Source organism: Metopolophium dirhodum, chromosome 1, assembly GCF_019925205.1.
Source record: "Metopolophium dirhodum isolate CAU chromosome 1, ASM1992520v1, whole genome shotgun sequence".
Lineage (NCBI taxonomy): Eukaryota > Metazoa > Arthropoda > Insecta > Hemiptera > Aphididae > Metopolophium > Metopolophium dirhodum.
The window spans coordinates 32,661,370-32,805,548 of record NC_083560.1 but is presented as its reverse complement, the minus strand read 5'-3'; the positions used below and the strand labels follow the sequence as shown (position 1 = coordinate 32,805,548).

The window sequence follows — 144,179 nt, the reverse complement described above, 5'->3', positions numbered from 1 at the left end:
GGTTAGGTACATCGATATCTGCTATGTTACTTATAAGAGAAAGATTAGAATTTTGGCAAAATCTTGGTTGCCAATATGCTACAACAAGAGATTGTAATTTATAGGTGAATCAATAAATGTATATTAATGATATGATTGTAAACGATAATAATAGCTATATATTTGTTTTATCATAAAATAAATATTCTAAATTATACCGTATTATGTTTGATTTCATTTATTAAAAAATTATCTGTTAGAAGTTAGTGAATATATTTTTTTGCATGTATCTTCTTATCTATTTAATGTACAACACTAGTTGTAGGTATACAGTATTATCGTAGTCAGTATAAAACGTATATCCGTGTATTATACGTATGTAATATACGTATATTTATATATTTTTAAATAATTAAGTTTGTTTGTTGTAATGAGAGACGATTTAAAAATGATGATTGATTTTCAAAATATTCGGTTATTTGATTTATATACATTTCAACATATTTGACTTTATTTCATTTACTAAATACATTTTATTTTTAGTTGTAGTTAAGTAAGTTGAGTGGTAACATCAAATTCCTTTTTCAGCTTCGTGACAGACTAATAGTACATATTTAGGTTGGTAAGTTAATTTTCCTTTACTCTATATGGAAATCAAACACATAAGATGTCCAGTTGATTCTGTAAAAGCATTTAGACAATTTGTCATGACTTTTGAAGTGTTTTTATCATATCTACATACTTTATAGTTTAAACTATTTATATAGCAGGGGACACCAAATGGTGGCCTACAGTCAAGAAAAAACAAAGTAAAAAAACGATAGTCTTAGGTATAATGTTCTAGAGTTAAGTTAAATGTATTGATGTGTGTTTTTTTTAAAAAATTTTTTTTTGTGGCTGTCATTACCTATAAGGACAGTGAAAGTGCTTGGATTTTCTTCAACAGTAACTTTTCTGATAGAAAACTGAATCTAGTTAGTACTTTGAGGCGTCAAAAGTAAAAATTTCCCAGTAGTTTTCAAAAACGACGTGAAAAACAAACGAAATATTAAGAAAAAACGGGAATTTTTACGAAAAATCTGTTTTCGAGAATCTGATTTCGATTTTGGTTTTTGTTGCAACTCTAAAAAAAATTAACGTAGGTACATGAAATTTTGACTGAATGTTTATATTAGCATTCTCTATACACCATAACATTTTCCAAATATTTTGACTTATTTTGAGCTGTTTACGGACATTTTCTGTTTCCATTTTTTTTAGTTTTTTTTTCTATAAATATCAATAAAATCTTATTTGTTAGGTAAAAAAGCGTGAGAATTTAATGCAAGGATCCTGATATATTGTTACAATAGCAGTTGAAAAATATTAAAAATATATAGGCACAACTCTTTTTGAAGCATTTAAAGTTCAAATTTTGACAAAATTTATCAAAATTAAAATTTAATAATTATTTTGTAGTTAAAAATTTATAAAATGTTCAACTTTTATAGCTAAGGATTGAAAATTTAAAACAAGGCTCCACGTAAATAGGTTATATATAAATTACTTTATTCACAATAATATCGTCAAATATACTTGGTAATATCATAGGCTGACTGACCGTTTTCGCTCAGAATCGTTTTTCTTATGCAATGATATTATATCATTGAATTCAAATTTAACATCATCCATTACAGTGACCCACTTGTAACCTACTGTACAGCAGAGCGATATCCACTTACCCACCATTTTAAATCAGTTAAGTTAAGTTAATAGTTTATATAAAATAGTTAATAATTTATATTATGCACCAATAACAAAAAGTTAAAAGTTAAAAGTCAATTTAACTATAGGTCAACTCAGTTAAAAGTTAATACACACTTTTTGTTAACTTTTTATTAAGTTAAAAAAAAGTTAATTTGTTTATGCAACGCTAGCGTACTTAATTTTTTTCCAACCCAAAACTAAATTATAGACTATAATGTTTATACTTTATATACAGAATTTCCATATAAGTTAGATTCAAATGATACAGACTTTTAACTTTTAACAATTGACGGTAAATATTTTTTGACATGAAAACGAAATAGATTTAAATAGTGAAATATAATAAAATTAAAAACAAAATAAATTAACTTAACTTACTTCTTACAATGAAAAATGAATTCGTTAATTTCACATTAATTAAAAAAGAAATTAAGAAAGTTAACAGTTAAGTTAATGAAATGCCAATAGTAACTAGTTAAGTTAAAAGTTTAAATTAAATTAATTTTAGATTCTGAGCGAAGCGATGAATGTATTGATTCTACAATGATGTGTGTTTTTTTTTTTATTCTTTTTTTATTTTTGTGTCTGTCATCACCTTTTAGGACAGTAAAAGTGGTTGGAGTTTCTTCAATAGTAACTTTTCTGATAGGAAAGTGAATCTAGTTGGTACTTTGGGGGGTCAAAAGTAAAAACTTCCCAGTAGTTTTCACAAGCGACGTGAAAAACAAAAGAAAAATTAAGGAAAAACGGAAATTTTTACGCAAAATCTGTTTTCGAGAAAATCGATTTTGGTTTTTAGTGTAACTCTAAAACAAATGACCGTAGGGACATGAAATTTTGACTGAATGTTTATATTAGCATTTTCTATACACCATAAAATTTACGAAATATTTTGACTCTTTTTGAGCTGTTTATGGCCATTGTCAGTTTTCAATTTTTTTAGTTTTTTTTTCTATAAATATCAATAAAATTTTATCTGTTGATTAAAAAAGCTTGAAAATTTAATAGAAGGCTCCTAGGTTATTGTTTCAAAGGCAGATGAAAAAAATTAAAAATCTTTAGTCACAGTTTTTAATTATAAGCATTTAAGTTCAAATTTTGACAAAATACGGAAAAATCACGAAAAATAGCAAATTATTTTGAGTTGAGAATTCATAAAAATTTTTCTTTTTAAATCTAAGATTTGAAAATGTAATATAAGATTACTCATAAGTTTGTCTACCTTTATCAACAAAAAAATGTCTACAAGAAACTTAAATTGAATTTTTATGAGTGTCTGAAATTTATATTTTTACTACATTTGATATTCACTCGATTTCTCATGTAACAATTTTCTTATTTTATTGTAATTAAAAAACGAATGACTGTAGATACTTGGAAATTTAACTGAATGTTTATATTAGCATATTCTATACACCATAAAATGTTGAAAATAATTTGACTCTTTTTACCGACATTGTCAATTTTCAATTTTTTTGTTTTTTTTTTTATAAATATCAATAAAATTTTATTTGTTGGGTAAAAAAGCGTGAAAATTTAATATAAGGCTCCTGATATCGTTCTAATAGCAGTTGTAAAATATTAAAAATACATAGGCACAATTTTTTTTTTATAAGCATTTAAAGTTCAAATTTTGACAACATTTATCAAATTTATAATTTATTAATTATTTTGTAGTTAAAAATGTATAAAATGTTTAACTTTTATGGCTAAGGATTGAAAATTTAAAACAAGGCTCCACGTAAATAGGTTATATATAAATTACTTTATTCACAATAATATCGTCAAATATACTTGGTAATATCATAGGCTGACTGACCGTTTTCGCTCAGAATCGTTTTTCTTATGCAATGATATTATATCATTGAATTCAAATTTAACATCATCCATTACAGTGACCCACTTGTAACCTACTGTACAGCAGAGCGATATCCACTTACCCACCATTTTAAATCAGTTAAGTTAAGTTAATAGTTTATATAAAATAGTTAATAATTTATATTATGCACCAATAACAAAAAGTTAAAAGTTAAAAGTCAATTTAACTATAGGTCAACTCAGTTAAAAGTTAATACACACTTTTTGTTAACTTTTTATTAAGTTAAAAAAAAGTTAATTTGTTTATGCAACGCTAGCGTACTTAATTTTTTTCCAACCCAAAACTAAATTATAGACTATAATGTTTATACTTTATATACAGAATTTCCATATAAGTTAGATTCAAATGATACAGACTTTTAACTTTTAACAATTGACGGTAAATATTTTTTGACATGAAAACGAAATAGATTTAAATAGTGAAATATAATAAAATTAAAAACAAAATAAATTAACTTAACTTACTTCTTACAATGAAAAATGAATTCGTTAATTTCACATTAATTAAAAAAGAAATTAAGAAAGTTAACAGTTAAGTTAATGAAATGCCAATAGTAACTAGTTAAGTTAAAAGTTTAAATTAAATTAATTTTAGATTCTGAGCGAAGCGATGAATGTATTGATTCTACAATGATGTGTGTTTTTTTTTTTATTTTTTTTATTTTTAATTTTTAATTTTTTTTTTATTTTTGTGTCTGTCATCACCTTTTAGGACAGTAAAAGTGGTTGGATTTTCTTCAATAGTAACTTTTCTGATAGGAAAGTGAATCTAGTTGGTACTTTGGGGGGTCAAAAGTAAAAATTTCCCAGTAGTTTTCACAAGCGACGTGAAAAACAAAAGAAAAATTAAGGAAAAACGGAAATTTTTACGCAAAATCTGTTTTCGAGAAAATCGATTTTGGTTTTTAGTGTAACTCTAAAACAAATGACCGTAGGGACATGAAATTTTGACTGAATGTTTATATTAGCATTTTCTATACACCATAAAATTTACAAAATATTTTGACTCTTTTTGAGCTGTTTACGGCCATTGTCAGTTTTCAATTTTTTTAATTTTTTTTTCTATAAATATCAATAAAATTTTATCTGTTGATTAAAAAAGCTTGAAAATTTAATAGAAGGCTCCTAGGTTATTGTTTCAAAGGCAGATTACCTTGTTTTACATATATAACATGTATGTATTGTATGTTTACAGACGCTTACTGAACACATTGCGACTCGTACGAATTTCAGGCGTAGCTTTTGGGATATTTACACATTTTTTGCTGTACCTACGTGCCAATAAAAATGAAATCAATAAATTCTGCGTTTTTTTACATATTGTTAGCAATTGCATTATGTACACCAAATGTTTCCTCGTACTGTGGAAACGATAGACAAATCGAAGATTTACGAACGGCGTTAATAACACAGGAATCCATTTCCACGGTATTGACAACACTAAGCGCAATACCGGTAACCGGTGCGACGTTAGCGTTCGCGCAAATGATGATGTCCGGTCGATTTGGTTTGCATTTGAAAGAAGTGTTTAAAGAAATGAAAACTTCTTTGGATAAGGATCATAGAGACTACAATCAGTGTTCAGAAATCTTAGAAAAAACAGTAACAGCAAGCACACTCATCAAGTCAACTAGTTTTGGGTTCTCTCTGACGGCAATGATACCGGGTGTCGGTTTGGCATTTTTAGCTCCGAGGTTAGGTACATCGATATCTGCTATGTTACTTATAAGAGAAAGATTAGAATTTTGGCAAAATCTTGGTTGCCAATATGCTACAACAAGAGATTGTAATTTATAGGTGAATCAATAAATGTATATTAATGATATGATTGTAAACGATAATAATAGCTATATATTTGTTTTATCATAAAATAAATATTCTAAATTATACCGTATTATGTTTGATTTCATTTATTAAAAAATTATCTGTTAGAAGTTAGTGAATATATTTTTTTGCATGTATCTTCTTATCTATTTAATGTACAACACTAGTTGTAGGTATACAGTATTATCGTAGTCAGTATAAAACGTATATCCGTGTATTATACGTATGTAATATACGTATATTTATATATTTTTAAATAATTAAGTTTGTTTGTTGTAATGAGAGACGATTTAAAAATGATGATTGATTTTCAAAATATTCGGTTATTTGATTTATATACATTTCAACATATTTGACTTTATTTCATTTACTAAATACATTTTATTTTTAGTTGTAGTTAAGTAAGTTGAGTGGTAACATCAAATTCCTTTTTCAGCTTCGTGACAGACTAATAGTACATATTTAGGTTGGTAAGTTAATTTTCCTTTACTCTATATGGAAATCAAACACATAAGATGTCCAGTTGATTCTGTAAAAGCATTTAGACAATTTGTCATGACTTTTGAAGTGTTTTTATCATATCTACATACTTTATAGTTTAAACTATTTATATAGCAGGGGACACCAAATGGTGGCCTACAGTCAAGAAAAAACAAAGTAAAAAAACGATAGTCTTAGGTATAATGTTCTAGAGTTAAGTTAAATGTATTGATGTGTGTTTTTTTTAAAAAATTTTTTTTTGTGGCTGTCATTACCTATAAGGACAGTGAAAGTGCTTGGATTTTCTTCAACAGTAACTTTTCTGATAGAAAACTGAATCTAGTTAGTACTTTGAGGCGTCAAAAGTAAAAATTTCCCAGTAGTTTTCAAAAACGACGTGAAAAACAAACGAAATATTAAGAAAAAACGGGAATTTTTACGAAAAATCTGTTTTCGAGAATCTGATTTCGATTTTGGTTTTTGTTGCAACTCTAAAAAAAATTAACGTAGGTACATGAAATTTTGACTGAATGTTTATATTAGCATTCTCTATACACCATAACATTTTCCAAATATTTTGACTTATTTTGAGCTGTTTACGGACATTTTCTGTTTCCATTTTTTTTAGTTTTTTTTTCTATAAATATCAATAAAATCTTATTTGTTAGGTAAAAAAGCGTGAGAATTTAATGCAAGGATCCTGATATATTGTTACAATAGCAGTTGAAAAATATTAAAAATATATAGGCACAACTCTTTTTGAAGCATTTAAAGTTCAAATTTTGACAAAATTTATCAAAATTAAAATTTAATAATTATTTTGTAGTTAAAAATTTATAAAATGTTCAACTTTTATAGCTAAGGATTGAAAATTTAAAACAAGGCTCCACGTAAATAGGTTATATATAAATTACTTTATTCACAATAATATCGTCAAATATACTTGGTAATATCATAGGCTGACTGACCGTTTTCGCTCAGAATCGTTTTTCTTATGCAATGATATTATATCATTGAATTCAAATTTAACATCATCCATTACAGTGACCCACTTGTAACCTACTGTACAGCAGAGCGATATCCACTTACCCACCATTTTAAATCAGTTAAGTTAAGTTAATAGTTTATATAAAATAGTTAATAATTTATATTATGCACCAATAACAAAAAGTTAAAAGTTAAAAGTCAATTTAACTATAGGTCAACTCAGTTAAAAGTTAATACACACTTTTTGTTAACTTTTTATTAAGTTAAAAAAAAGTTAATTTGTTTATGCAACGCTAGCGTACTTAATTTTTTTCCAACCCAAAACTAAATTATAGACTATAATGTTTATACTTTATATACAGAATTTCCATATAAGTTAGATTCAAATGATACAGACTTTTAACTTTTAACAATTGACGGTAAATATTTTTTGACATGAAAACGAAATAGATTTAAATAGTGAAATATAATAAAATTAAAAACAAAATAAATTAACTTAACTTACTTCTTACAATGAAAAATGAATTCGTTAATTTCACATTAATTAAAAAAGAAATTAAGAAAGTTAACAGTTAAGTTAATGAAATGCCAATAGTAACTAGTTAAGTTAAAAGTTTAAATTAAATTAATTTTAGATTCTGAGCGAAGCGATGAATGTATTGATTCTACAATGATGTGTGTTTTTTTTTTTATTCTTTTTTTATTTTTGTGTCTGTCATCACCTTTTAGGACAGTAAAAGTGGTTGGAGTTTCTTCAATAGTAACTTTTCTGATAGGAAAGTGAATCTAGTTGGTACTTTGGGGGGTCAAAAGTAAAAACTTCCCAGTAGTTTTCACAAGCGACGTGAAAAACAAAAGAAAAATTAAGGAAAAACGGAAATTTTTACGCAAAATCTGTTTTCGAGAAAATCGATTTTGGTTTTTAGTGTAACTCTAAAACAAATGACCGTAGGGACATGAAATTTTGACTGAATGTTTATATTAGCATTTTCTATACACCATAAAATTTACGAAATATTTTGACTCTTTTTGAGCTGTTTATGGCCATTGTCAGTTTTCAATTTTTTTAGTTTTTTTTTCTATAAATATCAATAAAATTTTATCTGTTGATTAAAAAAGCTTGAAAATTTAATAGAAGGCTCCTAGGTTATTGTTTCAAAGGCAGATGAAAAAAATTAAAAATCTTTAGTCACAGTTTTTAATTATAAGCATTTAAGTTCAAATTTTGACAAAATACGGAAAAATCACGAAAAATAGCAAATTATTTTGAGTTGAGAATTCATAAAAATTTTTCTTTTTAAATCTAAGATTTGAAAATGTAATATAAGATTACTCATAAGTTTGTCTACCTTTATCAACAAAAAAATGTCTACAAGAAACTTAAATTGAATTTTTATGAGTGTCTGAAATTTATATTTTTACTACATTTGATATTCACTCGATTTCTCATGTAACAATTTTCTTATTTTATTGTAATTAAAAAACGAATGACTGTAGATACTTGGAAATTTAACTGAATGTTTATATTAGCATATTCTATACACCATAAAATGTTGAAAATAATTTGACTCTTTTTACCGACATTGTCAATTTTCAATTTTTTTGTTTTTTTTTTTATAAATATCAATAAAATTTTATTTGTTGGGTAAAAAAGCGTGAAAATTTAATATAAGGCTCCTGATATCGTTCTAATAGCAGTTGTAAAATATTAAAAATACATAGGCACAATTTTTTTTTTATAAGCATTTAAAGTTCAAATTTTGACAACATTTATCAAATTTATAATTTATTAATTATTTTGTAGTTAAAAATGTATAAAATGTTTAACTTTTATGGCTAAGGATTGAAAATTTAAAACAAGGCTCCACGTAAATAGGTTATATATAAATTACTTTATTCACAATAATATCGTCAAATATACTTGGTAATATCATAGGCTGACTGACCGTTTTCGCTCAGAATCGTTTTTCTTATGCAATGATATTATATCATTGAATTCAAATTTAACATCATCCATTACAGTGACCCACTTGTAACCTACTGTACAGCAGAGCGATATCCACTTACCCACCATTTTAAATCAGTTAAGTTAAGTTAATAGTTTATATAAAATAGTTAATAATTTATATTATGCACCAATAACAAAAAGTTAAAAGTTAAAAGTCAATTTAACTATAGGTCAACTCAGTTAAAAGTTAATACACACTTTTTGTTAACTTTTTATTAAGTTAAAAAAAAGTTAATTTGTTTATGCAACGCTAGCGTACTTAATTTTTTTCCAACCCAAAACTAAATTATAGACTATAATGTTTATACTTTATATACAGAATTTCCATATAAGTTAGATTCAAATGATACAGACTTTTAACTTTTAACAATTGACGGTAAATATTTTTTGACATGAAAACGAAATAGATTTAAATAGTGAAATATAATAAAATTAAAAACAAAATAAATTAACTTAACTTACTTCTTACAATGAAAAATGAATTCGTTAATTTCACATTAATTAAAAAAGAAATTAAGAAAGTTAACAGTTAAGTTAATGAAATGCCAATAGTAACTAGTTAAGTTAAAAGTTTAAATTAAATTAATTTTAGATTCTGAGCGAAGCGATGAATGTATTGATTCTACAATGATGTGTGTTTTTTTTTTTATTCTTTTTTTATTTTTGTGTCTGTCATCACCTTTTAGGACAGTAAAAGTGGTTGGAGTTTCTTCAATAGTAACTTTTCTGATAGGAAAGTGAATCTAGTTGGTACTTTGGGGGGTCAAAAGTAAAAACTTCCCAGTAGTTTTCACAAGCGACGTGAAAAACAAAAGAAAAATTAAGGAAAAACGGAAATTTTTACGCAAAATCTGTTTTCGAGAAAATCGATTTTGGTTTTTAGTGTAACTCTAAAACAAATGACCGTAGGGACATGAAATTTTGACTGAATGTTTATATTAGCATTTTCTATACACCATAAAATTTACGAAATATTTTGACTCTTTTTGAGCTGTTTATGGCCATTGTCAGTTTTCAATTTTTTTAGTTTTTTTTTCTATAAATATCAATAAAATTTTATCTGTTGATTAAAAAAGCTTGAAAATTTAATAGAAGGCTCCTAGGTTATTGTTTCAAAGGCAGATGAAAAAAATTAAAAATCTTTAGTCACAGTTTTTAATTATAAGCATTTAAGTTCAAATTTTGACAAAATACGGAAAAATCACGAAAAATAGCAAATTATTTTGAGTTGAGAATTCATAAAAATTTTTCTTTTTAAATCTAAGATTTGAAAATGTAATATAAGATTACTCATAAGTTTGTCTACCTTTATCAACAAAAAAATGTCTACAAGAAACTTAAATTGAATTTTTATGAGTGTCTGAAATTTATATTTTTACTACATTTGATATTCACTCGATTTCTCATGTAACAATTTTCTTATTTTATTGTAATTAAAAAACGAATGACTGTAGATACTTGGAAATTTAACTGAATGTTTATATTAGCATATTCTATACACCATAAAATGTTGAAAATAATTTGACTCTTTTTACCGACATTGTCAATTTTCAATTTTTTTAGTTTTTTTTTTTATAAATATCAATAAAATTTTATTTGTTGGGTAAAAAAGCGTGAAAATTTAATATAAGGCTCCTGATATCGTTCTAATAGCAGTTGTAAAATATTAAAAATACATAGGCACAATTTTTTTTTTATAAGCATTTAAAGTTCAAATTTTGACAACATTTATCAAATTTATAATTTATTAATTATTTTGTAGTTAAAAATGTATAAAATGTTTAACTTTTATGGCTAAGGATTGAAAATTTAAAACAAGGCTCCACGTAAATAGGTTATATATAAATTACTTTATTCACAATAATATCGTCAAATATACTTGGTAATATCATAGGCTGACTGACCGTTTTCGCTCAGAATCGTTTTTCTTATGCAATGATATTATATCATTGAATTCAAATTTAACATCATCCATTACAGTGACCCACTTGTAACCTACTGTACAGCAGAGCGATATCCACTTACCCACCATTTTAAATCAGTTAAGTTAAGTTAATAGTTTATATAAAATAGTTAATAATTTATATTATGCACCAATAACAAAAAGTTAAAAGTTAAAAGTCAATTTAACTATAGGTCAACTCAGTTAAAAGTTAATACACACTTTTTGTTAACTTTTTATTAAGTTAAAAAAAAGTTAATTTGTTTATGCAACGCTAGCGTACTTAATTTTTTTCCAACCCAAAACTAAATTATAGACTATAATGTTTATACTTTATATACAGAATTTCCATATAAGTTAGATTCAAATGATACAGACTTTTAACTTTTAACAATTGACGGTAAATATTTTTTGACATGAAAACGAAATAGATTTAAATAGTGAAATATAATAAAATTAAAAACAAAATAAATTAACTTAACTTACTTCTTACAATGAAAAATGAATTCGTTAATTTCACATTAATTAAAAAAGAAATTAAGAAAGTTAACAGTTAAGTTAATGAAATGCCAATAGTAACTAGTTAAGTTAAAAGTTTAAATTAAATTAATTTTAGATTCTGAGCGAAGCGATGAATGTATTGATTCTACAATGATGTGTGTTTTTTTTTTTATTTTTTTTATTTTTAATTTTTAATTTTTTTTTTATTTTTGTGTCTGTCATCACCTTTTAGGACAGTAAAAGTGGTTGGATTTTCTTCAATAGTAACTTTTCTGATAGGAAAGTGAATCTAGTTAGTACTTTGAGGCGTCAAAAGTAAAAATTTCCCAGTAGTTTTCACAAGCGACGTGAAAAACAAAAGAAAAATTAAGGAAAAACGGAAATTTTTACGCAAAATCTGTTTTTGAGAAAATCGATTTTGGTTTTTAGTGTAACTCTAAAACAAATGACCGTAGGGACATGAAATTTTGACTGAATGTTTATATTAGCATTTTCTATACACCATAAAATTTACAAAATATTTTGACTCTTTTTGAGCTGTTTACGGCCATTGTCAGTTTTCAATTTTTTTAGTTTTTTTTTCTATAAATATCAATAAAATTTTATTTGTTGATTAAAAAAGCTTGAAAATTTAATAGAAGGCTCCTAGGTTATTGTTTCAAAGGCAGATGAAAAAAATTAAAAATCTTTAGTCACAGTTTTTAATTATAAGCATTTAAGTTCAAATTTTGACAAAATACGGAAAAATCACGAAAAATAGCAAATTATTTTGAGTTGAGAATTCATAAAAATTTTTCTTTTTAAATCTAAGATTTGAAAATGTAATATAAGATTACTCATAAGTTAGTCTACCTTTATCAACAAAAAAATGTCTACAAGAAACTTAAATTAAATTTTTATGAGTGTCTGAAATTTATATTTTTACTACATTTGATATTCACTCGATTTCTCATGTAACAATTTTCTTATTTTATTGTAATTAAAAAACGAATGACTGTAGATACTTGGAAATTTAACTGAATGTTTATATTAGCATATTCTATACACCATAAAATGTTGAAAATAATTTGACTCTTTTTACGGACATTGTCAATTTTCAATTTTTTTAGTTTTTTTTTTTATAAATATCAATAAAATTTTATTTGTTGGGTAAAAAAGCGTGAAAATTTAATATAAGGCTCCTGATATCGTTCTAATAGCAGTTGTAAAATATTAAAAATACATAGGCACAATTTTTTTTTTATAAGCATTTAAAGTTCAAATTTTGACAACATTTATCAAATTTATAATTTATTAATTATTTTGTAGTTAAAAATGTATAAAATGTTTAACTTTTATGGCTAAGGATTGAAAATTTAAAACAAGGCTCCACGTAAATAGGTTATATATAAATTACTTTATTCACAATAATATCGTCAAATATACTTGGTAATATCATAGGCTGACTGACCGTTTTCGCTCAGAATCGTTTTTCTTATGCAATGATATTATATCATTGAATTCAAATTTAACATCATCCATTACAGTGACCCACTTGTAACCTACTGTACAGCAGAGCGATATCCACTTACCCACCATTTTAAATCAGTTAAGTTAAGTTAATAGTTTATATAAAATAGTTAATAATTTATATTATGCACCAATAACAAAAAGTTAAAAGTTAAAAGTCAATTTAACTATAGGTCAACTCAGTTAAAAGTTAATACACACTTTTTGTTAACTTTTTATTAAGTTAAAAAAAAGTTAATTTGTTTATGCAACGCTAGCGTACTTAATTTTTTTCCAACCCAAAACTAAATTATAGACTATAATGTTTATACTTTATATACAGAATTTCCATATAAGTTAGATTCAAATGATACAGACTTTTAACTTTTAACAATTGACGGTAAATATTTTTTGACATGAAAACGAAATAGATTTAAATAGTGAAATATAATAAAATTAAAAACAAAATAAATTAACTTAACTTACTTCTTACAATGAAAAATGAATTCGTTAATTTCACATTAATTAAAAAAGAAATTAAGAAAGTTAACAGTTAAGTTAATGAAATGCCAATAGTAACTAGTTAAGTTAAAAGTTTAAATTAAATTAATTTTAGATTCTGAGCGAAGCGATGAATGTATTGATTCTACAATGATGTGTGTTTTTTTTTTTATTTTTTTTATTTTTAATTTTTAATTTTTTTTTTATTTTTGTGTCTGTCATCACCTTTTAGGACAGTAAAAGTGGTTGGATTTTCTTCAATAGTAACTTTTCTGATAGGAAAGTGAATCTAGTTGGTACTTTGGGGGGTCAAAAGTAAAAATTTCCCAGTAGTTTTCACAAGCGACGTGAAAAACAAAAGAAAAATTAAGGAAAAACGGAAATTTTTACGCAAAATCTGTTTTCGAGAAAATCGATTTTGGTTTTTAGTGTAACTCTAAAACAAATGACCGTAGGGACATGAAATTTTGACTGAATGTTTATATTAGCATTTTCTATACACCATAAAATTTACAAAATATTTTGACTCTTTTTGAGCTGTTTACGGCCATTGTCAGTTTTCAATTTTTTTAATTTTTTTTTCTATAAATATCAATAAAATTTTATCTGTTGATTAAAAAAGCTTGAAAATTTAATAGAAGGCTCCTAGGTTATTGTTTCAAAGGCAGATTACCTTGTTTTACATATATAACATGTATGTATTGTATGTTTACAGACGCTTACTGAACACATTGCGACTCGTACGAATTTCAGGCGTAGCTTTTGGGATATTTACACATTTTTTGCTGTACCTACGTGCCAATAAAAATGAAATCAATAAATTCTGCGTTTTTTTACATATTGTTAGCAATTGCATTATGTACACCAAATGTTTCCTCGTACTGTGGAAACGATAGACAAATCGAAGATTTACGAACGGCGTTAATAACACAGGAATCCATTTCCACGGTATTGACAACACTAAGCGCAATACCGGTAACCGGTGCGACGTTAGCGTTCGCGCAAATGATGATGTCCGGTCGATTTGGTTTGCATTTGAAAGAAGTGTTTAAAGAAATGAAAACTTCTTTGGATAAGGATCATAGAGACTACAATCAGTGTTCAGAAATCTTAGAAAAAACAGTAACAGCAAGCACACTCATCAAGTCAACTAGTTTTGGGTTCTCTCTGACGGCAATGATACCGGGTGTCGGTTTGGCATTTTTAGCTCCGAGGTTAGGTACATCGATATCTGCTATGTTACTTATAAGAGAAAGATTAGAATTTTGGCAAAATCTTGGTTGCCAATATGCTACAACAAGAGATTGTAATTTATAGGTGAATCAATAAATGTATATTAATGATATGATTGTAAACGATAATAATAGCTATATATTTGTTTTATCATAAAATAAATATTCTAAATTATACCGTATTATGTTTGATTTCATTTATTAAAAAATTATCTGTTAGAAGTTAGTGAATATATTTTTTTGCATGTATCTTCTTATCTATTTAATGTACAACACTAGTTGTAGGTATACAGTATTATCGTAGTCAGTATAAAACGTATATCCGTGTATTATACGTATGTAATATACGTATATTTATATATTTTTAAATAATTAAGTTTGTTTGTTGTAATGAGAGACGATTTAAAAATGATGATTGATTTTCAAAATATTCGGTTATTTGATTTATATACATTTCAACATATTTGACTTTATTTCATTTACTAAATACATTTTATTTTTAGTTGTAGTTAAGTAAGTTGAGTGGTAACATCAAATTCCTTTTTCAGCTTCGTGACAGACTAATAGTACATATTTAGGTTGGTAAGTTAATTTTCCTTTACTCTATATGGAAATCAAACACATAAGATGTCCAGTTGATTCTGTAAAAGCATTTAGACAATTTGTCATGACTTTTGAAGTGTTTTTATCATATCTACATACTTTATAGTTTAAACTATTTATATAGCAGGGGACACCAAATGGTGGCCTACAGTCAAGAAAAAACAAAGTAAAAAAACGATAGTCTTAGGTATAATGTTCTAGAGTTAAGTTAAATGTATTGATGTGTGTTTTTTTTAAAAAATTTTTTTTTGTGGCTGTCATTACCTATAAGGACAGTGAAAGTGCTTGGATTTTCTTCAACAGTAACTTTTCTGATAGAAAACTGAATCTAGTTAGTACTTTGAGGCGTCAAAAGTAAAAATTTCCCAGTAGTTTTCAAAAACGACGTGAAAAACAAACGAAATATTAAGAAAAAACGGGAATTTTTACGAAAAATCTGTTTTCGAGAATCTGATTTCGATTTTGGTTTTTGTTGCAACTCTAAAAAAAATTAACGTAGGTACATGAAATTTTGACTGAATGTTTATATTAGCATTCTCTATACACCATAACATTTTCCAAATATTTTGACTTATTTTGAGCTGTTTACGGACATTTTCTGTTTCCATTTTTTTTAGTTTTTTTTTCTATAAATATCAATAAAATCTTATTTGTTAGGTAAAAAAGCGTGAGAATTTAATGCAAGGATCCTGATATATTGTTACAATAGCAGTTGAAAAATATTAAAAATATATAGGCACAACTCTTTTTGAAGCATTTAAAGTTCAAATTTTGACAAAATTTATCAAAATTAAAATTTAATAATTATTTTGTAGTTAAAAATTTATAAAATGTTCAACTTTTATAGCTAAGGATTGAAAATTTAAAACAAGGCTCCACGTAAATAGGTTATATATAAATTACTTTATTCACAATAATATCGTCAAATATACTTGGTAATATCATAGGCTGACTGACCGTTTTCGCTCAGAATCGTTTTTCTTATGCAATGATATTATATCATTGAATTCAAATTTAACATCATCCATTACAGTGACCCACTTGTAACCTACTGTACAGCAGAGCGATATCCACTTACCCACCATTTTAAATCAGTTAAGTTAAGTTAATAGTTTATATAAAATAGTTAATAATTTATATTATGCACCAATAACAAAAAGTTAAAAGTTAAAAGTCAATTTAACTATAGGTCAACTCAGTTAAAAGTTAATACACACTTTTTGTTAACTTTTTATTAAGTTAAAAAAAAGTTAATTTGTTTATGCAACGCTAGCGTACTTAATTTTTTTCCAACCCAAAACTAAATTATAGACTATAATGTTTATACTTTATATACAGAATTTCCATATAAGTTAGATTCAAATGATACAGACTTTTAACTTTTAACAATTGACGGTAAATATTTTTTGACATGAAAACGAAATAGATTTAAATAGTGAAATATAATAAAATTAAAAACAAAATAAATTAACTTAACTTACTTCTTACAATGAAAAATGAATTCGTTAATTTCACATTAATTAAAAAAGAAATTAAGAAAGTTAACAGTTAAGTTAATGAAATGCCAATAGTAACTAGTTAAGTTAAAAGTTTAAATTAAATTAATTTTAGATTCTGAGCGAAGCGATGAATGTATTGATTCTACAATGATGTGTGTTTTTTTTTTTATTCTTTTTTTATTTTTGTGTCTGTCATCACCTTTTAGGACAGTAAAAGTGGTTGGATTTTCTTCAATAGTAACTTTTCTGATAGGAAAGTGAATCTAGTTGGTACTTTGGGGGGTCAAAAGTAAAAATTTCCCAGTAGTTTTCACAAGCGACGTGAAAAACAAAAGAAAAATTAAGGAAAAACGGAAATTTTTACGCAAAATCTGTTTTCGAGAAAATCGATTTTGGTTTTTAGTGTAACTCTAAAACAAATGACCGTAGGGACATGAAATTTTGACTGAATGTTTATATTAGCATTTTCTATACACCATCAAATTTACAAAATATTTTGACTCTTTTTGAGCTGTTTACGGCCATTGTCAGTTTTCAATTTTTTTAGTTTTTTTTTCTATAAATATCAATAAAATTTTATCTGTTGATTAAAAAAGCTTGAAAATTTAATAGAAGGCTCCTAGGTTATTGTTTCAAAGGCAGATGAAAAAAATTAAAAATCTTTAGTCACAGTTTTTAATTATAAGCATTTAAGTTCAAATTTTGACAAAATACGGAAAAATCACGAAAAATAGCAAATTATTTTGAGTTGAGAATTCATAAAAATTTTTCTTTTTAAATCTAAGATTTGAAAATGTAATATAAGATTACTCATAAGTTTGTCTACCTTTATCAACAAAAAAATGTCTACAAGAAACTTAAATTGAATTTTTATGAGTGTCTGAAATTTATATTTTTACTACATTTGATATTCACTCGATTTCTCATGTAACAATTTTCTTATTTTATTGTAATTAAAAAACGAATGACTGTAGATACTTGGAAATTTAACTGAATGTTTATATTAGCATATTCTATACACCATAAAATGTTGAAAATAATTTGACTCTTTTTACCGACATTGTCAATTTTCAATTTTTTTGTTTTTTTTTTTATAAATATCAATAAAATTTTATTTGTTGGGTAAAAAAGCGTGAAAATTTAATATAAGGCTCCTGATATCGTTCTAATAGCAGTTGTAAAATATTAAAAATACATAGGCACAATTTTTTTTTTATAAGCATTTAAAGTTCAAATTTTGACAACATTTATCAAATTTATAATTTATTAATTATTTTGTAGTTAAAAATGTATAAAATGTTTAACTTTTATGGCTAAGGATTGAAAATTTAAAACAAGGCTCCACGTAAATAGGTTATATATAAATTACTTTATTCACAATAATATCGTCAAATATACTTGGTAATATCATAGGCTGACTGACCGTTTTCGCTCAGAATCGTTTTTCTTATGCAATGATATTATATCATTGAATTCAAATTTAACATCATCCATTACAGTGACCCACTTGTAACCTACTGTACAGCAGAGCGATATCCACTTACCCACCATTTTAAATCAGTTAAGTTAAGTTAATAGTTTATATAAAATAGTTAATAATTTATATTATGCACCAATAACAAAAAGTTAAAAGTTAAAAGTCAATTTAACTATAGGTCAACTCAGTTAAAAGTTAATACACACTTTTTGTTAACTTTTTATTAAGTTAAAAAAAAGTTAATTTGTTTATGCAACGCTAGCGTACTTAATTTTTTTCCAACCCAAAACTAAATTATAGACTATAATGTTTATACTTTATATACAGAATTTCCATATAAGTTAGATTCAAATGATACAGACTTTTAACTTTTAACAATTGACGGTAAATATTTTTTGACATGAAAACGAAATAGATTTAAATAGTGAAATATAATAAAATTAAAAACAAAATAAATTAACTTAACTTACTTCTTACAATGAAAAATGAATTCGTTAATTTCACATTAATTAAAAAAGAAATTAAGAAAGTTAACAGTTAAGTTAATGAAATGCCAATAGTAACTAGTTAAGTTAAAAGTTTAAATTAAATTAATTTTAGATTCTGAGCGAAGCGATGAATGTATTGATTCTACAATGATGTGTGTTTTTTTTTTTATTTTTTTTATTTTTAATTTTTAATTTTTTTTTTATTTTTGTGTCTGTCATCACCTTTTAGGACAGTAAAAGTGGTTGGATTTTCTTCAATAGTAACTTTTCTGATAGGAAAGTGAATCTAGTTGGTACTTTGGGGGGTCAAAAGTAAAAATTTCCCAGTAGTTTTCACAAGCGACGTGAAAAACAAAAGAAAAATTAAGGAAAAACGGAAATTTTTACGCAAAATCTGTTTTCGAGAAAATCGATTTTGGTTTTTAGTGTAACTCTAAAACAAATGACCGTAGGGACATGAAATTTTGACTGAATGTTTATATTAGCATTTTCTATACACCATAAAATTTACAAAATATTTTGACTCTTTTTGAGCTGTTTACGGCCATTGTCAGTTTTCAATTTTTTTAATTTTTTTTTCTATAAATATCAATAAAATTTTATCTGTTGATTAAAAAAGCTTGAAAATTTAATAGAAGGCTCCTAGGTTATTGTTTCAAAGGCAGATTACCTTGTTTTACATATATAACATGTATGTATTGTATGTTTACAGACGCTTACTGAACACATTGCGACTCGTACGAATTTCAGGCGTAGCTTTTGGGATATTTACACATTTTTTGCTGTACCTACGTGCCAATAAAAATGAAATCAATAAATTCTGCGTTTTTTTACATATTGTTAGCAATTGCATTATGTACACCAAATGTTTCCTCGTACTGTGGAAACGATAGACAAATCGAAGATTTACGAACGGCGTTAATAACACAGGAATCCATTTCCACGGTATTGACAACACTAAGCGCAATACCGGTAACCGGTGCGACGTTAGCGTTCGCGCAAATGATGATGTCCGGTCGATTTGGTTTGCATTTGAAAGAAGTGTTTAAAGAAATGAAAACTTCTTTGGATAAGGATCATAGAGACTACAATCAGTGTTCAGAAATCTTAGAAAAAACAGTAACAGCAAGCACACTCATCAAGTCAACTAGTTTTGGGTTCTCTCTGACGGCAATGATACCGGGTGTCGGTTTGGCATTTTTAGCTCCGAGGTTAGGTACATCGATATCTGCTATGTTACTTATAAGAGAAAGATTAGAATTTTGGCAAAATCTTGGTTGCCAATATGCTACAACAAGAGATTGTAATTTATAGGTGAATCAATAAATGTATATTAATGATATGATTGTAAACGATAATAATAGCTATATATTTGTTTTATCATAAAATAAATATTCTAAATTATACCGTATTATGTTTGATTTCATTTATTAAAAAATTATCTGTTAGAAGTTAGTGAATATATTTTTTTGCATGTATCTTCTTATCTATTTAATGTACAACACTAGTTGTAGGTATACAGTATTATCGTAGTCAGTATAAAACGTATATCCGTGTATTATACGTATGTAATATACGTATATTTATATATTTTTAAATAATTAAGTTTGTTTGTTGTAATGAGAGACGATTTAAAAATGATGATTGATTTTCAAAATATTCGGTTATTTGATTTATATACATTTCAACATATTTGACTTTATTTCATTTACTAAATACATTTTATTTTTAGTTGTAGTTAAGTAAGTTGAGTGGTAACATCAAATTCCTTTTTCAGCTTCGTGACAGACTAATAGTACATATTTAGGTTGGTAAGTTAATTTTCCTTTACTCTATATGGAAATCAAACACATAAGATGTCCAGTTGATTCTGTAAAAGCATTTAGACAATTTGTCATGACTTTTGAAGTGTTTTTATCATATCTACATACTTTATAGTTTAAACTATTTATATAGCAGGGGACACCAAATGGTGGCCTACAGTCAAGAAAAAACAAAGTAAAAAAACGATAGTCTTAGGTATAATGTTCTAGAGTTAAGTTAAATGTATTGATGTGTGTTTTTTTTAAAAAATTTTTTTTTGTGGCTGTCATTACCTATAAGGACAGTGAAAGTGCTTGGATTTTCTTCAACAGTAACTTTTCTGATAGAAAACTGAATCTAGTTAGTACTTTGAGGCGTCAAAAGTAAAAATTTCCCAGTAGTTTTCAAAAACGACGTGAAAAACAAACGAAATATTAAGAAAAAACGGGAATTTTTACGAAAAATCTGTTTTCGAGAATCTGATTTCGATTTTGGTTTTTGTTGCAACTCTAAAAAAAATTAACGTAGGTACATGAAATTTTGACTGAATGTTTATATTAGCATTCTCTATACACCATAACATTTTCCAAATATTTTGACTTATTTTGAGCTGTTTACGGACATTTTCTGTTTCCATTTTTTTTAGTTTTTTTTTCTATAAATATCAATAAAATCTTATTTGTTAGGTAAAAAAGCGTGAGAATTTAATGCAAGGATCCTGATATATTGTTACAATAGCAGTTGAAAAATATTAAAAATATATAGGCACAACTCTTTTTGAAGCATTTAAAGTTCAAATTTTGACAAAATTTATCAAAATTAAAATTTAATAATTATTTTGTAGTTAAAAATTTATAAAATGTTCAACTTTTATAGCTAAGGATTGAAAATTTAAAACAAGGCTCCACGTAAATAGGTTATATATAAATTACTTTATTCACAATAATATCGTCAAATATACTTGGTAATATCATAGGCTGACTGACCGTTTTCGCTCAGAATCGTTTTTCTTATGCAATGATATTATATCATTGAATTCAAATTTAACATCATCCATTACAGTGACCCACTTGTAACCTACTGTACAGCAGAGCGATATCCACTTACCCACCATTTTAAATCAGTTAAGTTAAGTTAATAGTTTATATAAAATAGTTAATAATTTATATTATGCACCAATAACAAAAAGTTAAAAGTTAAAAGTCAATTTAACTATAGGTCAACTCAGTTAAAAGTTAATACACACTTTTTGTTAACTTTTTATTAAGTTAAAAAAAAGTTAATTTGTTTATGCAACGCTAGCGTACTTAATTTTTTTCCAACCCAAAACTAAATTATAGACTATAATGTTTATACTTTATATACAGAATTTCCATATAAGTTAGATTCAAATGATACAGACTTTTAACTTTTAACAATTGACGGTAAATATTTTTTGACATGAAAACGAAATAGATTTAAATAGTGAAATATAATAAAATTAAAAACAAAATAAATTAACTTAACTTACTTCTTACAATGAAAAATGAATTCGTTAATTTCACATTAATTAAAAAAGAAATTAAGAAAGTTAACAGTTAAGTTAATGAAATGCCAATAGTAACTAGTTAAGTTAAAAGTTTAAATTAAATTAATTTTAGATTCTGAGCGAAGCGATGAATGTATTGATTCTACAATGATGTGTGTTTTTTTTTTTATTCTTTTTTTATTTTTGTGTCTGTCATCACCTTTTAGGACAGTAAAAGTGGTTGGAGTTTCTTCAATAGTAACTTTTCTGATAGGAAAGTGAATCTAGTTGGTACTTTGGGGGGTCAAAAGTAAAAACTTCCCAGTAGTTTTCACAAGCGACGTGAAAAACAAAAGAAAAATTAAGGAAAAACGGAAATTTTTACGCAAAATCTGTTTTCGAGAAAATCGATTTTGGTTTTTAGTGTAACTCTAAAACAAATGACCGTAGGGACATGAAATTTTGACTGAATGTTTATATTAGCATTTTCTATACACCATAAAATTTACAAAATATTTTGACTCTTTTTGAGCTGTTTACGGCCATTGTCAGTTTTCAATTTTTTTAGTTTTTTTTTCTATAAATATCAATAAAATTTTATCTGTTGATTAAAAAAGCTTGAAAATTTAATAGAAGGCTCCTAGGTTATTGTTTCAAAGGCAGATGAAAAAAATTAAAAATCTTTAGTCACAGTTTTTAATTATAAGCATTTAAGTTCAAATTTTGACAAAATACGGAAAAATCACGAAAAATAGCAAATTATTTTGAGTTGAGAATTCATAAAAATTTTTCTTTTTAAATCTAAGATTTGAAAATGTAATATAAGATTACTCATAAGTTTATCTACCTTTATCAACAAAAAAATGTCTACAAGAAACTTAAATTAAATTTTTATGAGTGTCTGAAATTTATATTTTTACTACATTTGATATTCACTCGATTTCTCATGTAACAATTTTCTTATTTTATTGTAATTAAAAAACGAATGACTGTAGATACTTGGAAATTTAACTGAATGTTTATATTAGCATATTCTATACACCATAAAATGTTGAAAATAATTTGACTCTTTTTACGGACATTGTCAATTTTCAATTTTTTTAGTTTTTTTTTTTTATAAATATCAATAAAATTTTATTTGTTGGGTAAAAAAGCGTGAAAATTTAATATAAGGCTCCTGATATCGTTCTAATAGCAGTTGTAAAATATTAAAAATACATAGGCACAATTTTTTTTTTATAAGCATTTAAAGTTCAAATTTTGACAACATTTATCAAATTTATAATTTATTAATTATTTTGTAGTTAAAAATGTATAAAATGTTTAACTTTTATGGCTAAGGATTGAAAATTTAAAACAAGGCTCCACGTAAATAGGTTATATATAAATTACTTTATTCACAATAATATCGTCAAATATACTTGGTAATATCATAGGCTGACTGACCGTTTTCGCTCAGAATCGTTTTTCTTATGCAATGATATTATATCATTGAATTCAAATTTAACATCATCCATTACAGTGACCCACTTGTAACCTACTGTACAGCAGAGCGATATCCACTTACCCACCATTTTAAATCAGTTAAGTTAAGTTAATAGTTTATATAAAATAGTTAATAATTTATATTATGCACCAATAACAAAAAGTTAAAAGTTAAAAGTCAATTTAACTATAGGTCAACTCAGTTAAAAGTTAATACACACTTTTTGTTAACTTTTTATTAAGTTAAAAAAAAGTTAATTTGTTTATGCAACGCTAGCGTACTTAATTTTTTTCCATTTTTTTCCGAGGTTAGGTACATCGATATCTGCTATGTTACTTATAAGAGAAAGATTAGAATTTTGGCAAAATCTTGGTTGCCAATATGCTACAACAAGAGATTGTAATTTATAGGTGAATCAATAAATGTATATTAATGATATGATTGTAAACGATAATAATAGCTATATATTTGTTTTATCATAAAATAAATATTCTAAATTATACCGTATTATGTTTGATTTCATTTATTAAAAAATTATCTGTTAGAAGTTAGTGAATATATTTTTTTGCATGTATCTTCTTATCTATTTAATGTACAACACTAGTTGTAGGTATACAGTATTATCGTAGTCAGTATAAAACGTATATCCGTGTATTATACGTATGTAATATACGTATATTTATATATTTTTAAATAATTAAGTTTGTTTGTTGTAATGAGAGACGATTTAAAAATGATGATTGATTTTCAAAATATTCGGTTATTTGATTTATATACATTTCAACATATTTGACTTTATTTCATTTACTAAATACATTTTATTTTTAGTTGTAGTTAAGTAAGTTGAGTGGTAACATCAAATTCCTTTTTCAGCTTCGTGACAGACTAATAGTACATATTTAGGTTGGTAAGTTAATTTTCCTTTACTCTATATGGAAATCAAACACATAAGATGTCCAGTTGATTCTGTAAAAGCATTTAGACAATTTGTCATGACTTTTGAAGTGTTTTTATCATATCTACATACTTTATAGTTTAAACTATTTATATAGCAGGGGACACCAAATGGTGGCCTACAGTCAAGAAAAAACAAAGTAAAAAAACGATAGTCTTAGGTATAATGTTCTAGAGTTAAGTTAAATGTATTGATGTGTGTTTTTTTTAAAAAATTTTTTTTTGTGGCTGTCATTACCTATAAGGACAGTGAAAGTGCTTGGATTTTCTTCAACAGTAACTTTTCTGATAGAAAACTGAATCTAGTTAGTACTTTGAGGCGTCAAAAGTAAAAATTTCCCAGTAGTTTTCAAAAACGACGTGAAAAACAAACGAAATATTAAGAAAAAACGGGAATTTTTACGAAAAATCTGTTTTCGAGAATCTGATTTCGATTTTGGTTTTTGTTGCAACTCTAAAAAAAATTAACGTAGGTACATGAAATTTTGACTGAATGTTTATATTAGCATTCTCTATACACCATAACATTTTCCAAATATTTTGACTTATTTTGAGCTGTTTACGGACATTTTCTGTTTCCATTTTTTTTAGTTTTTTTTTCTATAAATATCAATAAAATCTTATTTGTTAGGTAAAAAAGCGTGAGAATTTAATGCAAGGATCCTGATATATTGTTACAATAGCAGTTGAAAAATATTAAAAATATATAGGCACAACTCTTTTTGAAGCATTTAAAGTTCAAATTTTGACAAAATTTATCAAAATTAAAATTTAATAATTATTTTGTAGTTAAAAATTTATAAAATGTTCAACTTTTATAGCTAAGGATTGAAAATTTAAAACAAGGCTCCACGTAAATAGGTTATATATAAATTACTTTATTCACAATAATATCGTCAAATATACTTGGTAATATCATAGGCTGACTGACCGTTTTCGCTCAGAATCGTTTTTCTTATGCAATGATATTATATCATTGAATTCAAATTTAACATCATCCATTACAGTGACCCACTTGTAACCTACTGTACAGCAGAGCGATATCCACTTACCCACCATTTTAAATCAGTTAAGTTAAGTTAATAGTTTATATAAAATAGTTAATAATTTATATTATGCACCAATAACAAAAAGTTAAAAGTTAAAAGTCAATTTAACTATAGGTCAACTCAGTTAAAAGTTAATACACACTTTTTGTTAACTTTTTATTAAGTTAAAAAAAAGTTAATTTGTTTATGCAACGCTAGCGTACTTAATTTTTTTCCAACCCAAAACCAAATTATAGACTATAATGTTTATACTTTATATACAGAATTTCCATATAAGTTAGATTCAAATGATACAGACTTTTAACTTTTAACAATTGACGGTAAATATTTTTTGACATGAAAACGAAATAGATTTAAATAGTGAAATATAATAAAATTAAAAACAAAATAAATTAACTTAACTTACTTCTTACAATGAAAAATGAATTCGTTAATTTCACATTAATTAAAAAAGAAATTAAGAAAGTTAACAGTTAAGTTAATGAAATGCCAATAGTAACTAGTTAAGTTAAAAGTTTAAATTAAATTAATTTTAGATTCTGAGCGAAGCGATGAATGTATTGATTCTACAATGATGTGTGTTTTTTTTTTATTCTTTTTTTATTTTTGTGTCTGTCATCACCTTTTAGGACAGTAAAAGTGGTTGGAGTTTCTTCAATAGTAACTTTTCTGATAGGAAAGTGAATCTAGTTGGTACTTTGGGGGGTCAAAAGTAAAAACTTCCCAGTAGTTTTCACAAGCGACGTGAAAAACAAAAGAAAAATTAAGGAAAAACGGAAATTTTTACGCAAAATCTGTTTTCGAGAAAATCGATTTTGGTTTTTAGTGTAACTCTAAAACAAATGACCGTAGGGACATGAAATTTTGACTGAATGTTTATATTAGCATTTTCTATACACCATAAAATTTACAAAATATTTTGACTCTTTTTGAGCTGTTTACGGCCATTGTCAGTTTTCAATTTTTTTAGTTTTTTTTTCTATAAATATCAATAAAATTTTATCTGTTGATTAAAAAAGCTTGAAAATTTAATAGAAGGCTCCTAGGTTATTGTTTCAAAGGCAGATGAAAAAAATTAAAAATCTTTAGTCACAGTTTTTAATTATAAGCATTTAAGTTCAAATTTTGACAAAATACGGAAAAATCACGAAAAATAGCAAATTATTTTGAGTTGAGAATTCATAAAAATTTTTCTTTTTAAATCTAAGATTTGAAAATGTAATATAAGATTACTCATAAGTTTATCTACCTTTATCAACAAAAAAATGTCTACAAGAAACTTAAATTAAATTTTTATGAGTGTCTGAAATTTATATTTTTACTACATTTGATATTCACTCGATTTCTCATGTAACAATTTTCTTATTTTATTGTAATTAAAAAACGAATGACTGTAGATACTTGGAAATTTAACTGAATGTTTATATTAGCATATTCTATACACCATAAAATGTTGAAAATAATTTGACTCTTTTTACGGACATTGTCAATTTTCAATTTTTTTAGTTTTTTTTTTTTATAAATATCAATAAAATTTTATTTGTTGGGTAAAAAAGCGTGAAAATTTAATATAAGGCTCCTGATATCGTTCTAATAGCAGTTGTAAAATATTAAAAATACATAGGCACAATTTTTTTTTTATAAGCATTTAAAGTTCAAATTTTGACAACATTTATCAAATTTATAATTTATTAATTATTTTGTAGTTAAAAATGTATAAAATGTTTAACTTTTATGGCTAAGGATTGAAAATTTAAAACAAGGCTCCACGTAAATATGTTATATATAAATTACTTTATTCACAATAATATCGTCAAATATACTTGGTAATATCATAGGCTGACTGACCGTTTTCGCTCAGAATCGTTTTTCTTATGCAATGATATTATATCATTGAATTCAAATTTAACATCATCCATTACAGTGACCCACTTGTAACCTACTGTACAGCAGAGCGATATCCACTTACCCACCATTTTAAATCAGTTAAGTTAAGTTAATAGTTTATATAAAATAGTTAATAATTTATATTATGCACCAATAACAAAAAGTTAAAAGTTAAAAGTCAATTTAACTATAGGTCAACTCAGTTAAAAGTTAATACACACTTTTTGTTAACTTTTTATTAAGTTAAAAAAAAGTTAATTTGTTTATGCAACGCTAGCGTACTTAATTTTTTTCCAACCCAAAACTAAATTATAGACTATAATGTTTATACTTTATATACAGAATTTCCATATAAGTTAGATTCAAATGATACAGACTTTTAACTTTTAACAATTGACGGTAAATATTTTTTGACATGAAAACGAAATAGATTTAAATAGTGAAATATAATAAAATTAAAAACAAAATAAATTAACTTAACTTACTTCTTACAATGAAAAATGAATTCGTTAATTTCACATTAATTAAAAAAGAAATTAAGAAAGTTAACAGTTAAGTTAATGAAATGCCAATAGTAACTAGTTAAGTTAAAAGTTTAAATTAAATTAATTTTAGATTCTGAGCGAAGCGATGAATGTATTGATTCTACAATGATGTGTGTTTTTTTTTTTATTTTTTTTATTTTTAATTTTTAATTTTTTTTTTATTTTTGTGTCTGTCATCACCTTTTAGGACAGTAAAAGTGGTTGGATTTTCTTCAATAGTAACTTTTCTGATAGGAAAGTGAATCTAGTTGGTACTTTGGGGGGTCAAAAGTAAAAATTTCCCAGTAGTTTTCAAAAGCGACGTGAAAAACAAAAGAAAAATTAAGGAAAAACGGAAATTTTTACGCAAAATCTGTTTTCGAGAAAATCGATTTTGGTTTTTAGTGTAACTCTAAAACAAATGACCGTAGGGACATGAAATTTTGACTGAATGTTTATATTAGCATTTTCTATACACCATAAAATTTACAAAATATTTTGACTCTTTTTGAGCTGTTTACGGCCATTGTCAGTTTTCAATTTTTTTAATTTTTTTTTCTATAAATATCAATAAAATTTTATCTGTTGATTAAAAAAGCTTGAAAATTTAATAGAAGGCTCCTAGGTTATTGTTTCAAAGGCAGATTACCTTGTTTTACATATATAACATGTATGTATTGTATGTTTACAGACGCTTACTGAACACATTGCGACTCGTACGAATTTCAGGCGTAGCTTTTGGGATATTTACACATTTTTTGCTGTACCTACGTGCCAATAAAAATGAAATCAATAAATTCTGCGTTTTTTTACATATTGTTAGCAATTGCATTATGTACACCAAATGTTTCCTCGTACTGTGGAAACGATAGACAAATCGAAGATTTACGAACGGCGTTAATAACACAGGAATCCATTTCCACGGTATTGACAACACTAAGCGCAATACCGGTAACCGGTGCGACGTTAGCGTTCGCGCAAATGATGATGTCCGGTCGATTTGGTTTGCATTTGAAAGAAGTGTTTAAAGAAATGAAAACTTCTTTGGATAAGGATCATAGAGACTACAATCAGTGTTCAGAAATCTTAGAAAAAACAGTAACAGCAAGCACACTCATCAAGTCAACTAGTTTTGGGTTCTCTCTGACGGCAATGATACCGGGTGTCGGTTTGGCATTTTTAGCTCCGAGGTTAGGTACATCGATATCTGCTATGTTACTTATAAGAGAAAGATTAGAATTTTGGCAAAATCTTGGTTGCCAATATGCTACAACAAGAGATTGTAATTTATAGGTGAATCAATAAATGTATATTAATGATATGATTGTAAACGATAATAATAGCTATATATTTGTTTTATCATAAAATAAATATTCTAAATTATACCGTATTATGTTTGATTTCATTTATTAAAAAATTATCTGTTAGAAGTTAGTGAATATATTTTTTTGCATGTATCTTCTTATCTATTTAATGTACAACACTAGTTGTAGGTATACAGTATTATCGTAGTCAGTATAAAACGTATATCCGTGTATTATACGTATGTAATATACGTATATTTATATATTTTTAAATAATTAAGTTTGTTTGTTGTAATGAGAGACGATTTAAAAATGATGATTGATTTTCAAAATATTCGGTTATTTGATTTATATACATTTCAACATATTTGACTTTATTTCATTTACTAAATACATTTTATTTTTAGTTGTAGTTAAGTAAGTTGAGTGGTAACATCAAATTCCTTTTTCAGCTTCGTGACAGACTAATAGTACATATTTAGGTTGGTAAGTTAATTTTCCTTTACTCTATATGGAAATCAAACACATAAGATGTCCAGTTGATTCTGTAAAAGCATTTAGACAATTTGTCATGACTTTTGAAGTGTTTTTATCATATCTACATACTTTATAGTTTAAACTATTTATATAGCAGGGGACACCAAATGGTGGCCTACAGTCAAGAAAAAACAAAGTAAAAAAACGATAGTCTTAGGTATAATGTTCTAGAGTTAAGTTAAATGTATTGATGTGTGTTTTTTTTAAAAAATTTTTTTTTGTGGCTGTCATTACCTATAAGGACAGTGAAAGTGCTTGGATTTTCTTCAACAGTAACTTTTCTGATAGAAAACTGAATCTAGTTAGTACTTTGAGGCGTCAAAAGTAAAAATTTCCCAGTAGTTTTCAAAAACGACGTGAAAAACAAACGAAATATTAAGAAAAAACGGGAATTTTTACGAAAAATCTGTTTTCGAGAATCTGATTTCGATTTTGGTTTTTGTTGCAACTCTAAAAAAAATTAACGTAGGTACATGAAATTTTGACTGAATGTTTATATTAGCATTCTCTATACACCATAACATTTTCCAAATATTTTGACTTATTTTGAGCTGTTTACGGACATTTTCTGTTTCCATTTTTTTTAGTTTTTTTTTCTATAAATATCAATAAAATCTTATTTGTTAGGTAAAAAAGCGTGAGAATTTAATGCAAGGATCCTGATATATTGTTACAATAGCAGTTGAAAAATATTAAAAATATATAGGCACAACTCTTTTTGAAGCATTTAAAGTTCAAATTTTGACAAAATTTATCAAAATTAAAATTTAATAATTATTTTGTAGTTAAAAATTTATAAAATGTTCAACTTTTATAGCTAAGGATTGAAAATTTAAAACAAGGCTCCACGTAAATAGGTTATATATAAATTACTTTATTCACAATAATATCGTCAAATATACTTGGTAATATCATAGGCTGACTGACCGTTTTCGCTCAGAATCGTTTTTCTTATGCAATGATATTATATCATTGAATTCAAATTTAACATCATCCATTACAGTGACCCACTTGTAACCTACTGTACAGCAGAGCGATATCCACTTACCCACCATTTTAAATCAGTTAAGTTAAGTTAATAGTTTATATAAAATAGTTAATAATTTATATTATGCACCAATAACAAAAAGTTAAAAGTTAAAAGTCAATTTAACTATAGGTCAACTCAGTTAAAAGTTAATACACACTTTTTGTTAACTTTTTATTAAGTTAAAAAAAAGTTAATTTGTTTATGCAACGCTAGCGTACTTAATTTTTTTCCAACCCAAAACTAAATTATAGACTATAATGTTTATACTTTATATACAGAATTTCCATATAAGTTAGATTCAAATGATACAGACTTTTAACTTTTAACAATTGACGGTAAATATTTTTTGACATGAAAACGAAATAGATTTAAATAGTGAAATATAATAAAATTAAAAACAAAATAAATTAACTTAACTTACTTCTTACAATGAAAAATGAATTCGTTAATTTCACATTAATTAAAAAAGAAATTAAGAAAGTTAACAGTTAAGTTAATGAAATGCCAATAGTAACTAGTTAAGTTAAAAGTTTAAATTAAATTAATTTTAGATTCTGAGCGAAGCGATGAATGTATTGATTCTACAATGATGTGTGTTTTTTTTTTTATTCTTTTTTTATTTTTGTGTCTGTCATCACCTTTTAGGACAGTAAAAGTGGTTGGAGTTTCTTCAATAGTAACTTTTCTGATAGGAAAGTGAATCTAGTTGGTACTTTGGGGGGTCAAAAGTAAAAACTTCCCAGTAGTTTTCACAAGCGACGTGAAAAACAAAAGAAAAATTAAGGAAAAACGGAAATTTTTACGCAAAATCTGTTTTCGAGAAAATCGATTTTGGTTTTTAGTGTAACTCTAAAACAAATGACCGTAGGGACATGAAATTTTGACTGAATGTTTATATTAGCATTTTCTATACACCATAAAATTTACAAAATATTTTGACTCTTTTTGAGCTGTTTACGGCCATTGTCAGTTTTCAATTTTTTTAGTTTTTTTTTCTATAAATATCAATAAAATTTTATCTGTTGATTAAAAAAGCTTGAAAATTTAATAGAAGGCTCCTAGGTTATTGTTTCAAAGGCAGATGAAAAAAATTAAAAATCTTTAGTCACAGTTTTTAATTATAAGCATTTAAGTTCAAATTTTGACAAAATACGGAAAAATCACGAAAAATAGCAAATTATTTTGAGTTGAGAATTCATAAAAATTTTTCTTTTTAAATCTAAGATTTGAAAATGTAATATAAGATTACTCATAAGTTTATCTACCTTTATCAACAAAAAAATGTCTACAAGAAACTTAAATTAAATTTTTATGAGTGTCTGAAATTTATATTTTTACTACATTTGATATTCACTCGATTTCTCATGTAACAATTTTCTTATTTTATTGTAATTAAAAAACGAATGACTGTAGATACTTGGAAATTTAACTGAATGTTTATATTAGCATATTCTATACACCATAAAATGTTGAAAATAATTTGACTCTTTTTACGGACATTGTCAATTTTCAATTTTTTTAGTTTTTTTTTTTTATAAATATCAATAAAATTTTATTTGTTGGGTAAAAAAGCGTGAAAATTTAATATAAGGCTCCTGATATCGTTCTAATAGCAGTTGTAAAATATTAAAAATACATAGGCACAATTTTTTTTTTATAAGCATTTAAAGTTCAAATTTTGACAACATTTATCAAATTTATAATTTATTAATTATTTTGTAGTTAAAAATGTATAAAATGTTTAACTTTTATGGCTAAGGATTGACAATTTAAAACAAGGCTCCACGTAAATAGGTTATATATAAATTACTTTATTCACAATAATATCGTCAAATATACTTGGTAATATCATAGGCTGACTGACCGTTTTCGCTCAGAATCGTTTTTCTTATGCAATGATATTATATCATTGAATTCAAATTTAACATCATCCATTACAGTGACCCACTTGTAACCTACTGTACAGCAGAGCGATATCCACTTACCCACCATTTTAAATCAGTTAAGTTAAGTTAATAGTTTATATAAAATAGTTAATAATTTATATTATGCACCAATAACAAAAAGTTAAAAGTTAAAAGTCAATTTAACTATAGGTCAACTCAGTTAAAAGTTAATACACACTTTTTGTTAACTTTTTATTAAGTTAAAAAAAAGTTAATTTGTTTATGCAACGCTAGCGTACTTAATTTTTTTCCATTTTTTTCCGAGGTTAGGTACATCGATATCTGCTATGTTACTTATAAGAGAAAGATTAGAATTTTGGCAAAATCTTGGTTGCCAATATGCTACAACAAGAGATTGTAATTTATAGGTGAATCAATAAATGTATATTAATGATATGATTGTAAACGATAATAATAGCTATATATTTGTTTTATCATAAAATAAATATTCTAAATTATACCGTATTATGTTTGATTTCATTTATTAAAAAATTATCCGATAGAAGTTAGTGAATATATTTTTTTGCATGTATCTTCTTATCTATTTAATGTACAACACTAGTTGTAGGTATACAGTATTATCGTAGTCAGTATAAAACGTATATCCGTGTATTATACGTATGTAATATACGTATATTTATATATTTTTAAATAATTAAGTTTGTTTGTTGTAATGAGAGACGATTTAAAAATGATGATTGATTTTCAAAATATTCGGTTATTTGATTTATATACATTTCAACATATTTGACTTTATTTCATTTACTAAATACATTTTATTTTTAGTTGTAGTTAAGTAAGTTGAGTGGTAACATCAAATTCCTTTTTCAGCTTCGTGACAGACTAATAGTACATATTTAGGTTGGTAAGTTAATTTTCCTTTACTCTATATGGAAATCAAACACATAAGATATCCAGTTGATTCTGTAAAAGCATTTAGACAATTTGTCATGACTTTTGAAGTGTTTTTATCATATCTACATACTTTATAGTTTAAACTATTTATATAGCAGGGGACACCAAATGGTGGCCTACAGTCAAGAAAAAACAAAGTAAAAAAACGATAGTCTTAGGTATAATGTTCTAGAGTTAAGTTAAATGTATTGATGTGTGTTTTTTTTAAAAAATTTTTTTTTGTGGCTGTCATTACCTATAAGGACAGTGAAAGTGCTTGGATTTTCTTCAACAGTAACTTTTCTGATAGAAAACTGAATCTAGTTAGTACTTTGAGGCGTCAAAAGTAAAAATTTCCCAGTAGTTTTCAAAAACGACGTGAAAAACAAACGAAATATTAAGAAAAAACGGGAATTTTTACGAAAAATCTGTTTTCGAGAATCTGATTTCGATTTTGGTTTTTGTTGCAACTCTAAAAAAAATTAACGTAGGTACATGAAATTTTGACTGAATGTTTATATTAGCATTCTCTATACACCATAACATTTTCCAAATATTTTGACTTATTTTGAGCTGTTTACGGACATTTTCTGTTTCCATTTTTTTTAGTTTTTTTTTCTATAAATATCAATAAAATCTTATTTGTTAGGTAAAAAAGCGTGAGAATTTAATGCAAGGATCCTGATATATTGTTACAATAGCAGTTGAAAAATATTAAAAATATATAGGCACAACTCTTTTTGAAGCATTTAAAGTTCAAATTTTGACAAAATTTATCAAAATTAAAATTTAATAATTATTTTGTAGTTAAAAATTTATAAAATGTTCAACTTTTATAGCTAAGGATTGAAAATTTAAAACAAGGCTCCACGTAAATAGGTTATATATAAATTACTTTATTCACAATAATATCGTCAAATATACTTGGTAATATCATAGGCTGACTGACCGTTTTCGCTCAGAATCGTTTTTCTTATGCAATGATATTATATCATTGAATTCAAATTTAACATCATCCATTACAGTGACCCACTTGTAACCTACTGTACAGCAGAGCGATATCCACTTACCCACCATTTTAAATCAGTTAAGTTAAGTTAATAGTTTATATAAAATAGTTAATAATTTATATTATGCACCAATAACAAAAAGTTAAAAGTTAAAAGTCAATTTAACTATAGGTCAACTCAGTTAAAAGTTAATACACACTTTTTGTTAACTTTTTATTAAGTTAAAAAAAAGTTAATTTGTTTATGCAACGCTAGCGTACTTAATTTTTTTCCAACCCAAAACTAAATTATAGACTATAATGTTTATACTTTATATACAGAATTTCCATATAAGTTAGATTCAAATGATACAGACTTTTAACTTTTAACAATTGACGGTAAATATTTTTTGACATGAAAACGAAATAGATTTAAATAGTGAAATATAATAAAATTAAAAACAAAATAAATTAACTTAACTTACTTCTTACAATGAAAAATGAATTCGTTAATTTCACATTAATTAAAAAAGAAATTAAGAAAGTTAACAGTTAAGTTAATGAAATGCCAATAGTAACTAGTTAAGTTAAAAGTTTAAATTAAATTAATTTTAGATTCTGAGCGAAGCGATGAATGTATTGATTCTACAATGATGTGTGTTTTTTTTTTTATTCTTTTTTTATTTTTGTGTCTGTCATCACCTTTTAGGACAGTAAAAGTGGTTGGAGTTTCTTCAATAGTAACTTTTCTGATAGGAAAGTGAATCTAGTTGGTACTTTGGGGGGTCAAAAGTAAAAACTTCCCAGTAGTTTTCACAAGCGACGTGAAAAACAAAAGAAAAATTAAGGAAAAACGGAAATTTTTACGCAAAATCTGTTTTCGAGAAAATCGATTTTGGTTTTTAGTGTAACTCTAAAACAAATGACCGTAGGGACATGAAATTTTGACTGAATGTTTATATTAGCATTTTCTATACACCATAAAATTTACAAAATATTTTGACTCTTTTTGAGCTGTTTACGGCCATTGTCAGTTTTCAATTTTTTTAGTTTTCTTTTCTATAAATATCAATAAAATTTTATCTGTTGATTAAAAAAGCTTGAAAATTTAATAGAAGGCTCCTAGGTTATTGTTTCAAAGGCAGATGAAAAAAATTAAAAATCTTTAGTCACAGTTTTTAATTATAAGCATTTAAGTTCAAATTTTGACAAAATACGGAAAAATCACGAAAAATAGCAAATTATTTTGAGTTGAGAATTCATAAAAATTTTTCTTTTTAAATCTAAGATTTGAAAATGTAATATAAGATTACTCATAAGTTTATCTACCTTTATCAACAAAAAAATGTCTACAAGAAACTTAAATTGAATTTTTATGAGTGTCTGAAATTTATATTTTTACTACATTTGATATTCACTCGATTTCTCATGTAACAATTTTCTTATTTTATTGTAATTAAAAAACGAATGACTGTAGATACTTGGAAATTTAACTGAATGTTTATATTAGCATATTCTATACACCATAAAATGTTGAAAATAATTTGACTCTTTTTACCGACATTGTCAATTTTCAATTTTTTTAGTTTTTTTTTTTATAAATATCAATAAAATTTTATTTGTTGGGTAAAAAAGCGTGAAAATTTAATATAAGGCTCCTGATATCGTTCTAATAGCAGTTGTAAAATATTAAAAATACATAGGCACAATTTTTTTTTTATAAGCATTTAAAGTTCAAATTTTGACAACATTTATCAAATTTATAATTTATTAATTATTTTGTAGTTAAAAATGTATAAAATGTTTAACTTTTATGGCTAAGGATTGAAAATTTAAAACAAGGCTCCACGTAAATAGGTTATATATAAATTACTTTATTCACAATAATATCGTCAAATATACTTGGTAATATCATAGGCTGACTGACCGTTTTCGCTCAGAATCGTTTTTCTTATGCAATGATATTATATCATTGAATTCAAATTTAACATCATCCATTACAGTGACCCACTTGTAACCTACTGTACAGCAGAGCGATATCCACTTACCCACCATTTTAAATCAGTTAAGTTAAGTTAATAGTTTATATAAAATAGTTAATAATTTATATTATGCACCAATAACAAAAAGTTAAAAGTTAAAAGTCAATTTAACTATAGGTCAACTCAGTTAAAAGTTAATACACACTTTTTGTTAACTTTTTATTAAGTTAAAAAAAAGTTAATTTGTTTATGCAACGCTAGCGTACTTAATTTTTTTCCAACCCAAAACTAAATTATAGACTATAATGTTTATACTTTATATACAGAATTTCCATATAAGTTAGATTCAAATGATACAGACTTTTAACTTTTAACAATTGACGGTAAATATTTTTTGACATGAAAACGAAATAGATTTAAATAGTGAAATATAATAAAATTAAAAACAAAATAAATTAACTTAACTTACTTCTTACAATGAAAAATGAATTCGTTAATTTCACATTAATTAAAAAAGAAATTAAGAAAGTTAACAGTTAAGTTAATGAAATGCCAATAGTAACTAGTTAAGTTAAAAGTTTAAATTAAATTAATTTTAGATTCTGAGCGAAGCGATGAATGTATTGATTCTACAATGATGTGTGTTTTTTTTTTATTTTTTTTATTTTTAATTTTTAATTTTTTTTTTATTTTTGTGTCTGTCATCACCTTTTAGGACAGTAAAAGTGGTTGGATTTTCTTCAATAGTAACTTTTCTGATAGGAAAGTGAATCTAGTTGGTACTTTGGGGGGTCAAAAGTAAAAATTTCCCAGTAGTTTTCACAAGCGACGTGAAAAACAAAAGAAAAATTAAGGAAAAACGGAAATTTTTACGCAAAATCTGTTTTCGAGAAAATCGATTTTGGTTTTTAGTGTAACTCTAAAACAAATGACCGTAGGGACATGAAATTTTGACTGAATGTTTATATTAGCATTTTCTATACACCATAAAATTTACAAAATATTTTGACTCTTTTTGAGCTGTTTACGGCCATTGTCAGTTTTCAATTTTTTTAATTTTTTTTTCTATAAATATCAATAAAATTTTATCTGTTGATTAAAAAAGCTTGAAAATTTAATAGAAGGCTCCTAGGTTATTGTTTCAAAGGCAGATTACCTTGTTTTACATATATAACATGTATGTATTGTATGTTTACAGACGCTTACTGAACACATTGCGACTCGTACGAATTTCAGGCGTAGCTTTTGGGATATTTACACATTTTTTGCTGTACCTACGTGCCAATAAAAATGAAATCAATAAATTCTGCGTTTTTTTACATATTGTTAGCAATTGCATTATGTACACCAAATGTTTCCTCGTACTGTGGAAACGATAGACAAATCGAAGATTTACGAACGGCGTTAATAACACAGGAATCCATTTCCACGGTATTGACAACACTAAGCGCAATACCGGTAACCGGTGCGACGTTAGCGTTCGCGCAAATGATGATGTCCGGTCGATTTGGTTTGCATTTGAAAGAAGTGTTTAAAGAAATGAAAACTTCTTTGGATAAGGATCATAGAGACTACAATCAGTGTTCAGAAATCTTAGAAAAAACAGTAACAGCAAGCACACTCATCAAGTCAACTAGTTTTGGGTTCTCTCTGACGGCAATGATACCGGGTGTCGGTTTGGCATTTTTAGCTCCGAGGTTAGGTACATCGATATCTGCTATGTTACTTATAAGAGAAAGATTAGAATTTTGGCAAAATCTTGGTTGCCAATATGCTACAACAAGAGATTGTAATTTATAGGTGAATCAATAAATGTATATTAATGATATGATTGTAAACGATAATAATAGCTATATATTTGTTTTATCATAAAATAAATATTCTAAATTATACCGTATTATGTTTGATTTCATTTATTAAAAAATTATCTGTTAGAAGTTAGTGAATATATTTTTTTGCATGTATCTTCTTATCTATTTAATGTACAACACTAGTTGTAGGTATACAGTATTATCGTAGTCAGTATAAAACGTATATCCGTGTATTATACGTATGTAATATACGTATATTTATATATTTTTAAATAATTAAGTTTGTTTGTTGTAATGAGAGACGATTTAAAAATGATGATTGATTTTCAAAATATTCGGTTATTTGATTTATATACATTTCAACATATTTGACTTTATTTCATTTACTAAATACATTTTATTTTTAGTTGTAGTTAAGTAAGTTGAGTGGTAACATCAAATTCCTTTTTCAGCTTCGTGACAGACTAATAGTACATATTTAGGTTGGTAAGTTAATTTTCCTTTACTCTATATGGAAATCAAACACATAAGATGTCCAGTTGATTCTGTAAAAGCATTTAGACAATTTGTCATGACTTTTGAAGTGTTTTTATCATATCTACATACTTTATAGTTTAAACTATTTATATAGCAGGGGACACCAAATGGTGGCCTACAGTCAAGAAAAAACAAAGTAAAAAAACGATAGTCTTAGGTATAATGTTCTAGAGTTAAGTTAAATGTATTGATGTGTGTTTTTTTTAAAAAATTTTTTTTTGTGGCTGTCATTACCTATAAGGACAGTGAAAGTGCTTGGATTTTCTTCAACAGTAACTTTTCTGATAGAAAACTGAATCTAGTTAGTACTTTGAGGCGTCAAAAGTAAAAATTTCCCAGTAGTTTTCAAAAACGACGTGAAAAACAAACGAAATATTAAGAAAAAACGGGAATTTTTACGAAAAATCTGTTTTCGAGAATCTGATTTCGATTTTGGTTTTTGTTGCAACTCTAAAAAAAATTAACGTAGGTACATGAAATTTTGACTGAATGTTTATATTAGCATTCTCTATACACCATAACATTTTCCAAATATTTTGACTTATTTTGAGCTGTTTACGGACATTTTCTGTTTCCATTTTTTTTAGTTTTTTTTTCTATAAATATCAATAAAATCTTATTTGTTAGGTAAAAAAGCGTGAGAATTTAATGCAAGGATCCTGATATATTGTTACAATAGCAGTTGAAAAATATTAAAAATATATAGGCACAACTCTTTTTGAAGCATTTAAAGTTCAAATTTTGACAAAATTTATCAAAATTAAAATTTAATAATTATTTTGTAGTTAAAAATTTATAAAATGTTCAACTTTTATAGCTAAGGATTGAAAATTTAAAACAAGGCTCCACGTAAATAGGTTATATATAAATTACTTTATTCACAATAATATCGTCAAATATACTTGGTAATATCATAGGCTGACTGACCGTTTTCGCTCAGAATCGTTTTTCTTATGCAATGATATTATATCATTGAATTCAAATTTAACATCATCCATTACAGTGACCCACTTGTAACCTACTGTACAGCAGAGCGATATCCACTTACCCACCATTTTAAATCAGTTAAGTTAAGTTAATAGTTTATATAAAATAGTTAATAATTTATATTATGCACCAATAACAAAAAGTTAAAAGTTAAAAGTCAATTTAACTATAGGTCAACTCAGTTAAAAGTTAATACACACTTTTTGTTAACTTTTTATTAAGTTAAAAAAAAGTTAATTTGTTTATGCAACGCTAGCGTACTTAATTTTTTTCCAACCCAAAACTAAATTATAGACTATAATGTTTATACTTTATATACAGAATTTCCATATAAGTTAGATTCAAATGATACAGACTTTTAACTTTTAACAATTGACGGTAAATATTTTTTGACATGAAAACGAAATAGATTTAAATAGTGAAATATAATAAAATTAAAAACAAAATAAATTAACTTAACTTACTTCTTACAATGAAAAATGAATTCGTTAATTTCACATTAATTAAAAAAGAAATTAAGAAAGTTAACAGTTAAGTTAATGAAATGCCAATAGTAACTAGTTAAGTTAAAAGTTTAAATTAAATTAATTTTAGATTCTGAGCGAAGCGATGAATGTATTGATTCTACAATGATGTGTGTTTTTTTTTTTTATTCTTTTTTTATTTTTGTGTCTGTCATCACCTTTTAGGACAGTAAAAGTGGTTGGAGTTTCTTCAATAGTAACTTTTCTGATAGGAAAGTGAATCTAGTTGGTACTTTGGGGGGTCAAAAGTAAAAACTTCCCAGTAGTTTTCACAAGCGACGTGAAAAACAAAAGAAAAATTAAGGAAAAACGGAAATTTTTACGCAAAATCTGTTTTCGAGAAAATCGATTTTGGTTTTTAGTGTAACTCTAAAACAAATGACCGTAGGGACATGAAATTTTGACTGAATGTTTATATTAGCATTTTCTATACACCATAAAATTTACAAAATATTTTGACTCTTTTTGAGCTGTTTACGGCCATTGTCAGTTTTCAATTTTTTTAGTTTTTTTTTCTATAAATATCAATAAAATTTTATCTGTTGATTAAAAAAGCTTGAAAATTTAATAGAAGGCTCCTAGGTTATTGTTTCAAAGGCAGATGAAAAAAATTAAAAATCTTTAGTCACAGTTTTTAATTATAAGCATTTAAGTTCAAATTTTGACAAAATACGGAAAAATCACGAAAAATAGCAAATTATTTTGAGTTGAGAATTCATAAAAATTTTTCTTTTTAAATCTAAGATTTGAAAATGTAATATAAGATTACTCATAAGTTTATCTACCTTTATCAACAAAAAAATGTCTACAAGAAACTTAAATTAAATTTTTATGAGTGTCTGAAATTTATATTTTTACTACATTTGATATTCACTCGATTTCTCATGTAACAATTTTCTTATTTTATTGTAATTAAAAAACGAATGACTGTAGATACTTGGAAATTTAACTGAATGTTTATATTAGCATATTCTATACACCATAAAATGTTGAAAATAATTTGACTCTTTTTACGGACATTGTCAATTTTCAATTTTTTTAGTTTTTTTTTTTTATAAATATCAATAAAATTTTATTTGTTGGGTAAAAAAGCGTGAAAATTTAATATAAGGCTCCTGATATCGTTCTAATAGCAGTTGTAAAATATTAAAAATACATAGGCACAATTTTTTTTTTTATAAGCATTTAAAGTTCAAATTTTGACAACATTTATCAAATTTATAATTTATTAATTATTTTGTAGTTAAAAATGTATAAAATGTTTAACTTTTATGGCTAAGGATTGACAATTTAAAACAAGGCTCCACGTAAATAGGTTATATATAAATTACTTTATTCACAATAATATCGTCAAATATACTTGGTAATATCATAGGCTGACTGACCGTTTTCGCTCAGAATCGTTTTTCTTATGCAATGATATTATATCATTGAATTCAAATTTAACATCATCCATTACAGTGACCCACTTGTAACCTACTGTACAGCAGAGCGATATCCACTTACCCACCATTTTAAATCAGTTAAGTTAAGTTAATAGTTTATATAAAATAGTTAATAATTTATATTATGCACCAATAACAAAAAGTTAAAAGTTAAAAGTCAATTTAACTATAGGTCAACTCAGTTAAAAGTTAATACACACTTTTTGTTAACTTTTTATTAAGTTAAAAAAAAGTTAATTTGTTTATGCAACGCTAGCGTACTTAATTTTTTTCCAACCCAAAACTAAATTATAGACTATAATGTTTATACTTTATATACAGAATTTCCATATAAGTTAGATTCAAATGATACAGACTTTTAACTTTTAACAATTGACGGTAAATATTTTTTGACATGAAAACGAAATAGATTTAAATAGTGAAATATAATAAAATTAAAAACAAAATAAATTAACTTAACTTACTTCTTACAATGAAAAATGAATTCGTTAATTTCACATTAATTAAAAAAGAAATTAAGAAAGTTAACAGTTAAGTTAATGAAATGCCAATAGTAACTAGTTAAGTTAAAAGTTTAAATTAAATTAATTTTAGATTCTGAGCGAAGCGATGAATGTATTGATTCTACAATGATGTGTGTTTTTTTTTTTATTTTTTTTATTTTTAATTTTTAATTTTTTTTTTATTTTTGTGTCTGTCATCACCTTTTAGGACAGTAAAAGTGGTTGGATTTTCTTCAATAGTAACTTTTCTGATAGGAAAGTGAATCTAGTTGGTACTTTGGGGGGTCAAAAGTAAAAATTTCCCAGTAGTTTTCACAAGCGACGTGAAAAACAAAAGAAAAATTAAGGAAAAACGGAAATTTTTACGCAAAATCTGTTTTCGAGAAAATCGATTTTGGTTTTTAGTGTAACTCTAAAACAAATGACCGTAGGGACATGAAATTTTGACTGAATGTTTATATTAGCATTTTCTATACACCATAAAATTTACAAAATATTTTGACTCTTTTTGAGCTGTTTACGGCCATTGTCAGTTTTCAATTTTTTTAATTTTTTTTTCTATAAATATCAATAAAATTTTATCTGTTGATTAAAAAAGCTTGAAAATTTAATAGAAGGCTCCTAGGTTATTGTTTCAAAGGCAGATTACCTTGTTTTACATATATAACATGTATGTATTGTATGTTTACAGACGCTTACTGAACACATTGCGACTCGTACGAATTTCAGGCGTAGCTTTTGGGATATTTACACATTTTTTGCTGTACCTACGTGCCAATAAAAATGAAATCAATAAATTCTGCGTTTTTTTACATATTGTTAGCAATTGCATTATGTACACCAAATGTTTCCTCGTACTGTGGAAACGATAGACAAATCGAAGATTTACGAACGGCGTTAATAACACAGGAATCCATTTCCACGGTATTGACAACACTAAGCGCAATACCGGTAACCGGTGCGACGTTAGCGTTCGCGCAAATGATGATGTCCGGTCGATTTGGTTTGCATTTGAAAGAAGTGTTTAAAGAAATGAAAACTTCTTTGGATAAGGATCATAGAGACTACAATCAGTGTTCAGAAATCTTAGAAAAAACAGTAACAGCAAGCACACTCATCAAGTCAACTAGTTTTGGGTTCTCTCTGACGGCAATGATACCGGGTGTCGGTTTGGCATTTTTAGCTCCGAGGTTAGGTACATCGATATCTGCTATGTTACTTATAAGAGAAAGATTAGAATTTTGGCAAAATCTTGGTTGCCAATATGCTACAACAAGAGATTGTAATTTATAGGTGAATCAATAAATGTATATTAATGATATGATTGTAAACGATAATAATAGCTATATATTTGTTTTATCATAAAATAAATATTCTAAATTATACCGTATTATGTTTGATTTCATTTATTAAAAAATTATCTGTTAGAAGTTAGTGAATATATTTTTTTGCATGTATCTTCTTATCTATTTAATGTACAACACTAGTTGTAGGTATACAGTATTATCGTAGTCAGTATAAAACGTATATCCGTGTATTATACGTATGTAATATACGTATATTTATATATTTTTAAATAATTAAGTTTGTTTGTTGTAATGAGAGACGATTTAAAAATGATGATTGATTTTCAAAATATTCGGTTATTTGATTTATATACATTTCAACATATTTGACTTTATTTCATTTACTAAATACATTTTATTTTTAGTTGTAGTTAAGTAAGTTGAGTGGTAACATCAAATTCCTTTTTCAGCTTCGTGACAGACTAATAGTACATATTTAGGTTGGTAAGTTAATTTTCCTTTACTCTATATGGAAATCAAACACATAAGATGTCCAGTTGATTCTGTAAAAGCATTTAGACAATTTGTCATGACTTTTGAAGTGTTTTTATCATATCTACATACTTTATAGTTTAAACTATTTATATAGCAGGGGACACCAAATGGTGGCCTACAGTCAAGAAAAAACAAAGTAAAAAAACGATAGTCTTAGGTATAATGTTCTAGAGTTAAGTTAAATGTATTGATGTGTGTTTTTTTTAAAAAATTTTTTTTTGTGGCTGTCATTACCTATAAGGACAGTGAAAGTGCTTGGATTTTCTTCAACAGTAACTTTTCTGATAGAAAACTGAATCTAGTTAGTACTTTGAGGCGTCAAAAGTAAAAATTTCCCAGTAGTTTTCAAAAACGACGTGAAAAACAAACGAAATATTAAGAAAAAACGGGAATTTTTACGAAAAATCTGTTTTCGAGAATCTGATTTCGATTTTGGTTTTTGTTGCAACTCTAAAAAAAATTAACGTAGGTACATGAAATTTTGACTGAATGTTTATATTAGCATTCTCTATACACCATAACATTTTCCAAATATTTTGACTTATTTTGAGCTGTTTACGGACATTTTCTGTTTCCATTTTTTTTAGTTTTTTTTTCTATAAATATCAATAAAATCTTATTTGTTAGGTAAAAAAGCGTGAGAATTTAATGCAAGGATCCTGATATATTGTTACAATAGCAGTTGAAAAATATTAAAAATATATAGGCACAACTCTTTTTGAAGCATTTAAAGTTCAAATTTTGACAAAATTTATCAAAATTAAAATTTAATAATTATTTTGTAGTTAAAAATTTATAAAATGTTCAACTTTTATAGCTAAGGATTGAAAATTTAAAACAAGGCTCCACGTAAATAGGTTATATATAAATTACTTTATTCACAATAATATCGTCAAATATACTTGGTAATATCATAGGCTGACTGACCGTTTTCGCTCAGAATCGTTTTTCTTATGCAATGATATTATATCATTGAATTCAAATTTAACATCATCCATTACAGTGACCCACTTGTAACCTACTGTACAGCAGAGCGATATCCACTTACCCACCATTTTAAATCAGTTAAGTTAAGTTAATAGTTTATATAAAATAGTTAATAATTTATATTATGCACCAATAACAAAAAGTTAAAAGTTAAAAGTCAATTTAACTATAGGTCAACTCAGTTAAAAGTTAATACACACTTTTTGTTAACTTTTTATTAAGTTAAAAAAAAGTTAATTTGTTTATGCAACGCTAGCGTACTTAATTTTTTTCCAACCCAAAACTAAATTATAGACTATAATGTTTATACTTTATATACAGAATTTCCATATAAGTTAGATTCAAATGATACAGACTTTTAACTTTTAACAATTGACGGTAAATATTTTTTGACATGAAAACGAAATAGATTTAAATAGTGAAATATAATAAAATTAAAAACAAAATAAATTAACTTAACTTACTTCTTACAATGAAAAATGAATTCGTTAATTTCACATTAATTAAAAAAGAAATTAAGAAAGTTAACAGTTAAGTTAATGAAATGCCAATAGTAACTAGTTAAGTTAAAAGTTTAAATTAAATTAATTTTAGATTCTGAGCGAAGCGATGAATGTATTGATTCTACAATGATGTGTGTTTTTTTTTTTATTCTTTTTTTATTTTTGTGTCTGTCATCACCTTTTAGGACAGTAAAAGTGGTTGGAGTTTCTTCAATAGTAACTTTTCTGATAGGAAAGTGAATCTAGTTGGTACTTTGGGGGGTCAAAAGTAAAAACTTCCCAGTAGTTTTCACAAGCGACGTGAAAAACAAAAGAAAAATTAAGGAAAAACGGAAATTTTTACGCAAAATCTGTTTTCGAGAAAATCGATTTTGGTTTTTAGTGTAACTCTAAAACAAATGACCGTAGGGACATGAAATTTTGACTGAATGTTTATATTAGCATTTTCTATACACCATAAAATTTACAAAATATTTTGACTCTTTTTGAGCTGTTTACGGCCATTGTCAGTTTTCAATTTTTTTAGTTTTTTTTTCTATAAATATCAATAAAATTTTATCTGTTGATTAAAAAAGCTTGAAAATTTAATAGAAGGCTCCTAGGTTATTGTTTCAAAGGCAGATGAAAAAAATTAAAAATCTTTAGTCACAGTTTTTAATTATAAGCATTTAAGTTCAAATTTTGACAAAATACGGAAAAATCACGAAAAATAGCAAATTATTTTGAGTTGAGAATTCATAAAAATTTTTCTTTTTAAATCTAAGATTTGAAAATGTAATATAAGATTACTCATAAGTTTATCTACCTTTATCAACAAAAAAATGTCTACAAGAAACTTAAATTAAATTTTTATGAGTGTCTGAAATTTATATTTTTACTACATTTGATATTCACTCGATTTCTCATGTAACAATTTTCTTATTTTATTGTAATTAAAAAACGAATGACTGTAGATACTTGGAAATTTAACTGAATGTTTATATTAGCATATTCTATACACCATAAAATGTTGAAAATAATTTGACTCTTTTTACGGACATTGTCAATTTTCAATTTTTTTAGTTTTTTTTTTTTATAAATATCAATAAAATTTTATTTGTTGGGTAAAAAAGCGTGAAAATTTAATATAAGGCTCCTGATATCGTTCTAATAGCAGTTGTAAAATATTAAAAATACATAGGCACAATTTTTTTTTTATAAGCATTTAAAGTTCAAATTTTGACAACATTTATCAAATTTATAATTTATTAATTATTTTGTAGTTAAAAATGTATAAAATGTTTAACTTTTATGGCTAAGGATTGAAAATTTAAAACAAGGCTCCACGTAAATAGGTTATATATAAATTACTTTATTCACAATAATATCGTCAAATATACTTGGTAATATCATAGGCTGACTGACCGTTTTCGCTCAGAATCGTTTTTCTTATGCAATGATATTATATCATTGAATTCAAATTTAACATCATCCATTACAGTGACCCACTTGTAACCTACTGTACAGCAGAGCGATATCCACTTACCCACCATTTTAAATCAGTTAAGTTAAGTTAATAGTTTATATAAAATAGTTAATAATTTATATTATGCACCAATAACAAAAAGTTAAAAGTTAAAAGTCAATTTAACTATAGGTCAACTCAGTTAAAAGTTAATACACACTTTTTGTTAACTTTTTATTAAGTTAAAAAAAAGTTAATTTGTTTATGCAACGCTAGCGTACTTAATTTTTTTCCATTTTTTTCCGAGGTTAGGTACATCGATATCTGCTATGTTACTTATAAGAGAAAGATTAGAATTTTGGCAAAATCTTGGTTGCCAATATGCTACAACAAGAGATTGTAATTTATAGGTGAATCAATAAATGTATATTAATGATATGATTGTAAACGATAATAATAGCTATATATTTGTTTTATCATAAAATAAATATTCTAAATTATACCGTATTATGTTTGATTTCATTTATTAAAAAATTATCTGTTAGAAGTTAGTGAATATATTTTTTTGCATGTATCTTCTTATCTATTTAATGTACAACACTAGTTGTAGGTATACAGTATTATCGTAGTCAGTATAAAACGTATATCCGTGTATTATACGTATGTAATATACGTATATTTATATATTTTTAAATAATTAAGTTTGTTTGTTGTAATGAGAGACGATTTAAAAATGATGATTGATTTTCAAAATATTCGGTTATTTGATTTATATACATTTCAACATATTTGACTTTATTTCATTTACTAAATACATTTTATTTTTAGTTGTAGTTAAGTAAGTTGAGTGGTAACATCAAATTCCTTTTTCAGCTTCGTGACAGACTAATAGTACATATTTAGGTTGGTAAGTTAATTTTCCTTTACTCTATATGGAAATCAAACACATAAGATGTCCAGTTGATTCTGTAAAAGCATTTAGACAATTTGTCATGACTTTTGAAGTGTTTTTATCATATCTACATACTTTATAGTTTAAACTATTTATATAGCAGGGGACACCAAATGGTGGCCTACAGTCAAGAAAAAACAAAGTAAAAAAACGATAGTCTTAGGTATAATGTTCTAGAGTTAAGTTAAATGTATTGATGTGTGTTTTTTTTAAAAAATTTTTTTTTGTGGCTGTCATTACCTATAAGGACAGTGAAAGTGCTTGGATTTTCTTCAACAGTAACTTTTCTGATAGAAAACTGAATCTAGTTAGTACTTTGAGGCGTCAAAAGTAAAAATTTCCCAGTAGTTTTCAAAAACGACGTGAAAAACAAACGAAATATTAAGAAAAAACGGGAATTTTTACGAAAAATCTGTTTTCGAGAATCTGATTTCGATTTTGGTTTTTGTTGCAACTCTAAAAAAAATTAACGTAGGTACATGAAATTTTGACTGAATGTTTATATTAGCATTCTCTATACACCATAACATTTTCCAAATATTTTGACTTATTTTGAGCTGTTTACGGACATTTTCTGTTTCCATTTTTTTTAGTTTTTTTTTCTATAAATATCAATAAAATCTTATTTGTTAGGTAAAAAAGCGTGAGAATTTAATGCAAGGATCCTGATATATTGTTACAATAGCAGTTGAAAAATATTAAAAATACATAGGCACAATTTTTTTTTTATAAGCATTTAAAGTTCAAATTTTGACAACATTTATCAAATTTATAATTTATTAATTATTTTGTAGTTAAAAATGTATAAAATGTTTAACTTTTATGGCTAAGGATTGAAAATTTATAACAAGGCTCCACGTAAATAGGTTATATATAAATTACTTTATTCACAATAATATCGTCAAATATACTTGGTAATATCATAGGCTGACTGACCGTTTTCGCTCAGAATCGTTTTTCTTATGCAATGATATTATATCATTGAATTCAAATTTAACATCATCCATTACAGTGACCCACTTGTAACCTACTGTACAGCAGAGCGATATCCACTTACCCACCATTTTAAATCAGTTAAGTTAAGTTAATAGTTTATATAAAATAGTTAATAATTTATATTATGCACCAATAACAAAAAGTTAAAAGTTAAAAGTCAATTTAACTATAGGTCAACTCAGTTAAAAGTTAATACACACTTTTTGTTAACTTTTTATTAAGTTAAAAAAAAGTTAATTTGTTTATGCAACGCTAGCGTACTTAATTTTTTTCCAACCCAAAACTAAATTATAGACTATAATGTTTATACTTTATATACAGAATTTCCATATAAGTTAGATTCAAATGATACAGACTTTTAACTTTTAACAATTGACGGTAAATATTTTTTGACATGAAAACGAAATAGATTTAAATAGTGAAATATAATAAAATTAAAAACAAAATAAATTAACTTAACTTACTTCTTACAATGAAAAATGAATTCGTTAATTTCACATTAATTAAAAAAGAAATTAAGAAAGTTATCAGTTAAGTTAATGAAATGCCAATAGTAACTAGTTAAGTTAAAAGTTTAAATTAAATTAATTTTAGATTCTGAGCGAAGCGATGAATGTATTGATTCTACAATGATGTGTGTTTTTTTTTTTATTCTTTTTTTATTTTTGTGTCTGTCATCACCTTTTAGGACAGTAAAAGTGGTTGGATTTTCTTCAATAGTAACTTTTCTGATAGGAAAGTGAATCTAGTTGGTACTTTGGGGGGTCAAAAGTAAAAATTTCCCAGTAGTTTTCACAAGCGACGTGAAAAACAAAAGAAAAATTAAGGAAAAACGGAAATTTTTACGCAAAATCTGTTTTCGAGAAAATCGATTTTGGTTTTTAGTGTAACTCTAAAACAAATGACCGTAGGGACATGAAATTTTGACTGAATGTTTATATTAGCATTTTCTATACACCATAAAATTTACAAAATATTTTGACTCTTTTTGAGCTGTTTACGGCCATTGTCAGTTTTCAATTTTTTTAATTTTTTTTTCTATAAATATCAATAAAATTTTATCTGTTGATTAAAAAAGCTTGAAAATTTAATAGAAGGCTCCTAGGTTATTGTTTCAAAGGCAGATTACCTTGTTTTACATATATAACATGTATGTATTGTATGTTTACAGACGCTTACTGAACACATTGCGACTCGTACGAATTTCAGGCGTAGCTTTTGGGATATTTACACATTTTTTGCTGTACCTACGTGCCAATAAAAATGAAATCAATAAATTCTGCGTTTTTTTACATATTGTTAGCAATTGCATTATGTACACCAAATGTTTCCTCGTACTGTGGAAACGATAGACAAATCGAAGATTTACGAACGGCGTTAATAACACAGGAATCCATTTCCACGGTATTGACAACACTAAGCGCAATACCGGTAACCGGTGCGACGTTAGCGTTCGCGCAAATGATGATGTCCGGTCGATTTGGTTTGCATTTGAAAGAAGTGTTTAAAGAAATGAAAACTTCTTTGGATAAGGATCATAGAGACTACAATCAGTGTTCAGAAATCTTAGAAAAAACAGTAACAGCAAGCACACTCATCAAGTCAACTAGTTTTGGGTTCTCTCTGACGGCAATGATACCGGGTGTCGGTTTGGCATTTTTAGCTCCGAGGTTAGGTACATCGATATCTGCTATGTTACTTATAAGAGAAAGATTAGAATTTTGGCAAAATCTTGGTTGCCAATATGCTACAACAAGAGATTGTAATTTATAGGTGAATCAATAAATGTATATTAATGATATGATTGTAAACGATAATAATAGCTATATATTTGTTTTATCATAAAATAAATATTCTAAATTATACCGTATTATGTTTGATTTCATTTATTAAAAAATTATCTGTTAGAAGTTAGTGAATATATTTTTTTGCATGTATCTTCTTATCTATTTAATGTACAACACTAGTTGTAGGTATACAGTATTATCGTAGTCAGTATAAAACGTATATCCGTGTATTATACGTATGTAATATACGTATATTTATATATTTTTAAATAATTAAGTTTGTTTGTTGTAATGAGAGACGATTTAAAAATGATGATTGATTTTCAAAATATTCGGTTATTTGATTTATATACATTTCAACATATTTGACTTTATTTCATTTACTAAATACATTTTATTTTTAGTTGTAGTTAAGTAAGTTGAGTGGTAACATCAAATTCCTTTTTCAGCTTCGTGACAGACTAATAGTACATATTTAGGTTGGTAAGTTAATTTTCCTTTACTCTATATGGAAATCAAACACATAAGATGTCCAGTTGATTCTGTAAAAGCATTTAGACAATTTGTCATGACTTTTGAAGTGTTTTTATCATATCTACATACTTTATAGTTTAAACTATTTATATAGCAGGGGACACCAAATGGTGGCCTACAGTCAAGAAAAAACAAAGTAAAAAAACGATAGTCTTAGGTATAATGTTCTAGAGTTAAGTTAAATGTATTGATGTGTGTTTTTTTTAAAAAATTTTTTTTTGTGGCTGTCATTACCTATAAGGACAGTGAAAGTGCTTGGATTTTCTTCAACAGTAACTTTTCTGATAGAAAACTGAATCTAGTTAGTACTTTGAGGCGTCAAAAGTAAAAATTTCCCAGTAGTTTTCAAAAACGACGTGAAAAACAAACGAAATATTAAGAAAAAACGGGAATTTTTACGAAAAATCTGTTTTCGAGAATCTGATTTCGATTTTGGTTTTTGTTGCAACTCTAAAAAAAATTAACGTAGGTACATGAAATTTTGACTGAATGTTTATATTAGCATTCTCTATACACCATAACATTTTCCAAATATTTTGACTTATTTTGAGCTGTTTACGGACATTTTCTGTTTCCATTTTTTTTAGTTTTTTTTTCTATAAATATCAATAAAATCTTATTTGTTAGGTAAAAAAGCGTGAGAATTTAATGCAAGGATCCTGATATATTGTTACAATAGCAGTTGAAAAATATTAAAAATATATAGGCACAACTCTTTTTGAAGCATTTAAAGTTCAAATTTTGACAAAATTTATCAAAATTAAAATTTAATAATTATTTTGTAGTTAAAAATTTATAAAATGTTCAACTTTTATAGCTAAGGATTGAAAATTTAAAACAAGGCTCCACGTAAATAGGTTATATATAAATTACTTTATTCACAATAATATCGTCAAATATACTTGGTAATATCATAGGCTGACTGACCGTTTTCGCTCAGAATCGTTTTTCTTATGCAATGATATTATATCATTGAATTCAAATTTAACATCATCCATTACAGTGACCCACTTGTAACCTACTGTACAGCAGAGCGATATCCACTTACCCACCATTTTAAATCAGTTAAGTTAAGTTAATAGTTTATATAAAATAGTTAATAATTTATATTATGCACCAATAACAAAAAGTTAAAAGTTAAAAGTCAATTTAACTATAGGTCAACTCAGTTAAAAGTTAATACACACTTTTTGTTAACTTTTTATTAAGTTAAAAAAAAGTTAATTTGTTTATGCAACGCTAGCGTACTTAATTTTTTTCCAACCCAAAACTAAATTATAGACTATAATGTTTATACTTTATATACAGAATTTCCATATAAGTTAGATTCAAATGATACAGACTTTTAACTTTTAACAATTGACGGTAAATATTTTTTGACATGAAAACGAAATAGATTTAAATAGTGAAATATAATAAAATTAAAAACAAAATAAATTAACTTAACTTACTTCTTACAATGAAAAATGAATTCGTTAATTTCACATTAATTAAAAAAGAAATTAAGAAAGTTAACAGTTAAGTTAATGAAATGCCAATAGTAACTAGTTAAGTTAAAAGTTTAAATTAAATTAATTTTAGATTCTGAGCGAAGCGATGAATGTATTGATTCTACAATGATGTGTGTTTTTTTTTTTATTCTTTTTTTATTTTTGTGTCTGTCATCACCTTTTAGGACAGTAAAAGTGGTTGGAGTTTCTTCAATAGTAACTTTTCTGATAGGAAAGTGAATCTAGTTGGTACTTTGGGGGGTCAAAAGTAAAAACTTCCCAGTAGTTTTCACAAGCGACGTGAAAAACAAAAGAAAAATTAAGGAAAAACGGAAATTTTTACGCAAAATCTGTTTTCGAGAAAATCGATTTTGGTTTTTAGTGTAACTCTAAAACAAATGACCGTAGGGACATGAAATTTTGACTGAATGTTTATATTAGCATTTTCTATACACCATAAAATTTACAAAATATTTTGACTCTTTTTGAGCTGTTTACGGCCATTGTCAGTTTTCAATTTTTTTAGTTTTTTTTTCTATAAATATCAATAAAATTTTATCTGTTGATTAAAAAAGCTTGAAAATTTAATAGAAGAATCCTAGGTTATTGTTTCAAAGGCAGATGAAAAAAATTAAAAATCTTTAGTCACAGTTTTTAATTATAAGCATTTAAGTTCAAATTTTGACAAAATACGGAAAAATCACGAAAAATAGCAAATTATTTTGAGTTGAGAATTCATAAAAATTTTTCTTTTTAAATCTAAGATTTGAAAATGTAATATAAGATTACTCATAAGTTTGTCTACCTTTATCAACAAAAAAATGTCTACAAGAAACTTAAATTGAATTTTTATGAGTGTCTGAAATTTATATTTTTACTACATTTGATATTCACTCGATTTCTCATGTAACAATTTTCTTATTTTATTGTAATTAAAAAACGAATGACTGTAGATACTTGGAAATTTAACTGAATGTTTATATTAGCATATTCTATACACCATAAAATGTTGAAAATAATTTGACTCTTTTTACCGACATTGTCAATTTTCAATTTTTTTAGTTTTTTTTTTTATAAATATCAATAAAATTTTATTTGTTGGGTAAAAAAGCGTGAAAATTTAATATAAGGCTCCTGATATCGTTCTAATAGCAGTTGTAAAATATTAAAAATACATAGGCACAATTTTTTTTTTATAAGCATTTAAAGTTCAAATTTTGACAACATTTATCAAATTTATAATTTATTAATTATTTTGTAGTTAAAAATGTATAAAATGTTTAACTTTTATGGCTAAGGATTGAAAATTTAAAACAAGGCTCCACGTAAATAGGTTATATATAAATTACTTTATTCACAATAATATCGTCAAATATACTTGGTAATATCATAGGCTGACTGACCGTTTTCGCTCAGAATCGTTTTTCTTATGCAATGATATTATATCATTGAATTCAAATTTAACATCATCCATTACAGTGACCCACTTGTAACCTACTGTACAGCAGAGCGATATCCACTTACCCACCATTTTAAATCAGTTAAGTTAAGTTAATAGTTTATATAAAATAGTTAATAATTTATATTATGCACCAATAACAAAAAGTTAAAAGTTAAAAGTCAATTTAACTATAGGTCAACTCAGTTAAAAGTTAATACACACTTTTTGTTAACTTTTTATTAAGTTAAAAAAAAGTTAATTTGTTTATGCAACGCTAGCGTACTTAATTTTTTTCCATTTTTTTCCGAGGTTAGGTACATCGATATCTGCTATGTTACTTATAAGAGAAAGATTAGAATTTTGGCAAAATCTTGGTTGCCAATATGCTACAACAAGAGATTGTAATTTATAGGTGAATCAATAAATGTATATTAATGATATGATTGTAAACGATAATAATAGCTATATATTTGTTTTATCATAAAATAAATATTCTAAATTATACCGTATTATGTTTGATTTCATTTATTAAAAAATTATCCGTTAGAAGTTAGTGAATATATTTTTTTGCATGTATCTTCTTATCTATTTAATGTACAACTCTAGTTGTAGGTATACAGTATTATCGTAGTCAGTATAAAACGTATATCCGTGTATTATACGTATGTAATATACGTATATTTATATATTTTTAAATAATTAAGTTTGTTTGTTGTAATGAGAGACGATTTAAAAATGATGATTGATTTTCAAAATATTCGGTTATTTGATTTATATACATTTCAACATATTTGACTTTATTTCATTTACTAAATACATTTTATTTTTAGTTGTAGTTAAGTAAGTTGAGTGGTAACATCAAATTCCTTTTTCAGCTTCGTGACAGACTAATAGTACATATTTAGGTTGGTAAGTTAATTTTCCTTTACTCTATATGGAAATCAAACACATAAGATGTCCAGTTGATTCTGTAAAAGCATTTAGACAATTTGTCATGACTTTTGAAGTGTTTTTATCATATCTACATACTTTATAGTTTAAACTATTTATATAGCAGGGGACACCAAATGGTGGCCTACAGTCAAGAAAAAACAAAGTAAAAAAACGATAGTCTTAGGTATAATGTTCTAGAGTTAAGTTAAATGTATTGATGTGTGTTTTTTTTAAAAAATTTTTTTTTGTGGCTGTCATTACCTATAAGGACAGTGAAAGTGCTTGGATTTTCTTCAACAGTAACTTTTCTGATAGAAAACTGAATCTAGTTAGTACTTTGAGGCGTCAAAAGTAAAAATTTCCCAGTAGTTTTCAAAAACGACGTGAAAAACAGACGAAATATTAAGAAAAAACGGGAATTTTTACGAAAAATCTGTTTTCGAGAATCTGATTTCGATTTTGGTTTTTGTTGCAACTCTAAAAAAAATAACCGTAGGTATATGAAATTTTGACTGAATGTTTATATTAGCATTCTCTATACACCATAACATTTTCCAAATATTTTGACTTATTTTGAGCTGTTTACGGACATTTTCTGTTTCCATTTTTTTTTAGTTTTTTTTTCTATAAATATCAATAAAATCTTATTTGTTAGGTAAAAAAGCGTGAGAATTTAATGCAAGGATCCTGATATATTGTTACAATAGCAGTTGAAAAATATTAAAAATATATAGGCACAACTCTTTTTGAAGCATTTAAAGTTCAAATTTTGACAAAATTTATCAAAATTAAAATTTAATAATTATTTTGTAGTTAAAAATTTATAAAATGTTCAACTTTTATAGCTAAGGATTGAAAATTTATAACAAGGCTCCACGTAAATAGGTTATATATAAATTACTTTATTCACAATAATATCGTCAAATATACTTGGTAATATCATAGGCTGACTGACCGTTTTCGCTCAGAATCGTTTTTCTTATGCAATGATATTATATCATTAAATTAAAATTTAACATCATCCATTACAGTGACCCACATGTAACCTACTGTACAGCAGAGCGATATCCACTTACCCACCATTTTAAATCAGTTAAGTTAAGTTAATAGTTTATATAAAATAGTTAATAATTTATATTATGCACCAATAACAAAAAGTTAAAAGTTAAAAGTCAATTTAACTATAGGTCAACTCAGTTAAAAGTTAATACACACTTTTTGTTAACTTTTTATTAAGTTAAAAAAAAGTTAATTTGTTTATGCAACGCTAGCGTACTTAATTTTTTTCCAACCCAAAACTAAATTATAGACTATAATGTTTATACTTTATATACAGAATTTCCATATAAGTTAGATTCAAATGATACAGACTTTTAACTTTTAACAATTGACGGTAAATATTTTTTGACATGAAAACGAAATAGATTTAAATAGTGAAATATAATAAAATTAAAAACAAAATAAATTAACTTAACTTACTTCTTACAATGAAAAATGAATTCGTTAATTTCACATTAATTAAAAAAGAAATTAAGGAAGTTAACAGTTAAGTTAATGAAATGCCAATAGTAACTAGTTAAGTTAAAAGTTTAAATTAAATTAATTTTAGATTCTGAGCGAAGCGATGAATGTATTGATTCTACAATGATGTGTGTTTTTTTTTTTATTCTTTTTTTATTTTTGTGTCTGTCATCACCTTTTAGGACAGTAAAAGTGGTTGGAGTTTCTTCAATAGTAACTTTTCTGATAGGAAAGTGAATCTAGTTGGTACTTTGGGGGGTCAAAAGTAAAAACTTCCCAGTAGTTTTCACAAGCGACGTGAAAAACAAAAGAAAAATTAAGGAAAAACGGAAATTTTTACGCAAAATCTGTTTTCGAGAAAATCGATTTTGGTTTTTAGTGTAACTCTAAAACAAATGACCGTAGGGACATGAAATTTTGACTGAATGTTTATATTAGCATTTTCTATACACCATAAAATTTACAAAATATTTTGACTCTTTTTGAGCTGTTTACGGCCATTGTCAGTTTTCAATTTTTTTAGTTTTTTTTTCTATAAATATCAATAAAATTTTATCTGTTGATTAAAAAAGCTTGAAAATTTAATAGAAGGCTCCTAGGTTATTGTTTCAAAGGCAGATGAAAAAAATTAAAAATCTTTAGTCACAGTTTTTAATTATAAGCATTTAAGTTCAAATTTTGACAAAATACGGAAAAATCACGAAAAATAGCAAATTATTTTGAGTTGAGAATTCATAAAAATTTTTCTTTTTAAATCTAAGATTTGAAAATGTAATATAAGATTACTCATAAGTTTATCTACCTTTATCAACAAAAAAATGTCTACAAGAAACTTAAATTGAATTTTTATGAGTGTCTGAAATTTATATTTTTACTACATTTGATATTCACTCGATTTCTCATGTAACAATTTTCTTATTTTATTGTAATTAAAAAACGAATGACTGTAGATACTTGGAAATTTAACTGAATGTTTATATTAGCATATTCTATACACCATAAAATGTTGAAAATAATTTGACTCTTTTTACCGACATTGTCAATTTTCAATTTTTTTAGTTTTTTTTTTTATAAATATCAATAAAATTTTATTTGTTGGGTAAAAAAGCGTGAAAATTTAATATAAGGCTCCTGATATCGTTCTAATAGCAGTTGTAAAATATTAAAAATACATAGGCACAATTTTTTTTTTATAAGCATTTAAAGTTCAAATTTTGACAACATTTATCAAATTTATAATTTATTAATTATTTTGTAGTTAAAAATGTATAAAATGTTTAACTTTTATGGCTAAGGATTGAAAATTTAAAACAAGGCTCCACGTAAATAGGTTATATATAAATTACTTTATTCACAATAATATCGTCAAATATACTTGGTAATATCATAGGCTGACTGACCGTTTTCGCTCAGAATCGTTTTTCTTATGCAATGATATTATATCATTGAATTCAAATTTAACATCATCCATTACAGTGACCCACTTGTAACCTACTGTACAGCAGAGCGATATCCACTTACCCACCATTTTAAATCAGTTAAGTTAAGTTAATAGTTTATATAAAATAGTTAATAATTTATATTATGCACCAATAACAAAAAGTTAAAAGTTAAAAGTCAATTTAACTATAGGTCAACTCAGTTAAAAGTTAATACACACTTTTTGTTAACTTTTTATTAAGTTAAAAAAAAGTTAATTTGTTTATGCAACGCTAGCGTACTTAATTTTTTTCCAACCCAAAACTAAATTATAGACTATAATGTTTATACTTTATATACAGAATTTCCATATAAGTTAGATTCAAATGATACAGACTTTTAACTTTTAACAATTGACGGTAAATATTTTTTGACATGAAAACGAAATAGATTTAAATAGTGAAATATAATAAAATTAAAAACAAAATAAATTAACTTAACTTACTTCTTACAATGAAAAATGAATTCGTTAATTTCACATTAATTAAAAAAGAAATTAAGAAAGTTAACAGTTAAGTTAATGAAATGCCAATAGTAACTAGTTAAGTTAAAAGTTTAAATTAAATTAATTTTAGATTCTGAGCGAAGCGATGAATGTATTGATTCTACAATGATGTGTGTTTTTTTTTTTATTTTTTTTTTATTTTTAATTTTTAATTTTTTTTTTATTTTTGTGTCTGTCATCACCTTTTAGGACAGTAAAAGTGGTTGGATTTTCTTCAATAGTAACTTTTCTGATAGGAAAGTGAATCTAGTTGGTACTTTGGGGGGTCAAAAGTAAAAATTTCCCAGTAGTTTTCACAAGCGACGTGAAAAACAAAAGAAAATTTAAGGAAAAACGGAAATTTTTACGCAAAATCTGTTTTCGAGAAAATCGATTTTGGTTTTTAGTGTAACTCTAAAACAAATGACCGTAGGGACATGAAATTTTGACTGAATGTTTATATTAGCATTTTCTATACACCATAACATTTACAAAATATTTTGACTCTTTTTGAGCTGTTTACGGCCATTGTCAGTTTTCAATTTTTTTAGTTTTTTTTTCTATAAATATCAATAAAATTTTATCTGTTGATTAAAAAAGCTTGAAAATTTAATAGAAGGCTCCTAGGTTATTGTTTCAAAGGCAGATGAAAAAAATTAAAAATCTTTAGTCACAGTTTTTAATTATAAGCATTTAAGTTCAAATTTTGACAAAATACGGAAAAATCACGAAAAATAGCAAATTATTTTGAGTTGAGAATTCATAAAAATTTTTTTTTTAAATCTAAGATTTGAAAATGTAATATAAGATTACTCATAAGTTTGTCTACCTTTATCAACAAAAAAATGTCTACAAGAAACTTAAATTGAATTTTTATGAGTGTCTGAAATTTATATTTTTACTACATTTGATATTCACTCGATTTCTCATGTAACAATTTTCTTATTTTATTGTAATTAAAAAACGAATGACTGTAGATACTTGGAAATTTAACTGAATGTTTATATTAGCATATTCTATACACCATAAAATGTTGAAAATAATTTGACTCTTTTTACCGACATTGTCAATTTTCAATTTTTTTAGTTTTTTTTTTTATAAATATCAATAAAATTTTATTTGTTGGGTAAAAAAGCGTGAAAATTTAATATAAGGCTCCTGATATCGTTCTAATAGCAGTTGTAAAATATTAAAAATACATAGGCACAATTTTTTTTTTATAAGCATTTAAAGTTCAAATTTTGACAACATTTATCAAATTTATAATTTATTAATTATTTTGTAGTTAAAAATGTATAAAATGTTTAACTTTTATGGCTAAGGATTGACAATTTAAAACAAGGCTCCACGTAAATAGGTTATATATAAATTACTTTATTCACAATAATATCGTCAAATATACTTGGTAATATCATAGGCTGACTGACCGTTTTCGCTCAGAATCGTTTTTCTTATGCAATGATATTATATCATTGAATTCAAATTTAACATCATCCATTACAGTGACCCACTTGTAACCTACTGTACAGCAGAGCGATATCCACTTACCCACCATTTTAAATCAGTTAAGTTAAGTTAATAGTTTATATAAAATAGTTAATAATTTATATTATGCACCAATAACAAAAAGTTAAAAGTTAAAAGTCAATTTAACTATAGGTCAACTCAGTTAAAAGTTAATACACACTTTTTGTTAACTTTTTATTAAGTTAAAAAAAAGTTAATTTGTTTATGCAACGCTAGCGTACTTAATTTTTTTCCAACCCAAAACTAAATTATAGACTATAATGTTTATACTTTATATACAGAATTTCCATATAAGTTAGATTCAAATGATACAGACTTTTAACTTTTAACAATTGACGGTAAATATTTTTTGACATGAAAACGAAATAGATTTAAATAGTGAAATATAATAAAATTAAAAACAAAATAAATTAACTTAACTTACTTCTTACAATGAAAAATGAATTCGTTAATTTCACATTAATTAAAAAAGAAATTAAGAAAGTTAACAGTTAAGTTAATGAAATGCCAATAGTAACTAGTTAAGTTAAAAGTTTAAATTAAATTAATTTTAGATTCTGAGCGAAGCGATGAATGTATTGATTCTACAATGATGTGTGTTTTTTTTTTTATTTTTTTTTTATTTTTAATTTTTAATTTTTTTTTTATTTTTGTGTCTGTCATCACCTTTTAGGACAGTAAAAGTGGTTGGATTTTCTTCAATAGTAACTTTTCTGATAGGAAAGTGAATCTAGTTGGTACTTTGGGGGGTCAAAAGTAAAAATTTCCCAGTAGTTTTCACAAGCGACGTGAAAAACAAAAGAAAAATTAAGGAAAAACGGAAATTTTTACGCAAAATCTGTTTTCGAGAAAATCGATTTTGGTTTTTAGTGTAACTCTAAAACAAATGACCGTAGGGACATGAAATTTTGACTGAATGTTTATATTAGCATTTTCTATACACCATAAAATTTACAAAATATTTTGACTCTTTTTGAGCTGTTTACGGCCATTGTCAGTTTTCAATTTTTTTAATTTTTTTTTCTATAAATATCAATAAAATTTTATCTGTTGATTAAAAAAGCTTGAAAATTTAATAGAAGGCTCCTAGGTTATTGTTTCAAAGGCAGATTACCTTGTTTTACATATATAACATGTATGTATTGTATGTTTACAGACGCTTACTGAACACATTGCGACTCGTACGAATTTCAGGCGTAGCTTTTGGGATATTTACACATTTTTTGCTGTACCTACGTGCCAATAAAAATGAAATCAATAAATTCTGCGTTTTTTTACATATTGTTAGCAATTGCATTATGTACACCAAATGTTTCCTCGTACTGTGGAAACGATAGACAAATCGAAGATTTACGAACGGCGTTAATAACACAGGAATCCATTTCCACGGTATTGACAACACTAAGCGCAATACCGGTAACCGGTGCGACGTTAGCGTTCGCGCAAATGATGATGTCCGGTCGATTTGGTTTGCATTTGAAAGAAGTGTTTAAAGAAATGAAAACTTCTTTGGATAAGGATCATAGAGACTACAATCAGTGTTCAGAAATCTTAGAAAAAACAGTAACAGCAAGCACACTCATCAAGTCAACTAGTTTTGGGTTCTCTCTGACGGCAATGATACCGGGTGTCGGTTTGGCATTTTTAGCTCCGAGGTTAGGTACATCGATATCTGCTATGTTACTGATAAGAGAAAGATTAGAATTTTGGCAAAATCTTGGTTGCCAATATGCTACAACAAGAGATTGTAATTTATAGGTGAATCAATAAATGTATATTAATGATATGATTGTAAACGATAATAATAGCTATATATTTGTTTTATCATAAAATAAATATTCTAAATTATACCGTATTATGTTTGATTTCATTTATTAAAAAATTATCTGTTAGAAGTTAGTGAATATATTTTTTTGCATGTATCTTCTTATCTATTTAATGTACAACACTAGTTGTAGGTATACAGTATTATCGTAGTCAGTATAAAACGTATATCCGTGTATTATACGTATGTAATATACGTATATTTATATATTTTTAAATAATTAAGTTTGTTTGTTGTAATGAGAGACGATTTAAAAATGATGATTGATTTTCAAAATATTCGGTTATTTGATTTATATACATTTCAACATATTTGACTTTATTTCATTTACTAAATACATTTTATTTTTAGTTGTAGTTAAGTAAGTTGAGTGGTAACATCAAATTCCTTTTTCAGCTTCGTGACAGACTAATAGTACATATTTAGGTTGGTAAGTTAATTTTCCTTTACTCTATATGGAAATCAAACACATAAGATGTCCAGTTGATTCTGTAAAAGCATTTAGACAATTTGTCATGACTTTTGAAGTGTTTTTATCATATCTACATACTTTATAGTTTAAACTATTTATATAGCAGGGGACACCAAATGGTGGCCTACAGTCAAGAAAAAACAAAGTAAAAAAACGATAGTCTTAGGTATAATGTTCTAGAGTTAAGTTAAATGTATTGATGTGTGTTTTTTTTAAAAAATTTTTTTTTGTGGCTGTCATTACCTATAAGGACAGTGAAAGTGCTTGGATTTTCTTCAACAGTAACTTTTCTGATAGAAAAATGAATCTAGTTAGTACTTTGAGGCGTCAAAAGTAAAAATTTCCCAGTAGTTTTCAAAAACGACGTGAAAAACAAACGAAATATTAAGAAAAAACGGGAATTTTTACGAAAAATCTGTTTTCGAGAATCTGATTTCGATTTTGGTTTTTGTTGCAACTCTAAAAAAAATTAACGTAGGTACATGAAATTTTGACTGAATGTTTATATTAGCATTCTCTATACACCATAACATTTTCCAAATATTTTGACTTATTTTGAGCTGTTTACGGACATTTTCTGTTTCCATTTTTTTTAGTTTTTTTTTCTATAAATATCAATAAAATCTTATTTGTTAGGTAAAAAAGCGTGAGAATTTAATGCAAGGATCCTGATATATTGTTACAATAGCAGTTGAAAAATATTAAAAATATATAGGCACAACTCTTTTTGAAGCATTTAAAGTTCAAATTTTGACAAAATTTATCAAAATTAAAATTTAATAATTATTTTGTAGTTAAAAATTTATAAAATGTTCAACTTTTATAGCTAAGGATTGAAAATTTAAAACAAGGCTCCACGTAAATAGGTTATATATAAATTACTTTATTCACAATAATATCGTCAAATATACTTGGTAATATCATAGGCTGACTGACCGTTTTCGCTCAGAATCGTTTTTCTTATGCAATGATATTATATCATTGAATTCAAATTTAACATCATCCATTACAGTGACCCACTTGTAACCTACTGTACAGCAGAGCGATATCCACTTACCCACCATTTTAAATCAGTTAAGTTAAGTTAATAGTTTATATAAAATAGTTAATAATTTATATTATGCACCAATAACAAAAAGTTAAAAGTTAAAAGTCAATTTAACTATAGGTCAACTCAGTTAAAAGTTAATACACACTTTTTGTTAACTTTTTATTAAGTTAAAAAAAAGTTAATTTGTTTATGCAACGCTAGCGTACTTAATTTTTTTCCAACCCAAAACTAAATTATAGACTATAATGTTTATACTTTATATACAGAATTTCCATATAAGTTAGATTCAAATGATACAGACTTTTAACTTTTAACAATTGACGGTAAATATTTTTTGACATGAAAACGAAATAGATTTAAATAGTGAAATATAATAAAATTAAAAACAAAATAAATTAACTTAACTTACTTCTTACAATGAAAAATGAATTCGTTAATTTCACATTAATTAAAAAAGAAATTAAGAAAGTTAACAGTTAAGTTAATGAAATGCCAATAGTAACTAGTTAAGTTAAAAGTTTAAATTAAATTAATTTTAGATTCTGAGCGAAGCGATGAATGTATTGATTCTACAATGATGTGTGTTTTTTTTTTTATTTTTTTTTTATTTTTAATTTTTAATTTTTTTTTTATTTTTGTGTCTGTCATCACCTTTTAGGACAGTAAAAGTGGTTGGATTTTCTTCAATAGTAACTTTTCTGATAGGAAAGTGAATCTAGTTGGTACTTTGGGGGGTCAAAAGTAAAAATTTCCCAGTAGTTTTTCACAAGCGACGTGAAAAACAAAAGAAAAATTAAGGAAAAAACGGAAATTTTTACGCAAAATCTGTTTTCGAGAAAATCGATTTTGGTTTTTAGTGTAACTCTAAAACAAATGACCGTAGGGACATGAAATTTTGACTGAATGTTTATATTAGCATTTTCTATACACCATAAAATTTACAAAATATTTTGACTCTTTTTGAGCTGTTTACGGCCATTGTCAGTTTTCAATTTTTTTAATTTTTTTTTCTATAAATATCAATAAAATTTTATCTGTTGATTAAAAAAGCTTGAAAATTTAATAGAAGGCTCCTAGGTTATTGTTTCAAAGGCAGATTACCTTGTTTTACATATATAACATGTATGTATTGTATGTTTACAGACGCTTACTGAACACATTGCGACTCGTACGAATTTCAGGCGTAGCTTTTGGGATATTTACACATTTTTTGCTGTACCTACGTGCCAATAAAAATGAAATCAATAAATTCTGCGTTTTTTTACATATTGTTAGCAATTGCATTATGTACACCAAATGTTTCCTCGTACTGTGGAAACGATAGACAAATCGAAGATTTACGAACGGCGTTAATAACACAGGAATCCATTTCCACGGTATTGACAACACTAAGCGCAATACCGGTAACCGGTGCGACGTTAGCGTTCGCGCAAATGATGATGTCCGGTCGATTTGGTTTGCATTTGAAAGAAGTGTTTAAAGAAATGAAAACTTCTTTGGATAAGGATCATAGAGACTACAATCAGTGTTCAGAAATCTTAGAAAAAACAGTAACAGCAAGCACACTCATCAAGTCAACTAGTTTTGGGTTCTCTCTGACGGCAATGATACCGGGTGTCGGTTTGGCATTTTTAGCTCCGAGGTTAGGTACATCGATATCTGCTATGTTACTGATAAGAGAAAGATTAGAATTTTGGCAAAATCTTGGTTGCCAATATGCTACAACAAGAGATTGTAATTTATAGGTGAATCAATAAATGTATATTAATGATATGATTGTAAACGATAATAATAGCTATATATTTGTTTTATCATAAAATAAATATTCTAAATTATACCGTATTATGTTTGATTTCATTTATTAAAAAATTATCTGTTAGAAGTTAGTGAATATATTTTTTTGCATGTATCTTCTTATCTATTTAATGTACAACACTAGTTGTAGGTATACAGTATTATCGTAGTCAGTATAAAACGTATATCCGTGTATTATACGTATGTAATATACGTATATTTATATATTTTTAAATAATTAAGTTTGTTTGTTGTAATGAGAGACGATTTAAAAATGATGATTGATTTTCAAAATATTCGGTTATTTGATTTATATACATTTCAACATATTTGACTTTATTTCATTTACTAAATACATTTTATTTTTAGTTGTAGTTAAGTAAGTTGAGTGGTAACATCAAATTCCTTTTTCAGCTTCGTGACAGACTAATAGTACATATTTAGGTTGGTAAGTTAATTTTCCTTTACTCTATATGGAAATCAAACACATAAGATGTCCAGTTGATTCTGTAAAAGCATTTAGACAATTTGTCATGACTTTTGAAGTGTTTTTATCATATCTACATACTTTATAGTTTAAACTATTTATATAGCAGGGGACACCAAATGGTGGCCTACAGTCAAGAAAAAACAAAGTAAAAAAACGATAGTCTTAGGTATAATGTTCTAGAGTTAAGTTAAATGTATTGATGTGTGTTTTTTTTAAAAAATTTTTTTTTGTGGCTGTCATTACCTATAAGGACAGTGAAAGTGCTTGGATTTTCTTCAACAGTAACTTTTCTGATAGAAAAATGAATCTAGTTAGTACTTTGAGGCGTCAAAAGTAAAAATTTCCCAGTAGTTTTCAAAAACGACGTGAAAAACAAACGAAATATTAAGAAAAAACGGGAATTTTTACGAAAAATCTGTTTTCGAGAATCTGATTTCGATTTTGGTTTTTGTTGCAACTCTAAAAAAAATTAACGTAGGTACATGAAATTTTGACTGAATGTTTATATTAGCATTCTCTATACACCATAACATTTTCCAAATATTTTGACTTATTTTGAGCTGTTTACGGACATTTTCTGTTTCCATTTTTTTTAGTTTTTTTTTCTATAAATATCAATAAAATCTTATTTGTTAGGTAAAAAAGCGTGAGAATTTAATGCAAGGATCCTGATATATTGTTACAATAGCAGTTGAAAAATATTAAAAATATATAGGCACAACTCTTTTTGAAGCATTTAAAGTTCAAATTTTGACAAAATTTATCAAAATTAAAATTTAATAATTATTTTGTAGTTAAAAATTTATAAAATGTTCAACTTTTATAGCTAAGGATTGAAAATTTAAAACAAGGCTCCACGTAAATAGGTTATATATAAATTACTTTATTCACAATAATATCGTCAAATATACTTGGTAATATCATAGGCTGACTGACCGTTTTCGCTCAGAATCGTTTTTCTTATGCAATGATATTATATCATTGAATTCAAATTTAACATCATCCATTACAGTGACCCACTTGTAACCTACTGTACAGCAGAGCGATATCCACTTACCCACCATTTTAAATCAGTTAAGTTAAGTTAATAGTTTATATAAAATAGTTAATAATTTATATTATGCACCAATAACAAAAAGTTAAAAGTTAAAAGTCAATTTAACTATAGGTCAACTCAGTTAAAAGTTAATACACACTTTTTGTTAACTTTTTATTAAGTTAAAAAAAAGTTAATTTGTTTATGCAACGCTAGCGTACTTAATTTTTTTCCAACCCAAAACTAAATTATAGACTATAATGTTTACACTTTATATACAGAATTTCCATATAAGTTAGATTCAAATGATACAGACTTTTAACTTTTAACAATTGACGGTAAATATTTTTTGACATGAAAACGAAATAGATTTAAATAGTGAAATATAATAAAATTAAAAACAAAATAAATTAACTTAACTTACTTCTTACAATGAAAAATGAATTCGTTAATTTCACATTAATTAAAAAAGAAATTAAGAAAGTTAACAGTTAAGTTAATGAAATGCCAATAGTAACTAGTTAAGTTAAAAGTTTAAATTAAATTAATTTTAGATTCTGAGCGAAGCGATGAATGTATTGATTCTACAATGATGTGTGTTTTTTTTTTTATTCTTTTTTTATTTTTGTGTCTGTCATCACCTTTTAGGACAGTAAAAGTGGTTGGAGTTTCTTCAATAGTAACTTTTCTGATAGGAAAGTGAATCTAGTTGGTACTTTGGGGGGTCAAAAGTAAAAACTTCCCAGTAGTTTTCACAAGCGACGTGAAAAACAAAAGAAAAATTAAGGAAAAACGGAAATTTTTACGCAAAATCTGTTTTCGAGAAAATCGATTTTGGTTTTTAGTGTAACTCTAAAACAAATGACCGTAGGGACATGAAATTTTGACTGAATGTTTATATTAGCATTTTCTATACACCATAAAATTTACAAAATATTTTGACTCTTTTTGAGCTGTTTACGGCCATTGTCAGTTTTCAATTTTTTTAGTTTTTTTTTCTATAAATATCAATAAAATTTTATCTGTTGATTAAAAAAGCTTGAAAATTTAATAGAAGGCTCCTAGGTTATTGTTTCAAAGGCAGATGAAAAAAATTAAAAATCTTTAGTCACAGTTTTTAATTATAAGCATTTAAGTTCAAATTTTGACAAAATACGGAAAAATCACGAAAAATAGCAAATTATTTTGAGTTGAGAATTCATAAAAATTTTTCTTTTTAAATCTAAGATTTGAAAATGTAATATAAGATTACTCATAAGTTTATCTACCTTTATCAACAAAAAAATGTCTACAAGAAACTTAAATTAAATTTTTATGAGTGTCTGAAATTTATATTTTTACTACATTTGATATTCACTCGATTTCTCATGTAACAATTTTCTTATTTTATTGTAATTAAAAAACGAATGACTGTAGATACTTGGAAATTTAACTGAATGTTTATATTAGCATATTCTATACACCATAAAATGTTGAAAATAATTTGACTCTTTTTACGGACATTGTCAATTTTCAATTTTTTTAGTTTTTTTTTTTTATAAATATCAATAAAATTTTATTTGTTGGGTAAAAAAGCGTGAAAATTTAATATAAGGCTCCTGATATCGTTCTAATAGCAGTTGTAAAATATTAAAAATACATAGGCACAATTTTTTTTTTATAAGCATTTAAAGTTCAAATTTTGACAACATTTATCAAATTTATAATTTATTAATTATTTTGTAGTTAAAAATGTATAAAATGTTTAACTTTTATGGCTAAGGATTGACAATTTAAAACAAGGCTCCACGTAAATAGGTTATATATAAATTACTTTATTCACAATAATATCGTCAAATATACTTGGTAATATCATAGGCTGACTGACCGTTTTCGCTCAGAATCGTTTTTCTTATGCAATGATATTATATCATTGAATTCAAATTTAACATCATCCATTACAGTGACCCACTTGTAACCTACTGTACAGCAGAGCGATATCCACTTACCCACCATTTTAAATCAGTTAAGTTAAGTTAATAGTTTATATAAAATAGTTAATAATTTATATTATGCACCAATAACAAAAAGTTAAAAGTTAAAAGTCAATTTAACTATAGGTCAACTCAGTTAAAAGTTAATACACACTTTTTGTTAACTTTTTATTAAGTTAAAAAAAAGTTAATTTGTTTATGCAACGCTAGCGTACTTAATTTTTTTCCAACCCAAAACTAAATTATAGACTATAATGTTTATACTTTATATACAGAATTTCCATATAAGTTAGATTCAAATGATACAGACTTTTAACTTTTAACAATTGACGGTAAATATTTTTTGACATGAAAACGAAATAGATTTAAATAGTGAAATATAATAAAATTAAAAACAAAATAAATTAACTTAACTTACTTCTTACAATGAAAAATGAATTCGTTAATTTCACATTAATTAAAAAAGAAATTAAGGAAGTTAACAGTTAAGTTAATGAAATGCCAATAGTAACTAGTTAAGTTAAAAGTTTAAATTAAATTAATTTTAGATTCTGAGCGAAGCGATGAATGTATTGATTCTACAATGATGTGTGTTTTTTTTTTTTATTTTTTTTATTTTTGTGTCTGTCATCACCTTTTAGGACAGTAAAAGTGGTTGGATTTTCTTCAATAGTAACTTTTCTGATAGGAAAGTGAATCTAGTTGGTACTTTGGGAGGTCAAAAGTAAAAATTTCCCAGTAGTTTTCACAAGCGACGTGAAAAACAAAAGAAAAATTAAGGAAAAACGGAAATTTTTACGCAAAATCTGTTTTTGAGAAAATCGATTTTGGTTTTTAGTGTAACTCTAAAACAAATGACCGTAGGGACATGAAATTTTGACTGAATGTTTATATTAGCATTTTCTATACACCATAAAATTTACAAAATATTTTGACTCTTTTTGAGCTGTTTACGGCCATTGTCAGTTTTCAATTTTTTTAGTTTTTTTTTCTATAAATATCAATAAAATTTTATTTGTTGATTAAAAAAGCTTGAAAATTTAATAGAAGGCTCCTAGGTTATTGTTTCAAAGGCAGATGAAAAAAATTAAAAATCTTTAGTCACAGTTTTTAATTATAAGCATTTAAGTTCAAATTTTGACAAAATACGGAAAAAATCACGAAAAATAGCAAATTATTTTGAGTTGAGAATTCATAAAAATTTTTCTTTTTAAATCTAAGATTTGAAAATGTAATATAAGATTACTCATAAGTTAGTCTACCTTTATCAACAAAAAAATGTCTACAAGAAACTTAAATTAAATTTTTATGAGTGTCTGAAATTTATATTTTTACTACATTTGATATTCACTCGATTTCTCATGTAACAATTTTCTTATTTTATTGTAATTAAAAAACGAATGACTGTAGATACTTGGAAATTTAACTGAATGTTTATATTAGCATATTCTATACACCATAAAATGTTGAAAATAATTTGACTCTTTTTACGGACATTGTCAATTTTCAATTTTTTTAGTTTTTTTTTTTATAAATATCAATAAAATTTTATTTGTTGGGTAAAAAAGCGTGAAAATTTAATATAAGGCTCCTGATATCGTTCTAATAGCAGTTGTAAAATATTAAAAATACATAGGCACAATTTTTTTTTTATAAGCATTTAAAGTTCAAATTTTGACAACATTTATCAAATTTATAATTTATTAATTATTTTGTAGTTAAAAATGTATAAAATGTTTAACTTTTATGGCTAAGGATTGAAAATTTAAAACAAGGCTCCACGTAAATAGGTTATATATAAATTACTTTATTCACAATAATATCGTCAAATATACTTGGTAATATCATAGGCTGACTGACCGTTTTCGCTCAGAATCGTTTTTCTTATGCAATGATATTATATCATTGAATTCAAATTTAACATCATCCATTACAGTGACCCACTTGTAACCTACTGTACAGCAGAGCGATATCCACTTACCCACCATTTTAAATCAGTTAAGTTAAGTTAATAGTTTATATAAAATAGTTAATAATTTATATTATGCACCAATAACAAAAAGTTAAAAGTTAAAAGTCAATTTAACTATAGGTCAACTCAGTTAAAAGTTAATACACACTTTTTGTTAACTTTTTATTAAGTTAAAAAAAAGTTAATTTGTTTATGCAACGCTAGCGTACTTAATTTTTTTCCAACCCAAAACTAAATTATAGACTATAATGTTTATACTTTATATACAGAATTTCCATATAAGTTAGATTCAAATGATACAGACTTTTAACTTTTAACAATTGACGGTAAATATTTTTGATACAGACTTTTAACTTTTAACAATTGACGGTAAATATTTTTTGACATGAAAACGAAATAGATTTAAATAGTGAAATATAATAAAATTAAAAACAAAATAAATTAACTTAACTTACTTCTTACAATGAAAAATGAATTCGTTAATTTCACATTAATTAAAAAAGAAATTAAGAAAGTTAACAGTTAAGTTAATGAAATGCCAATAGTAACTAGTTAAGTTAAAAGTTTAAATTAAATTAATTTTAGATTCTGAGCGAAGCGATGAATGTATTGATTCTACAATGATGTGTGTTTTTTTTTTTATTCTTTTTTTATTTTTGTGTCTGTCATCACCTTTTAGGACAGTAAAAGTGGTTGGATTTTCTTCAATAGTAACTTTTCTGATAGGAAAGTGAATCTAGTTGGTACTTTGGGGGGTCAAAAGTAAAAATTTCCCAGTAGTTTTCACAAGCGACGTGAAAAACAAAAGAAAAATTAAGGAAAAACGGAAATTTTTACGCAAAATCTGTTTTCGAGAAAATCGATTTTGGTTTTTAGTGTAACTCTAAAACAAATGACCGTAGGGACATGAAATTTTGACTGAATGTTTATATTAGCATTTTCTATACACCATAAAATTTACAAAATATTTTGACTCTTTTTGAGCTGTTTACGGCCATTGTCAGTTTTCAATTTTTTTAATTTTTTTTTCTATAAATATCAATAAAATTTTATCTGTTGATTAAAAAAGCTTGAAAATTTAATAGAAGGCTCCTAGGTTATTGTTTCAAAGGCAGATTACCTTGTTTTACATATATAACATGTATGTATTGTATGTTTACAGACGCTTACTGAACACATTGCGACTCGTACGAATTTCAGGCGTAGCTTTTGGGATATTTACACATTTTTTGCTGTACCTACGTGCCAATAAAAATGAAATCAATAAATTCTGCGTTTTTTTACATATTGTTAGCAATTGCATTATGTACACCAAATGTTTCCTCGTACTGTGGAAACGATAGACAAATCGAAGATTTACGAACGGCGTTAATAACACAGGAATCCATTTCCACGGTATTGACAACACTAAGCGCAATACCGGTAACCGGTGCGACGTTAGCGTTCGCGCAAATGATGATGTCCGGTCGATTTGGTTTGCATTTGAAAGAAGTGTTTAAAGAAATGAAAACTTCTTTGGATAAGGATCATAGAGACTACAATCAGTGTTCAGAAATCTTAGAAAAAACAGTAACAGCAAGCACACTCATCAAGTCAACTAGTTTTGGGTTCTCTCTGACGGCAATGATACCGGGTGTCGGTTTGGCATTTTTAGCTCCGAGGTTAGGTACATCGATATCTGCTATGTTACTTATAAGAGAAAGATTAGAATTTTGGCAAAATCTTGGTTGCCAATATGCTACAACAAGAGATTGTAATTTATAGGTGAATCAATAAATGTATATTAATGATATGATTGTAAACGATAATAATAGCTATATATTTGTTTTATCATAAAATAAATATTCTAAATTATACCGTATTATGTTTGATTTCATTTATTAAAAAATTATCTGTTAGAAGTTAGTGAATATATTTTTTTGCATGTATCTTCTTATCTATTTAATGTACAACACTAGTTGTAGGTATACAGTATTATCGTAGTCAGTATAAAACGTATATCCGTGTATTATACGTATGTAATATACGTATATTTATATATTTTTAAATAATTAAGTTTGTTTGTTGTAATGAGAGACGATTTAAAAATGATGATTGATTTTCAAAATATTCGGTTATTTGATTTATATACATTTCAACATATTTGACTTTATTTCATTTACTAAATACATTTTATTTTTAGTTGTAGTTAAGTAAGTTGAGTGGTAACATCAAATTCCTTTTTCAGCTTCGTGACAGACTAATAGTACATATTTAGGTTGGTAAGTTAATTTTCCTTTACTCTATATGGAAATCAAACACATAAGATGTCCAGTTGATTCTGTAAAAGCATTTAGACAATTTGTCATGACTTTTGAAGTGTTTTTATCATATCTACATACTTTATAGTTTAAACTATTTATATAGCAGGGGACACCAAATGGTGGCCTACAGTCAAGAAAAAACAAAGTAAAAAAACGATAGTCTTAGGTATAATGTTCTAGAGTTAAGTTAAATGTATTGATGTGTGTTTTTTTTAAAAAAATTTTTTTTGTGGCTGTCATTACCTATAAGGACAGTGAAAGTGCTTGGATTTTCTTCAACAGTAACTTTTCTGATAGAAAACTGAATCTAGTTAGTACTTTGAGGCGTCAAAAGTAAAAATTTCCCAGTAGTTTTCAAAAACGACGTGAAAAACAAACGAAATATTAAGAAAAAACGGGAATTTTTACGAAAAATCTGTTTTCGAGAATCTGATTTCGATTTTGGTTTTTGTTGCAACTCTAAAAAAAATTAACGTAGGTACATGAAATTTTGACTGAATGTTTATATTAGCATTCTCTATACACCATAACATTTTCCAAATATTTTGACTTATTTTGAGCTGTTTACGGACATTTTCTGTTTCCATTTTTTTTAGTTTTTTTTTCTATAAATATCAATAAAATCTTATTTGTTAGGTAAAAAAGCGTGAGAATTTAATGCAAGGATCCTGATATATTGTTACAATAGCAGTTGAAAAATATTAAAAATATATAGGCACAACTCTTTTTGAAGCATTTAAAGTTCAAATTTTGACAAAATTTATCAAAATTAAAATTTAATAATTATTTTGTAGTTAAAAATTTATAAAATGTTCAACTTTTATAGCTAAGGATTGAAAATTTAAAACAAGGCTCCACGTAAATAGGTTATATATATAAATTACTTTATTCACAATAATATCGTCAAATATACTTGGTAATATCATAGGCTGACTGACCGTTTTCGCTCAGAATCGTTTTTCTAATGGATATTATATCATTGAATTCAAATTTAACATCATCCATTACAGTGACCCACTTGTAACCTACTGTACAGCAGAGCGATATCCACTTACCCACCATTTTAAATCAGTTAAGTTAAGTTAATAGTTTATATAAAATAGTTAATAATTTATATTATGCACCAATAACAAAAAGTTAAAAGTTAAAAGTCAATTTAACTATAGGTCAACTCAGTTAAAAGTTAATACACACTTTTTGTTAACTTTTTATTAAGTTAAAAAAAAGTTAATTTGTTTATGCAACGCTAGCGTACTTAATTTTTTTCCAACCCAAAACTAAATTATAGACTATAATGTTTATACTTTATATACAGAATTTCCATATAAGTTAGATTCAAATGATACAGACTTTTAACTTTTAACAATTGACGGTAAATATTTTTTGACATGAAAACGAAATAGATTTAAATAGTGAAATATAATAAAATTAAAAACAAAATAAATTAACTTAACTTACTTCTTACAATGAAAAATGAATTCGTTAATTTCACATTAATTAAAAAAGAAATTAAGGAAGTTAACAGTTAAGTTAATGAAATGCCAATAGTAACTAGTTAAGTTAAAAGTTTAAATTAAATTAATTTTAGATTCTTAGCGAAGCGATGAATGTATTGATTCTACAATGATGTGTGTTTTTTTTTTTTTATTTTTTTTTATTTTTGTGTCTGTCATCACCTTTTAGGACAGTAAAAGTGGTTGGATTTTCTTCAATAGTAACTTTTATGATAGGAAAGTGAATCTAGTTGGTACTTTTGGGGGGTCAAAAGTAAAAACTTCCCAGTAGTTTTCACAAGCGACGTGAAAAACAAAAGAAAAAATTAAGGAAAAAACGGAAATTTTTACGCAAAATCTGTTTTCGAGAAAATCGATTTTTGGTTTTTAGTGTAACTCTAAAACAAATGACCGTAGGGACATGAAATTTTGACTGAATGTTTATATTAGCATTTTCTATACACCATAAAATTTACGAAATATTTTGACTCTTTTTGAGCTGTTTATGGCCATTGTCAGTTTTTCAATTTTTTTAGTTTTTTTTTTCTATAAATATCAATAAAATTTTATCTGTTGATTAAAAAAGCTTGAAAATTTAATAGAAGGCTCCTAGGTTATTGTTTCAAAGGCAGATGAAAAAAATTAAAAATCTTTAGTCACAGTTTTTAATTATAAGCATTTAAGTTCAAATTTTGACAAAAATACGGAAAAATCACGAAAAATAGCAAATTATTTTGAGTTGAGAATTCATAAAAATTTTTCTTTTTAAATCTAAGATTTGAAAATGTAATATAAGATTACTCATAAGTTTGTCTACCTTTATCAACAAAAAAATGTCTACAAGAAACTTAAATTAAATTTTTATGAGTGTCTGAAATTTATATTTTTACTACATTTGATATTCACTCGATTTCTCATGTAACAATTTTCTTATTTTATTGTAATTAAAAAACGAATGACTGTAGATACTTGGAAATTTAACTGAATGTTTATATTATCATATTCTATACACCATAAAATGTTGAAAATAATTTGACTCTTTTTACGGACATTGTCAATTTTCAATTTTTTTAGTTTTTTTTTTTATAAATATCAATAAAATTTTATTTGTTGGGTAAAAAAGCGTGAAAATTTAATATAAGGCTCCTGATATCGTTCTAATAGCAGTTGTAAAATATTAAAAATACATAGGCACAATTTTTTTTTTATAAGCATTTAAAGTTCAAATTTTGACAACATTTATCAAATTTATAATTTATTAATTATTTTGTAGTTAAAAATGGTATAAAATGTTTAACTTTTATGGCTAAGGATTGAAAAATTTATAACAAGGCTCCACGTAAATAGGTTATATATAAATTACTTTATTCACAATAATATCGTCAAATATACTTGGTAATATCATAGGCTGACTGACCGTTTTCGCTCAGAATCGTTTTTCTTATGCAATGATATTATATCATTGAATTCAAATTTAACATCATCCATTACAGTGACCCACTTGTAACCTACTTGTACAGCAGAGCGATATCCACTTACCCACCATTTTAAATCAGTTAAGTTAAGTTAATAGTTTATATAAAATAGTTAATAATTTATATTATGCACCAATAACAAAAAGTTAAAAGTTAAAAGTCAATTTAACTATAGGTCAACTCAGTTAAAAGTTAATACACACTTTTTGTTAACTTTTTATTAAGTTAAAAAAAAGTTAATCTTGTTTATGCAACGCTAGCGTACTTAATTTTTTTCCAACCCAAAACTAAATTATAGACTATAATGTTTATACTTTATATACAGAATTTCCATATAAGTTAGATTCAAATGATACAGACTTTTAACTTTTAACAATTGACGGTAAATATTTTTTGACATGAAAACGAAATAGATTTAAATAGTGAAATATAATAAAATTAAAAACAAAATAAATTAACTTAACTTACTTCTTACAATGAAAAATGAATTCGTTAATTTCACATTAATTAAAAAAGAAATTAAGAAAGTTAACAGTTAAGTTAATGAAATGCCAATAGTAACTAGTTAAGTTAAAAGTTTAAATTAAATTAATTTTAGATTCTGAGTGAATTGATGAATGTATTGATTCTACAATGATGTGTGTTTTTTTTTTTATTTTTTTTTTATTTTTAATTTTTAATTTTTTTTTTATTTTTGTGTCTGTCTTCACCTTTTAGGATAGTAAAAGTGGTTGGATTTTCTTCAATAGTAACTTTTCTGATAGGAAAGTGAATCTAGTTGGTACTTTGGGGGGTCAAAAGTAAAAATTTCCCAGTAGTTTTCACAAGCGACGTGAAAAACAAAAGAAAAATTAAGGAAAAACGGAAATTTTTACGCAAAATCTGTTTTCGAGAAAATCGATTTTGGTTTTTAGTGTAACTCTAAAACAAATGACCGTAGGGACATGAAATTTTGACTGAATGTTTATATTAGCATTTTCTATACACCATAAAATTTACAAAATATTTTGACTCTTTTTGAGCTGTTTACGGCCATTGTCAGTTTTCAATTTTTTTAATTTTTTTTTCTATAAATATCAATAAAATTTTATCTGTTGATTAAAAAAGCTTGAAAATTTAATAGAAGGCTCCTAGGTTATTGTTTCAAAGGCAGATTACCTTGTTTTACATATATAACATGTATGTATTGTATGTTTACAGACGCTTACTGAACACATTGCGACTCGTACGAATTTCAGGCGTAGCTTTTGGGATATTTACACATTTTGTGCTGTACCTACGTGCCAATAAAAATGAAATCAATAAATTCTGCGTTTTTTTACATATTGTTAGCAATTGCATTATGTACACCAAATGTTTCCTCGTACTGTGGAAACGATAGACAAATCGAAGATTTACGAACGGCGTTAATAACACAGGAATCCATTTCCACGGTATTGACAACACTAAGCGCAATACCGGTAACCGGTGCGACGTTAGCGTTCGCGCAAATGATGATGTCCGGTCGATTTGGTTTGCATTTGAAAGAAGTGTTTAAAGAAATGAAAACTTCTTTGGATAAGGATCATAGAGACTACAATCAGTGTTCAGAAATCTTAGAAAAAACAGTAACAGCAAGCACACTCATCAAGTCAACTAGTTTTGGGTTCTCTCTGACGGCAATGATACCGGGTGTCGGTTTGGCATTTTTAGCTCCGAGGTTAGGTACATCGATATCTGCTATGTTACTTATAAGAGAAAGATTAGAATTTTGGCAAAATCTTGGTTGCCAATATGCTACAACAAGAGATTGTAATTTATAGGTGAATCAATAAATGTATATTAATGATATGATTGTAAACGATAATAATAGCTATATATTTGTTTTATCATAAAATAAATATTCTAAATTATACCGTATTATGTTTGATTTCATTTATTAAAAAATTATCTGTTAGAAGTTAGTGAATATATTTTTTTGCATGTATCTTCTTATCTATTTAATGTACAACACTAGTTGTAGGTATACAGTATTATCGTAGTCAGTATAAAACGTATATCCGTGTATTATACGTATGTAATATACGTATATTTATATATTTTTAAATAATTAAGTTTGTTTGTTGTAATGAGAGACGATTTAAAAATGATGATTGATTTTCAAAATATTCGGTTATTTGATTTATATACATTTCAACATATTTGACTTTATTTCATTTACTAAATACATTTTATTTTTAGTTGTAGTTAAGTAAGTTGAGTGGTAACATCAAATTCCTTTTTCAGCTTCGTGACAGACTAATAGTACATATTTAGGTTGGTAAGTTAATTTTCCTTTACTCTATATGGAAATCAAACACATAAGATGTCCAGTTGATTCTGTAAAAGCATTTAGACAATTTGTCATGACTTTTGAAGTGTTTTTATCATATCTACATACTTTATAGTTTAAACTATTTATATAGCAGGGGACACCAAATGGTGGCCTACAGTCAAGAAAAAACAAAGTAAAAAAACGATAGTCTTAGGTATAATGTTCTAGAGTTAAGTTAAATGTATTGATGTGTGTTTTTTTTAAAAAATTTTTTTTTGTGGCTGTCATTACCTATTAGGACAGTGAAAGTGCTTGGATTTTCTTCAACAGTAACTTTTCTGATAGAAAACTGAATCTAGTTAGTACTTTGAGGCGTCAAAAGTAAAAATTTCCCAGTAGTTTTCAAAAACGACGTTAAAAACAAACGAAATATTAAGAAAAAACGGGAATTTTTACGAAAAATCTGTTTTCGAGAATCTGATTTCGATTTTGGTTTTTGTTGCAACTCTAAAAAAAATTAACGTAGGTATATGAAATTTTGACTGAATGTTTATATTAGCATTCTCTATACACCATAACATTTTCCAAATATTTTGACTTATTTTGAGCTGTTTACGGACATTTTCTGTTTCCATTTTTTTTAGTTTTTTTTTCTATAAATATCAATAAAATCTTATTTGTTAGGTAAAAAAGCGTGAGAATTTAATGCAAGGATCCTGATATATTGTTACAATAGCAGTTGAAAAATATTAAAAATATATAGGCACAACTCTTTTTGAAGCATTTAAAGTTCAAATTTTGACAAAATTTATCAAAATTAAAATTTAATAATTATTTTGTAGTTAAAAATTTATAAAATGTTCAACTTTTATAGCTAAGGATTGAAAATTTAAAACAAGGCTCCACGTAAATAGGTTATATATAAATTACTTTATTCACAATAATATCGTCAAATATACTTGGTAATATCATAGGCTGACTGACCGTTTTCGCTCAGAATCGTTTTTCTTATGCAATGATATTATATCATTGAATTCAAATTTAACATCATCCATTACAGTGACCCACTTGTAACCTACTGTACAGCAGAGCGATATCCACTTACCCACCATTTTAAATCAGTTAAGTTAAGTTAATAGTTTATATAAAATAGTTAATAATTTATATTATGCACCAATAACAAAAAGTTAAAAGTTAAAAGTCAATTTAACTATAGGTCAACTCAGTTAAAAGTTAATACACACTTTTTGTTAACTTTTTATTAAGTTAAAAAAAAGTTAATTTGTTTATGCAACGCTAGCGTACTTAATTTTTTTCCAACCCAAAACTAAATTATAGACTATAATGTTTATACTTTATATACAGAATTTCCATATAAGTTAGATTCAAATGATACAGACTTTTAACTTTTAACAACTGACGGTAAATATTTTTTGACATGAAAACGAAATAGATTTAAATAGTGAAATATAATAAAATTAAAAACAAAATAAATTAACTTAACTTACTTCTTACAATGAAAAATGAATTCGTTAATTTCACATTAATTAAAAAAGAAATTAAGGAAGTTAACAGTTAAGTTAATGAAATGCCAATAGTAACTAGTTAAGTTAAAAGTTTAAATTAAATTAATTTTAGATTCTTAGCGAAGCGATGAATGTATTGATTCTACAATGATGTGTGTTTTTTTTTTTTATTTTTTTTTATTTTTGTGTCTGTCATCACCTTTTAGGACAGTAAAAGTGGTTGGATTTTCTTCAATAGTAACTTTTCTGATAGGAAAGTGAATCTAGTTGGTACTTTGGGGGGTCAAAAGTAAAAATTTCCCAGTAGTTTTCACAAGCGACGTGAAAAACAAAAGAAAAATTAAGGAAAAACGGAAATTTTTACGCAAAATCTGTTTTCGAGAAAATCGATTTTGGTTTTTAGTGTAACTCTAAAACAAATGACCGTAGGGACATGAAATTTTGACTGAATGTTTATATTAGCATTTTCTATACACCATAAAATTTACAAAATATTTTGACTCTTTTTGAGCTGTTTACGGCCATTGTCAGTTTTCAATTTTTTTAATTTTTTTTTCTATAAATATCAATAAAATTTTATCTGTTGATTAAAAAAGCTTGAAAATTTAATAGAAGGCTCCTAGGTTATTGTTTCAAAGGCAGATTACCTTGTTTTACATATATAACATGTATGTATTGTATGTTTACAGACGCTTACTGAACACATTGCGACTCGTACGAATTTCAGGCGTAGCTTTTGGGATATTTACACATTTTGTGCTGTACCTACGTGCCAATAAAAATGAAATCAATAAATTCTGCGTTTTTTTACATATTGTTAGCAATTGCATTATGTACACCAAATGTTTCCTCGTACTGTGGAAACGATAGACAAATCGAAGATTTACGAACGGCGTTAATAACACAGGAATCCATTTCCACGGTATTGACAACACTAAGCGCAATACCGGTAACCGGTGCGACGTTAGCGTTCGCGCAAATGATGATGTCCGGTCGATTTGGTTTGCATTTGAAAGAAGTGTTTAAAGAAATGAAAACTTCTTTGGATAAGGATCATAGAGACTACAATCAGTGTTCAGAAATCTTAGAAAAAACAGTAACAGCAAGCACACTCATCAAGTCAACTAGTTTTGGGTTCTCTCTGACGGCAATGATACCGGGTGTCGGTTTGGCATTTTTAGCTCCGAGGTTAGGTACATCGATATCTGCTATGTTACTTATAAGAGAAAGATTAGAATTTTGGCAAAATCTTGGTTGCCAATATGCTACAACAAGAGATTGTAATTTATAGGTGAATCAATAAATGTATATTAATGATATGATTGTAAACGATAATAATAGCTATATATTTGTTTTATCATAAAATAAATATTCTAAATTATACCGTATTATGTTTGATTTCATTTATTAAAAAATTATCTGTTAGAAGTTAGTGAATATATTTTTTTGCATGTATCTTCTTATCTATTTAATGTACAACACTAGTTGTAGGTATACAGTATTATCGTAGTCAGTATAAAACGTATATCCGTGTATTATACGTATGTAATATACGTATATTTATATATTTTTAAATAATTAAGTTTGTTTGTTGTAATGAGAGACGATTTAAAAATGATGATTGATTTTCAAAATATTCGGTTATTTGATTTATATACATTTCAACATATTTGACTTTATTTCATTTACTAAATACATTTTATTTTTAGTTGTAGTTAAGTAAGTTGAGTGGTAACATCAAATTCCTTTTTCAGCTTCGTGACAGACTAATAGTACATATTTAGGTTGGTAAGTTAATTTTCCTTTACTCTATATGGAAATCAAACACATAAGATGTCCAGTTGATTCTGTAAAAGCATTTAGACAATTTGTCATGACTTTTGAAGTGTTTTTATCATATCTACATACTTTATAGTTTAAACTATTTATATAGCAGGGGACACCAAATGGTGGCCTACAGTCAAGAAAAAACAAAGTAAAAAAACGATAGTCTTAGGTATAATGTTCTAGAGTTAAGTTAAATGTATTGATGTGTGTTTTTTTTAAAAAATTTTTTTTTGTGGCTGTCATTACCTATTAGGACAGTGAAAGTGCTTGGATTTTCTTCAACAGTAACTTTTCTGATAGAAAACTGAATCTAGTTAGTACTTTGAGGCGTCAAAAGTAAAAATTTCCCAGTAGTTTTCAAAAACGACGTTAAAAACAAACGAAATATTAAGAAAAAACGGGAATTTTTACGAAAAATCTGTTTTCGAGAATCTGATTTCGATTTTGGTTTTTGTTGCAACTCTAAAAAAAATTAACGTAGGTATATGAAATTTTGACTGAATGTTTATATTAGCATTCTCTATACACCATAATATTTTCCAAATATTTTGACTTATTTTGAGCTGTTTACGGACATTTTCTGTTTCCATTTTTTTTAGTTTTTTTTTCTATAAATATCAATAAAATCTTATTTGTTAGGTAAAAAAGCGTGAGAATTTAATGCAAGGATCCTGATATATTGTTACAATAGCAGTTGAAAAATATTAAAAATATATAGGCACAACTCTTTTTGAAGCATTTAAAGTTCAAATTTTGACAAAATTTATCAAAATTAAAATTTAATAATTATTTTGTAGTTAAAAATTTATAAAATGTTCAACTTTTATAGCTAAGGATTGAAAATTTAAAACAAGGCTCCACGTAAATAGGTTATATATAAATTACTTTATTCACAATAATATCGTCAAATATACTTGGTAATATCATAGGCTGACTGACCGTTTTCGCTCAGAATCGTTTTTCTTATGCAATGATATTATATCATTGAATTCAAATTTAACATCATCCATTACAGTGACCCACTTGTAACCTACTGTACAGCAGAGCGATATCCACTTACCCACCATTTTAAATCAGTTAAGTTAAGTTAATAGTTTATATAAAATAGTTAATAATTTATATTATGCACCAATAACAAAAAGTTAAAAGTTAAAAGTCAATTTAACTATAGGTCAACTCAGTTAAAAGTTAATACACACTTTTTGTTAACTTTTTATTAAGTTAAAAAAAAGTTAATTTGTTTATGCAACGCTAGCGTACTTAATTTTTTTCCAACCCAAAACTAAATTATAGACTATAATGTTTATACTTTATATACAGAATTTCCATATAAGTTAGATTCAAATGATACAGACTTTTAACTTTTAACAACTGACGGTAAATATTTTTTGACATGAAAACGAAATAGATTTAAATAGTGAAATATAATAAAATTAAAAACAAAATAAATTAACTTAACTTACTTCTTACAATGAAAAATGAATTCGTTAATTTCACATTAATTAAAAAAGAAATTAAGGAAGTTAACAGTTAAGTTAATGAAATGCCAATAGTAACTAGTTAAGTTAAAAGTTTAAATTAAATTAATTTTAGATTCTTAGCGAAGCGATGAATGTATTGATTCTACAATGATGTGTGTTTTTTTTTTTTATTTTTTTTTATTTTTGTGTCTGTCATCACCTTTTAGGACAGTAAAAGTGGTTGGATTTTCTTCAATAGTAACTTTTCTGATAGGAAAGTGAATCTAGTTGGTACTTTGGGGGGTCAAAAGTAAAAATTTCCCAGTAGTTTTCACAAGCGACGTGAAAAACAAAAGAAAAATTAAGGAAAAACGGAAATTTTTACGCAAAATCTGTTTTCGAGAATCTGATTTCGATTTTGGTTTTTGTTGCAACTCTAAAAAAAATTAACGTAGGTATATGAAATTTTAACAATAAATATTCTAAATTATACCGTATTATGTTTGATTTCATTTATTAAAAAATTATCTGTTAGAAGTTAGTGAATATATTTTTTTGCATGTATCTTCTTATCTATTTAATGTACAACACTAGTTGTAGGTATACAGTATTATCGTAGTCAGTATAAAACGTATATCCGTGTATTATACGTATGTAATATACGTATATTTATATATTTTTAAATAATTAAGTTTGTTTGTTGTAATGAGAGACGATTTAAAAATGATGATTGATTTTCAAAATATTCGGTTATTTGATTTATATACATTTCAACATATTTGACTTTATTTCATTTACTAAATACATTTTATTTTTAGTTGTAGTTAAGTAAGTTGAGTGGTAACATCAAATTCCTTTTTCAGCTTCGTGACAGACTAATAGTACATATTTAGGTTGGTAAGTTAATTTTCCTTTACTCTATATGGAAATCAAACACATAAGATGTCCAGTTGATTCTGTAAAAGCATTTAGACAATTTGTCATGACTTTTGAAGTGTTTTTATCATATCTACATACTTTATAGTTTAAACTATTTATATAGCAGGGGACACCAAATGGTGGCCTACAGTCAAGAAAAAACAAAGTAAAAAAACGATAGTCTTAGGTATAATGTTCTAGAGTTAAGTTAAATGTATTGATGTGTGTTTTTTTTAAAAAATTTTTTTTTGTGGCTGTCATTACCTATTAGGACAGTGAAAGTGCTTGGATTTTCTTCAACAGTAACTTTTCTGATAGAAAACTGAATCTAGTTAGTACTTTGAGGCGTCAAAAGTAAAAATTTCCCAGTAGTTTTCAAAAACGACGTTAAAAACAAACGAAATATTAAGAAAAAACGGGAATTTTTACGAAAAATCTGTTTTCGAGAATCTGATTTCGATTTTGGTTTTTGTTGCAACTCTAAAAAAAATTAACGTAGGTATATGAAATTTTGACTGAATGTTTATATTAGCATTCTCTATACACCATAACATTTTCCAAATATTTTGACTTATTTTGAGCTGTTTACGGACATTTTCTGTTTCCATTTTTTTTAGTTTTTTTTTCTATAAATATCAATAAAATCTTATTTGTTAGGTAAAAAAGCGTGAGAATTTAATGCAAGGATCCTGATATATTGTTACAATAGCAGTTGAAAAATATTAAAAATATATAGGCACAACTCTTTTTGAAGCATTTAAAGTTCAAATTTTGACAAAATTTATCAAAATTAAAATTTAATAATTATTTTGTAGTTAAAAATTTATAAAATGTTCAACTTTTATAGCTAAGGATTGAAAATTTAAAACAAGGCTCCACGTAAATAGGTTATATATAAATTACTTTATTCACAATAATATCGTCAAATATACTTGGTAATATCATAGGCTGACTGACCGTTTTCGCTCAGAATCGTTTTTCTTATGCAATGATATTATATCATTGAATTCAAATTTAACATCATCCATTACAGTGACCCACTTGTAACCTACTGTACAGCAGAGCGATATCCACTTACCCACCATTTTAAATCAGTTAAGTTAAGTTAATAGTTTATATAAAATAGTTAATAATTTATATTATGCACCAATAACAAAAAGTTAAAAGTTAAAAGTCAATTTAACTATAGGTCAACTCAGTTAAAAGTTAATACACACTTTTTGTTAACTTTTTATTAAGTTAAAAAAAAGTTAATTTGTTTATGCAACGCTAGCGTACTTAATTTTTTTCCAACCCAAAACTAAATTATAGACTATAATGTTTATACTTTATATACAGAATTTCCATATAAGTTAGATTCAAATGATACAGACTTTTAACTTTTAACAACTGACGGTAAATATTTTTTGACATGAAAACGAAATAGATTTAAATAGTGAAATATAATAAAATTAAAAACAAAATAAATTAACTTAACTTACTTCTTACAATGAAAAATGAATTCGTTAATTTCACATTAATTAAAAAAGAAATTAAGGAAGTTAACAGTTAAGTTAATGAAATGCCAATAGTAACTAGTTAAGTTAAAAGTTTAAATTAAATTAATTTTAGATTCTTAGCGAAGCGATGAATGTATTGATTCTACAATGATGTGTGTTTTTTTTTTTTATTTTTTTTTATTTTTGTGTCTGTCATCACCTTTTAGGACAGTAAAAGTGGTTGGATTTTCTTCAATAGTAACTTTTCTGATAGGAAAGTGAATCTAGTTGGTACTTTGGGGGGTCAAAAGTAAAAATTTCCCAGTAGTTTTCACAAGCGACGTGAAAAACAAAAGAAAAATTAAGGAAAAACGGAAATTTTTACGCAAAATCTGTTTTCGAGAATCTGATTTCGATTTTGGTTTTTGTTGCAACTCTAAAAAAAATTAACGTAGGTATATGAAATTTTAACAATAAATATTCTAAATTATACCGTATTATGTTTGATTTCATTTATTAAAAAATTATCTGTTAGAAGTTAGTGAATATATTTTTTTGCATGTATCTTCTTATCTATTTAATGTACAACACTAGTTGTAGGTATACAGTATTATCGTAGTCAGTATAAAACGTATATCCGTGTATTATACGTATGTAATATACGTATATTTATATATTTTTAAATAATTAAGTTTGTTTGTTGTAATGAGAGACGATTTAAAAATGATGATTGATTTTCAAAATATTCGGTTATTTGATTTATATACATTTCAACATATTTGACTTTATTTCATTTACTAAATACATTTTATTTTTAGTTGTAGTTAAGTAAGTTGAGTGGTAACATCAAATTCCTTTTTCAGCTTCGTGACAGACTAATAGTACATATTTAGGTTGGTAAGTTAATTTTCCTTTACTCTATATGGAAATCAAACACATAAGATGTCCAGTTGATTCTGTAAAAGCATTTAGACAATTTGTCATGACTTTTGAAGTGTTTTTATCATATCTACATACTTTATAGTTTAAACTATTTATATAGCAGGGGACACCAAATGGTGGCCTACAGTCAAGAAAAAACAAAGTAAAAAAACGATAGTCTTAGGTATAATGTTCTAGAGTTAAGTTAAATGTATTGATGTGTGTTTTTTTTAAAAAATTTTTTTTTGTGGCTGTCATTACCTATTAGGACAGTGAAAGTGCTTGGATTTTCTTCAACAGTAACTTTTCTGATAGAAAACTGAATCTAGTTAGTACTTTGAGGCGTCAAAAGTAAAAATTTCCCAGTAGTTTTCAAAAACGACGTTAAAAACAAACGAAATATTAAGAAAAAACGGGAATTTTTACGAAAAATCTGTTTTCGAGAATCTGATTTCGATTTTGGTTTTTGTTGCAACTCTAAAAAAAATTAACGTAGGTATATGAAATTTTGACTGAATGTTTATATTAGCATTCTCTATACACCATAACATTTTCCAAATATTTTGACTTATTTTGAGCTGTTTACGGACATTTTCTGTTTCCATTTTTTTTAGTTTTTTTTTCTATAAATATCAATAAAATCTTATTTGTTAGGTAAAAAAGCGTGAGAATTTAATGCAAGGATCCTGATATATTGTTACAATAGCAGTTGAAAAATATTAAAAATATATAGGCACAACTCTTTTTGAAGCATTTAAAGTTCAAATTTTGACAAAATTTATCAAAATTAAAATTTAATAATTATTTTGTAGTTAAAAATTTATAAAATGTTCAACTTTTATAGCTAAGGATTGAAAATTTAAAACAAGGCTCCACGTAAATAGGTTATATATAAATTACTTTATTCACAATAATATCGTCAAATATACTTGGTAATATCATAGGCTGACTGACCGTTTTCGCTCAGAATCGTTTTTCTTATGCAATGATATTATATCATTGAATTCAAATTTAACATCATCCATTACAGTGACCCACTTGTAACCTACTGTACAGCAGAGCGATATCCACTTACCCACCATTTTAAATCAGTTAAGTTAAGTTAATAGTTTATATAAAATAGTTAATAATTTATATTATGCACCAATAACAAAAAGTTAAAAGTTAAAAGTCAATTTAACTATAGGTCAACTCAGTTAAAAGTTAATACACACTTTTTGTTAACTTTTTATTAAGTTAAAAAAAAGTTAATTTGTTTATGCAACGCTAGCGTACTTAATTTTTTTCCAACCCAAAACTAAATTATAGACTATAATGTTTATACTTTATATACAGAATTTCCATATAAGTTAGATTCAAATGATACAGACTTTTAACTTTTAACAACTGACGGTAAATATTTTTTGACATGAAAACGAAATAGATTTAAATAGTGAAATATAATAAAATTAAAAACAAAATAAATTAACTTAACTTACTTCTTACAATGAAAAATGAATTCGTTAATTTCACATTAATTAAAAAAGAAATTAAGGAAGTTAACAGTTAAGTTAATGAAATGCCAATAGTAACTAGTTAAGTTAAAAGTTTAAATTAAATTAATTTTAGATTCTTAGCGAAGCGATGAATGTATTGATTCTACAATGATGTGTGTTTTTTTTTTTTATTTTTTTTTATTTTTGTGTCTGTCATCACCTTTTAGGACAGTAAAAGTGGTTGGATTTTCTTCAATAGTAACTTTTCTGATAGGAAAGTGAATCTAGTTGGTACTTTGGGGGGTCAAAAGTAAAAATTTCCCAGTAGTTTTCACAAGCGACGTGAAAAACAAAAGAAAAATTAAGGAAAAACGGAAATTTTTACGCAAAATCTGTTTTCGAGAAAATCGATTTTGGTTTTTAGTGTAACTCTAAAACAAATGACCGTAGGGACATGAAATTTTGACTGAATGTTTATATTAGCATTTTCTATACACCATAAAATTTACAAAATATTTTGACTCTTTTTGAGCTGTTTACGGCCATTGTCAGTTTTCAATTTTTTTAATTTTTTTTTCTATAAATATCAATAAAATTTTATCTGTTGATTAAAAAAGCTTGAAAATTTAATAGAAGGCTCCTAGGTTATTGTTTCAAAGGCAGATTACCTTGTTTTACATATATAACATGTATGTATTGTATGTTTACAGACGCTTACTGAACACATTGCGACTCGTACGAATTTCAGGCGTAGCTTTTGGGATATTTACACATTTTGTGCTGTACCTACGTGCCAATAAAAATGAAATCAATAAATTCTGCGTTTTTTTACATATTGTTAGCAATTGCATTATGTACACCAAATGTTTCCTCGTACTGTGGAAACGATAGACAAATCGAAGATTTACGAACGGCGTTAATAACACAGGAATCCATTTCCACGGTATTGACAACACTAAGCGCAATACCGGTAACCGGTGCGACGTTAGCGTTCGCGCAAATGATGATGTCCGGTCGATTTGGTTTGCATTTGAAAGAAGTGTTTAAAGAAATGAAAACTTCTTTGGATAAGGATCATAGAGACTACAATCAGTGTTCAGAAATCTTAGAAAAAACAGTAACAGCAAGCACACTCATCAAGTCAACTAGTTTTGGGTTCTCTCTGACGGCAATGATACCGGGTGTCGGTTTGGCATTTTTAGCTCCGAGGTTAGGTACATCGATATCTGCTATGTTACTTATAAGAGAAAGATTAGAATTTTGGCAAAATCTTGGTTGCCAATATGCTACAACAAGAGATTGTAATTTATAGGTGAATCAATAAATGTATATTAATGATATGATTGTAAACGATAATAATAGCTATATATTTGTTTTATCATAAAATAAATATTCTAAATTATACCGTATTATGTTTGATTTCATTTATTAAAAAATTATCTGTTAGAAGTTAGTGAATATATTTTTTTGCATGTATCTTCTTATCTATTTAATGTACAACACTAGTTGTAGGTATACAGTATTATCGTAGTCAGTATAAAACGTATATCCGTGTATTATACGTATGTAATATACGTATATTTATATATTTTTAAATAATTAAGTTTGTTTGTTGTAATGAGAGACGATTTAAAAATGATGATTGATTTTCAAAATATTCGGTTATTTGATTTATATACATTTCAACATATTTGACTTTATTTCATTTACTAAATACATTTTATTTTTAGTTGTAGTTAAGTAAGTTGAGTGGTAACATCAAATTCCTTTTTCAGCTTCGTGACAGACTAATAGTACATATTTAGGTTGGTAAGTTAATTTTCCTTTACTCTATATGGAAATCAAACACATAAGATGTCCAGTTGATTCTGTAAAAGCATTTAGACAATTTGTCATGACTTTTGAAGTGTTTTTATCATATCTACATACTTTATAGTTTAAACTATTTATATAGCAGGGGACACCAAATGGTGGCCTACAGTCAAGAAAAAACAAAGTAAAAAAACGATAGTCTTAGGTATAATGTTCTAGAGTTAAGTTAAATGTATTGATGTGTGTTTTTTTTAAAAAATTTTTTTTTGTGGCTGTCATTACCTATTAGGACAGTGAAAGTGCTTGGATTTTCTTCAACAGTAACTTTTCTGATAGAAAACTGAATCTAGTTAGTACTTTGAGGCGTCAAAAGTAAAAATTTCCCAGTAGTTTTCAAAAACGACGTTAAAAACAAACGAAATATTAAGAAAAAACGGGAATTTTTACGAAAAATCTGTTTTCGAGAATCTGATTTCGATTTTGGTTTTTGTTGCAACTCTAAAAAAAATTAACGTAGGTATATGAAATTTTGACTGAATGTTTATATTAGCATTCTCTATACACCATAATATTTTCCAAATATTTTGACTTATTTTGAGCTGTTTACGGACATTTTCTGTTTCCATTTTTTTTAGTTTTTTTTTCTATAAATATCAATAAAATCTTATTTGTTAGGTAAAAAAGCGTGAGAATTTAATGCAAGGATCCTGATATATTGTTACAATAGCAGTTGAAAAATATTAAAAATATATAGGCACAACTCTTTTTGAAGCATTTAAAGTTCAAATTTTGACAAAATTTATCAAAATTAAAATTTAATAATTATTTTGTAGTTAAAAATTTATAAAATGTTCAACTTTTATAGCTAAGGATTGAAAATTTAAAACAAGGCTCCACGTAAATAGGTTATATATAAATTACTTTATTCACAATAATATCGTCAAATATACTTGGTAATATCATAGGCTGACTGACCGTTTTCGCTCAGAATCGTTTTTCTTATGCAATGATATTATATCATTGAATTCAAATTTAACATCATCCATTACAGTGACCCACTTGTAACCTACTGTACAGCAGAGCGATATCCACTTACCCACCATTTTAAATCAGTTAAGTTAAGTTAATAGTTTATATAAAATAGTTAATAATTTATATTATGCACCAATAACAAAAAGTTAAAAGTTAAAAGTCAATTTAACTATAGGTCAACTCAGTTAAAAGTTAATACACACTTTTTGTTAACTTTTTATTAAGTTAAAAAAAAGTTAATTTGTTTATGCAACGCTAGCGTACTTAATTTTTTTCCAACCCAAAACTAAATTATAGACTATAATGTTTATACTTTATATACAGAATTTCCATATAAGTTAGATTCAAATGATACAGACTTTTAACTTTTAACAACTGACGGTAAATATTTTTTGACATGAAAACGAAATAGATTTAAATAGTGAAATATAATAAAATTAAAAACAAAATAAATTAACTTAACTTACTTCTTACAATGAAAAATGAATTCGTTAATTTCACATTAATTAAAAAAGAAATTAAGGAAGTTAACAGTTAAGTTAATGAAATGCCAATAGTAACTAGTTAAGTTAAAAGTTTAAATTAAATTAATTTTAGATTCTTAGCGAAGCGATGAATGTATTGATTCTACAATGATGTGTGTTTTTTTTTTTTATTTTTTTTTATTTTTGTGTCTGTCATCACCTTTTAGGACAGTAAAAGTGGTTGGATTTTCTTCAATAGTAACTTTTCTGATAGGAAAGTGAATCTAGTTGGTACTTTGGGGGGTCAAAAGTAAAAATTTCCCAGTAGTTTTCACAAGCGACGTGAAAAACAAAAGAAAAATTAAGGAAAAACGGAAATTTTTACGCAAAATCTGTTTTCGAGAAAATCGATTTTGGTTTTTAGTGTAACTCTAAAACAAATGACCGTAGGGACATGAAATTTTGACTGAATGTTTATATTAGCATTTTCTATACACCATAAAATTTACAAAATATTTTGACTCTTTTTGAGCTGTTTACGGCCATTGTCAGTTTTCAATTTTTTTAATTTTTTTTTCTATAAATATCAATAAAATTTTATCTGTTGATTAAAAAAGCTTGAAAATTTAATAGAAGGCTCCTAGGTTATTGTTTCAAAGGCAGATTACCTTGTTTTACATATATAACATGTATGTATTGTATGTTTACAGACGCTTACTGAACACATTGCGACTCGTACGAATTTCAGGCGTAGCTTTTGGGATATTTACACATTTTGTGCTGTACCTACGTGCCAATAAAAATGAAATCAATAAATTCTGCGTTTTTTTACATATTGTTAGCAATTGCATTATGTACACCAAATGTTTCCTCGTACTGTGGAAACGATAGACAAATCGAAGATTTACGAACGGCGTTAATAACACAGGAATCCATTTCCACGGTATTGACAACACTAAGCGCAATACCGGTAACCGGTGCGACGTTAGCGTTCGCGCAAATGATGATGTCCGGTCGATTTGGTTTGCATTTGAAAGAAGTGTTTAAAGAAATGAAAACTTCTTTGGATAAGGATCATAGAGACTACAATCAGTGTTCAGAAATCTTAGAAAAAACAGTAACAGCAAGCACACTCATCAAGTCAACTAGTTTTGGGTTCTCTCTGACGGCAATGATACCGGGTGTCGGTTTGGCATTTTTAGCTCCGAGGTTAGGTACATCGATATCTGCTATGTTACTTATAAGAGAAAGATTAGAATTTTGGCAAAATCTTGGTTGCCAATATGCTACAACAAGAGATTGTAATTTATAGGTGAATCAATAAATGTATATTAATGATATGATTGTAAACGATAATAATAGCTATATATTTGTTTTATCATAAAATAAATATTCTAAATTATACCGTATTATGTTTGATTTCATTTATTAAAAAATTATCTGTTAGAAGTTAGTGAATATATTTTTTTGCATGTATCTTCTTATCTATTTAATGTACAACACTAGTTGTAGGTATACAGTATTATCGTAGTCAGTATAAAACGTATATCCGTGTATTATACGTATGTAATATACGTATATTTATATATTTTTAAATAATTAAGTTTGTTTGTTGTAATGAGAGACGATTTAAAAATGATGATTGATTTTCAAAATATTCGGTTATTTGATTTATATACATTTCAACATATTTGACTTTATTTCATTTACTAAATACATTTTATTTTTAGTTGTAGTTAAGTAAGTTGAGTGGTAACATCAAATTCCTTTTTCAGCTTCGTGACAGACTAATAGTACATATTTAGGTTGGTAAGTTAATTTTCCTTTACTCTATATGGAAATCAAACACATAAGATGTCCAGTTGATTCTGTAAAAGCATTTAGACAATTTGTCATGACTTTTGAAGTGTTTTTATCATATCTACATACTTTATAGTTTAAACTATTTATATAGCAGGGGACACCAAATGGTGGCCTACAGTCAAGAAAAAACAAAGTAAAAAAACGATAGTCTTAGGTATAATGTTCTAGAGTTAAGTTAAATGTATTGATGTGTGTTTTTTTTAAAAAATTTTTTTTTGTGGCTGTCATTACCTATTAGGACAGTGAAAGTGCTTGGATTTTCTTCAACAGTAACTTTTCTGATAGAAAACTGAATCTAGTTAGTACTTTGAGGCGTCAAAAGTAAAAATTTCCCAGTAGTTTTCAAAAACGACGTTAAAAACAAACGAAATATTAAGAAAAAACGGGAATTTTTACGAAAAATCTGTTTTCGAGAATCTGATTTCGATTTTGGTTTTTGTTGCAACTCTAAAAAAAATTAACGTAGGTATATGAAATTTTGACTGAATGTTTATATTAGCATTCTCTATACACCATAATATTTTCCAAATATTTTGACTTATTTTGAGCTGTTTACGGACATTTTCTGTTTCCATTTTTTTTAGTTTTTTTTTCTATAAATATCAATAAAATCTTATTTGTTAGGTAAAAAAGCGTGAGAATTTAATGCAAGGATCCTGATATATTGTTACAATAGCAGTTGAAAAATATTAAAAATATATAGGCACAACTCTTTTTGAAGCATTTAAAGTTCAAATTTTGACAAAATTTATCAAAATTAAAATTTAATAATTATTTTGTAGTTAAAAATTTATAAAATGTTCAACTTTTATAGCTAAGGATTGAAAATTTAAAACAAGGCTCCACGTAAATAGGTTATATATAAATTACTTTATTCACAATAATATCGTCAAATATACTTGGTAATATCATAGGCTGACTGACCGTTTTCGCTCAGAATCGTTTTTCTTATGCAATGATATTATATCATTGAATTCAAATTTAACATCATCCATTACAGTGACCCACTTGTAACCTACTGTACAGCAGAGCGATATCCACTTACCCACCATTTTAAATCAGTTAAGTTAAGTTAATAGTTTATATAAAATAGTTAATAATTTATATTATGCACCAATAACAAAAAGTTAAAAGTTAAAAGTCAATTTAACTATAGGTCAACTCAGTTAAAAGTTAATACACACTTTTTGTTAACTTTTTATTAAGTTAAAAAAAAGTTAATTTGTTTATGCAACGCTAGCGTACTTAATTTTTTTCCAACCCAAAACTAAATTATAGACTATAATGTTTATACTTTATATACAGAATTTCCATATAAGTTAGATTCAAATGATACAGACTTTTAACTTTTAACAACTGACGGTAAATATTTTTTGACATGAAAACGAAATAGATTTAAATAGTGAAATATAATAAAATTAAAAACAAAATAAATTAACTTAACTTACTTCTTACAATGAAAAATGAATTCGTTAATTTCACATTAATTAAAAAAGAAATTAAGGAAGTTAACAGTTAAGTTAATGAAATGCCAATAGTAACTAGTTAAGTTAAAAGTTTAAATTAAATTAATTTTAGATTCTTAGCGAAGCGATGAATGTATTGATTCTACAATGATGTGTGTTTTTTTTTTTTATTTTTTTTTATTTTTGTGTCTGTCATCACCTTTTAGGACAGTAAAAGTGGTTGGATTTTCTTCAATAGTAACTTTTCTGATAGGAAAGTGAATCTAGTTGGTACTTTGGGGGGTCAAAAGTAAAAATTTCCCAGTAGTTTTCACAAGCGACGTGAAAAACAAAAGAAAAATTAAGGAAAAACGGAAATTTTTACGCAAAATCTGTTTTCGAGAAAATCGATTTTGGTTTTTAGTGTAACTCTAAAACAAATGACCGTAGGGACATGAAATTTTGACTGAATGTTTATATTAGCATTTTCTATACACCATAAAATTTACAAAATATTTTGACTCTTTTTGAGCTGTTTACGGCCATTGTCAGTTTTCAATTTTTTTAATTTTTTTTTCTATAAATATCAATAAAATTTTATCTGTTGATTAAAAAAGCTTGAAAATTTAATAGAAGGCTCCTAGGTTATTGTTTCAAAGGCAGATTACCTTGTTTTACATATATAACATGTATGTATTGTATGTTTACAGACGCTTACTGAACACATTGCGACTCGTACGAATTTCAGGCGTAGCTTTTGGGATATTTACACATTTTGTGCTGTACCTACGTGCCAATAAAAATGAAATCAATAAATTCTGCGTTTTTTTACATATTGTTAGCAATTGCATTATGTACACCAAATGTTTCCTCGTACTGTGGAAACGATAGACAAATCGAAGATTTACGAACGGCGTTAATAACACAGGAATCCATTTCCACGGTATTGACAACACTAAGCGCAATACCGGTAACCGGTGCGACGTTAGCGTTCGCGCAAATGATGATGTCCGGTCGATTTGGTTTGCATTTGAAAGAAGTGTTTAAAGAAATGAAAACTTCTTTGGATAAGGATCATAGAGACTACAATCAGTGTTCAGAAATCTTAGAAAAAACAGTAACAGCAAGCACACTCATCAAGTCAACTAGTTTTGGGTTCTCTCTGACGGCAATGATACCGGGTGTCGGTTTGGCATTTTTAGCTCCGAGGTTAGGTACATCGATATCTGCTATGTTACTTATAAGAGAAAGATTAGAATTTTGGCAAAATCTTGGTTGCCAATATGCTACAACAAGAGATTGTAATTTATAGGTGAATCAATAAATGTATATTAATGATATGATTGTAAACGATAATAATAGCTATATATTTGTTTTATCATAAAATAAATATTCTAAATTATACCGTATTATGTTTGATTTCATTTATTAAAAAATTATCTGTTAGAAGTTAGTGAATATATTTTTTTGCATGTATCTTCTTATCTATTTAATGTACAACACTAGTTGTAGGTATACAGTATTATCGTAGTCAGTATAAAACGTATATCCGTGTATTATACGTATGTAATATACGTATATTTATATATTTTTAAATAATTAAGTTTGTTTGTTGTAATGAGAGACGATTTAAAAATGATGATTGATTTTCAAAATATTCGGTTATTTGATTTATATACATTTCAACATATTTGACTTTATTTCATTTACTAAATACATTTTATTTTTAGTTGTAGTTAAGTAAGTTGAGTGGTAACATCAAATTCCTTTTTCAGCTTCGTGACAGACTAATAGTACATATTTAGGTTGGTAAGTTAATTTTCCTTTACTCTATATGGAAATCAAACACATAAGATGTCCAGTTGATTCTGTAAAAGCATTTAGACAATTTGTCATGACTTTTGAAGTGTTTTTATCATACCTACATACTTTATAGTTTAAACTATTTATATAGCAGGGGACACCAAATGGTGGCCTACAGTCAAGAAAAAACAAAGTAAAAAAACGATAGTCTTAGGTATAATGTTCTAGAGTTAAGTTAAATGTATTGATGTGTGTTTTTTTTAAAAAATTTTTTTTTGTGGCTGTCATTACCTATTAGGACAGTGAAAGTGCTTGGATTTTCTTCAACAGTAACTTTTCTGATAGAAAACTGAATCTAGTTAGTACTTTGAGGCGTCAAAAGTAAAAATTTCCCAGTAGTTTTCAAAAACGACGTTAAAAACAAACGAAATATTAAGAAAAAACGGGAATTTTTACGAAAAATCTGTTTTCGAGAATCTGATTTCGATTTTGGTTTTTGTTGCAACTCTAAAAAAAATTAACGTAGGTATATGAAATTTTGACTGAATGTTTATATTAGCATTCTCTATACACCATAACATTTTCCAAATATTTTGACTTATTTTGAGCTGTTTACGGACATTTTCTGTTTCCATTTTTTTTAGTTTTTTTTTCTATAAATATCAATAAAATCTTATTTGTTAGGTAAAAAAGCGTGAGAATTTAATGCAAGGATCCTGATATATTGTTACAATAGCAGTTGAAAAATATTAAAAATATATAGGCACAACTCTTTTTGAAGCATTTAAAGTTCAAATTTTGACAAAATTTATCAAAATTAAAATTTAATAATTATTTTGTAGTTAAAAATTTATAAAATGTTCAACTTTTATAGCTAAGGATTGAAAATTTAAAACAAGGCTCCACGTAAATAGGTTATATATAAATTACTTTATTCACAATAATATCGTCAAATATACTTGGTAATATCATAGGCTGACTGACCGTTTTCGCTCAGAATCGTTTTTCTTATGCAATGATATTATATCATTGAATTCAAATTTAACATCATCCATTACAGTGACCCACTTGTAACCTACTGTACAGCAGAGCGATATCCACTTACCCACCATTTTAAATCAGTTAAGTTAAGTTAATAGTTTATATAAAATAGTTAATAATTTATATTATGCACCAATAACAAAAAGTTAAAAGTTAAAAGTCAATTTAACTATAGGTCAACTCAGTTAAAAGTTAATACACACTTTTTGTTAACTTTTTATTAAGTTAAAAAAAAGTTAATTTGTTTATGCAACGCTAGCGTACTTAATTTTTTTCCAACCCAAAACTAAATTATAGACTATAATGTTTATACTTTATATACAGAATTTCCATATAAGTTAGATTCAAATGATACAGACTTTTAACTTTTAACAACTGACGGTAAATATTTTTTGACATGAAAACGAAATAGATTTAAATAGTGAAATATAATAAAATTAAAAACAAAATAAATTAACTTAACTTACTTCTTACAATGAAAAATGAATTCGTTAATTTCACATTAATTAAAAAAGAAATTAAGGAAGTTAACAGTTAAGTTAATGAAATGCCAATAGTAACTAGTTAAGTTAAAAGTTTAAATTAAATTAATTTTAGATTCTTAGCGAAGCGATGAATGTATTGATTCTACAATGATGTGTGTTTTTTTTTTTTATTTTTTTTTATTTTTGTGTCTGTCATCACCTTTTAGGACAGTAAAAGTGGTTGGATTTTCTTCAATAGTAACTTTTCTGATAGGAAAGTGAATCTAGTTGGTACTTTGGGGGGTCAAAAGTAAAAATTTCCCAGTAGTTTTCACAAGCGACGTGAAAAACAAAAGAAAAATTAAGGAAAAACGGAAATTTTTACGCAAAATCTGTTTTCGAGAAAATCGATTTTGGTTTTTAGTGTAACTCTAAAACAAATGACCGTAGGGACATGAAATTTTGACTGAATGTTTATATTAGCATTTTCTATACACCATAAAATTTACAAAATATTTTGACTCTTTTTGAGCTGTTTACGGCCATTGTCAGTTTTCAATTTTTTTAATTTTTTTTTCTATAAATATCAATAAAATTTTATCTGTTGATTAAAAAAGCTTGAAAATTTAATAGAAGGCTCCTAGGTTATTGTTTCAAAGGCAGATTACCTTGTTTTACATATATAACATGTATGTATTGTATGTTTACAGACGCTTACTGAACACATTGCGACTCGTACGAATTTCAGGCGTAGCTTTTGGGATATTTACACATTTTGTGCTGTACCTACGTGCCAATAAAAATGAAATCAATAAATTCTGCGTTTTTTTACATATTGTTAGCAATTGCATTATGTACACCAAATGTTTCCTCGTACTGTGGAAACGATAGACAAATCGAAGATTTACGAACGGCGTTAATAACACAGGAATCCATTTCCACGGTATTGACAACACTAAGCGCAATACCGGTAACCGGTGCGACGTTAGCGTTCGCGCAAATGATGATGTCCGGTCGATTTGGTTTGCATTTGAAAGAAGTGTTTAAAGAAATGAATACTTCTTTGGATAAGGATCATAGAGACTACAATCAGTGTTCAGAAATCTTAGAAAAAACAGTAACAGCAAGCACACTCATCAAGTCAACTAGTTTTGGGTTCTCTCTGACGGCAATGATACCGGGTGTCGGTTTGGCATTTTTAGCTCCGAGGTTAGGTACATCGATATCTGCTATGTTACTTATAAGAGAAAGATTAGAATTTTGGCAAAATCTTGGTTGCCAATATGCTACAACAAGAGATTGTAATTTATAGGTGAATCAATAAATGTATATTAATGATATGATTGTAAACGATAATAATAGCTATATATTTGTTTTATCATAAAATAAATATTCTAAATTATACCGTATTATGTTTGATTTCATTTATTAAAAAATTATCTGTTAGAAGTTAGTGAATATATTTTTTTGCATGTATCTTCTTATCTATTTAATGTACAACACTAGTTGTAGGTATACAGTATTATCGTAGTCAGTATAAAACGTATATCCGTGTATTATACGTATGTAATATACGTATATTTATATATTTTTAAATAATTAAGTTTGTTTGTTGTAATGAGAGACGATTTAAAAATGATGATTGATTTTCAAAATATTCGGTTATTTGATTTATATACATTTCAACATATTTGACTTTATTTCATTTACTAAATACATTTTATTTTTAGTTGTAGTTAAGTAAGTTGAGTGGTAACATCAAATTCCTTTTTCAGCTTCGTGACAGACTAATAGTACATATTTAGGTTGGTAAGTTAATTTTCCTTTACTCTATATGGAAATCAAACACATAAGATGTCCAGTTGATTCTGTAAAAGCATTTAGACAATTTGTCATGACTTTTGAAGTGTTTTTATCATATCTACATACTTTATAGTTTAAACTATTTATATAGCAGGGGACACCAAATGGTGGCCTACAGTCAAGAAAAAACAAAGTAAAAAAACGATAGTCTTAGGTATAATGTTCTAGAGTTAAGTTAAATGTATTGATGTGTGTTTTTTTTAAAAAATTTTTTTTTGTGGCTGTCATTACCTATTAGGACAGTGAAAGTGCTTGGATTTTCTTCAACAGTAACTTTTCTGATAGAAAACTGAATCTAGTTAGTACTTTGAGGCGTCAAAAGTAAAAATTTCCCAGTAGTTTTCAAAAACGACGTTAAAAACAAACGAAATATTAAGAAAAAACGGGAATTTTTACGAAAAATCTGTTTTCGAGAATCTGATTTCGATTTTGGTTTTTGTTGCAACTCTAAAAAAAATTAACGTAGGTATATGAAATTTTGACTGAATGTTTATATTAGCATTCTCTATACACCATAACATTTTCCAAATATTTTGACTTATTTTGAGCTGTTTACGGACATTTTCTGTTTCCATTTTTTTTAGTTTTTTTTTCTATAAATATCAATAAAATCTTATTTGTTAGGTAAAAAAGCGTGAGAATTTAATGCAAGGATCCTGATATATTGTTACAATAGCAGTTGAAAAATATTAAAAATATATAGGCACAACTCTTTTTGAAGCATTTAAAGTTCAAATTTTGACAAAATTTATCAAAATTAAAATTTAATAATTATTTTGTAGTTAAAAATTTATAAAATGTTCAACTTTTATAGCTAAGGATTGAAAATTTAAAACAAGGCTCCACGTAAATAGGTTATATATAAATTACTTTATTCACAATAATATCGTCAAATATACTTGGTAATATCATAGGCTGACTGACCGTTTTCGCTCAGAATCGTTTTTCTTATGCAATGATATTATATCATTGAATTCAAATTTAACATCATCCATTACAGTGACCCACTTGTAACCTACTGTACAGCAGAGCGATATCCACTTACCCACCATTTTAAATCAGTTAAGTTAAGTTAATAGTTTATATAAAATAGTTAATAATTTATATTATGCACCAATAACAAAAAGTTAAAAGTTAAAAGTCAATTTAACTATAGGTCAACTCAGTTAAAAGTTAATACACACTTTTTGTTAACTTTTTATTAAGTTAAAAAAAAGTTAATTTGTTTATGCAACGCTAGCGTACTTAATTTTTTTCCAACCCAAAACTAAATTATAGACTATAATGTTTATACTTTATATACAGAATTTCCATATAAGTTAGATTCAAATGATACAGACTTTTAACTTTTAACAATTGACGGTAAATATTTTTTGACATGAAAACGAAATAGATTTAAATAGTGAAATATAATAAAATTAAAAACAAAATAAATTAACTTAACTTACTTCTTACAATGAAAAATGAATTCGTTAATTTCACATTAATTAAAAAAGAAATTAAGAAAGTTAACAGTTAAGTTAATGAAATGCCAATAGTAACTAGTTAAGTTAAAAGTTTAAATTAAATTAATTTTAGATTCTGAGCGAAGCGATGAATGTATTGATTCTACAATGATGTGTGTTTTTTTTTTTATTCTTTTTTTATTTTTGTGTCTGTCATCACCTTTTAGGACAGTAAAAGTGGTTGGATTTTCTTCAATAGTAACTTTTCTGATAGGAAAGTGAATCTAGTTGGTACTTTGGGGGGTCAAAAGTAAAAATTTCCCAGTAGTTTTCACAAGCGACGTGAAAAACAAAAGAAAAATTAAGGAAAAACGGAAATTTTTACGCAAAATCTGTTTTCGAGAAAATCGATTTTGGTTTTTAGTGTAACTCTAAAACAAATGACCGTAGGGACATGAAATTTTGACTGAATGTTTATATTAGCATTTTCTATACACCATAAAATTTACAAAATATTTTGACTCTTTTTGAGCTGTTTACGGCCATTGTCAGTTTTCAATTTTTTTAATTTTTTTTTCTATAAATATCAATAAAATTTTATCTGTTGATTAAAAAAGCTTGAAAATTTAATAGAAGGCTCCTAGGTTATTGTTTCAAAGGCAGATGAAAAAAATTAAAAATCTTTAGTCACAGTTTTTAATTATAAGCATTTAAGTTCAAATTTTGACAAAATACGGAAAAATCACGAAAAATAGCAAATTATTTTGAGTTGAGAATTCATAAAAATTTTTCTTTTTAAATCTAAGATTTGAAAATGTAATATAAGATTACTCATAAGTTTGTCTACCTTTATCAACAAAAAAATGTCTACAAGAAACTTAAATTAAATTTTTATGAGTGTCTGAAATTTATATTTTTACTACATTTGATATTCACTCGATTTCTCATGTAACAATTTTCTTATTTTATTGTAATTAAAAAACGAATGACTGTAGATACTTGGAAATTTAACTGAATGTTTATATTATCATATTCTATACACCATAAAATGTTGAAAATAATTTGACTCTTTTTACGGACATTGTCAATTTTCAATTTTTTTAGTTTTTTTTTTTATAAATATCAATAAAATTTTATTTGTTGGGTAAAAAAGCGTGAAAATTTAATATAAGGCTCCTGATATCGTTCTAATAGCAGTTGTAAAATATTAAAAATACATAGGCACAATTTTTTTTTTATAAGCATTTAAAGTTCAAATTTTGACAACATTTATCAAATTTATAATTTATTAATTATTTTGTAGTTAAAAATGTATAAAATGTTTAACTTTTATGGCTAAGAATTGAAAATTTATAACAAGGCTCCACGTAAATAGGTTATATATAAATTACTTTATTCACAATAATATCGTCAAATATACTTGGTAATATCATAGGCTGACTGACCGTTTTCGCTCAGAATCGTTTTTCTTATGCAATGATATTATATCATTGAATTCAAATTTAACATCATCCATTACAGTGACCCACTTGTAACCTACTGTACAGCAGAGCGATATCCACTTACCCACCATTTTAAATCAGTTAAGTTAAGTTAATAGTTTATATAAAATAGTTAATAATTTATATTATGCACCAATAACAAAAAGTTAAAAGTTAAAAGTCAATTTAACTATAGGTCAACTCAGTTAAAAGTTAATACACACTTTTTGTTAACTTTTTATTAAGTTAAAAAAAAGTTAATTTGTTTATGCAACGCTAGCGTACTTAATTTTTTTCCAACCCAAAACTAAATTATAGACTATAATGTTTATACTTTATATACAGAATTTCCATATAAGTTAGATTCAAATGATACAGACTTTTAACTTTTAACAATTGACGGTAAATATTTTTTGACATGAAAACGAAATAGATTTAAATAGTGAAATATAATAAAATTAAAAACAAAATAAATTAACTTAACTTACTTCTTACAATGAAAAATGAATTCGTTAATTTCACATTAATTAAAAAAGAAATTAAGAAAGTTAACAGTTAAGTTAATGAAATGCCAATAGTAACTAGTTAAGTTAAAAGTTTAAATTAAATTAATTTTAGATTCTGAGTGAATTGATGAATGTATTGATTCTACAATGATGTGTGTTTTTTTTTTTATTTTTTTTTTATTTTTGTGTCTGTCATCACCTTTTAGGACAGTAAAAGTGGTTGGATTTTCTTCAATAGTAACTTTTCTGATAGGAAAGTGAATCTAGTTGGTACTTTGGGGGGTCAAAAGTAAAAATTTCCCAGTAGTTTTCACAAGCGACGTGAAAAACAAAAGAAAAATTAAGGAAAAACGGAAATTTTTACGCAAAATCTGTTTTCGAGAAAATCGATTTTGGTTTTTAGTGTAACTCTAAAACAAATGACCGTAGGGACATGAAATTTTGACTGAATGTTTATATTAGCATTTTCTATACACCATAAAATTTACAAAATATTTTGACTCTTTTTGAGCTGTTTACGGCCATTGTCAGTTTTCAATTTTTTTAATTTTTTTTTCTATAAATATCAATAAAATTTTATCTGTTGATTAAAAAAGCTTGAAAATTTAATAGAAGGCTCCTAGGTTATTGTTTCAAAGGCAGATTACCTTGTTTTACATATATAACATGTATGTATTGTATGTTTACAGACGCTTACTGAACACATTGCGACTCGTACGAATTTCAGGCGTAGCTTTTGGGATATTTACACATTTTGTGCTGTACCTACGTGCCAATAAAAATGAAATCAATAAATTCTGCGTTTTTTTACATATTGTTAGCAATTGCATTATGTACACCAAATGTTTCCTCGTACTGTGGAAACGATAGACAAATCGAAGATTTACGAACGGCGTTAATAACACAGGAATCCATTTCCACGGTATTGACAACACTAAGCGCAATACCGGTAACCGGTGCGACGTTAGCGTTCGCGCAAATGATGATGTCCGGTCGATTTGGTTTGCATTTGAAAGAAGTGTTTAAAGAAATGAAAACTTCTTTGGATAAGGATCATAGAGACTACAATCAGTGTTCAGAAATCTTAGAAAAAACAGTAACAGCAAGCACACTCATCAAGTCAACTAGTTTTGGGTTCTCTCTGACGGCAATGATACCGGGTGTCGGTTTGGCATTTTTAGCTCCGAGGTTAGGTACATCGATATCTGCTATGTTACTTATAAGAGAAAGATTAGAATTTTGGCAAAATCTTGGTTGCCAATATGCTACAACAAGAGATTGTAATTTATAGGTGAATCAATAAATGTATATTAATGATATGATTGTAAACGATAATAATAGCTATATATTTGTTTTATCATAAAATAAATATTCTAAATTATACCGTATTATGTTTGATTTCATTTATTAAAAAATTATCTGTTAGAAGTTAGTGAATATATTTTTTTGCATGTATCTTCTTATCTATTTAATGTACAACACTAGTTGTAGGTATACAGTATTATCGTAGTCAGTATAAAACGTATATCCGTGTATTATACGTATGTAATATACGTATATTTATATATTTTTAAATAATTAAGTTTGTTTGTTGTAATGAGAGACGATTTAAAAATGATGATTGATTTTCAAAATATTCGGTTATTTGATTTATATACATTTCAACATATTTGACTTTATTTCATTTACTAAATACATTTTATTTTTAGTTGTAGTTAAGTAAGTTGAGTGGTAACATCAAATTCCTTTTTCAGCTTCGTGACAGACTAATAGTACATATTTAGGTTGGTAAGTTAATTTTCCTTTACTCTATATGGAAATCAAACACATAAGATGTCCAGTTGATTCTGTAAAAGCATTTAGACAATTTGTCATGACTTTTGAAGTGTTTTTATCATATCTACATACTTTATAGTTTAAACTATTTATATAGCAGGGGACACCAAATGGTGGCCTACAGTCAAGAAAAAACAAAGTAAAAAAACGATAGTCTTAGGTATAATGTTCTAGAGTTAAGTTAAATGTATTGATGTGTGTTTTTTTTAAAAAATTTTTTTTTGTGGCTGTCATTACCTATTAGGACAGTGAAAGTGCTTGGATTTTCTTCAACAGTAACTTTTCTGATAGAAAACTAAATCTAGTTAGTACTTTGAGGCGTCAAAAGTAAAAATTTCCCAGTAGTTTTCAAAAACGACGTGAAAAACAAACGAAATATTAAGAAAAAACGGGAATTTTTACGAAAAATCTGTTTTCGAGAATCTGATTTCGATTTTGGTTTTTGTTGCAACTCTAAAAAAAATAACCGTAGGTATATGAAATTTTGACTGAATTTTTATATTAGCATTCTCTATACACCATAACATTTTCCAAATATTTTGACTTATTTTGAGCTGTTTACGGACATTTTCTGTTTCCATTTTTTTTAGTTTTTTTTTTCTATAAATATCAATAAAATCTTATTTGTTAGGTAAAAAAGCGTGAGAATTTAATGCAAGGATCCTGATATATTGTTACAATAGCAGTTGAAAAATATTAAAAATATATAGGCACAACTCTTTTTGAAGCATTTAAAGTTCAAATTTTGACAAAATTTATCAAAATTAAAATTTAATAATTATTTTGTAGTTAAAAATTTATAAAATGTTCAACTTTTATAGCTAAGGATTGAAAATTTAAAACAAGGCTCCACGTAAATAGGTTATATATAAATTACTTTATTCACAATAATATCGTCAAATATACTTGGTAATATCATAGGCTGACTGACCGTTTTCGCTCAGAATCGTTTTTCTTATGCAATGATATTATATCATTGAATTCAAATTTAACATCATCCATTACAGTGACCCACTTGTAACCTACTGTACAGCAGAGCGATATCCACTTACCCACCATTTTAAATCAGTTAAGTTAAGTTAATAGTTTATATAAAATAGTTAATAATTTATATTATGCACCAATAACAAAAAGTTAAAAGTTAAAAGTCAATTTAACTATAGGTCAACTCAGTTAAAAGTTAATACACACTTTTTGTTAACTTTTTATTAAGTTAAAAAAAAGTTAATTTGTTTATGCAACGCTAGCGTACTTAAATTTTTTTCCAACCCAAAACTAAATTATAGACTATAATGTTTATACTTTATATACAGAATTTCCATATAAGTTAGATTCAAATGATACAGACTTTTAACTTTTAACAATTGACGGTAAATATTTTTTGACATGAAAACGAAATAGATTTAAATAGTGAAATATAATAAAATTAAAAACAAAATAAATTAACTTAACTTACTTCTTACAATGAAAAATGAATTCGTTAATTTCACATTAATTAAAAAAGAAATTAAGGAAGTTAACAGTTAAGTTAATGAAATGCCAATAGTAACTAGTTAAGTTAAAAGTTTAAATTAAATTAATTTTAGATTCTTAGCGAAGCGATGAATGTATTGATTCTACAATGATGTGTGTTTTTTTTTTTTATTTTTTTTTATTTTTGTGTCTGTCATCACCTTTTAGGACAGTAAAAGTGGTTGGATTTTCTTCAATAGTAACTTTTCTGATAGGAAAGTGAATCTAGTTGGTACTTTGGGGGGTCAAAAGTAAAAATTTCCCAGTAGTTTTCACAAGCGACGTGAAAAACAAAAGAAAAATTAAGGAAAAACGGAAATTTTTACGCAAAATCTGTTTTCGAGAAAATCGATTTTGGTTTTTAGTGTAACTCTAAAACAAATGACCGTAGGGACATGAAATTTTGACTGAATGTTTATATTAGCATTTTCTATACACCATAAAATTTACAAAATATTTTGACTCTTTTTGAGCTGTTTACGGCCATTGTCAGTTTTCAATTTTTTTAATTTTTTTTTCTATAAATATCAATAAAATTTTATCTGTTGATTAAAAAAGCTTGAAAATTTAATAGAAGGCTCCTAGGTTATTGTTTCAAAGGCAGATTACCTTGTTTTACATATATAACATGTATGTATTGTATGTTTACAGACGCTTACTGAACACATTGCGACTCGTACGAATTTCAGGCGTAGCTTTTGGGATATTTACACATTTTGTGCTGTACCTACGTGCCAATAAAAATGAAATCAATAAATTCTGCGTTTTTTTACATATTGTTAGCAATTGCATTATGTACACCAAATGTTTCCTCGTACTGTGGAAACGATAGACAAATCGAAGATTTACGAACGGCGTTAATAACACAGGAATCCATTTCCACGGTATTGACAACACTAAGCGCAATACCGGTAACCGGTGCGACGTTAGCGTTCGCGCAAATGATGATGTCCGGTCGATTTGGTTTGCATTTGAAAGAAGTGTTTAAAGAAATGAAAACTTCTTTGGATAAGGATCATAGAGACTACAATCAGTGTTCAGAAATCTTAGAAAAAACAGTAACAGCAAGCACACTCATCAAGTCAACTAGTTTTGGGTTCTCTCTGACGGCAATGATACCGGGTGTCGGTTTGGCATTTTTAGCTCCGAGGTTAGGTACATCGATATCTGCTATGTTACTTATAAGAGAAAGATTAGAATTTTGGCAAAATCTTGGTTGCCAATATGCTACAACAAGAGATTGTAATTTATAGGTGAATCAATAAATGTATATTAATGATATGATTGTAAACGATAATAATAGCTATATATTTGTTTTATCATAAAATAAATATTCTAAATTATACCGTATTATGTTTGATTTCATTTATTAAAAAATTATCTGTTAGAAGTTAGTGAATATATTTTTTTGCATGTATCTTCTTATCTATTTAATGTACAACACTAGTTGTAGGTATACAGTATTATCGTAGTCAGTATAAAACGTATATCCGTGTATTATACGTATGTAATATACGTATATTTATATATTTTTAAATAATTAAGTTTGTTTGTTGTAATGAGAGACGATTTAAAAATGATGATTGATTTTCAAAATATTCGGTTATTTGATTTATATACATTTCAACATATTTGACTTTATTTCATTTACTAAATACATTTTATTTTTAGTTGTAGTTAAGTAAGTTGAGTGGTAACATCAAATTCCTTTTTCAGCTTCGTGACAGACTAATAGTACATATTTAGGTTGGTAAGTTAATTTTCCTTTACTCTATATGGAAATCAAACACATAAGATGTCCAGTTGATTCTGTAAAAGCATTTAGACAATTTGTCATGACTTTTGAAGTGTTTTTATCATATCTACATACTTTATAGTTTAAACTATTTATATAGCAGGGGACACCAAATGGTGGCCTACAGTCAAGAAAAAACAAAGTAAAAAAACGATAGTCTTAGGTATAATGTTCTAGAGTTAAGTTAAATGTATTGATGTGTGTTTTTTTTTAAAAAATTTTTTTTTGTGGCTGTCATTACCTATTAGGACAGTGAAAGTGCTTGGATTTTCTTCAACAGTAACTTTTCTGATAGAAAACTAAATCTAGTTAGTACTTTGAGGCGTCAAAAGTAAAAATTTCCCAGTAGTTTTCAAAAACGACGTGAAAAACAAACGAAATATTAAGAAAAAACGGGAATTTTTACGAAAAATCTGTTTTCGAGAATCTGATTTCGATTTTGGTTTTTGTTGCAACTCTAAAAAAAATAACCGTAGGTATATGAAATTTTGACTGAATTTTTATATTAGCATTCTCTATACACCATAACATTTTCCAAATATTTTGACTTATTTTGAGCTGTTTACGGACATTTTCTGTTTCCATTTTTTTTAGTTTTTTTTTTCTATAAATATCAATAAAATCTTATTTGTTAGGTAAAAAAGCGTGAGAATTTAATGCAAGGATCCTGATATATTGTTACAATAGCAGTTGAAAAATATTAAAAATATATAGGCACAACTCTTTTTGAAGCATTTAAAGTTCAAATTTTGACAAAATTTATCAAAATTAAAATTTAATAATTATTTTGTAGTTAAAAATTTATAAAATGTTCAACTTTTATAGCTAAGGATTGAAAATTTAAAACAAGGCTCCACGTAAATAGGTTATATATAAATTACTTTATTCACAATAATATCGTCAAATATACTTGGTAATATCATAGGCTGACTGACCGTTTTCGCTCAGAATCGTTTTTCTTATGCAATGATATTATATCATTGAATTCAAATTTAACATCATCCATTACAGTGACCCACTTGTAACCTACTGTACAGCAGAGCGATATCCACTTACCCACCATTTTAAATCAGTTAAGTTAAGTTAATAGTTTATATAAAATAGTTAATAATTTATATTATGCACCAATAACAAAAAGTTAAAAGTTAAAAGTCAATTTAACTATAGGTCAACTCAGTTAAAAGTTAATACACACTTTTTGTTAACTTTTTATTAAGTTAAAAAAAAGTTAATTTGTTTATGCAACGCTAGCGTACTTAAATTTTTTCCAACCCAAAACTAAATTATAGACTATAATGTTTATACTTTATATACAGAATTTCCATATAAGTTAGATTCAAATGATACAGACTTTTAACTTTTAACAATTGACGGTAAATATTTTTTGACATGAAAACGAAATAGATTTAAATAGTGAAATATAATAAAATTAAAAACAAAATAAATTAACTTAACTTACTTCTTACAATGAAAAATGAATTCGTTAATTTCACATTAATTAAAAAAGAAATTAAGGAAGTTAACAGTTAAGTTAATGAAATGCCAATAGTAACTAGTTAAGTTAAAAGTTTAAATTAAATTAATTTTAGATTCTGAGCGAAGCGATGAATGTATTGATTCTACAATGATGTGTGTTTTTTTTTTTTATTTTTTTTTATTTTTGTGTCTGTCATCACCTTTTAGGACAGTAAAAGTGGTTGGATTTTCTTCAATAGTAACTTTTCTGATAGGAAAGTGAATCTAGTTGGTACTTTGGGAGGTCAAAAGTAAAAATTTCCCAGTAGTTTTCACAAGCGACGTGAAAAACAAAAGAAAAATTAAGGAAAAACGGAAATTTTTACGCAAAATCTGTTTTCGAGAAAATCGATTTTGGTTTTTAGTGTAACTCTAAAACAAATGACCGTAGGGACATGAAATTTTGACTGAATGTTTATATTAGCATTTTCTATACACCATAAAATTTACAAAATATTTTGACTCTTTTTGAGCTGTTTACGGCCATTGTCAGTTTTCAATTTTTTTAGTTTTTTTTTCTATAAATATCAATAAAATTTTATCTGTTGATTAAAAAAGCTTGAAAATTTAATAGAAGGCTCCTAGGTTATTGTTTCAAAGGCAGATGAAAAAAATTAAAAATCTTTAGTCACAGTTTTTAATTATAAGCATTTAAGTTCAAATTTTGACAAAATACGGAAAAATCACGAAAAATAGCAAATTATTTTGAGTTGAGAATTCATAAAAATTTTTCTTTTTAAATCTAAGATTTGAAAATGTAATATAAGATTACTCATAAGTTAGTCTACCTTTATCAACAAAAAAATGTCTACAAGAAACTTAAATTAAATTTTTATGAGTGTCTGAAATTTATATTTTTACTACATTTGATATTCACTCGATTTCTCATGTAACAATTTTCTTATTTTATTGTAATTAAAAAACGAATGACTGTAGATACTTGGAAATTTAACTGAATGTTTATATTAGCATATTCTATACACCATAAAATGTTGAAAATAATTTGACTCTTTTTACGGACATTGTCAATTTTCAATTTTTTTAGTTTTTTTTTTTATAAATATCAATAAAATTTTATTTGTTGGGTAAAAAAGCGTGAAAATTTAATATAAGGCTCCTGATATCGTTCTAATAGCAGTTGTAAAATATTAAAAATACATAGGCACAATTTTTTTTTTATAAGCATTTAAAGTTCAAATTTTGACAACATTTATCAAATTTATAATTTATTAATTATTTTGTAGTTAAAAATGTATAAAATGTTTAACTTTTATGGCTAAGGATTGAAAATTTAAAACAAGGCTCCACGTAAATAGGTTATATATAAATTACTTTATTCACAATAATATCGTCAAATATACTTGGTAATATCATAGGCTGACTGACCGTTTTCGCTCAGAATCGTTTTTCTTATGCAATGATATTATATCATTGAATTCAAATTTAACATCATCCATTACAGTGACCCACTTGTAACCTACTGTACAGCAGAGCGATATCCACTTACCCACCATTTTAAATCAGTTAAGTTAAGTTAATAGTTTATATAAAATAGTTAATAATTTATATTATGCACCAATAACAAAAAGTTAAAAGTTAAAAGTCAATTTAACTATAGGTCAACTCAGTTAAAAGTTAATACACACTTTTTGTTAACTTTTTATTAAGTTAAAAAAAAGTTAATTTGTTTATGCAACGCTAGCGTACTTAATTTTTTTCCATTTTTTTCCGAGGTTAGGTACATCGATATCTGCTATGTTACTTATAAGAGAAAGATTAGAATTTTGGCAAAATCTTGGTTGCCAATATGCTACAACAAGAGATTGTAATTTATAGGTGAATCAATAAATGTATATTAATGATATGATTGTAAACGATAATAATAGCTATATATTTGTTTTATCATAAAATAAATATTCTAAATTATACCGTATTATGTTTGATTTCATTTATTAAAAAATTATCTGTTAGAAGCTAGTGAATATATTTTTTTGCATGTATCTTCTTATCTATTTAATGTACAACACTAGTTGTAGGTATACAGTATTATCGTAGTCAGTATAAAACGTATATCCGTGTATTATACGTATGTAATATACGTATATTTATATATTTTTAAATAATTAAGTTTGTTTGTTGTAATGAGAGACGATTTAAAAATGATGATTGATTTTCAAAATATTCGGTTATTTGATTTATATACATTTCAACATATTTGACTTTATTTCATTTACTAAATACATTTTATTTTTAGTTGTAGTTAAGTAAGTTGAGTGGTAACATCAAATTCCTTTTTCAGCTTCGTGACAGACTAATAGTACATATTTAGGTTGGTAAGTTAATTTTCCTTTACTCTATATGGAAATCAAACACATAAGATGTCCAGTTGATTCTGTAAAAGCATTTAGACAATTTGTCATGACTTTTGAAGTGTTTTTATCATATCTACATACTTTATAGTTTAAACTATTTATATAGCAGGGGACACCAAATGGTGGCCTACAGTCAAGAAAAAACAAAGTAAAAAAACGATAGTCTTAGGTATAATGTTCTAGAGTTAAGTTAAATGTATTGATGTGTGTTTTTTTTAAAAAATTTTTTTTTGTTGCTGTCATTACCTATTAGGACAGTGAAAGTGCTTGGATTTTCTTCAACAGTAACTTTTCTGATAGAAAACTAAATCTAGTTAGTACTTTGAGGCGTCAAAAGTAAAAATTTCCAAGTAGTTTTCAAAAACGACGTGAAAAACAAACGAAATATTAAGAAAAAACGGGAATTTTTACGAAAAATCTGTTTTCGAGAATCTGATTTCGATTTTGGTTTTTGTTGCAACTCTAAAAAAAATAACCGTAGGTATATGAAATTTTGACTGAATTTTTATATTAGCATTCTCTATACACCATAACATTTTCCAAATATTTTGACTTATTTTGAGCTGTTTACGGACATTTTCTGTTTCCATTTTTTTTAGTTTTTTTTTTCTATAAATATCAATAAAATCTTATTTGTTAGGTAAAAAAGCGTGAGAATTTAATGCAAGGATCCTGATATATTGTTACAATAGCAGTTGAAAAAATATTAAAAATATATAGGCACAACTCTTTTTGAAGCATTTAAAGTTCAAATTTTGACAAAATTTATCAAAATTAAAATTTAATAATTATTTTGTAGTTAAAAATTTATAAAATGTTCAACTTTTATAGCTAAGGATTGAAAATTTATAACAAGGCTCCACGTAAATAGGTTATATATAAATTACTTTATTCACAATAATATCGTCAAATATACTTGGTAATATCATAGGCTGACTGACCGTTTTCGCTCAGAATCGTTTTTCTTATGCAATGATATTATATCATTGAATTCAAATTTAACATCATCCATTACAGTGACCCACTTGTAACCTACTGTACAGCAGAGCGATATCCACTTACCCACCATTTTAAATCAGTTAAGTTAAGTTAATAGTTTATATAAAATAGTTAATAATTTATATTATGCACCAATAACAAAAAGTTAAAAGTTAAAAGTCAATTTAACTATAGGTCAACTCAGTTAAAAGTTAATACACACTTTTTGTTAACTTTTTATTAAGTTAAAAAAAGTTAATTTGTTTATGCAATGCTAGCGTACTTAAATTTTTTCCAACCCAAAACTAAATTATAGACTATAATGTTTATACTTTATATACAGAATTTCCATATAAGTTAGATTCAAATGATACAGACTTTTAACTTTTAACAATTGACGGTAAATATTTTTTGACATGAAAACGAAATAGATTTAAATAGTGAAATATAATAAAATTAAAAACAAAATAAATTAACTTAACTTACTTCTTACAATGAAAAATGAATTCGTTAATTTCACATTAATTAAAAAAGAAATTAAGGAAGTTAACAGTTAAGTTAATGAAATGCCAATAGTAACTAGTTAAGTTAAAAGTTTAAATTAAATTAATTTTAGATTCTGAGCGAAGCGATGAATGTATTGATTCTACAATGATGTGTGTTTTTTTTTTTATTTTTTTTTATTTTTAATTTTTAATTTTTTTTTTATTTTTGTGTCTGTCATCACCTTTTAGGACAGTAAAAGTGGTTGGATTTTCTTCAATAGTAACTTTTCTGATAGGAAAGTGAATCTAGTTGGTACTTTGGGGGGCAAAAGTAAAAATTTCCCAGTAGTTTTCACAAGCGACGTGAAAAACAAAAGAAAAATTAAGGAAAAACGGGAATTTTTACGAAAAATCTGTTTTCGAGAATCTGATTTCGATTTTGGTTTTTGTTGCAACTCTAAAAAAAATAACCGTAGGTATATGAAATTTTGACTGAATGTTTATATTAGCATTCTCTATACACCATAACATTTTCCAAATATTTTGACTTATTTTGAGCTGTTTACGGACATTTTCTGTTTCCATTTTTTTTAGTTTTTTTTTTCTATAAATATCAATAAAATCTTATTTGTTAGGTAAAAAAGCGTGAGAATTTAATGCAAGGATCCTGATATATTGTTACAATAGCAGTTGAAAAATATTAAAAATATATAGGCACAACTCTTTTTGAAGCATTTAAAGTTCAAATTTTGACAAAATTTATCAAAATTAAAATTTAATAATTATTTTGTAGTTAAAAATTTATAAAATGTTCAACTTTTATAGCTAAGGATTGAAAATTTATAACAAGGCTCCACGTAAATAGGTTATATATAAATTAATTTATTCACAATAATATCGTCAAATATACTTGGTAATATCATAGGCTGACTGACCGTTTTCGCTCAGAATCGTTTTTCTTATGCAATGATATTATATCATTGAATTCAAATTTAACATCATCCATTACAGTGACCCACTTGTAACCTACTGTACAGCAGAGCGATATCCACTTACCCACCATTTTAAATCAGTTAAGTTAAGTTAATAGTTTATATAAAATAGTTAATAATTTATATTATGCACCAATAACAAAAAGTTAAAAGTTAAAAGTCAATTTAACTATAGGTCAACTCAGTTAAAAGTTAATACACACTTTTTGTTAACTTTTTATTAAGTTAAAAAAAAGTTAATTTGTTTATGCAACGCTAGCGTACTTAATTTTTTTCCAACCCAAAACTAAATTATAGACTATAATGTTTATACTTTATATACAGAATTTCCATATAAGTTAGATTCAAATGATACAGACTTTTAACTTTTAACAATTGACGGTAAATATTTTTTGACATGAAAACGAAATAGATTTAAATAGTGAAATATAATAAAATTAAAAACAAAATAAATTAACTTAACTTACTTCTTACAATGAAAAATGAATTCGTTAATTTCACATTAATTAAAAAAGAAATTAAGGAAGTTAACAGTTAAGTTAATGAAATGCCAATAGTAACTAGTTAAGTTAAAAGTTTAAATTAAATTAATTTTAGATTCTGAGCGAAGCGATGAATGTATTGATTCTACAATGATGTGTGTTTTTTTTTTTTATTTTTTTTTATTTTTGTGTCTGTCATCACCTTTTAGGACAGTAAAAGTGGTTGGATTTTCTTCAATAGTAACTTTTCTGATAGGAAAGTGAATCTAGTTGGTACTTTGGGAGGTCAAAAGTAAAAATTTCCCAGTAGTTTTCACAAGCGACGTGAAAAACAAAAGAAAAATTAAGGAAAAACGGAAATTTTTACGCAAAATCTGTTTTCGAGAAAATCGATTTTGGTTTTTAGTGTAACTCTAAAACAAATGACCGTAGGGACATGAAATTTTGACTGAATGTTTATATTAGCATTTTCTATACACCATAAAATTTACAAAATATTTTGACTCTTTTTGAGCTGTTTACGGCCATTGTCAGTTTTCAATTTTTTTAGTTTTTTTTTCTATAAATATCAATAAAATTTTATCTGTTGATTAAAAAAGCTTGAAAATTTAATAGAAGGCTCCTAGGTTATTGTTTCAAAGGCAGATGAAAAAAATTAAAAATCTTTAGTCACAGTTTTTAATTATAAGCATTTAAGTTCAAACTTTGACAAAATACGGAAAAATCACGAAAAATAGCAAATTATTTTGAGTTGAGAATTCATAAAAATTTTTCTTTTTAAATCTAAGATTTGAAAATGTAATATAAGATTACTCATAAGTTTGTCTACCTTTATCAACAAAAAAATGTCTACAAGAAACTTAAATTAAATTTTTATGAGTGTCTGAAATTTATATTTTTACTACATTTGATATTCACTCGATTTCTCATGTAACAATTTTCTTATTTTATTGTAATTAAAAAACGAATGACTGTAGATACTTGGAAATTTAACTGAATGTTTATATTAGCATATTCTATACACCATAAAATGTTGAAAATAATTTGACTCTTTTTACGGACATTGTCAATTTTCAATTTTTTTAGTTTTTTTTTTTTATAAATATCAATAAAATATTATTTGTTGGGTAAAAAAGCGTGAAAATTTAATATAAGGCTCCTGATATCGTTCTAATAGCAGTTGTAAAATATTAAAAATACATAGGCACAATTTTTTTTTTATAAGCATTTAAAGTTCAAATTTTGACAACATTTATCAAATTTATAATTTATTAATTATTTTGTAGTTAAAAATGTATAAAATGTTTAACTTTTATGGCTAAGGATTGAAAATTTAAAACAAAACTCCACGTAAATAGGTTATATATAAATTACTTTATTCACAATAATATCGTCAAATATACTTGGTAATATCATAGGCTGACTGACCGTTTTCGCTCAGAATCGTTTTTCTTATGCAATGATATTATATCATTGAATTCAAATTTAACATCATCCATTACAGTGACCCACTTACCCACCATTTTAAATCAGTTAAGTTAAGTTAATAGTTTATATATAATAGTTAATAATTTATATTATGCACCAATAACAAAAAGTTAAAAGTTAAAAGTCAATTTAACTACAACTCAGTTAAAAGTTAATAGACACTTTTTGTTAACTTTTTATTAAGTTAAAAAAAAGTTAATTTGTTTATGCAACGCTAGCGTACTTAATTTTTTTCCATTTTTTTCCGAGGTTAGGTACATCGATATCTGCTATGTTACTTATAAGAGAAAGATTAGAATTTTGGCAAAATCTTGGTTGCCAATATGCTACAACAAGAGATTGTAATTTATAGGTGAATCAATAAATGTATATTAATGATATGATTGTAAACGATAATAATAGCTATATATTTGTTTTATCATAAAATAAATATTCTAAATTATACCGTATTATGTTTGATTTCATTTATTAAAAAATTATCTGTTAGAAGTTAGTGAATATATTTTTTTGCATGTATCTTCTTATCTATTTAATGTACAACACTAGTTGTAGGTATACAGTATTATCGTAGTCAGTATAAAACGTATATCCGTGTATTATACGTATGTAATATACGTATATTTATATATTTTTAAATAATTAAGTTTGTTTGTTGTAATGAGAGACGATTTAAAAATGATGATTGATTTTCAAAATATTCGGTTATTTGATTTATATACATTTCAACATATTTGACTTTATTTCATTTACTAAATACATTTTATTTTTAGTTGTAGTTAAGTAAGTTGAGTGGTAACATCAAATTCCTTTTTCAGCTTCGTGACAGACTAATAGTACATATTTAGGTTGGTAAGTTAATTTTCCTTTACTCTATATGGAAATCAAACACATAAGATGTCCAGTTGATTCTGTAAAAGCATTTAGACAATTTGTCATGACTTTTGAAGTGTTTTTATCATATCTACATACTTTATAGTTTAAACTATTTATATAGCAGGGGACACCAAATGGTGGCCTACAGTCAAGAAAAAACAAAGTAAAAAAACGATAGTCTTAGGTATAATGTTCTAGAGTTAAGTTAAATGTATTGATGTGTGTTTTTTTTTAAAAAATTTTTTTTTGTTGCTGTCATTACCTATTAGGACAGTGAAAGTGCTTGGATTTTCTTCAACAGTAACTTTTCTGATAGAAGACTAAATCTAGTTAGTACTTTGAGGCGTCAAAAGTAAAAATTTCCCAGTAGTTTTCAAAAACGACGTGAAAAACAAACGAAATATTAAGAAAAAACGGGAATTTTTACGAAAAATCTGTTTTCGAGAATCTGATTTCGATTTTGGTTTTTGTTGCAACTCTAAAAAAAATAACCGTAGGTATATGAAATTTTGACTGAATTTTTATATTAGCATTCTCTATACACCATAACATTTTCCAAATATTTTGACTTATTTTGAGCTGTTTACGGACATTTTCTGTTTCCATTTTTTTTAGTTTTTTTTTTCTATAAATATCAATAAAATCTTATTTGTTAGGTAAAAAAGCGTGAGAATTTAATGCAAGGATCCTGATATATTGTTACAATAGCAGTTGAAAAATATTAAAAATATATAGGCACAACTCTTTTTGAAGCATTTAAAGTTCAAATTTTGACAAAATTTATCAAAATTAAAATTTAATAATTATTTTGTAGTTAAAAATTTATAAAATGTTCAACTTTTATAGCTAAGGATTGAAAATTTATAACAAGGCTCCACGTAAATAGGTTATATATAAATTACTTTATTCACAATAATATCGTCAAATATACTTGGTAATATCATAGGCTGACTGACCGTTTTCGCTCAGAATCGTTTTTCTTATGCAATGATATTATATCATTGAATTCAAATTTAACATCATCCATTACAGTGACCCACTTGTAACCTACTGTACAGCAGAGCGATATCCACTTACCCACCATTTTAAATCAGTTAAGTTAAGTTAATAGTTTATATAAAATAGTTAATAATTTATATTATGCACCAATAACAAAAAGTTAAAAGTTAAAAGTCAATTTAACTATAGGTCAACTCAGTTAAAAGTTAATACACACTTTTTGTTAACTTTTTATTAAGTTAAAAAAAAGTTAATTTGTTTATGCAACGCTAGCGTACTTAAATTTTTTCCAACCCAAAACTAAATTATAGACTATAATGTTTATACTTTATATACAGAATTTCCATATAAGTTAGATTCAAATGATACAGACTTTTAACTTTTAACAATTGACGGTAAATATTTTTTGACATGAAAACGAAATAGATTTAAATAGTGAAATATAATAAAATTAAAAACAAAATAAATTAACTTAACTTACTTCTTACAATGAAAAATGAATTCGTTAATTTCACATTAATTAAAAAAGAAATTAAGGAAGTTAACAGTTAAGTTAATGAAATGCCAATAGTAACTAGTTAAGTTAAAAGTTTAAATTAAATTAATTTTAGATTCTGAGCGAAGCGATGAATGTATTGATTCTACAATGATGTGTGTTTTTATTTTTTATTTTTTTTTATTTTTGTGTCTGTCATCACCTTTTAGGACAGTAAAAGTGGTTGGATTTTCTTCAATAGTTACTTTTCTGATAGGAAAGTGAATCTAGTTGGTACTTTGGGAGGTCAAAAGTAAAAATTTCCCAGTAGTTTTCACAAGCGACGTGAAAAACAAAAGAAAAATTAAGGAAAAACGGAAATTTTTACGCAAAATCTGTTTTCGAGAAAATCGATTTTGGTTTTTAGTGTAACTCTAAAACAAATGACCGTAGGGACATGAAATTTTGACTGAATGTTTATATTAGCATTTTCTATACACCATAAAATTTACAAAATATTTTGACTCTTTTTGAGCTGTTTACGGCCATTGTCAGTTTTCAATTTTTTTAGTTTTTTTTTCTATAAATATCAATAAAATTTTATCTGTTGATTAAAAAAGCTTGAAAATTTAATAGAAGGCTCCTAGGTTATTGTTTCAAAGGCAGATGAAAAAAATTAAAAATCTTTAGTCACAGTTTTTAATTATAAGCATTTAAGTTCAAACTTTGACAAAATACGGAAAAATCACGAAAAATAGCAAATTATTTTGAGTTGAGAATTCATAAAAATTTTTCTTTTTAAATCTAAGATTTGAAAATGTAATATAAGATTACTCATAAGTTTGTCTACCTTTATCAACAAAAAAATGTCTACAAGAAACTTAAATTAAATTTTTATGAGTGTCTGAAATTTATATTTTTACTACATTTGATATTCACTCGATTTCTCATGTAACAATTTTCTTATTTTATTGTAATTAAAAAACGAATGACTGTAGATACTTGGAAATTTAACTGAATGTTTATATTAGCATATTCTATACACCATAAAATGTTGAAAATAATTTGACTCTTTTTACGGACATTGTCAATTTTCAATTTTTTTAGTTTTTTTTTTTATAAATATCAATAAAATATTATTTGTTGGGTAAAAAAGCGTGAAAATTTAATATAAGGCTCCTGATATCGTTCTAATAGCAGTTGTAAAATATTAAAAATACATAGGCACAATTTTTTTTTTATAAGCATTTAAAGTTCAAATTTTGACAACATTTATCAAATTTATAATTTATTAATTATTTTGTAGTTAAAAATGTATAAAATGTTTAACTTTTATGGCTAAGGATTGAAAATTTAAAACAAAACTCCACGTAAATAGGTTATATATAAATTACTTTATTCACAATAATATCGTCAAATATACTTGGTAATATCATAGGCTGACTGACCGTTTTCGCTCAGAATCGTTTTTCTTATGCAATGATATTATATCATTGAATTCAAATTTAACATCATCCATTACAGTGACCCACTTACCCACCATTTTAAATCAGTTAAGTTAAGTTAATAGTTTATATATAATAGTTAATAATTTATATTATGCACCAATAACAAAAAGTTAAAAGTTAAAAGTCAATTTAACTACAACTCAGTTAAAAGTTAATAGACACTTTTTGTTAACTTTTTATTAAGTTAAAAAAAAGTTAATTTGTTTATGCAACGCTAGCGTACTTAATTTTTTTCCATTTTTTTCCGAGGTTAGGTACATCGATATCTGCTATGTTACTTATAAGAGAAAGATTAGAATTTTGGCAAAATCTTGGTTGCCAATATGCTACAACAAGAGATTGTAATTTATAGGTGAATCAATAAATGTATATTAATGATATGATTGTAAACGATAATAATAGCTATATATTTGTTTTATCATAAAATAAATATTCTAAATTATACCGTATTATGTTTGATTTCATTTATTAAAAAATTATCTGTTAGAAGTTAGTGAATATATTTTTTTGCATGTATCTTCTTATCTATTTAATGTACAACACTAGTTGTAGGTATACAGTATTATCGTAGTCAGTATAAAACGTATATCCGTGTATTATACGTATGTAATATACGTATATTTATATATTTTTAAATAATTAAGTTTGTTTGTTGTAATGAGAGACGATTTAAAAATGATGATTGATTTTCAAAATATTCGGTTATTTGATTTATATACATTTCAACATATTTGACTTTATTTCATTTACTAAATACATTTTATTTTTAGTTGTAGTTAAGTAAGTTGAGTGGTAACATCAAATTCCTTTTTCAGCTTCGTGACAGACTAATAGTACATATTTAGGTTGGTAAGTTAATTTTCCTTTACTCTATATGGAAATCAAACACATAAGATGTCCAGTTGATTCTGTAAAAGCATTTAGACAATTTGTCATGACTTTTGAAGTGTTTTTATCATATCTACATACTTTATAGTTTAAACTATTTATATAGCAGGGGACACCAAATGGTGGCCTACAGTCAAGAAAAAACAAAGTAAAAAAACGATAGTCTTAGGTATAATGTTCTAGAGTTAAGTTAAATGTATTGATGTGTGTTTTTTTTAAAAAATTTTTTTTTGTGGCTGTCATTACCTATTAGGACAGTGAAAGTGCTTGGATTTTCTTCAACAGTAACTTTTCTGATAGAAAACTGAATCTAGTTAGTACTTTGAGGCGTCAAAAGTAAAAATTTCCCAGTAGTTTTCAAAAACGACGTTAAAAACAAACGAAATATTAAGAAAAAACGGGAATTTTTACGAAAAATCTGTTTTCGAGAATCTGATTTCGATTTTGGTTTTTGTTGCAACTCTAAAAAAAATTAACGTAGGTATATGAAATTTTGACTGAATGTTTATATTAGCATTCTCTATACACCATAACATTTTCCAAATATTTTGACTTATTTTGAGCTGTTTACGGACATTTTCTGTTTCCATTTTTTTTAGTTTTTTTTTCTATAAATATCAATAAAATCTTATTTGTTAGGTAAAAAAGCGTGAGAATTTAATGCAAGGATCCTGATATATTGTTACAATAGCAGTTGAAAAATATTAAAAATATATAGGCACAACTCTTTTTGAAGCATTTAAAGTTCAAATTTTGACAAAATTTATCAAAATTAAAATTTAATAATTATTTTGTAGTTAAAAATTTATAAAATGTTCAACTTTTATAGCTAAGGATTGAAAATTTAAAACAAGGCTCCACGTAAATAGGTTATATATAAATTACTTTATTCACAATAATATCGTCAAATATACTTGGTAATATCATAGGCTGACTGACCGTTTTCGCTCAGAATCGTTTTTCTTATAGAAGAATATTATATCATTGAATTCAAATTTAATACCATCCATTACAGTGACCCACTTGTAACCTACTGTACAGCAGAGCCACATCCACTTACCCTCCATTTTGTATTTTGTACTATCGTTGCAGCCGTTGAAGGTAATTAATAATTATTTTAATATTATTACATACGTATTGGTTGAAAAAAGAAGAGAAATCTGATCAAAAATAAAACAATAGTGGATGGCAGGCAAATTATTTGTGAGACTGTGAGGGGTTTCAAATTTTTTTAGCGGATTTTGTGGTGTGGGGGGGGGGGAGTTAGTTGTCTGAGATCCTTGCCATACATTTAATTTTGTACTTCGGCGCCACTGGTGTCGATCTTATGGGCCCATACCCACGTTCCGGTAAGGGATAATCATACATACTGGTAGCAACTGACTGTTTTAGTAGGTGGACCTTGTTATACCTTGTTTTATTACCTTGTTTTACATATATAACATGTATGTATTGTATGTTTACAGACGCTTACTGAACACATTGCGACTCGTACGAATTTCAGGCGTAGCTTTTGGGATATTTACACATTTTGTGCTGTACCTACGTAACAATAAAAATGAAATCAATAAATTCTGCGTTTTTTTACATATTGTTAGCAATTGCATTATGTACACCAAATGTTTCCTCGTAAATCTTTAGTCACAGTTTTTAATTATAAGCATTTAAGTTCAAATTTTGACAAAATACGGAAAAATCACGAAAAATAGCAAATTATTTTGAGTTGAGAATTCATAAAAATTTTTCTTTTTAAATCTAAGATTTGAAAATGTAATATAAGATTACTCATAAGTTTGTCTACCTTTATCAACAAAAAAATGTCTACAAGAAACTTAAATTAAATTTTTATTAGTGTCTGAAATTTATATTTTTACTACATTTGATATTCACTCGATTTCTCATGTAACAATTTTCTTATTTTATTGTAATTAAAAAACGAATGACTGTAGATACTTGGAAATTTAACTGAATGTTTATATTAGCATATTCTATACACCATAAAATGTTGAAAATAATTTGACTCTTTTTACGGACATTGTCAATTTTCAATTTTTTTAGTTTTTTTTTTTATAAATATCAATAAATTTTTTTTTGTTGGGTAAAAAAGCGTGAAAATTTAATATAAGGCTCCTGATATATCGTTCTAATAGCAGTTGAAAAATATTAAAAATACATATGCACAACTCTTTTTGAAGCATTTAAAGTTCAAATTTTGACAAAATTTATCAAAATTAAAATTTAATAATTATTTTGTAGTTAAAAATTTATAAAATGTTCAACTTTTATAGCTAAGGATTGAAAATTTAAAACAAGGCTCCACGTAAATAGGTTATATATAAATTACTTTATTCACAATAATATCGTCAAATATACTTGGTAATATCATAGGCTGACTGACCGTTTTCGCTCAGAATCGTTTTTCTTATAGAATGATATTATATCATTGAATTCAAATTTAATACCATCCATTACAGTGACCCACTTGTAACCTACTGTACAGCAGAGCGACATCCACTTATCCACCTTTTTTAACTTAACTTTAACTTTTGTGCTCGTTAATGTCCAGCCTTACGAATAACATACATTTATTCTTAAGTATAGAATTTTTTTAATTTCTTATTAAAATTTAATAGTAGCTAAAAAAATCATATTAACATCATTTAGCACGTTCTGAAACCTGCAGCATCACCCTAATTTTATATTTTTGTTAGTAATAAACTGATGTTATAAAATAATCATACAAGTTTCATACTATTTTTCATTTTAAGAAGTAAGTTAAGTTTATTTATTTATTTTTTAATTTTATTATATTTCACTATTTAAATCTATTTCGTTTACATGTCAAAAAATATTTACCGTCAATTGTTAAAAGTTAAAAGTCTATATCATTTGAATCTAACTTATTTGCAAAAAATAAATAGTGAAATGCGTGTGTGGTGAAGGTAAGAGAATATACAAATAACGTCCATACACATATTTATACCAATCACAATCACATAAATACTAATTGTAATCAAAAATTAAATAGTTCAGTATTTGTAATTAAAATAATTAAATAGTTAAAATAATGTGTGTTAGGTATTAATTAATTGATATTATAGAATATTAATTTTAGAATCTTACTTTAATCTGTTGGCTGTTCACCATAATGTATAATCAGTTTTTATATAACATTTTTCTCAAATTTTACTTACATTGTACTCTTAAAAAACTTTTATTTGAATAATCGAATGCATTATATACATTTATTAGGTACGGTAAAAAACACCATAAAAAATGTGTTCGTATAAGTGTATAACTATAGTAGGTAGGTACTACTTAAATAGTAATGTTAACTTCAAATGATATTAATTATTCGTCTTAAAATGATTAATACCTGATAAATTTATTACCAAAAGTTAGCAAATAGTTAGCAAATAATAGCAAATTTACTATAGAAGTTAGCAAATCATTATTGAGGCAGTTATAAGCATTATTTAATTGGGTGGGCCAAGTTCAGGTAACCCACCCACTTTGTCCGATCGTCTCCAAACAAACTCCGGTAGTTAGCAAACAGTTAGCAAATAATAGCAAATCAATTTTTGAAGTTAGCAAATCAAAATTCTATTTTGGCCGATTTTAGAAAAAAAAATTCCAGCCCACCCACTTTGTCCGATCGTCTCCAAACAAACGCCGGTAGTTAGCAAACAGTTAGCAAATAATAGCAAATCAATTTTTGAAGTTGGCAAATCAAAATTCTATTTTTGGCCGATTTTAGAAAAAAAAATTCCAGCCCACCCACTTTGTCCGATCGTCTCCAAACAAACGCCGGTAGTTAGCAAACAGTTAGCAAATAATAGCAAATCAATTTTTGAAGTTGGCAAATCAAAATTCTATTTTTGGCCGATTTTGGAAAAAAAATTCCAGCCCACCCACTTTGTCCGATCGTCTCCAAACAAACCCCGGTAGTTAGCAAATAGTTAGCGAAATAATAGCAAATTATTAATTATTATTTTTGCATGACTCTTTTATATTATTTTTAGATTATGAATTACGATAATATCCATAATAAAACTCATATACTCATATACGATATTAGTTATTACTTATTATGTGTAATTTTTAGTGTTTTATAAAATAGATACGTGTATGAGTATGATTTTTCGTATCCTTGGTGATATGACAACTTCTAAAATATTCTCAATCTGCTTGATTAGCGTACATAAGCCTTTTTTATGGGTGGGGGGTTACAAAAATATTTTCATATCTACATTATATGGGATTTGACCATGTTATAAATAGTATAGTTAATACCTACTTCACTTTCACGAACTTCACGCCCGTGTATTATTTGGCTGTAATAATATTATATACTAATTAGTGACATAAAGCAAATAAACGTGTTGTGTTATTTTACCACCTCAATCCAAACTAGTGGTGAATTGCTGAAGTCCCCAACAAATATTATTTGTGTTCCATAATCCTGTATAATATTAATATCTTAGTCCGTTAATAGATTTACATTAGTCGTGTTCATCTTATTAGCAGTAACCACGATATATGATGATACCAGAAGACATTAATCGTGTGAAAAAAACACAGACTACAGAGTGTGATGCTTACACGATGATTGAACACTGGTTGATCATGATCCGGTCGTAGTGTTAGTTTGGATTGAGGTGGTAAAATAACACAACAAATATAGAATTTTGATTTGCCAACTTCAAAAATTGATTAGCTATTATTTGCTAACTGTTTGCTAACTACCGGCGTTTGTTTGGAGACGATCGGACAAAGTGGGTGGGCTGGAATTTTTTTTTCTAAAATCGGACAAAAATAGAATTTTGATTTGCGAACTTCAAAAATTGATTTGCTATTATTTGCTAACTGTTTGCTAACTATTAATTTTAATAAAGCAGAGAGCCTCAACACATTTAAATTGCAAAGAAACACATAACTACTTTGGACATTGGTATCTTTCCTAAAGGGAAAGTGCATCTAGTTGGATACGTTAAACAGGTAACGATTGAATGTTGTTTTCAAATACATCGGGAAAAACAAAAAGACAATTATTGAAAAATGATTATATTTTTGACAAAAATTGATTTTGTTTTATAAGTGTAACTAAAAAAAAACTACCTCGTTATAGATACATGATTTGTTTGCCGAATTTTCGTATTACCATTTTCTACACACATTACAATTTTTAAAACAATTTTACTCTTTTTGACCTAGTTATGCGAATAATACATTTTATTTTTTTCGATTACTTTTGTTTTTAAAATTATATTCAATAAAATGTTCTTTGCTATGTCAAAGAGTTTGAAAATGCAATACGGGCATCCTATTGTAGTTTCTGTAATATATGTTCACAAATATAAGAGATACATAGCCACCATTTTTCATAAGCATTTAAAGTTCACATTTCGACAAAATTCGTCAACAATTTGCAAATTATCTCGCAGTTAAAAATGTTTTAAATGTTTGATTGTATATTTAGCTTATGCTTATAGTAAAAATTGATAAAAATTGATCATAGTATTATTATTTATCAAATTGAATTAAATGTGTACATTATTGGTTTACAGGTCGTCAAACCCGTTCCCATTTACAACGAGGAAAGACAATCTTCATTGTAAAAAAGAGTATGCAGTTACCAAAAAGATTCAGTGGTTGTTATTAAAATACTTCAACTATCAACAATGGACATAATTGATGAAGACTTATATTATATTGTGATAGGTACCTATTTCCTTTAATTTGTGTACTTATTTTTCCTAAGTAGTTAGGTTACGTTAGCTTTGTACCTGTTTAAAATCATTATAAGTTATACTATCATACTTTTCATATTTGTCGTATTTATTGTTTATATGTATTTTAAAGTTTAGAAATATATGACTAATGTAGTAATGTGTTTTAAATTATTGTTATACCTTCAGCAGTTATTCGTACATATAAATAAGAAATTAATACTAAGGGATAAAAAAATAAATCATAATATAACTGTAGCCATATAAAACAATTAAAACATTTTGTTTTTCATGTCTATGGACTTAAAGCTATTAAATTTCAACTTTTTAACTTAATTTTCTCTGTGTTTATTAACTCGATCTATTTTAATATGATTAGATTGCGGATTCGTATGATTTTAGGTTTTTAATTTTAAGATTTTTTTTAATCTAATAAACCACACAGCATTTGTCAATCATAACGATTGTATTAAAGTTTAACTTTGATTGGAATTTAAATATTTAAAATTAAAAATGTAGCTAACATTGAATTGTTATGTAATTTTAGATTCCGAGCGGAGCTTTTTTTATGTTATAATTAAAATATTGTTTAAGAATTATTCAATTTTAAAGAAAAAATATTTAAATGTTAATACAAATTTTTAATTGTATAAGTCTTAATTTATATCATTTATTTAACTTACCAAGATCAATAATTACTAAAGTTTGAAAATCTATATTAACTATATTAACTTGATCTTTATATTAATGGTTTAATTTTAATTATGTGCTCATTGAAAATTAAATGTATAATATTCAATTTAATTATAATAAAACATATAATTATATATTTATATAATATATTTATACATTATATGTATTTATGTAGGTATAGGTAACTATAATCTAAATATATATTTTTCCCAAGAGTCCGCTGTTTCCGTAGCTATATAAATAATGTATAGAATAATAATTATTATAGTAAAAGCTGATTAAGAATAATTAATGTAAATAATATACCTGTTATAATTATAATTATAGTTTATTAGTTTCTATAGACACACGTTTAAATATTTTTACGCAATGTTTTTAAAACTAATAGTGCATTTTGTATTGTATTATATATAGATATTAGCCATAATCTATCTATCATAGATTAAAAAATACACGGTATATAATAGGTATATAATATTATATTATATATTATACATATATTATATATACGCCGCTCGATGAACCACGCCGTGGATAGATATAATAATAGCTAGGTAATTGTTAAAAAGTAGAAATGGAAAATTATCATAGATGACTACAACTATGGTGTTTCGTATAAATATTATAAATTAAAATATAAAATATCAGTGTAAACTGTAGTGTTATATCTTCCATATTCCATATATAGTAGGTGTTAGATACTGTCAAGCGTGTGAGAACACGTTTAGTCTATATATAGGTACATATACGATATATCTACCTAAATTGATATTATTGTGGAATGTTGTAAAGCCCGGTAAATACGTAAAGCATTTTATTAATTTGATAATATAATTTTGAATTTACTATAGTTTTGGTAATAGTGTAATACTTATTAGTTATGGCACTGTTCAGATACCTATACTATGTAATAATATAGCTATACTTGCAAACTGCAGTAAGCACTTTAAAATATAATTTAATATATAAAAAATATTCAGTGTTTTCCGATTTCTATAGAAAGATTTTCATAATATACATGTCTGATATAATTATTTGATAGTAATACCTCCCTACTAAAATATTATGTTTATGTCTTTAGTGTTTTCCAATTTTATTATATTGTAAGTTGTATAATATATTACCTACCTATCGTATTTTATACACGATGCACGGTTAGATAATCATAGATTCTATACTAAAATAGGTACATAGAAGTGCCACTGCGCCAACTACAGTCTACAGAGGTATCGCATTAATAATAAAACCAATAGCAACCATTTGCAAACAAACATTTCCATCGTAAATCTCAAAATTACTGTTTAAGCACCCCCCTGGGTTGGACCTCTAATTTACTCTTTTTAAATTATAGCCTATATTACTCAGGGATAATGTAAATGTAGCATTCTGATGGTGAAAGAAATTTTCAAATCAGCCCAGTAGTTGTTGAGTTTATTCGTTTACAAACATCCAAATCATTCCTCTTTATAATATTAGTATAGATAGTATAGATATAGGTACACAGCTATAATAACGCGTACCGCGTACAATATAATATTACATTTTACTTGGTAATATTATGGAATCATATATCTGAGCGCACGGCAGTGCGCCAGGCCAAGTTACAGCAATGCCAGTGTATCTTTACACGAACCAATTCACCCTTTTTTTCTAACCCATATATCTCTGTTTCCTCTTAAGATAAACTTTTGAAATTTAAAACACAGATTAACCTCTAGTAGCTTAGGACGCTGTAAGAAAATGATCCCTTAATATTGTGCCATTTCAAAATGGCAGGATTTCAAAATTTGCAATATTGTTACTCACTCACCCACTCACTCACTCACTCACTGATCATCAAAATTATAAGACACTTCCCGTATAGGTAGAAACGTGAAATTTGGCACAAAGGTAGATTTTACAGTGTAACTAAAGGGAAAAATCTAAAAATTTAATTTTTTTCAAAATGAATGCCTCTCCAGAGTGTGTATTTCTAAACGTATGAAGTGGCGCGCTTAGCACGCATAAACGTTTACTTTCAAACAGCGTTACAATATGGTAATAAGAAATTGTAGTTGACTTATATATATATATATATATATATATATATATAATATATATATATAATATATATGAACATCGCAGCGTGCCCGGCCGTTTACAAACATTTTCCGTTTCACCACCACAGTACAGTCGTGCTAGGTGTACAGCCGCGCTAGATGGGGATCAACTTCGTCTTACCACAGCCGGTACAGTATTAAGTTTACCAAATGCTTTGTTAGATGTTGGCAACTCAACTTTCTCGTGTGGTCAAGCGTACGTGGCCCTCTCCAGGGTGACGAGCCTCCAGGGAGTTCACTTAATTAATTTTGATCCCTGTCAGGTGAAAGCCAAGAATAGTGCCATTGTTGAATATAACCGTATAAGAACTTTGTATAGGCCAGACTTAACAGACATTCCATCTAAAAAGTCTCGACGACGAAAAATAAAAGACCGTACTTGGGTATCTTTGCCAGGTATTGACAACGCTCAAGAGTCCAATTTCTCAGCTCCTCAACAGAAACCCAAACGGTCTTACAAGAGAAAATCTACGACGTGTAAAAAAATAAATTTAAAAAAAATAAAAAAATAAATTTAAAAAAATAAAAAATAAATAATAACAACACGTCGTCTACGACGCTGAAGCCCGCAAAAATAAATGATATCCCCAACAAAAACATAACAGTGAAAAAAAGCCAAGTTCCAAACTCCCTCCCAAAAAAGTCGGCCTATCAAAGTAGTGAAATCTACATTGTGGCCAAGTCTGCTATTTTTTAATTCATAACCTCAATGCACTCCTACATTAAAGAGCAACACTTCTCTTTTGTTTGTATTGTTTAACACTTGGTCAGTTTCTGAATGAGGAATAAAACATCATTATCGAATGTGCTCACTTATGACTTACGAGGGTGATGGGGAGAAGAAAATTCAGAAAAAAGTAAAAGTTTTAGATTTCTTCTCAAAGAAGACAGCGAATCATAGTAAGTAGTGGTATCTACATTGCGGCCAAGTCTAGTTTATTCTTCATTCAGAAACTGACCAAGTGTTAAACAATACAAATAAAAAAGAAGTGTTGCTCTTTAATGTAGGAGTGCATTGAGGTTATGAATTAAATAATAGCAGACTTGGCCACAATGTAGATTTCACTACTTTGATAGGCCGACTTTTTTGGGAGGGAGTTTGGAACTTGGCCTTTTTTCACTGTTATGTTTTTGTTGGGGATTAGTATATACAGAGTGTAACAGAAAGATATGACAGATGTACGTGTAAATCATACACAAATCTGTCGTATCTTTGTGTTACACCCTGTATATAATGGAATATTGTGAATGCGGATATACTAAGGTCCGTGGCAGATATTAACAGACGTTTAATATATGGGCGGCGTTGATGACTTCAACGTATGGGGTTATTCTGTAGTATGGGTTTCCCTGGCAGTTATGATAAACACCAACACTGATAACCATAGTCCTATAATGTCCTATAGACCCTGTAATATATACCCTGACTATAATAGTCTCTGTCATACACTCATACTCTTCCAGTATTGCAGTCGTCAATCTGGTTATTTACTATTTAGGTACTGTTATTCCTTATCGTTCGCGCGTTCAAGTTACACAAAGACTTATTAGTTATTACTCAGAGCTGTGAGACTGTGAGAGGCCCATACAGCGCCATCGCATAGCATACGCATTCGACTATTATAGACTAATATTAGTATATTATACGCGTGCAAATACTAAATGCGCCCAGTTCCGTCGTATACTCGATTGTTATTTGTTGTTATTTGTGAAGTGTTACAAGTTACAATTATTATTGCTGTACTCGGTAGTGTATAGACACGCGGTTTGAAAAATCAGTCTTCATACCTAGGTACTGCTAAAATTCAAAAATTCACGAAACATATGTTACGTATACGGCATAGATAAGTATAAATAAATAGGTACGTAGTTGTGGTATCTTGTTACTACGACGTACACAGGTAAGTACCTATATGGTTTTTGATATCTTAACTATCTATAAGTAATACCTACCTATTTTATAAATCATTATTCATTAATTTACTTTCAAACAATAATAATCTATTAGATCGTTGTTTTTTATACAATATATTTAATTAACATTTCATATAGGTGTACATCTACATTTATTGTTGTATTAAAAATTTGCAAGTTACCTAATATTGAATAAATTGTTTTAAATATGGCTCATAGACAACATTTTAGTAAGTCTACGAAACGTAGACGATTTATTGAAGAGGTCGATGTAGTTGATATTTTTAGAGAAAATTCCGGTGAAAGTCTCATACAAGTTTCAGAAGTTATACCTATAGCATCTATAGCATCTACCTGTAGCATCTAACTCATCACACTTTTTTTGCTTTATACTGGGCCCATAGCATTGCAAGGTGTCCTGAAAGATGAAGTGTACAAACATTTTTTGTGTTTGCAGTTGTGCTTCAGAATTTTGTCAATTCCAAGCATCAACGTAGAGTTAATTGATTATAGTGAGAAGTTATTAGTTTATTTTGTTGACAAATATGGAACATTATATGGAAAAGAATTCAATTCTCACAACATCCATGGGTTACTGCATATTGTTGATGATTATATAAAATTTGGTTCCCTAGATAGGTATTCTTGCTTCCCTTTTGAAAATTACATGAAATTCCTAAAAAAAATGATCCGAAAACATGAAAAACCTATAGAACAAGTAATTAAAAGATATAAAGAAATTTCAGAATTTTGCAAACCCACCCTTGTTAGTTCGAATAATCAATTACATGTAATAAAAAAACATCATGATGCACGAATAGTTGAATACTGTACTGGCTGGTCACAATTTAAATGTATTATTATTAATAACTTTAAAATAGTTACATCATCAAACTCTGATTGTTACATAGGTTACGAAGCACAAGGCAAACTAATCATTTGTTAAGTTTATAATATATGCAAAAATATCAATAATAATGATAATGTAGTATTTATTGTTAAAGTGTTTAAGAAAAATGAAATATTTTTTGATAAGCCAGTTAATAGTTTTAAACTAGGAACAGCTATTGTAGATAATTTATTGAAATAGTTGATGTTCATATAACATTCAGGAAGTACATGATATTGCGTAACAATGAAAGTGTATCAATTGCTTACCCAATTTTACATTCTAATACAAATTAATAGATATTCATTGTTAATTAATAAGTTGACAATAAGTTTTAATGTTTCATTATTAATATTTAAAACATTTCATAGTATTCTACATTTTATATATTTTTATTTTACACTCTTTTTTATTTAACTATTATCATGTATATAATTAATAATTATACAAAATGTGTTTATTTGATATTTTGTTTGTATTCCTACAAATAGATAATCCCAATACATCACATGGATTTTTTTAAAACAGTATTTTTAAATCCTACCTACTTATATTTTTACTGATTTCTATGCTATTTTATAATAACTTCAGGATAACAAATCTACTTTAATATACTACAAGCAAAACAAAATTATTTAAATATAAGTTATGTATAATATTTTGTTTCTTATAGAGCTAATATGGATTCATCATATTCCATTGTACATTTTTTTGATGATGATACAGTCGAGGCCATCCCATCATTTTGGATGAAAGACAAGATGTGTGCCTGGCCCAAATATAAACTTTTTATAAAGAAGTTTATTGAAAAAAAAATGGCACTAAATGATAAAGAATTCAAATTCCTAAAAGCCAGGGTACTTTCTAAAGGCATAAGTAAGTTAAAATAGTATTTTTATATAAGGAATAGTGTTAATTATATTCTAATACATTTTTAACAATTATAATTTGTTATTTAAATGTATAGGAACTCTTGAACATGCACGGGAATTGGCCGATGAAGGCCTATACCGATCCGATTTTTCAGCTGATGAGTCATTTATTAATAAACCTTCTAGGAACTTACAGTCTCCTACATCATCTACATCATCTATGCCTCTATTTGAAGGTAATAAATATGTACAAATGCACATGATTGTTTAGGTTTTTGTCTCTAGGAAACTTTATATACATTTATAGTACTTGATTTTTCGAAATTTAAACTTAAAATCTCTTATGATTTTTGTAATTAATAAATAATGTAAATTATCAGATGTTGAAAATGAAGACAAACACCAATCTCAATTTAAAAATGAAGGAACTATTATATCTGAGAAAAAAATGGCTGGTCACCTTCTCCTCAGAAATTGAGATGTGAGTATATTTATGTATAATATATATTATAATCTAAATACTTTCATACTTATATAATATAATATATTATTTTGTGTATAGTATGTTTAAACATAACATGTACACAGTCTGCATAAATTTGAAAATTGCAGTTAATTTCACCATTTAAAATATATTTATAGTTAAATGTTATTAGTAATCAATTAATATAATATTAAAATTAAGTCAAAAGACTAATTTAAGCTTTCTCTGATTTATGTTGAATAAAAATGTAAATCACATCATTATACTATCACATTATCATATTATAATAATATATATGTCTTAAAATTATAATAAATTGTATAAGTATAAACAAATTTGTACATATTTTAGAGCTAAAAAGTCAACCAACTACTACAGTGTTTACATCAAATTCTAAATTCTAAATTCTAATGTATAATAATAAATTGATTAACTTTAAGAAATTAAAAAACACGATTCCTAGTATACTAGTGCACGACAGCAGTTACAGCTCTAAAATTTTTTAATTGGGTCAAGGGTCAAACCACTTTAATCTTATATATGTTTATTAAATTTTCGAATAGAAATATACAATTGTATGAATTTCTAACTGAAAAATAGTTTTCAAATTTTCGTGATTTTTTACTAATTTTGTCAAAATTCTAACTTCAGACGCTCATAAAAAACTATTGTGGATTTGCGCTAGACTTTTTTTAATACGGTCTGAAATATTTCACGGCCCATACAATAGCGAGTAATTCTTTTTGAATAACACTATAGTTACATTCGGCTTTCTTTAACGTCCTACAAGCGTAAGCGATAGGTTGGTCCTTAGGGACTTCCCCCTGTGACAAGACGGCTCCTATTGCATGCTGACTTGCGTCGGTCATTAAATTGAACTTTACCGTTTCCCAATCTGGATAGACTAATAACGGTGGGTTCATTAAAGCTTTCTTTAGTTCCACGAAACTGTGATCGCATTTATCGGTCCATTGAAATGGTACGTCTTTTTTTAGTAAGTAAGTTAGTGGTTTTGCTATTTTTGTAAAGTTATCGTCAAAACGTCTATAATAATTTAATAGTCGTTAGAATGATTTAATATCTTTTGCATTTTTTGGTTTAGGATATTCTCGAATACATATTTTAAGCTTTTTTCGGGTCCGGGGAAACTCCAGTTTCGTTTATTACGTGCCCCAAGTATGGTACTTCTTTTCGTAAGAACGAACATTTATTGGGTTGTAACCTATTAAAACCCTGCTCTAATTTTTTCTGATGATCCATTAAACTGGATCCGTGTACTACAATATCGTTCAAATATGCGGTGCACATTTCTTCAAGGCCCAACTTTCATTGGATTCCAATATCATAACTATAGACCTTTTATAAAATCATTATTATTTTTAAATATTCTATAAAAATAATGGGTTTAAACTTTAAATTGAATTATTTACGGAATAGCAACCACGTAAATACATTCTTATTCTGTGTCGAGTATAAAATAATAAAGTTATTAAATTCTGGTATTTAATATTAATGTGATTTACTTAAATAAATTATGTTTTTGGATTAAATTTACAAAGTATATGAACCACGTACCTACGATTACTATTTATATTATCTACTTACTATTTAATCATAATTAATCCATGTAATCACCTACACGTGGGTACCTATATAAGTTTTTCTTTGGAAAGAACTGACGTGGCTACGACGGTGGTGGTGTGGTTGTCCGTGGTAAGCCGGTCGTTGAAGTGGTGTGAAGGTGTAGGTGACAATCACAATGAATGGATTAAACACAGAACTGGGGTCGAACGATATAGCCCTGTGGCCTTTTTATTTCTTACAATTATTATGGATGAAAATATATTATATATATATGAAAGAATATACGAGGGTATAATATTATGGATTATACGTGGTCGCCGATAGTGTCGAGCGAGCGGTGGCTTGTCGGTTCGACGGTCGACGTAAGAGAAAAACACGTAAGTGGTCGTGACGACGGTTACGATGCGAGAGCGAGGCGAGTGCCCGCGGCCGGTACTCGTATGTGCGACTTGTCTTCCCGTCCCTCCCTGTGCCTTTTAGGCAAGGTGGGAGAGTCGACAGTGTCGTTGCCCGTGGTGGTGGTTGACATAGTGTAGACTGGATCGCAACGGTGCCTGTACGTTGTACTGGTTGCCGTTACGTACCGTGTCATACTCCTCTGCCAAACCGCCACACGGGGTACTTGAACCGGTGTCGGCGTCCCGTCACGGGTTGGCCGGCTTGCTGGTGCTTTAGGTAGGCTTGCCTTACCCGTGTTGTTCTACGTTCGGTTTGGAGACCCTACCGGGGTGAAGAACGGTTGTGGGTACACGCTCTCCACATCGGGTAGCCCTTCTAGTGATAGGCCCGGAGCTTCCAGCCATGCTTTCACGGATTGTGTGTCCGGGGCCGCGGTTTGGCTGAGCTGCTCCTGGCTGGTGGATGGTACCAGGTCCTCGGGTGTTGTGCCCTTGGGCGCTGATTGATCCACCTCTATCGATACCGGTGGTGTTGCGGGTGGAGGTGTGCTGGTTGCCTCCGAGTCTGAGGATAGCGCAGGTTGCTTGGCAAGCCGGTGTTGTTGGCTTAACTCACGTTCCCTGGCCCTCCTCTTTTCTTTGAGCTGCTGGAATTTTTTTCGGTTCCGTGCCAGCTGCGCCTCCGTTTTCACCTTTACCGTCGGTATGAGGGGTACTCCCGTTGACCTGGGTACTATTGTCGGTTCCTTAGGCGTCACAGGGGTAGGTGCGTTTACCGGTGTGCGTGGCTTGGTCAGTGACGGGGTGCGACTAGTGTGTGTGGTGGCGGCCTGTTGTGGATGCAGCCTCCGCTGAATATCCGCCGTACGGTCCGCCCAGCCCCGGTTGTAGATAGCCGCCCGCAGGGGATCCTGCAGTAGGTGGCGGGTAGTCATCCTTGCAACCTGGGCGGCTGTTCGCGGCCACTGGACACCAGCCCCAGCTGTTGAATTAGGTCGGCCACCTGCTGCCACTTCTCAGCTTGCTGTTGAGCGTTCATGTTGTCTGTAAATGGTGGTTAGTACAGACAATTGTCTATTTATTGTTTTTTTTCTGTGGGCTCGCGTTTTAGGCAAGACACGTGTATTTTTCGCGGCGGCTGTTGGTCGGTAAAATAAACTCCTTTTCCGACCTGTTCCGCCAGCCTTACCAGTCCCCACCACTTTGGTGCAAACCCGGAGTGAAAATCTTTATGTGCCTTCGATAGGTGGTGTGCTTTGTAGTAGACTACGTCGCCCTTGCCAAACTTCACCGGTGTGCCGGTGTTTGCGCTCGGTTTTACCACTACCTTTTAGCGTTCTAACGCGTTTTGCATTTCGTTTAACATAAACTGGGGGCTGTTATCACTGAGACACACGTAGGGGTAACCAAAACGTGAAAAGAATTTGCGTTTTAACGTTTCGATTATTGTTTTAGAGGTTGATGTTCTTAAGGGGTAAGCCTCGGTCCACCTACTAAAACAGTCAGTTGCTACCAGTATGTATGATTATCCCTTACCGGAACGTGGGTATGGGCCCATAAGATCGACACCAGTGGCGCCGAAGTACAAAATTAAATGTATGGCAAGGATCTCAGACAACTAACTCCCCCCCCCCCCACACCACAAAATCCGCTAAAAAAATTTGAAACCCCTCACAGTCTCACAAATAATTTGCCTGCCATCCACTATTGTTTTATTTTTGATCAGATTTCTCTTCTTTTTTCAACCAATACGTATGTAATAATATTAAAATAATTATTAATTACCTTCAACGGCTGCAACGATAGTACAAAATACAAAATGGAGGGTAAGTGGATGTGGCTCTGCTGTACAGTAGGTTACAAGTGGGTCACTGTAATGGATGGTATTAAATTTGAATTCAATGATATAATATTCTTCTATAAGAAAAACGATTCTGAGCGAAAACGGTCAGTCAGCCTATGATATTACCAAGTATATTTGACGATATTATTGTGAATAAAGTAATTTATATATAACCTATTTACGTGGAGCCTTGTTTTAAATTTTCAATCCTTAGCTATAAAAGTTGAACATTTTATAAATTTTTAACTACAAAATAATTATTAAATTTTAATTTTGATAAATTTTGTCAAAATTTGAACTTTAAATGCTTCAAAAAGAGTTGTGCCTATATATTTTTAATATATTTCAACTGCTATTGTAACAATATATCAGGATCCTTGCATTAAATTCTCACGCTTTTTTACCTAACAAATAAGATTTTATTGATATTTATAGAAAAAAAAACTAAAAAAAATGGAAACAGAAAATGTCCGTAAACAGCTCAAAATAAGTCAAAATATTTGGAAAATGTTATGGTATATAGAGAATGCTAATATAAACATTCAGTCAAAATTTCATATACCTACGGTTATTTTTTTTAGAGTTGCAACAAAAACCAAAATCGAAATCAGATTCTCGAAAACAGATTTTTCGTAAAAATTCCCGTTTTTTCTTAATATTTCGTTTGTTTTTCACGTCGTTTTTGAAAACTACTGGGAAATTTTTACTTTTGACGCCTCAAAGTACTAACTAGATTCAGTTTTCTATCAGAAAAGTTACTGTTGAAGAAAATCCAAGAACTTTCACTGTCCTAATAGGTAATGACAGCCACAAAAAAAAATTTTTTAAAAAAAACACACATCAATACATTTAACTTAACTCTAGAACATTATACCTAAGACTATCGTTTTTTTACTTTGTTTTTTCTTGACTGTAGGCCACCATTTGGTGTCCCCTGCTATATAAATAGTTTAAACTATAAAGTATGTAGATATGATAAAAACACTTCAAAAGTCATGACAAATTGTCTAAATGCTTTTACAGAATCAACTGGACATCTTATGTGTTTGATTTCCATATAGAGTAAAGGAAAATTAACTTACCAACCTAAATATGTACTATTAGTCTGTCACGAAGCTGAAAAAGGAATTTGATGTTACCACTCAACTTACTTAACTACAACTAAAAATAAAATGTATTTAGTAAATGAAATAAAGTCAAATATGTTGAAATGTATATAAATCAAATAACCGAATATTTTGAAAATCAATCATCATTTTTAAATCGTCTCTCATTACAACAAACAAACTTAATTATTTAAAAATATATAAATATACGTATATTACATACGTATAATACACGGATATACGTTTTATACTGACTACGATAATACTGTATACCTACAACTAGTGTTGTACATTAAATAGATAAGAAGATACATGCAAAAAAATATATTCACTAACTTCTAACAGATAATTTTTTAATAAATGAAATCAAACATAATACGGTATAATTTAGAATATTTATTTTATGATAAAACAAATATATAGCTATTATTATCGTTTACAATCATATCATTAATATACATTTATTGATTCACCTATAAATTACAATCTCTTGTTGTAGCATATTGGCAACCAAGATTTTGCCAAAATTCTAATCTTTCTCTTATAAGTAACATAGCAGATATCGATGTACCTAACCTCGGAGCTAAAAATGCCAAACCGACACCCGGTATCATTGCCGTCAGAGAGAACCCAAAACTAGTTGACTTGATGAGTGTGCTTGCTGTTACTGTTTTTTCTAAGATTTCTGAACACTGATTGTAGTCTCTATGATCCTTATCCAAAGAAGTTTTCATTTCTTTAAACACTTCTTTCAAATGCAAACCAAATCGACCGGACATCATCATTTGCGCGAACGCTAACGTCGCACCGGTTACCGGTATTGCGCTTAGTGTTGTCAATACCGTGGAAATGGATTCCTGTGTTATTAACGCCGTTCGTAAATCTTCGATTTGTCTATCCTTTCCACAGTACGAGGAAACATTTGGTGTACATAATGCAATTGCTAACAATATGTAAAAAAACGCAGAATTTATTGATTTCATTTTTATTGGCACGTAGGTACAGCACAAAATGTGTAAATATCCCAAAAGCTACGCCTGAAATTCGTACGAGTCGCAATGTGTTCAGTAAGCGTCTGTAAACATACAATACATACATGTTATATATGTAAAACAAGGTAATCTGCCTTTGAAACAATAACCTAGGAGCCTTCTATTAAATTTTCAAGCTTTTTTAATCAACAGATAAAATTTTATTGATATTTATAGAAAAAAAAATTAAAAAAATTGAAAACTGACAATGGCCGTAAACAGCTCAAAAAGAGTCAAAATATTTTGTAAATTTTATGGTGTATAGAAAATGCTAATATAAACATTCAGTCAAAATTTCATGTCCCTACGGTCATTTGTTTTAGAGTTACACTAAAAACCAAAATCGATTTTCTCGAAAACAGATTTTGCGTAAAAATTTCCGTTTTTCCTTAATTTTTCTTTTGTTTTTCACGTCGCTTTTGAAAACTACTGGGAAATTTTTTCTTTTGACCCCCCAAAGTACCAACTAGATTCACTTTCCTATCAGAAAAGTTACTGTTGAAGAAAATCCAAGCACTTTTACTGTCCTAAAAGGTGATGACAGACACAAAAAAAAAAAATAAAAATAAAAAAAAAAAAACACATCATTGTAAAATCAATACATTCATCTAAAATATTTTGTGTAGTTCTAAATGCCATAGGTCTAATATGTGTAGCAACAAATAAACAAAAATATTATTTTTTTATTATTGTTTATGTGTATTCAATTATATTTTTACAATATTTTATGATTTTATTTTATTTTATTTATTTGTATTTAATATTAGTGATGTTATTTAAGACGCTGGTTTTGCCCAAATGAGGTCTATTGTGTATTAATTTTTTTAATTATTTATTTTAACATTTTTAACATTAAAAGAGTACCTAATATTATTATTTGTTTATTTTTATATGAGTACTTAATAAATAACGTATATAAGACACTACGGTTTTGCCATTACGATAAAAGTCAGTATACGGTTTTGCTTCACTCCAAATCTAAAAAATCATTGACTTGCCCATCTTTGGTAATTCGTATTTTATGGTACGTATAAGAATGTATTAAGGAAACTTATGAATTTCACCATTTCTACAATAAATAATTTTACAAATTAAACTATAATATTATAACATATACCTAATTGTTGCATATTCAGCATTTATAATTCATATTGTATACTAAACGTTTATAGTAATAATAATAATCATAAGTATCATATTACGATCGGTGGGGATTGTCCATCGGTCATTAGCATGTAGACAATTTTAATGTAGGTACGTCATTACGATTTATATGTTTGACAATAGTAGACTATAATTTACGTTTGTGTTATTATTCTTATTAATGATACACAACAAATTGGCCACGAAGATAACAATAGTTTAATCGTAATCATTATTGCTTTAGAAGTTTCAAGTGTTAAGTGTATTCATACTAATACAAAATGACATCTACAAAGACTGAGCCTATAATGAACTTAAACCAAGTTATTGGGTCACCAGGAACATTTGAAACAGGTATGGATATTACAATTTTCGAGTCAAAATTAATAAATTTTTTTTTGGCCAATTCAATCGAAAACAACATTCAAAAAAGAGCAATATTACTGTCATTGGTCAGTGAGGAAATTCATAAAGTGCTTTTTAGTTTATGTGTTCCTAACACGCCTAACGATGTTGAGTATGATACTCTTATGAAAAGTTTAAGCAAGTATTTCAAACCAATTAAGTCCTACTTTGCGGCAAGGTATAACTTTTATCAGGCTAAACAAAGACAGGACGAATCGGTGTGCCAATGGGGTGCACGTGTTAAGAACCTTGCTTCAAAATGTGGTTTTTCGTCGGAACTAATAACGGTCATCCGAGACATATTCGTTGTCGGTATGAGTTCAGGACCAATCCAAGATCGTCTGTTAGAAGAAGATGCTTCAAAAGTTGGAGTAACGTATTCAATTCTAATGGAAATTGCAACAGCCAAAGAAGCAGCAATGAATGACAAAAGTGGTTGGAAAAAAGAAGAATGCGCAGATTTGAAGTACCAGAAGAAAAATAATGGACACTTTCAAGCCAAGCAGGGTTTTAACGCATCCAAGGAACAGAAAACCAAATGCGGGATTTGTGGCCGTTCCAACCATCTTCAAAAAGATTGCAGATACAAGGACTACCAATGCAACAATTGCGGTGAAAAGGGTCATTTGTCTACCGTATGTAAAAAGGGTAAGAAAGAAACGAAATATAATAAAACACAAAATAAATTTTTATCTAATAACGACGATAATGACGAAACAGTTAATCATGATCTTTCTAATACTTGTTTTTCTATAATCGATCAACATTTTCAAAATACGGCGGTGAAACCGTTTATGGTAAATTTAATCGTAGAAAATAACAATGTTAACTTCGAAATTGACACCGGTTCACAACACAGCGTAATTTCAAAAAGATTATATCGTCAACTGTTTAGTCACATCGAATTAAAAAAAAACGACATTTCACTATCTGATTACGTCGGCAATGACATTAAACCGATGGGAAAAATATTTGTCGATTCGGAGTACCAAAACAAAAAATTTACTATGTGTCTTTATGTAATCGACAATGGTGGTCCACCACTAATAGGTCGAAATGATATAAAAAATATAAAATGTTATACGTTATTTAATATTGATAATGACGTAACTGTCGATAGTATTATAAGTAATTATAACAATGTTTTTAAAGATGAAGTAGGTACTTTTAACAAAAACGAAATTTCATTAATATTATTGGTAACTTAAATATCGTCTTAAAAAACCTAAGACTGACAAATAATATTAATTAACTAATTAATATATTATGTACAAAAAATAATAATAAATAATATGTTAACATAACAATTCAGTACAAACATTAATTGTATTCGTATTTTTTTATAAAGGTTATGAATTTGTATAATATATACATATACTCAATAAATATTGAACAATTCTCGAATAAACTACAAAAACTACAATGAGGACAACAAACTCTTCACAAGCGTTTTATCGGTGTATTACTATTACAATGCATAGGTATATTTATAGTTAAATTATGTTTAAATATATTATTTTTAATATAAACACTGCAATTGACACAAAACAGGAACAACAATTAGTTAGAAATGTCCTTATCTGGTATGAAATTGGGTATAGTATATAATTATTATAAAAATATTATATAGATATTTGTTATACTTAAGTTTCATTGATTAAGTCGAAATTATTTTTTTAATGTTCGACAATCATGTACTTATAATAAAAACTATTTTCAAAGCCACATCGTTTTGATTTTCCAATATACATAGAATGTACCACGTGTATCACAATTATAATTTTAGTATTAAGCTGTAAGTCCATTTGTTGGGTCCCAAATATTTTTTTCCTAAAATGGTACAAACTTAAAAAAAAAAATAAAAATAATTTTCTAATCTACAAGTTTATGGGTTTTTCGAGCAAACCAAATGTTTTACCACTAAAGACCATAGAGGTAAAAATAACTATATGGACAATTTTGATCAGATTTGCAAGACAAAGCGGAGTAGCTGGGATTACATTTTAACCCCCAACTTTCAAAATTGAATAACTTTGGAAGGGGTTGAGCACAAACGACGGGGCTAAATCACAAACCAGTACAAACAAAGCGCGAACGAATAGAGTTAATTTTATTTTGAAATTCCAAAGGGGGCCGGGTGGGGACATGGAGCTAGCCTGCAGTCAATTTATAAATATTAAAAACCCATAAACAAATATGACTCAACCAAAAAATAAAAATACAATTTATAAATTATCTGAATTAATTTTTAATATCTGACACGTTATTTGAGTTACATTTTGATAAGGATTTCCTAGTGATAAAATTAAGCGAATACTATGGTACTTATTATGGTAAACCGATTAGGTTTATTACAAATATGTAGAAATCATAATATTATTGTTCTTGTATGTGTAGCTTGGGACACTGGAATTTGCAAAAAACGAGTGACATTCACGTATCGTTCACTATATAATATGAACGTGAACGCGAGAACGTGCGTTCATGAACGACGTTCTTTCGAAACACTGGATAGTACTAAGTTTATTTGATGATATTAT

The 144,179-nt window shown here is 26.7% G+C and overlaps 20 protein-coding genes across 20 annotated transcripts in view; 19 read left to right on the top strand and 1 right to left on the bottom strand.

The window, feature by feature from the left end:
• LOC132933593 (uncharacterized) overlaps window positions 1-104 on the top strand; it is a 510-nt gene extending 406 nt beyond the window's left edge. Inside the window, exon 1 of the mRNA XM_060999859.1 lies at window positions 1-104. This exon is cut by the window's left edge and continues 406 nt beyond it. Coding sequence (XP_060855842.1) covers window positions 1-104 — 104 coding nt within the window.
• A 4,786-nt stretch (window positions 105-4,890) lies between these two features.
• On the top strand, window positions 4,891-5,400 carry LOC132933702 (uncharacterized). Its single transcript, XM_060999985.1, has one exon. It carries the CDS (start codon window positions 4,891-4,893, stop codon window positions 5,398-5,400), a length of 510 nt encoding a protein of 169 aa, XP_060855968.1.
• Window positions 5,401-14,141: 8,741 nt separating this feature from the next.
• Window positions 14,142-14,651, top strand: LOC132933704 (uncharacterized). Its single transcript, XM_060999987.1, has one exon. The coding sequence runs from the start codon at window positions 14,142-14,144 to the stop codon at window positions 14,649-14,651; it is 510 nt and encodes a 169-aa protein (XP_060855970.1).
• A 4,786-nt stretch (window positions 14,652-19,437) lies between these two features.
• Window positions 19,438-19,947, top strand: LOC132933703 (uncharacterized). The gene has a single exon (XM_060999986.1). It carries the CDS (start codon window positions 19,438-19,440, stop codon window positions 19,945-19,947), a length of 510 nt encoding a protein of 169 aa, XP_060855969.1.
• An 8,679-nt stretch (window positions 19,948-28,626) lies between these two features.
• Window positions 28,627-29,136, top strand: LOC132933700 (uncharacterized). The gene has a single exon (XM_060999983.1). It carries the CDS (start codon window positions 28,627-28,629, stop codon window positions 29,134-29,136), a length of 510 nt encoding a protein of 169 aa, XP_060855966.1.
• Window positions 29,137-37,814: 8,678 nt separating this feature from the next.
• LOC132933705 (uncharacterized) lies at window positions 37,815-38,324 on the top strand. The gene has a single exon (XM_060999988.1). The coding sequence runs from the start codon at window positions 37,815-37,817 to the stop codon at window positions 38,322-38,324; it is 510 nt and encodes a 169-aa protein (XP_060855971.1).
• Window positions 38,325-43,114: 4,790 nt separating this feature from the next.
• LOC132933708 (uncharacterized) lies at window positions 43,115-43,624 on the top strand. Its single transcript, XM_060999991.1, has one exon. It carries the CDS (start codon window positions 43,115-43,117, stop codon window positions 43,622-43,624), a length of 510 nt encoding a protein of 169 aa, XP_060855974.1.
• Window positions 43,625-50,317: 6,693 nt separating this feature from the next.
• Window positions 50,318-50,827, top strand: LOC132933707 (uncharacterized). The gene has a single exon (XM_060999990.1). It carries the CDS (start codon window positions 50,318-50,320, stop codon window positions 50,825-50,827), a length of 510 nt encoding a protein of 169 aa, XP_060855973.1.
• Window positions 50,828-61,498: 10,671 nt separating this feature from the next.
• On the top strand, window positions 61,499-62,008 carry LOC132933709 (uncharacterized). The gene has a single exon (XM_060999992.1). It carries the CDS (start codon window positions 61,499-61,501, stop codon window positions 62,006-62,008), a length of 510 nt encoding a protein of 169 aa, XP_060855975.1.
• A 2,825-nt stretch (window positions 62,009-64,833) lies between these two features.
• Window positions 64,834-65,343, top strand: LOC132933706 (uncharacterized). The gene has a single exon (XM_060999989.1). The coding sequence runs from the start codon at window positions 64,834-64,836 to the stop codon at window positions 65,341-65,343; it is 510 nt and encodes a 169-aa protein (XP_060855972.1).
• A 6,774-nt stretch (window positions 65,344-72,117) lies between these two features.
• Window positions 72,118-72,627, top strand: LOC132933698 (uncharacterized). The gene has a single exon (XM_060999981.1). The coding sequence runs from the start codon at window positions 72,118-72,120 to the stop codon at window positions 72,625-72,627; it is 510 nt and encodes a 169-aa protein (XP_060855964.1).
• A 4,799-nt stretch (window positions 72,628-77,426) lies between these two features.
• LOC132933711 (uncharacterized) lies at window positions 77,427-77,936 on the top strand. The gene has a single exon (XM_060999994.1). It carries the CDS (start codon window positions 77,427-77,429, stop codon window positions 77,934-77,936), a length of 510 nt encoding a protein of 169 aa, XP_060855977.1.
• Window positions 77,937-80,734: 2,798 nt separating this feature from the next.
• LOC132933712 (uncharacterized) lies at window positions 80,735-81,244 on the top strand. The gene has a single exon (XM_060999995.1). It carries the CDS (start codon window positions 80,735-80,737, stop codon window positions 81,242-81,244), a length of 510 nt encoding a protein of 169 aa, XP_060855978.1.
• A 7,590-nt stretch (window positions 81,245-88,834) lies between these two features.
• On the top strand, window positions 88,835-89,344 carry LOC132933710 (uncharacterized). Its single transcript, XM_060999993.1, has one exon. The coding sequence runs from the start codon at window positions 88,835-88,837 to the stop codon at window positions 89,342-89,344; it is 510 nt and encodes a 169-aa protein (XP_060855976.1).
• Window positions 89,345-92,142: 2,798 nt separating this feature from the next.
• LOC132933699 (uncharacterized) lies at window positions 92,143-92,652 on the top strand. The gene has a single exon (XM_060999982.1). It carries the CDS (start codon window positions 92,143-92,145, stop codon window positions 92,650-92,652), a length of 510 nt encoding a protein of 169 aa, XP_060855965.1.
• A 2,798-nt stretch (window positions 92,653-95,450) lies between these two features.
• LOC132933714 (uncharacterized) lies at window positions 95,451-95,960 on the top strand. The gene has a single exon (XM_060999996.1). It carries the CDS (start codon window positions 95,451-95,453, stop codon window positions 95,958-95,960), a length of 510 nt encoding a protein of 169 aa, XP_060855979.1.
• A 2,798-nt stretch (window positions 95,961-98,758) lies between these two features.
• Window positions 98,759-99,268, top strand: LOC132933715 (uncharacterized). Its single transcript, XM_060999997.1, has one exon. It carries the CDS (start codon window positions 98,759-98,761, stop codon window positions 99,266-99,268), a length of 510 nt encoding a protein of 169 aa, XP_060855980.1.
• A 4,764-nt stretch (window positions 99,269-104,032) lies between these two features.
• Window positions 104,033-104,542, top strand: LOC132933697 (uncharacterized). The gene has a single exon (XM_060999980.1). The coding sequence runs from the start codon at window positions 104,033-104,035 to the stop codon at window positions 104,540-104,542; it is 510 nt and encodes a 169-aa protein (XP_060855963.1).
• A 2,800-nt stretch (window positions 104,543-107,342) lies between these two features.
• On the top strand, window positions 107,343-107,852 carry LOC132933716 (uncharacterized). The gene has a single exon (XM_060999998.1). The coding sequence runs from the start codon at window positions 107,343-107,345 to the stop codon at window positions 107,850-107,852; it is 510 nt and encodes a 169-aa protein (XP_060855981.1).
• Window positions 107,853-139,533: 31,681 nt separating this feature from the next.
• Window positions 139,534-140,043, bottom strand: LOC132933726 (uncharacterized). The gene has a single exon (XM_061000009.1). The coding sequence runs from the start codon at window positions 140,041-140,043 to the stop codon at window positions 139,534-139,536; it is 510 nt and encodes a 169-aa protein (XP_060855992.1).
• Between the last annotated feature and the right edge of the window lie 4,136 nt (window positions 140,044-144,179).

What these genes read in the sequence shown, in the direction of transcription:
- LOC132933710 (XM_060999993.1), top strand. Translation starts at nt 88,835, where the DNA reads ATGAAATCAATAAATTCTGCGTTTTTTTACATATTGTTAGCAATTGCA.
- LOC132933708 (XM_060999991.1), top strand. Translation starts at nt 43,115, where the DNA reads ATGAAATCAATAAATTCTGCGTTTTTTTACATATTGTTAGCAATTGCA.
- LOC132933706 (XM_060999989.1), top strand. Translation starts at nt 64,834, where the DNA reads ATGAAATCAATAAATTCTGCGTTTTTTTACATATTGTTAGCAATTGCA.
- LOC132933700 (XM_060999983.1), top strand. Translation starts at nt 28,627, where the DNA reads ATGAAATCAATAAATTCTGCGTTTTTTTACATATTGTTAGCAATTGCA.
- LOC132933714 (XM_060999996.1), top strand. Translation starts at nt 95,451, where the DNA reads ATGAAATCAATAAATTCTGCGTTTTTTTACATATTGTTAGCAATTGCA.
- LOC132933703 (XM_060999986.1), top strand. Translation starts at nt 19,438, where the DNA reads ATGAAATCAATAAATTCTGCGTTTTTTTACATATTGTTAGCAATTGCA.
- LOC132933712 (XM_060999995.1), top strand. Translation starts at nt 80,735, where the DNA reads ATGAAATCAATAAATTCTGCGTTTTTTTACATATTGTTAGCAATTGCA.
- LOC132933709 (XM_060999992.1), top strand. Translation starts at nt 61,499, where the DNA reads ATGAAATCAATAAATTCTGCGTTTTTTTACATATTGTTAGCAATTGCA.
- LOC132933699 (XM_060999982.1), top strand. Translation starts at nt 92,143, where the DNA reads ATGAAATCAATAAATTCTGCGTTTTTTTACATATTGTTAGCAATTGCA.
- LOC132933697 (XM_060999980.1), top strand. Translation starts at nt 104,033, where the DNA reads ATGAAATCAATAAATTCTGCGTTTTTTTACATATTGTTAGCAATTGCA.
- LOC132933698 (XM_060999981.1), top strand. Translation starts at nt 72,118, where the DNA reads ATGAAATCAATAAATTCTGCGTTTTTTTACATATTGTTAGCAATTGCA.
- LOC132933716 (XM_060999998.1), top strand. Translation starts at nt 107,343, where the DNA reads ATGAAATCAATAAATTCTGCGTTTTTTTACATATTGTTAGCAATTGCA.
- LOC132933707 (XM_060999990.1), top strand. Translation starts at nt 50,318, where the DNA reads ATGAAATCAATAAATTCTGCGTTTTTTTACATATTGTTAGCAATTGCA.
- LOC132933711 (XM_060999994.1), top strand. Translation starts at nt 77,427, where the DNA reads ATGAAATCAATAAATTCTGCGTTTTTTTACATATTGTTAGCAATTGCA.
- LOC132933704 (XM_060999987.1), top strand. Translation starts at nt 14,142, where the DNA reads ATGAAATCAATAAATTCTGCGTTTTTTTACATATTGTTAGCAATTGCA.
- LOC132933726 (XM_061000009.1), bottom strand. Translation starts at nt 140,043, where the DNA reads ATGAAATCAATAAATTCTGCGTTTTTTTACATATTGTTAGCAATTGCA.
- LOC132933702 (XM_060999985.1), top strand. Translation starts at nt 4,891, where the DNA reads ATGAAATCAATAAATTCTGCGTTTTTTTACATATTGTTAGCAATTGCA.
- LOC132933715 (XM_060999997.1), top strand. Translation starts at nt 98,759, where the DNA reads ATGAAATCAATAAATTCTGCGTTTTTTTACATATTGTTAGCAATTGCA.
- LOC132933705 (XM_060999988.1), top strand. Translation starts at nt 37,815, where the DNA reads ATGAAATCAATAAATTCTGCGTTTTTTTACATATTGTTAGCAATTGCA.